Source organism: Miniopterus schreibersii, assembly GCF_964146895.1.
Source record: "Miniopterus schreibersii genome assembly, chromosome: 10".
In the NCBI taxonomy this organism is placed as follows: domain Eukaryota; kingdom Metazoa; phylum Chordata; class Mammalia; order Chiroptera; family Miniopteridae; genus Miniopterus; species Miniopterus schreibersii.
In genome coordinates, this window is record NC_138110.1 from 9,667,186 (window position 1) to 9,810,882 (window position 143,697).

Genomic DNA, 143,697 nt, shown 5'->3' on the forward strand with positions numbered 1-143,697 from the left:
CAGCACCACCCTGAGACTTTCTCCTTGACCATCACCAAGTGAAAAGGAGTGAGCTGCTCGCCACATGGGCACCTGTGCATTACACCTAGTCTGAGTGCCACCCAGCGTCTTTTACCACCCGTGGGCCACCTGTGGGTCCCGAGCACACTGAGCTGGTGACATCTCTCCTGCCCAATTCTCTAGATGGGAGTTGAAGTATCTTGCCAGAAGTCATTGATTTTGATGTGTTTTTTTAATAAACAATGTTTCGCGAGTAGCAATGATTGTTATGCCTTGCTGTTTAAATAAAGAGTTCTATTTTCATATAATATTGTTGAGTGGAAATGTGCTGAAGTGTATTAAACCATCCTTGATTGTGAAACTGTCTCTGAGTGTGATTCAGATTGAGATTCGGCTGTGTCCAGAATGGGAGAGTTAGCTTCTGGGAAGGGAGCACAGAGCACCTTAGAATCACGTCATACCTCCAGCTACCTCCAAGGCATGGGTTATCTCCACTTTTACAAGGGAAGAAACTGAGGGCCAGAGAAGTGAAGTGGCTTGCCCAGGATCACTTGGCTAATAAGTACTAGATGTGGAATTGAAGTACAGGCCTCTGCCTCCTGAGACTGTGTTCAGGATCTTTCCATCACCGATCCCCCTGATGGCAGAGAGGGACAGGGTGCCCATAGAGGACTTTGGGGTGGAGGCTCACAACCCCAAAGCAAAGAGGTCTAAAAATTCACTGGATGTTCTCTGTCTTCCACTGTATATAGGCATTTGTATAAATTAAAAAAAAAAAAAAAGGTGGGGTGGGAGGTGAAATGAATTAGATTTGGGAAAAACAAAAAAGAGAACATTGTTTTTTCTCCCAGAGTTGTGCAACCATCGCCACAGTCTTAGAATACTTCATCACCCCCAAAAGAAATCCCTTACCCATTAGTAGTCATCTCATCTCCCAAATATTTGAGTAAAAAATAATGTCCCAAGGCTAATGTCCCTCAACATCAGTGTCCTCATCTGTGAGGGGGCCATGGAGACACATTTGCTGGGATTGGATTTGGCTGTGAGTGACAGACATGTCAACTAGCACAGCAGTATTTTCACATTGAAACACTCAACACAGCAGACGTTTCTCTCTCTGTCATGCAGATACAGGAGACCAGAGGCTGTGTGGCATCGCCACACTCACCGGACCCCTTCCTCCTGGTCACTCCAGCATCTGTTGACCAGTGGTTTCCACTTCAGGGCCCAGTGCTGCTGCTTGAGCCGCAGTCCTGTTCACATTCCGGACAGCAAGGAGCGGGGAGGAAACAGAGAAAATCTGTCAGGTGACTAAGTTGGTCGGAACTTAGTCACCTGACACTCCTTGCTACACAGGAGCCTGGCAAATGTAGGCTTTCTCCCCAGGGGCACTGTACCGGGCACTGGGAGACGAGACTACTAATGGGTAAGCGTTTCTAATGGGGGTGATGAAGTATTCTAAGATTGTGGCGATGGTTGCACAACTCTGTGAATTTATTAAAAACCATTGACTTGTGCCCTGGCCGGTTTGCTCAGTGGTTAGAGGGTCAGCCCGCAAACTGAAGGGTCCCAGGTTCGATTCTGGTCAAGGGAACATACCATCATTGTGGGCTCGATGCCCGGCCCAGCCAGGTCGGGGCACGTACAGGAGGCAGCCAATCAATGTGTCTCTCTCACATCGAAATTTCTCTCTCTCACTATCTCTGAAAAAGCAATGGAAAAAATATCCTCAGGCAAGGATAAAAAACAAACAAAAGCAAACCATTGACTTGTACACTTTGAATGGGTGAATTTTATGGTATGTTAATTATATCACAATAAAATCATTATGCATATTCTTTAAATATTTAAGCACTTCACATGTGCTAGGTACTGTTCTAGGCAGTGGGGACCCAGCAGTGACTAAAACGGGCCCTCCCCAAATCTGTCCTCATGGAGTGCCATTCTCATGGGGGAGACAACAGTAGGCTAGTAAATAAGTAAAATATAAATATGTCACGATGATGAGGACCATAGAGAAAAAAGGGGGAGAGGGGCTGGGGAACTGCAACTGTAAGTAGGGTGGGCAGGGGAGGCCTCTCCAAGGTGACCTTTGAACAGAGACTAGAAGGAAGTGAGAGGAGCAAACCGTAGGGTTATGTGAGGGAAGAATGTTCCAGAAAGATGGAACAACAAATGCAAAGGCCCTGAGACAGGAAGGTCTCAGGCAGTTTCCAGGAACAGGAAGGAGGCCAGTGTGGCTGGGAGTCATGGATGGTTCTGGATAGAGGAGAGACATGATCTGACTTGAATTCTAGCAGGACCCCTCTTACTATGTGTGTGTGTGTGTGTGTGTGTGTGTGTGTGTGTGTGTGTAGAATAGGCTGTAAGGGGATGGGCAGGAAGTAGGGAGACAGGCAAGAAGGAGACTGTGATCTCCTTCTTGGAAGTTCTCTGCCCTCACAGATTTTACGTTCAGGGAGAAGAGACAACTCATCAAAGCAGCAAGTCAACAAAAGCAACGTCAGGTACTGAGAGGGCTCTGAAGACAAGCAAATAGCACAGTGGAATGTGGTGGTTACACAGAGATGGGGATGGCCATGGCCTTGGAGGAGATGGTCAGGGAGGATCTCTCTCCAAGGAGGTGGCAGATGAGCTGAGGTTTGAATGAAAAGTAGCCAACCTTGCAAAGAACCAGGACAAGAACAGTCCAGGGAAAAGAAACAGCAAGTGCAGAGGCCCTAAAGAGGCAAAGGGCTTGGTGTATTTGAGAAACAGGGAGGCTGCCAGAGAGGCTGAGAGGCTGAGCCGGGTGAGGGATGGGAAGAGATATACCTGGAGTGGCGGCAGCCTGGTCTTTATTCTAAGAGCCCCTGGAAGCCATTAGAGAGTTTAAGTAGGAAAGTCAACAGCAGCTTTCCTTTAAATGGAATCAATTTAGCTCTATAAGCATCTCATTCCATCGCCCTTATTTTTCTCATTCCATGGCGGACCAGTGAACCTTCAAACACTTTTAATGCACTGGTGTTTGGGAATCACGGCCACTTGAGAGGCGATCCAGAGGGTGTGTCTGAGGGGAAGGAGGGTGATGAATGGGGAGAGCTGGCAGTGTGCTAGCCTCTCACCCTGTGAACCTCCCCTAGCCTCTCAGAATGGCCTGGGAGCAGAAAGGCTGGTGCGCCCACATTACAAACCTGGGAAAGTAGATCCTTGCCATGAACAGGGTCTCTGTGTGCCTTTATTTCAGGGGTTCTGAGGGCTGACCACTGTAGGGAAAATGCCAATTTCCTGGCCAAGAGCCAAACCCCCAACCTCCCTGCTAAAATAGCCCTTGGGATGTAGACAGCCATGTGCTCAGAGAAAATAGGGCCAACCTCCAAGTCAAGACCTGGGGCGAATCCAATTATAGGTATCAGACACCTCTTGCCAGTAGCTGGGCTGGTGGTGGTCACATGACCCAGTGCAGGCCAATGAATGGTCAAGGCGTCTGTGGGGAGCTTCAGGAAGGTTGGAGAAGTTCCCCCTGCCTCCCTATCTTGGAGTTATCATGTGAGAAGGAGGCCATGGCAGCCATCTGGTGATCATGAGGAAAAGACAACCTCAGAGAAATAACCAAGAATCCTGAGACCTCTGAGTTGCTCCTGTGACAGACCCTGGAATCACTTGTGTCTGGCTTTTGTGTTAAATGGGATAACATATGCCATTACTGTTTAGACTCTAATTAGAGGCCATATACCATGGTGATTAAGAGCAGGGACTGTGCCTGGGTTTGAATCTCCACTCAGCCACTTAATACCAGGGTGATTTGGAGCATCTCTCTGTGCCCTCCACCTGTAAAATAGGGATAATAATACCACCTCCCTCATAAGCTTTTTGTGAGCTTTAAGTGAGTTAATATTGTCATTCACAGCCAATGCAGGGGATAGAAAAATGAGTATCCTAAGTTAGCCTCACAATAGAGTCTCCCAGAGGAAAGAGAATCTGACCCAGACCGTGGAGAGGCAGGAAAAGTGGCACTGGATCTGGATTTTGAAAGGTGAATAGAATTCCCTGTGTGGGAAAAATGATGGTTGGGTCAGGGAAGCATTACAAGCAGTAGAAACAGCATGAGCAAAGACACTGTATCAGTTACCCATAGCTGTGTAACAAACAGCCCCCAAAATGTAGGGGCTTAAAATGAAATTATTTTATAATTTCTCATGGTTTTGTGGGTTGACAGAGACTTAGCTGGATGGTCCTCCTGGTCTCACTTGGGTTAACTGTCAGGTGGCTGCAGTCAGATGTCAGGGGGCTCTGCAACATCAAAGATGATGCCTTGGCAGGGATAACTAACAGGCTGTGCTCAGCTGGGACACTGGGAAGGCTGAGACACTCTCTCTTTCTGTGTAATTTTGGGGCTTCTCACTCTCCATGTGGCCTCCCCACATGGTCTCTCCAGCAGTGTAGCAGGGGTCAGACTTATGCCTTTAAAGGTCCACCCTGGTAGCTGGGGGGAGGTTGGGTTAGAGGAAAGATAAAACTGAGGGAGGGAGATCAGAGAGGAAGCAGATGAGAGCAGGAAGGGGTGAACTACAGTGATGGAAAGGAGGCAGGAGAGACATCAGTCCCCAAAGACCGAAGAGCTGGACTTTAATGAAATATTATCTTAGGAGAATCAGTTAATTAGCTCTTGATCTCTGTGACTTTGATTTCCTTCTTTTGCTGACTCACTGCTTTTCCATCGCATCTTTGGAGTTCCCAGGCTCCTCTGTGGGGAAGACATATGAGTTTACCTCTAATTGCTCTGCTGGAAGCCAGTACCTCAGTCCATCCTCGACTGCATTTCATCATTGTTTGGCCACTAACCCTGGAAGTTAATGGCTTTGGCAAAGTCCAGGCCACAAAAGGGCTCAACGAGCTACATGTAGGTTTACCTATCTCCCTCTGTGGGGACCCTCTGTTGGCACCCACATTTCCTCCCAGGGAAGGAGCCCAAGAGACCATTTCAGTGCTTAGCACAGAACATTACATGTAGTAAACACCCTAAAATGTTAGCTGATAGATGGGTGGAGATGGCCAAGTGAGTGGATGGATTCAAGGGTGGGTGAGTAGGTAAGTGGGTGGATGGATAGGTGAATGGGTGGGTGAGTAATGGTTAGATGCATGAATATTTGGAATGAATGAGTGATTGGGTAGGTGGATGAATGAGTAGGTAGATAGATGCATGAGCCAATAGGTGGGTAGATGATTTTTTGGATGGATGGATGGATGGATGGATGGATGGATGGATGGATGGATGGATGGATGGGGTGTGTGAACGGGTAGACAGATGGGTGAGTGGAAAGAAATGATGTATGTATGAATGGATAGATAGATAGATGGAGAAATAGTAGGTGAGTGAATGAGTGGGTAGAGAAATGGATAGCGGGTAGAATATGTGAATAAATGGAAAGAAAGATGAGTGAGTGGGTGAGTGCATGGAGCAATGGGTGAGTGGGTAGATAAGTGGGTGGGTGTGTAGTTGGATAGTTTGGTGGCTGAGTATATGGATGGATGAATGGGTGGTTGGGTTGATGGGTAGGTAATGAGCAAAAGATGGAAAGAATGAATAAATATTTAGGTTGGCCAGAAAACCAGGCTCACCTATTTACCAGGAACCTGGGCCAGGACACCCAGGGCTTGATAAAGGCAATCAGGCTAGCACAGAACAGGCATTAGAGTCAGACATCTGGTCACTCAACTATCATCCAACAGCTCATAGGTCTTCTTTATATTAGAATATTCAGCCCAAGGGGGAGGAAGCTAGAAAGAATTTTAAATGACACCAGATACATGCAAAGCATTTAGTACAGTGCCCAGTATATAGTAAATGCTCATTCAATGTGAGCTATTATTGTTTATTAATATTGTTACTACTGTTGTATGAGTGTGTACTTATTGATGTTAGGCATGGTGCTAAGTACTTCATATGCATTATCTCATAAGTCCCCCCAGCAACTCTAGGAGGTAGATTCTATCACTAACCCCATTTCCCCCACGATTATGATTATTATGATTGGGTGTGACAAAAGAGAGATGGGCAAAAAGACTGGAGTTCAAGCTGATGGAAAAATCCCTGGCTGCTGGGACTTTGGGCAAGGGCATAACATAACAAAGAGCAGTTGTCCTGAGTGACGTCCATTCAGAGGTGTCAATGATTTCCCTTGAGCCTTTGGGTACCCCCACAACCACCCTCGTAAGGCAATTATTCCCTCCCAGGGGTCCATGAAGGAGAAGGAAGTGGGGATTAATTAGTCTTGTTTAGTGCCCAGAATGCCAAGAAACCTGAGTAGGACACTCAGTGAGATTATAAATAAGTGATGGCTGGCATTATGGAGTCCAAGAATAAAATCTGAGTTCAAATGGAAACATCCCTTGCCAGCACAAATTAGAGGGGGATTCACTTGTATTTACATGGATGAATTGTGCCAAGTTGACCTCTCTCAGTCTCCGGAAAAGTCTCCACACCTCTCAGCAGGAAGTCCGAGAGGTCTGAGCAGAAGATGGTTTGTGATCTGGTGCTGGTGGTACTCGGCTGCCCACTCGCTGGTAGACCCTGGGGTACAGTTCTCCTCGGTGAGCTTTTTCATTTTTGCATTTGTAAAATGAAGTGCTTGTACTTGAACTCTTATTGCAGGGCCCCTTCTCTATAGAACCTTCTGAGTTTTATTATTATTCTTTTCCCTGTTTCCTGGGAGCTGTCCCCCCTCCAGTTTCTTATAAGTATATTATAAGGAGATGGAACACTTCTGGTTAGTAGAGAGAAAATTGTATCAGTTGGGCTCTTTGGGACATAAATGACAAAATTATAGCCCAATATGGTTTAAGTAAAAAGGGGTTTTTACTAGCTCACATACCTGGAAAATCCAGGTATGCCTTCAGGTATGGCTGGATCCAGGAGCTCTAGTGACATTGTCAGAACTTGGTATCTCAATCTCTGGACTCTACTTTCCCCCATATTGGCTGTATTCCTAGGTAGTCTCTCCAATTATGATGACAGAAAATTCTAAAAAATGAATACCAGTTGCTTTCAAATAACTTATAGTCTTTTCAATTAGAAAATAAAAACTCTAAATAGTATTTATTTATTTATTTATTTATTTATTTATTTATTTAGTGCAGAGCCTGAGGAACCAGAGAAAGGCAAGACAACCTCATGGACTTCTTTGGTCTTTGTATGCAAGGAGCACAGATTTAAATTTATACCAAGACCAGCAAGTAACATAAATGAGAAAAGTGTCCTGAATGAGAAACATTAGGAAGAGGTAGCAACTGGAGATCACATCCTGCCCAAAGGGGGCAGCTGCGGCTCAAGGGCAGTCACTACTCTGTACCAGCCATAATTTCCATGTTTCGCAGGAATGCAGGCCCAGTGTTAATTAGTTCCCCCAATAAAAAGAAAAGTTTTTATCCTCACCTGAGGATATTTTTTCCATTGCTTTTCAGAGAGTGGAAGGGAGAGAGAGAGAAACATCGATGTGAGAGAGACACATCCATTGGCTGCCTCCTGCACATGCCCTGACCGAGGCCAGGGACTGAGCCTGCAACTGAGGTACTTGCCCTTGACCGGAGTCTAACTCAGGACCCTTCAGTCCACGGGCTGACGCTCTAACCACTGAGCCAAACTGGCTAGGGCAGTTCCCCCAATTTTTAAAGAGAAGCCAGAAATGCAGTTTTTATGTAAACTTCTCTGATATTTAAATTTTCACTCAATTAAAAAAAAAAATACCATGAAGGCCAAACAACAGAAGTTGGCAAATCACCAATTCATGACCCCTGCTCTCTGGCATACAGGATTGCCCAGAGGAACGCTTCTTACACACTACGTTCTTTTCTTTCTTTCTTTCTTTCTTTCTTTCTTTCTTTCTTTCTTTCTTTCTTTCTTTCTTTCTTTCTTTCTTCTTTCTTTCTTGATATATACAAATATCAGTTTAGCTGACTTGAGAATGTGAATCATCTCAGGGAGTCTCCTCATTAAAGACCTGGAGTCAGGGAGAGGGAAATAAGAGAGCTTTTGCCAATTTTATTTCTATATACCTTGTTACCACCCCCACCAATAGGATAGGATATTCCTGAGGTCAGAGGTGTGTCTTATGCATAAGTTTCTTGCCCTCATGTAAGAGGATTTATTTATTCACGCAACAAGTATTTATTGAGTAGTTACTCTGTCCGGGCATTATGTTGGGCACTGTAAGAAAAGAGAGGCAGGCACTGTTGGTTGCCTACCCAACTTCAATCTCCACTTCTTTCTTGTTAAAGAAACTTCAGTTTTGTAAGGGGAATAATGAATTTAGTCCTACGGGGCGAATCCTGTTCCTTCTGTCAATGATTGGTCTAGGAGTGGCCATGTGACCCATGGTAGGTAACTTGGCCTACCATGGCTTCTCTTAAGTGGGTGGGAGATTATGAAAAAAGGAGAGAAGCATGACAGAAGAATTATTTTTCGCTACCTTGGCCATCTCATTCTTTTTGCCTTTGAATATAATTTTATGGAGACTGATTCAAGGAGTGGTGGCAGCCATTTTGTGACTCTGAGGCAACAAGCCTGGGATAAAGAGCCCAGTATAGAAGATAGAGCAAAAGAATGGAAGAAATCTGGGCCCTTAATAACATAATTGAGCTGCTAAATCAACTCTCATAGCACCCTTCTCTGAATTTTTAATGTGAGATAACTAAATGTCTTTATTCTTTAAGCCCCTATTACTTAAGTATTCTGTTACTTGAGATGAGCAAGACAGACCAGCTCCTGCCCTCGGGTAACCTACAATTTATCAGATAATAAGAGCTAGCAATGAGTAAATGCTTTCAATAAATTCCTCAAATAAAGCCTATAAAGCAGATACTCTCTTTATTCCCATCCTCATTTTACAGAGAGAAAAAATGAAGCCCATATAGATTAGACTGTTTGCCCAAGGCCATTCTGCATGTAAGTAATGACATCAGTTATTCTGACTCCAGAACTTGCTCTCTGAGCCAGTAGGGAGGCAACTCTGTCTTCCTGAGAAAATTTGCACTGAATCTTTATTGAGTAAATGAATGGACAAGTTGTAGCAACAGGGCTATTTGCTGGACAATGACAGAGCTGTTCCCATTGTCTGCATTTCCAAGATCCAGGTGTATCCAGATGTTCTTTATCTGAATCTAGAGCCAGACTTTGCAGGAATCAGGCCACCCAGAGGGGAGAATCTGAATGACATGGCATACCTAGCACTAGCCTTTACTGAGGAATCTCCCTTGTCAGAGCCTTGTGGCTGTGAAATGGCCCAGCTGTCCCCATGACCATCATCCCAGTCCAAGCCCTATTACCTCTGGCCTGGGCAATTGCAGGAACCTCATGATAGTTCTTCCTGCTGCCAGCTTTTGTCCCCCAACAGTCCATAATGCACACAGCACCTAGAAGAATCACTTCAAGACATAGATCAGCAGTGGGACTTTTCTGCTTAAAACTTTATCATGACTTCCCATCATGCTTTCTAAGCTCAAACTCATTCCTTAACCTTTAGTATAAAATCCCAGTGAAGCTCTGCATGTCTTGCTCCTGTCTACCTCTCTAACATCCCTTCTCAAGCTCATTTCCATCTTAGGGCTTTTGCTCTTTCTGGCTCCCTTGCCTGAACCCAGTTGTCTGCTCCCTGCTTAGATGTGAAGCCTTCCCTGCCTGATTACCCTACCTACAGTTGCTGACACTTCTCTCTGGTATGCTCTATCACTTCCTCTTGTTTACTTTCTTCATGGCATTTATCATAATCCGAATGATCGCTTTATTTATTTCATTGTTTATTAACTGTATTCCCCGCCAGAATATAAGCCCATGTGCTTAGGAACTGCCTTTTTTATTTTCACTGTATCTCCAGTGTCTAGAGTAGTGCTTGGCACATAGTAGGTGCTCACTAATTATTGGTTGAAAGAATAGCATTTCCAGACCAGGACATACCTTTGCCTTCTATTAAATTAATCCAAGGATTCTCAGCCTCGGCACTATTGACATTCAGGGCTGGAGAGTTCTTTACTGTGGAGGTCTGTGCTACCTATGGACCGGCGGATATTTAGCAGCATCCTTGGCCTCCGCCCAAAGATGACGGCCCCTTAGACAAGGGTCATGATGATGGAGGTGATGAGAAGTGAACAGATTAAAAATATATAAATGATATTATGTTCAACTCTATGGAAACAAATCCCTTTAAATTTAGAAATGAAGAAAATGGCCATGGAGGGAAAAGCCCTTACCTTGGGGCCTGGTGGCTTGTTCACAGCTTTTCTCCTCCAGAGCAAGGGGCTCACTGCTGTATCCCAGGATCTGTCTACTTGTCATGCAGTAAATACCTATTTGAAAGAATAAATGAGTAAATGGTGGAGAGGGGGATAACTGTGGCATCCTTAGGGAAACCTTGCTCAGCTCTCCAGGTAAATCCTTTGATTCTATTTTCACTTCTGGGGATTATTTGATCAATTCTGTCTCCCCCATTGGACAAGGAGCTCCAGGGGAAGATGTTTCTCTTACTGAGCCTGCCACGGAACCTGGCACACAGGGAGCTCTCAATAACTAGCTGTCCAGCAGAGCTTGAATGAATGAGCCGGCTATATAAACTAGCTCACCCCTTGGCCTCTCTTCCCCTCACCTTGGTTTAGTCTTCTTAGCGGTTATCGCAGCTTCCACATTGCATACTTGATGTAGTCATTGCTCACATTCCCCCACTAGAGTTAGATTTTAGAATCTAGAATGAAAACTCATGAAAGCAAGGGCTGTTTAAAATTGCAGCCTGACAGCAGCCCCGGCCTCTAGCCCTCTCCTTCGTTTTATTATCCCCGCCTAAGGCTTTTGCCCCCTGACATGGTCTTTGACTTTGTTTTGGGTCTGTCTCCAGCCCCACAAGAGCTGAGTTTGTGTTCGGCTTTCAGCTGTATCTCAGACGCTTAGCCTAGTGTCTTGCATACACTAGGCACTCAACTCACGCTGTTGGGAGGGCTAAGGAGGCGGGATGGCCGGGGGTCAGTGGAGACAGCCCAGGTGGAAAGGTTAGGACGGCCAGGGTCCTCCTCGCCCAAACCCCCAGCCCGCCCACAACCTCACCCGCAGGCTGGCCCGGGCAAGCAGGAGTTAAGCGGCGCTCACGCTGGCTGCCCGCAGGTGGCGCCGTCCCGCCTCGGTGCCAGACTCCGGGCGCTCTGAAGTGCGGGACAGAATCGTAGCGAGCGCGGAGCCGAAGCTCAGCCGGGACTTGTTGATCTCGCCCAAGCAGCGGCCGCCGCCGCCTCCGCGGGAGCGGGAGGAGGAGGAGGTGGACCCGGAGGCGCCGCCCGAACGCGGTCTCGCCACCCGCGCCCGCAGCGTCCGCCCGCGCCCCCAGCCTCGGAGAGCGCGCCCGGCTTCGCAGAGCCTGCAGCCCCGGCGCGTCGCCAGCCCGGCCGGCGTAGGCCGGGCCCAACCCGGCCCCGGGTCCGCCGCTGCCCGCGGGCCGGGGCGCCCGGGCGGCCGGGGCGATGCGCGGTCCCTGGCCCCGGGAGGCGGCCGCCTTAGGGGTGAGTGTTGGGGCGTTCCGACTGCGGCGAGAGCCCAGGGGGACACTAGTCAGAGACTCGCCTGCCGCGCGGCTCGGCCTGTTGGTCTACCTAGGCTCCGCGGCTCCAGGCTGGGGGGGAGGGGGGCTGGCGCCTGGGGAGATGCACGATCTCATTCCGGGGCGAGGGGAGAGGGCGTGAGCCTCACTGCCGCGGGCGCAGAGGAGCCCCCGAAATCACCAGTGCGCTGTAGGCGGAGGGCACGTTGTAAAAAGGCCAGAAAATTCAGCCCTTTTCTCCGGTTCCCACCTCCCCCACCCCTTCGCTTCTAAGCCCCGGGAAAGGCGCAGAACCCGGAGTTATAAAAAGCCCATCGCAGGAGAGGAGCGGGGGGGGGGGGGGGGGGGGGGGAGAAGGGGGCGGGGAAGGAGCGAAGGGAAGACGGAGCAGGTGGATCCCCAGGACTCTGCGCGCCCCTCCTGCGGTGGGTTAGGGGTCACAAAGGGAGGGGTGGGAACCCGCACAGAGCTTGGCTTTGCGTCTTCAGGGCTCATCTCGTGGCCGGAGCGACCTCAAGGGATGCTCCCGTGGCTTAGGGAGAGGGGTCGCTCCAGGACAGAGACGCTGTCGTGACCATCCTGTCTGTTGTGACCTCCGACAAGTGGGCACCTGAAACCCCCCAGAATTCCCCCAAATCTTTAAAGGTTTAGAAAAAGAAAACCTGCTGCCATCCCCTTAGCCTTCAAATCTTTATCTCGGAACAGGGGAAGGAAAAGATGAGAAGTCTTTTTTTTTTTTTCTTTTTTTAAGTTTTTCATGCAACTCCCCTTTCTCCCCATTTCGGGGCCAGGTTCGGGACTCGACGGGGGATACCCAGAGAAAAGAGAGTTTCAGCACTCGACGGGGCGGACAGCGCCCCGGGCGGCTGCGTTGGGCCTGGGCCGCAGAAACCCGGGTGGGGCCTCCCGGGTCCCTAGGGCGCCTCTTGGGGGCCCTCTCCCAGCTCCGAAGGGCGGCCCCTCCCTCCATCCGTGGGGTAGGGCGGGCTTCAGCACCGGCGGGAGGGACAGCGCCCAGCCTTTCTGCCCTCCCTGAGCCGCTTAAGCGCGGGGAAGGTCAAGGCCGGCTGGAGCCCGGCTGGAGAGGTGGGGAGGGGCCGCGCCCAGCTCGCAGTTTGCTGACCTGCGCCCGCTTTCTGCCTCGCAGCCGTCGGGATGGAGGTGAGAAGACGGCCGTGACGCGTGCCCGCGCGGTCCCCTGCACCCCCAACAACCCACTGTGCTCCCTGCCCCCCTCCCCCGCGGCGGCCGGCCTTGCAGTCCAGTGACAGCGGCCTGGGGGGGCAGGGGGGGCGGGGGCGGCCGGACCAGCGATGCCGGCGGGCATGACGAAGCATGGCTCCCGCTCCACCAGCTCGCTGCCGCCGGAGCCCATGGAGATCGTGCGCAGCAAGGCGTGCTCGCGGCGCGTCCGCCTCAACGTCGGGGGCCTGGCGCACGAGGTGCTCTGGCGCACCCTGGACCGCCTGCCCCGCACGCGGCTGGGCAAGCTCCGCGACTGCAATACGCACGACTCGCTGCTCGAAGTGTGCGACGACTACAGCCTCGACGACAACGAGTATTTCTTCGACCGTCACCCGGGCGCCTTCACCTCCATCCTCAACTTCTACCGCACTGGGAGGCTGCACATGATGGAGGAGATGTGTGCGCTCAGCTTCAGCCAAGAGCTCGACTACTGGGGCATCGACGAAATCTACCTGGAGTCCTGCTGCCAGGCGCGCTACCACCAGAAGAAGGAGCAGATGAACGAGGAGCTCAAGCGTGAGGCCGAGACCCTGCGTGAGCGGGAGGGCGAGGAGTTCGATAACACGTGCTGCGCCGAGAAGAGAAAGAAGCTCTGGGACCTGCTGGAGAAGCCCAATTCCTCTGTGGCTGCCAAGGTGAGCGTGGGACCTGGGGGCTGCTGGGCTGGGGGCCTCTGCCTGTGTCCCCAGGCTGATGCCCACGGCTGGGGGACTCTGGCTTATTTCCCAAATATGGAGACCAGAGAGGGAGAAGGGCTATAGCAGAGGCCTTGGACGTGAGGACCAGCCAGCCTTTTCAGATTGTCCCTGTGTGGTATCGGCCGCCCCATCCTTTTATTCTTCAATACTTGATACCCCGACTTGGTTGGAGAAAAGATTTACAGAGATTTATAAAAACCCACAGCCAGAGGATGGACGATGCCAGTGAAAGAGAGAGCCCAGAGAGGCAGGCTGAGCCTCGCTGCGCTGGAGAGTTGAGTTTGGTCCATTCTACTTAACGCTCCCTGGTGAAGTCCCAGACGCGGGCTGGAGGGGGTGTCACCTTGCAATTTTAATACTTATCCCTATATTTACAACTCCACTTTGCCTCCAAGGAGGGAATGAAAGCAGCTTATAGACTTGCTTGGAGGACCTTGAGAGACTGTCAGGCAGTTTTAACATAAGTAAGCAAAATGGGGCAAAGGGACCTGAGGGGTGGGCGTGTGCGTGCATGCCCACGCAGCTGGCTGTGGATGCTTGTGGGCGAAGGGTCGCCCCTGGTTTGTTCTTTATTTATGGGGTGAGTTTATTCCAAGAATGATTTGATGCGGCTTGTAAAGATGCTTCGGCTGTTGGAAGAGAATGTATGTTTCAAAATCGGAGAGAAAAATGAAGCAGGAGGAGGCAGTGGAGTTTGATTACAGCCCGTGGGCCAGGGAGTCCTGTGTGCTGCCAGGTAAAGGCAGAGGGTGTAAGGGACTGGCAGAGGCTTTGGGTGGGGGCCAGGCCAGGACGGGAGCAACTTCTCTGTGTCAGGCTGCGATTCAGGGCTGTCTGGGAGAGATAGGGGCCTGTCTCCACGTGGCCAATGTGCTGGGTGTCGGAATAAATGACAACACAGTATGTTCAGTGCTGTAAAGAAGTTCATTTGGGACCCAGGGGGAGCCCAGAAAAGAGAGGTGTTGATGTCAAAATCCAAGAAGATCAAGTCAGGAAAGACGTGTGGAACATACTCACCCTCTGAGAGCAGGATCAGAAAGCGAGGTGGGTGGATAGATCCATGTTCTCATGGAAAAAGGGGAAAAGGGGAGGAAGTCTACATGCCAGCCATGATGTATTAGCTAGGGCTGCCTTCATTCAGCCGGCCTCTCATTGTGGGATCCTCCTGGCTCAGTTAGCTTCTCACCGAAGGCTCACCCATAGGGCCAAGTTTGAAGGGGACCCTGTGGGGTCCCTTCCTCAGATCTGACTACCCAAGGAGAGGCCTCTGAGAGGGGATGCAGGAGGGGGTGGCTGGTAGGAGCGTGGAGGAAGGCCTGCAGGTTTTCCCTCTTCCCTGTCAACCCTAAAGAGGACAGAGATTCGTAGGCCTGATTTCCTCTTCTGAGGCTATGGGCTGCCTCTGGTCATAATCCTGCCCCAAGTTTCATGTCCAAAAAGCCTCCCTCTTAAGATAGAGTCACTCACCCTTAACCGGCTTAGGATCAACAGACTTATTTTGCTATTTCCAGGCTTGACAGGGGTTCCTGCCCTCCACATCCTGTTTAGGCCTAGACACAACTCTCCCACTTCCTATGTCCCTAAGGCATAAGAGTGAGGGGCAGGGGAGGGTCGGGTCACCCTCCCAGAGAAGAAGCAGGCAAAGGGCAGTGTTTAGGTTGGCGTCTGGCAGCAAGGCAGGGAAGCTCAGGCTTGCAGAAGACACTGAGAATAAATAGCCTCATCTCTCCATTGGGTTAATCTGCTTGCAGGGACAGCTTTGTGACCTCTCTGTGATCCCAGGCTCAGCCAGCACACATTCCTGGCAGATGGAGGTCTAGGATATTCGTGCAGAGCTGAAATGGGAAAGCAGGCAAGCTCATTGGCTCTCAGTGTAGAAGTCCTGACCGCCATTCATCAAACACCCACTGTAAGAAGGATAACACAGTTAGTCCTTATGCCTATTTTCTATTGTTATTCCACCTTTCTCAAATAGGGAGCCTCAGAGAGGTTAAGTAACTTGCCTAAAGTCACACAGCAGGCAACAGAGGAATAGCCAGAAATTCAGACTCAAGTGTGATTGTAAAGACCCTGTTCTTTCCACAGTGGATAAGTGCCATAGTCTCCTCCCCAGTCTGCCTGCTTCTGCTTCTGTCCCTTGCAATCCGCTGCCCACACAGTGGCCAGAGTGAGCTTCCAAAATGTAGATTGGATCACATTATTCATCTGCTCAAAATCCTCTAGAGGTTTCCCATCACACTCAGCATAAAATCCAAACCTTCACCATGACATACCAGACCCTACTGAATCCAGGCCCATGACCTCTCTGAGCTCATTTCTTCTCTCTCCTCTCGTTCACTCGCTCCAGCCCCCCTGGACCTTGCTGTTCCCTACACAGGTCAGGCTTTATCCCATCTCAGGACCTTTGCACTTGTTTCTGCTGCCTAGAATGCTGTTTCTCAGACTCTCATGGCCAGCCACTTTTCCTTATTCTTTGTTTAAGCAGGCCTCTGCCCAGATATGCCCTCCTTAGAGAGACCTTTCCTGAGCCCTGTCCAAAGCAGCGTCCTTCCCCTTAGTCTCTGTCATATCATGCAGTGTCCTTCCTGCAAAGGCTTCAACACCATCTGAAATGATATCTGCTTCCTTCTGTTTCTCTGTTTCTCCTGCACAAAAGTGTAAGCACCACAAGTTGTGTTTACTGCTCTGTCCCCAGCACCCATCATGGTGCCTAGCACAGAGGAACTCACATAACTAAATGTAGAATAAGTGAATGAATCGAGCAATCAGTTAGTCACCATGTCTCAGGGCTTGGAATCTGTCACTGCTTCCTCACTGCCCACCTGCAACCCAGTTCCCTGTGCTCACCTCACTCCCATCCAGTCCCTTGGATGGATGCCTTGCTTGTCAGACAGCGAGGCCTGTGGAAACTTCTCAGAGGCCACAGAAGAAGAAGGTAAAATGGGGGACCATTTCTGTGTGGCTGCGAGATATAAGAATGACCATCTCATACATTTAAGAGCAAGGACAGACCCGGGGTCCAAGCCCAGCTCCAGCACTCTCCCCAGTTTCTGGCCTTAAGCAAGTACTTCAACTCTCCAAGCCCCAGCCTCCCACCTGTTAAATTGCAGGTCATTATGAAATCATGTTTGCCAAACTTTCTCACAGTACCTAGCACACAGGAGGTGGGGCCTTTCTGGAAGGCTGGGTGGGCTGAGCTGCAGCAAACTCTTTCCTTCTGAAAGCGGTTCTGGGAGGCTGAGCTGACTCTGAATAATTGATGGGATGTTCTGGCAACACAGAGACAAACCAAAGCACAAGCCCTAGCCTTCGCTGTCAGGGAAGTGAAAATCAAAATCCATTAGGCAAAAGGCAGTGTGATTGATTCTTGTTTGGAGGGTCAGCCCCAACAAAGTGACAGGATTTCAGTGCTGGGCCACCACTGGGTTTCTGCTTTCTCGGAAAACTCCACAGGCTTTTCTCAGTAGGAGAGAGCGGGAGCAAATTCACCCAGTACGGAGTGTCTGTGTTCTCTGGAACAGTCTCGGGACTCAGGCCCTCAGATAATTCCTTAATTTCCAGAGTAGCTGCTGTTTATTGTGCCGGGGACTGACTAGTGGAACTTTACATCCACTGTCTCATTAAAATCCCTTCAACAATTCAGATAGTCTGTCTGTTTGGGCTGCAAGCAACAGAATAGAAAAATCCAAGTGGCTTCTCAAAGGGGGAAGATGTGAAATGTATCATCTCACATAACAGGAAGTTCCAAGGTAGCTGGCTTCAGAGTAATGGTTCCATGGTGCCATCAAGATTCCAGATTCTCTTCATCTTTCAGCTCCTCCAACTCCTGCAGATGACCCGGTCCTCATATCACCAAATGGCTACCCAGTCCCAGCCTTCAAATGTTGACACACAGTATTCAACCAGTGAAGTGGGGCATTCATCCTATATGCCACATTTCTCCCTGAGATAAACTTTTCTCAAGAGTCCCCTTAAATCCCATTAGCCAAGATCAGGTCACATGCTCATGCTATAGCCGCAGGGACGCCTGGGAAGGCAAGTGTCTGGATTTTCAGGTGAGGAGGAGAATGGATTTGATGAGTGGTGTTAAGACTCTTACAAAGAAGATATACATGGAGGCTCTGAGAGGTGAAGTCACTTTTGGAGCTCACACAGCTAGGTGCTCAGTAAATGTTTGTCAAAGGAATGAAAATGGCAGAGCCAGAGTTTGAACCCAGGGTGATCTGGGTCCCAAGCCAGTGTTTCTTAATCCTGGAGTCGTTCAAGCCATCTGAACTTCAGTGAGCTCATCTGCTGAACAGTGACCCACTTCTTCGGGCTCTTTTGATGATTCAAGGAGATTCCAGATGTAAATGTAATTTGCAAATGGAAAGTACTTTATTATTGTGACTTATTGTTATTATTATATTCAAAAGAGGGAGTAGTTTTTATTTAGGGACAGTGGTCAGTATTTCACCCACCGCAGACTTGATTAAGAATCAATTCTGGAGTCCAACACATGCGGTTCATTTCTCAGCTCCATCCTACCAGAAATATGAATTTCTTTCCTTCTCAGAGTCTCAGTTTCCTCATCTAGGAAATGGAGCCCACCATGTGGGAGATAATCTGCATAAAGTTTTTGGCCCAGTGCCCAGCCCATGGTTAGCATTCAATAAATGACAATGGAGATTATTAGTGTCATCACTGAATTCCTCTATTCTGGCTACACCCCTGGTGGGCGACATCTCCTATTGCAGTGCTGTCGATTGTGGGATCACTGCCTGCGCTGTTAGGATTTCATGCCTCTATGTGATGATGTTCTGCTTCCTTCACCTGAACTGGGGGACCCATGAATTCTCACAAGAAAGATGAGGGAAACCAACTCAGAATTTACGGGGTTTCTCGTAGTCATGAGTTGTCTGGCTGTGGCTCTTGCTGGCCCCAGGTTGGTCATCCTGGATACTTATATTTATGCCAGAGATTCAGAATCCTGCCTGTGGGGTCACACAGACCTGGATGTGAATCCCAGCCCTGCCATTTCCTAGCTCTGGACATTGGGCAAATGATTTCCCTTCCCATAGCTTCCATTTCCTAATCTGTAAATGAAGGTGGTAATAAAACCCACCTCACAGGGTTGCCCAGAGGATGAAGTACGCTAGTGCGCTTGCAGTGTTGAAGCTTGCTTCATAAATCCAGCATCCTGATGTGATAAAGGGAAACGTGGAGGATGTGTCCAGGATTTGCCTGGGTCACTCACTAAGTTGGTGAAAGATCAGGGACCATTTCCAGATCTTTCTGACCCCACTGTTACCCTCAACGAGGCTCAGGGACCTTTCCATTTCTCCAGGGTGCTTGGCCAGGATGAGAGACCTTGGCAACTGGTCTCTCAGGGGTTTTGAAAGTCTCTGATAGGCTAGAGAATGTGGAAATGCTTAGGAGGAAAAGTGATGCCCAAAGGAGCAGCTTGGCCAAAACTTAATTAACTGAAAGAGAAGCATGCATTAAGCTCCATACCCAGCACTTTGTGTACTTCTATGCCTGATAGCATTATGGATAGGAGCCCTGATTTTAGAGCTGCATCGCCCAAGTTCAAAGTTTGGCCTCTACTCAAAATCATGCGATTTGAGGCAAAGTACTGCACCTCCCTGTGCCCCGGTTCCTTTACTCATAAAATGGGCGCAATAGCAGCACCTGCCTCATTGAATCTCTACCAGAATTGAATGAGTTAATGCCTGCAGAGCACTTCAAATAGGGTTTGACACAGAAAGCCCTCGATGACTGTTAGGGGTTTCGTTGTTGTTGTTTGTAATTGTTATTGTCTCACTTAATCCTCCTGACAGTCCTGCCCGATAAATAAGCTCCTTTTCAAAATAGTGTTATTCTTATAAAATGATACAGGCTCATTGTAAGCGAGGTTATGTAATTTGCTCAAAGTCACACGGGCAGTTGGGGCAGAACAGGGGCCCGACCGTGACAGAGGAGATGTGGTTAGTGTCCCATCCGTGTCCTTTCAGCTGTTACCATTTCAGTGCCACTAGCCCAACTGCCAGCTTCCAGCCCCTGCACTTCTTTGCCTGGCAGCGTCCTCTGGCCAGTGGAGGCCAGTGAAGACAGGTAGTTAATGGCCCACCCAGACCAGCCTCAGCTGCCGACTGATGGGAGAAGGTGTATAAACACCCGCGCTTCCTCGCCCCTGGCTGGGGTGTAACTCGCAGGTGCATAGTCTCACTGGCCCCCAGAGTTCCTCAGAATTAAGCCCCAGGTGCCCACCGTGGTTCCTGGCTTGATAATACACCCTGTTTGGCCTCTTTCCTTCCATGTCTCGCATCTTCTCTCCCCTCCCGGTGTTTTCTGGGATCACTTCCCACATAAGCCACCTGTACTTGGATCCCTGTCTTACGATCTGGTTCTGGGGGAACCAACCAAAGACCTGTGTATTAGGGCCTTGGGCCCTCCCACCCCAGGGCCCCCTTCCCATGCCAAGTCAGAGGTGACTCTCTTCCCGTGAGTCAGAGTCACCCAGGGCAGCAAATGGTGCTGGGTAAACTGGATGTCCTCGTGCAAAAGAATGAAATTGGTCCCTCACCTCACACTGCGTAAAAAAATGAACTCAAAGTGGATCAAAGACTTAAATGTAAGACCGAAAAATATAAAACTCTGCATATGTTCATTCATTCAGTAAGATTTATGGAGCACCTACTGTGTGCCAAGCCCTGGGCTGGGTCCTGGGGACACCGCAGAGAACAAAACAAAGATCCCAGCCCTAATGACACTGAAATTTCAGTAGGGGAGAGAGTGAGACCATTCACAAAATAAATACAGATACTGACTGGAGCAGGGCAAGTGTGAAAAAGAAATCATGAGACAGTCAGGGGAAGATGAATGCTAGCTGGATATTTGATGTGATTGAGGAATTAATGCTATTTTTAGGTGTGATAATGCTCATGTGATTATGTTTAAAAATATTTATCTTTTAGATAAAGACACTGAAGTATTTATGGATGAAATGACAATATCAAATTAAAGTGTCACATTTTGTTTGTTGATAGGTGCCATAGAGATAGGTCAGCAGGTAAGGGGTTTAACTAGGGTGGTGAGGAAGGGCCTCATCAAGAAGGTGACAATTAAGCAGAGACCTGCAGGAAGGGAGAGAGGGAGGCATGTGGACTGTTGGGGGAAGAGTGTTCTGGTAGAAAAAAATAGCATGTGCTAAGGCCCTGGGGCAGGGGCAGGTGTGGGGCAGTCAAGGCACAGCCAGGTAACCAGTATGGCCAGAGCAGAGTAAGCCAGTGGAGGAGTTAGGAGGTAAGATGAGAGGATGACCTTGTCTGTTCTGTTGGACTTTGGCCTTTCCTTGGAGCAGCTGAGCCTTCACACTGCCTCCCTGCCTTCAGCCATCCCCTTCCAATCCATCCTCTGCAGCGAACCAGAGCCATCTTCCTCAAGTGTAATCTGTTCATGTTAATCATCCCCTTCCAAAAATCCTTCCAAGGTTCTCACTGCCCCCAGGATAAAGTCCAAACTCCTCAGCCTGACTTTCAAGGCCCCAGCCAACACCTCCGCCTTCACCTCCTCCCGTCCTCGCTCCATAGCCACCACACCTGCCCGCGGTGTTCCTCGAGTCCTCTGTCCTTCCCAGTCCCCACACCTTGGCCAAGCTGATTCCTCCGCCTGCATCATCTTCTTCCTTTTGTTTGCCTGCAGCCTCTCTCTTTCCACCTTTCAAGGCCCGGCTTCCCCCTCTCCCTGCCACCCACACGGCCTTCGGACAGCCCTGACTGCTCCCTCTGCTACTCCCGGGGAAGCTGACGTTCAGACCTTTCTTGCACAAAGCGCTGTGAAGACTGGCTTATGGGTTGTTCCGTGGATGCCAGGACTGACCCTCAGAGACGCAGGAATGCTTAAGAGAGCAGGCTCTGAAACCTGACTGCATGGCTTCAAATTTCAGCTCAGCACTTCTGAGCTGTGTGCCCTAAGGTGAATGACTTAACTTCTCTGATCAGTTTCCTGATCCATAATTTGGGGAGCCTCCCAACGACCGATTTTATATGAAGCACTCAGAGTTAGTGCCTGGCACTCTCGCTGCAAGTTAACTAGTGTTATAGTTGTTGTTAATACTGCAGTTAACTGGTAGTAAACATTTGTTGAGTGAGTAAATGGGAAAATTTGGGTGATCTTATGACAACTGGTCAGAGGGGTCTCTCTTACAAGGCAAGGGTCTCCCCAGTATACTCCTCCATCTCCTCCTACCTTCCTGGTCTCTACCTGCCCACTGTGATCTCCACACTTCCTAGGCCAGGAAGAGGTGACCTCCTGCCTTCCATTCACAGCAAGGAGACAGGATTAAATTAGACATTTGAGATGCTCCCTCCCACCCTGACTGCTCCATTTTACTCTGCAGCGAGGCTGCTCTCCACCATAATTGCCCACCATGGCCTGGCAGGCAGACACTGTCTTTGAGAGAATATGTTACATTTGCCAATTCCACACCATCACTCACATCCGCCAGGTAATGGACCTGGAATCAAATAGATTCTAAAAATAAACTACCACATTTCACTAATTGCTACCTAGGGCCCTTCCCGGAGTCTTTCCAAGGCCTATATGATCGTTGAGGCCCTTGACCTTGGCCAACGCTGCCTCTTAGAGTCCTCGCAGACCCAATTGCATGTAAGAGGCAGCCCATGATTGCCCTGTGGGGGCATCTGAGAAGCAGAAAGAAAGGCAGAGATAAGAGGATAGTGTTGAACCAGCCTTCCATTTGCTTATCATGTCTGGAGTTCCCACCGGCTCTTTGAATGGATCAATTTCCTTTTATCTCCTCTGCCTTGGATAAGTTTACACATCCTTTATTGTTCCTTGAAATACTGACTGCAATTTGATGCGGTCACTCCCTCCTATTCCTGGAACAATCCTTCTGGTTTCAGAGTTAGCTTCCTTTCTAGGCTTCTCTGATCCTTATAACTTTCTCTGGGTCTGTGTGCATGCCATCTGTTCTTTGTATGATAAACATTTATTGCTATATGCCAGGAACCATGCTGGGTACTAGAGAAGTACTTGTGTATCTATTAGTTAGGATTCTTTTGGTTGCAGGTGACAAAAATGAAGCACAAATGGACTTAAGCAAAAAAAATATAATTGAAAAGTCCTTGGTTAGGTAAGGCTTCAGGTAGGGCTGAATCCAGGGGCTTAAATAGGTCATCAACACTTGGCTACTGGAGGGAGTTAAACATTGAACAAGTACAAAATTAAATGAAAGCATAACCACACAGCGTCATTCGTATGCTTTGAAGGAAGGAGCAAGGTGTTTTGATGGCAAATAACAGGGCATGGTCTGAGGGGGCCTCCCAGTGTAGGTGTCCCTTTCTGGGGACCCAAACTTGACTTTTCTCCTACCTGAGCTGCAGAAATGATCTTTCTTCTACAAATTCTCCGTTTCTGCCTCTCCAGCACCATTTAGCATGCTCCCTCTTGTATTTGACTTTCTTCCCAACTTGTTTTATCTTCCCAACTTGTTTTATCTCCCCAACTAAAGCAGGATGTTCTCAAAGTCTAGGACTATATCTTATTTATTTCTGTGCTCTAGAGCAGGGTGGGTGGGCTGGCTGGTTTATAGATCAAGTTTTATTGGTACATCTGCCACATTCATTTACCTATTTGTTAAGGCTGCTTTTGGTAACAGCAGCATTTACAGGAGAAGTTTGCAGACTTGCATTCCAAAGTCGCCTCCAGGCCTGACCCAGAGGAGGGGCTTTGTCAGAGGAATTGGAGGGCTGGCGGGAGGGAGGGAAGGCTAGCTGTGTGACCTTGTGCAAATCACTTAACCTCTCTGGGCCTCTGGCTTCATATCTTGCAATTCCAGCTGCCCCTTCTCATCCCTCAGATCTCAGCTCAGATGTCAGCTCTTCAGAAAGGACCTCCCTGACATTGAATGATCAGTTTGGACCTAGTGGTGTTCACGTTCTTTCTGTGATAAAATCTCTCTGGTTTATTTTGAGATGAGGCCAGTTGGGGCAGGCTACCTTCCCTTCCTCTTCATCAGTGTTTTCCCTCCTTTCATATGCCATCTTTCTGGTATGAGTGCAAAGAACCCTTGTTTGGAACTCTGGAGACCTGGGTTTATAATCCCAACACTGCCCTATAGGAGCTATGAGACAGACCCTTCATCTCCCTGGGCCTCAGTTCCCACAGCTGGAAAATGGGCCAAGCAGGAAAGGCAGGGACACTCACCTGTGCCAGAGTGGCCAGCTCTGTGTGGCCAAGCCCATGTTTGTTAGTTTTTCTTCTACCTTCCTTTTCTCAAGACAGAGACAAGAAAGAGCATCCGCCCCAAACCTTGCCTTAATCTGGCCTCCGATGACTCCTTGCTCGCTCAAACTCTTCATGCAGCGTCTGTGCCAAGGAGTGGCTGGAGGGGGGGGGGCTTGGACACTCCCCAACCCTCTGCCCAGTCTCCGTCACACCCCCATAAAGCTCTGTGCAAATGTAGCCCGAGGCAAGTCCCCTGGTCCCCTCTCCCCCCAGGTTGCTGCCTCCAGCTCCGTCCCCCTGTACAAAAATTTTAGACCCTTACTGGCCTCATGACCTGGAGCATAGGACAATCCAAAGAGGAGGTCTCCGGACGGATTGAGAAGTCCGTGGTGTGTATATGTGTGGTGTGTGTGGAGTATGTGTTGTGTGTGTCATGTGTGTGGTGTGTGTGTAGTATGTGTGTGGTGTGTGTATGTGGTGTGTGTCATATGTGTGTTGTGTGTATGCGTGTGCAGTGTGTGGTGTGGTGTGTGTATATGTGTGGTGTGTGTGTATGTTATGTGGTGTGAGTATGCGTGGTGTGTGTGTGTGGTGTGTGTGTGGTATGTGTATGTGTGGTGTGTGTGTGTCATGTGTGTGTATGTGTGTGGTGTGTGTGTGTGCTGCATGCCCCTAGTACTGAGTGATCCACCGACAGGGCCGGCTACAGAAGTTGTGGGGGTGCAGTGCAAAATGAAAACGCAGCCCCCTTGTTCAAAATTCGTGGAGACTGCAGAGTATTAAGCCAAGTGGGGTACTTCTGAGCACAGGGCCCTGAGTGACTATGCAGGTCGCACCCCATGAAGCCAGCCCTGCCCTCTGGGAAGGATGACTCGGAAGGCCTAGGTGAGGGGTAGAAGGCCCCTCAGTCCTGGAGAATCTGTCGAGGGAAAAGTGCTTCCTCAAGCTCCCTGCCTAGGGATATGGAGGCCAGAGCGGGGACCTCAAACTCAGATGGCAACAGGGGCCAGGTAGGTGGTGTTAACAAGTAAAGCAGTTGGACAAGAGAATTATGGTAAGGCAAGTTCAATGAGGAAGCCAGTTAACACTCAGCCTGAGTGTCAAGGAGGCAGCAGGGGGTGGTGGGGACTGTGGTGAACTGGGCCATACACTCCCATTTAAAGAGGCAGCTGCTATTCAGCTCCAGGCTGGGTTCTTTTCTGAGTCCAGCCAGAATGTTAATTTTCATGTGAGATAGCCAAACTTCAGCGTTGGCAAATAATTTTTAAAAATTAAAGCATTTGAGCCCTGGCCAGTGTTGCTCAATGGTTAGAACATCGGCCCTCGCACAAAAGGTTCATGGGTTTTGATTCCTGGGCACGTACCTGGGCATATACCTGGGTCGATCCTGGCCTGGTTGGGGCACGTGCTGGACAAAGGCAACCAGTCTACACCTCTGTCACATCCAGGTTTTTCTCTCTCTCTACTCTCTCTCTCTCCCTTCCACTCTCTTTAAAAATCAATGGGGGAAAAAATCCTCTGGTGAGGATTAATAACAACAAAATTAAAACATTTGAGTGGGCCAAACGAAACATTCAGCCTTTGGGGCTCCAGTTTTGGATCCTGGAAGCACTGAGCCTTCAGATGGCTAGCAATGGGAGGAGGGCCATTCTTGCCTCTAAGGCCCTCCCGTCTGGAAGGGGGAGATGAAGAGAGCAGAGCTTGGCCCTGCTCTCTCCTTACTCCCAGCATTAGGCCCCCCTCCCCTGTCCTTACTCGTGGCATCAAGCACAGCACAGGGTGACAAGTGTTTGTTGAGTGAATGACTGTCCCACCCCGCTGGGACTTGACTTCAAAACCCAGGGCAGCTCACGCCTGGTGATGCCAACGCAAGTTAGGGAAATTCATGGTAAATCCTTAACTTACCAGCTAATGGGATCCAACGTTCCCTACCCAGCCTCAACCAGAGCAGGAAGAAAAAGCTTTGGTAGCGGTTGGGAAAAGCACTGGATACTGAGTCAGCAAACCGGCCTGGCTCTTAGCCTCAGGTTCCTCATCTGCACAATGGGAATCATAAATCCCCTGGGCTTATCCAGAGGAATAGAGAACATAAAAGCCTGTAAAGTGCTCAGGGATGTGCCTGACCTGCAACAAATGTAAGCTGGTATTTTTTTATTGTTATTTTTATCTTCCTCGTAGTCTGAGCATTTGGCTTATTTCTAGGGGCTGTAGGCCTGTGTAGAATTGAACTTTATGTCCCTGTAAAGTGATGTCAGCTCTACAAATTCAGCCTGGAAAGCTTGGGAGTTCAGAAATTCTTGGTAGAGATCAGGGTGCCCAGGCTTGGAATTCTGGTGTTTAAGTTTGGAATTCTGCCGCTCAGGATCACTACTCTGATATCCGTTGTCGGAGCACTGCCATGCAAGGTCACAGCTCTGGGGTTCAAGGTCAGAAGCCTGCCATCCCTTGTCAGAATCCTCAAATCTGTAATTGGACCCAAGGAGTATGTGGCCAGAGCTTTGCTACTCGTGATCGAAACTCTAGCGGGCAAGGTCGGAATGCTGCTGTTCCCGGTTGGAACTCATGTTCGGAGTCGGAATTCTGAGGTTCAAGGTCAGGCCGCTTCGGTGGTGCTCACGACCGGAATCCTGGCAGGCGCATTAGGAACACTGATGTTTGGTGTCAGAACTCTTGTTCCCAATTGGTTATTTTGTGGGTCTCGTCCTTTACGTGTCATTAACTCTTCTTCATCCACAACTCCTGGCAGCAGTTGCTGAAGAAATGAACCGCAGAAGGTCCCCGAATCTCTGGTTAGCCAGCGGGGTTCTTTTATTTATGCCTCCTTTCCTTATTGTTTCTGACACCTGTCCACTCCGGAGGTGCCTGTAGAGTTGATAGGATCCTCAGGAAGGCGGCTGAAGGATGGCTCCCCTTCCCCACCCCTGCCAAAGAACCTCGAGCCTATCGTCAACTTTGTTTAAATCCACTTTTTCTTGCCAGCTGACCTGGAGCAGGCCCCGGGAAGCAGCCCTGCCAAGCCCCCGGGGGCACCTCAATAATCTCACCACCCTATTATCCAGAGAAAGGCAAATGGTGTTAGGCAAGGGTCGGACCGGAGTGCCAAGGGCTTGTGGCTACCCAGCCTGGGAGATGTGTGGCTGGCAGCGATACATGGGGAAGTGGAACAGTTTGCTGGTCACTGCGGTCACAACAAAAGCATTGTTGGTGCCAACTGGGGAGCTTCATTGATCACAGGGTAGAGAAGTGCAAAAAATCATCTTTAAACTCTACTTACAATGGTGCAGATAAGGGCACTCAGTGGAAAGGGGGGTGGCAGGGACAATGTGCTGGGTCACATCTCCTGGTCAATGGTTATAGCACATCCTTCCCCCAACCTTCATGTTCCATCCTTTATTTTTTTCATAGACCTTTTCTTTCTTTCTTTTTAAATTTTAACTTATTGATTGATTTGAGAGAGAGAGAGACATTGATTTGCTGTTCCACTTATTTATGCAGTCATTGGTTGATTCTTGCATGGGCCCTGACCAGGGATCGAACCTTCAATCTTGGCGTATTGGGATGACGCTCTAACCAACCGAGGTACCAGGCCAGGACTTAAAGCCCTTTTCACCACCTTGTATGTTACATGTTTATCTGGCTCTTGTCTGTCTTGTCCCACTACATTATAAGTTCCATCAGAGAGGGACTTGGTCAGGTTTTACTTCTATCATCCTAGTGCTAAAACTGTGCCTAGCACATAGTAGTTACCAAATAAAAATTTGTTGAATAAATGAATGAATGAATGTTGCCCTTCAGATATGGTGAAATCACTCCTTGCAGAGCCCACCTCCAATCTCATCCATGCCGTCTATACAGAGTTTTTGGATAGGGGTAAGAGGAAGAGGCAGTGGGGAGGGGAATTATCCCCTCATGGCTTCTAATTGCTGTCAGGATAACTTCCAAAATCCTTATCTGGCCACTAAAGGCCTGTAAGAACTACCACCCATCTTCATATTCCTATCATATGGCTTCCTATCTCCTTTTTCAGATCCTCAGGACACCATTCTGGGTCTCGCTTCAGGGCCTTTGCACATGCTATGTTGACTAACACAGTCTTGCAGCCTTTTCCTGGCCCCCTTGGCTTCCTTAACTCATCTTTTAGGACTCTGCTTAAATATGCATCCCTTGTCTTCCCAAACATGATGTCATTACCCTTATGATGGGCCCTTGGTCACTGCTTTTGGATCCCTAAGTTCATTACTTTGGGGATAATCTTCCCTGAGTTGGAGGTTCCTTATGAGGGAGGTGGTCAGAGCCCCTTCCTTTTCACTCAAAAAAAATGCAGAACCTGGCCTCTCTCCCAGATAGGAGACATTCTCACTCAAGGGAGGAGGAGTTTGGGTCTCCCAGGGAGATTTCTTAGGCACCCTCCAAAGCCTGTCCCACACTAGAGCAGCACTGTGGGTCCTCTGTCTCCTCGGTCACTGCTCACCCTCGAACTGTCCCGGCTGAGCCTGGGGCCCCCTCGAGGACTCTGAGAGTTTAGAGTGCACAGCACAGCCCATTTCTCCGATGACACCCACACAGCTAACACTGATATACCACTCTACAGGTATTATTAACTCATTGAGCCCTCACAACACCCTATGAGGAAGGCACTGTTATTATCCCCATTTTACAGATGAAGAAACTGAGCCCCAGAGAGGTTGAGTAACACGTGCGAGGATACAGCTAAGAAGTGGCAGGATGGTGTTTAAAACCAGACTGTTACCTCCCCAGTCCAGGCCCTGAACCAGCACAGCTCTCTTCAGCTTTCCCCTCACTTACTGCTTCCTTTTATTCTTAGACTCTTGCCTTCCTCTTTTTGCTTTTCTCCCTTTTAAGTGACTAAAACTCCTCAAGTTATTAAACAATCCCAATTGTGTGACTGTTTGGTTATATTTCTCAGATTTCCCACATTTGCTGGTGAATGGCCTGCAAGGCTCCATAAGGCCAGGCCCCTCACCTCTCTGACTTCATCTCCTGTCACGACCTCCTGGTTTTCTGAGTGCAGCCACACTCATCTCATACTTACTAATTCCTTCCTGCCTCAGGTCTTTGCATATGCTGTTCCCTCTGCCTGGAATGCTTTTCCTCTCTCCTTCACCCTGGTCATTGCCTATTCATCCTGAAGCTCCAACATCGAATGTCACCTCCTCTGGGAAGCTTTCTCTGATATCTGAATAGGTCGACTCCTCAGTTATGGTTTTCAAAGTTCTACGTGCCTGTCTTAGATAGACCCTTCTTCCTGTTATAATTTCACATTCATTTAAGTAATTATCTGATTACTGCCTGCCTTCCCCCACCTCAAGTGGACTGTGGGCTCCCAGATGGCAGGACTCGCCTGCTGTGTTCTGTGCCTACTTCTGTGTAAGCACTCCACAGACTTGTGTTGAATGAATGGATGGATGAATGAATTCGGAGGCTAGTCACAGTTGGCAGAGAGCTAACGTCACACTTTTTTCAGTGGGGAGTGGATTGGATACTCTGAAATGTCTAGCTGAAACTCGAACCAGAAGGTTCTTATCAACCCAGACTGAAAGGGACGAGGGGCCACGTTTTTTATAAACAGTCAAGTCTCTTTCTTCTCTGGTGCTCGCAGTGTGTTGAATGATGATTACAGTGTCTTCTATCAGATTTTTAAAGATACCTACCTGAGTTATATTTTGCAGGATGCTATTGAATTTTCCTTAAGCAAACACCATATGAAGACTCTACACCCAGGGAATAGAAATTCTGAGGGAGCTTTTAAGGTGAAGGATCCTCGAGAATTCACCAGATCTGTGGCTTACCTAGAAGTTGCACTACCTCTGGGGGCAGGTGGACATGGTTCAAATTCCAGCTCCACCACTAGTGCCTGTGGCCTCGGACAGGCTACTTCCTCTCTCTGAGCTGACATTGTCTCCAAACTCCATGCTCCGAGCACCAAAGGCGGCAGAAAGAGAGGCCCTCATTCCTGGCTGTTTTAGCAAAAGTCCCAGGTTTTCCCTGAGCCCAGGGAAAATACCTAAAACAGGGATTTGCTTAATAGTCTTCTTTAAATTAATTCATTTATTTTACTTAAACCAAGCTGTTTTAAGAGGAAATTTGACATCACAAAGAATTGGTACCATTTGCCATATATCATGTTAAGAAATTCTAGCCAGATGCTGGAGCCTGACAGCTGCTCTTCTTGGGTTAAAAGGGGAAATGTATGTGTTTTGGAGAAGTGTTAAAATCCCATTAACTTCAGACTGGGACTTCCCCCTTTAGGGAGTCTGAAGGTTGGAAGGAGAATTGGAAAGGCTATAGCACCTTCTCACTCTGAATCAATGCGATTTGATGTCTTGTCCCTGTACAGCTAAACCAATCTCAGCTACACGGGAGAGTCATCTGAGATCTTTAACAGTCCCAATGCCAGGCCACCCCCCAGACCAATTTAATCAGAATCTCTGGGGGTGGGACCCAGGGATTGGTATTTTTCAAAGCTCCCAAGGTGATTCCACTGTGCAGTGAGAAATTAAGATTTCAGTGCATCTAGTAGTGTGTGTGTCCCACATTGGCATACACATGGGTTCAGCAAGGCCACTGGGTTGCAGGAAGGGACTCACTGGGAGGCTGGGGTGCGCTGGGCTGCTCAGTGTGTCTCAGTTTCTCAAAAAGTGAACTGAGCAGGAATCCAGGGAGGGTCATTTAACACTCGAATGGGAAGGAAACATGCACACCCCCCCTACCCCACCCCCCAAACGAAGGATTAGACTCCCAGGATGAAATTCAACTCTCACCCTGATCCTATTCCAACTCTCTGGGGTCCAACTGCTTGTTACTTGAACTGGCTGTTACCTCGCCATCCATCTGTCAGCTATCCCAGACCCAGCTCTGCTGCTTACCAGCTGTGTGGCCTTAGGCAAGTCACTCAGTTTCTCTGGTCTTCAGGCTCCTTGTCTGCATCATGGGAGCACATTGAGGGCATTTCTCCCCTGGGGACCTGTGAGTCTTCATCAGGGAGCAGCCATAGGTTCCTTAACCCCACACCCAAGACCTAGGTCAGGGGTTCTCAAACCCCAGGAGGTCTGCCCCTCAGACCACAGAATCAAAGTCTCTAGAGGGAGCCCAGGACCAACCCAGGGATCTCAGTTGATTCCGATGCAGGTGGTCCTCGAAGTACAATTCTACAGTGTATCACCTAAGCCTTAGTGTCCATCACTAAAGCCTCTTATCTAGAGACCCAGCCCATATGAACCACACCCTCCACACACTGGCCTCCTTCTTACAGGTGAGGAAACTGAGGCTCAGAAAGGCTGAGTCCTTTGCCCAGGGCTCTGCCGTGAGTACCTGGCAGAGCTGGGATTCGAATGCAGAACCTGCTTAACTCCAAAGCTGGTGTTTTTCTGCCTCTCACCATCCTTTTTTATTTTTATTTATTTATTTTTAAATATTTCACATGTAGGTGTTTTTTTAAGTTCTCACCCGAGGATATTTTTTTCATTGCCCTTCAGAGAGAGTGGAACGGAAAGAGAGAAATATCGACGTGAGAGAGACACATTGGCTGGCCGCCCCCTGCACACGCCCCCACCGGGGCTGGGGGTGGAGCCTGCAAGGGAGGCACGCGCCCCTGGCTGGAATCGAACCCGGGACCCCTCAGTCTGCGGGCCGACGCTCCAACCACTGAGCCAAACTGGCCAGGGTGGTGTGTTTTTTTAATATGTTTTTATTGATTACAGAGAGAGGAAGGGAGAGGGAGAGAGAGAGATAGAAACATCAATGATGAGAGAGTCATTGATCGGCTGCCTCCTGCACGCCCCGACTGGGGATCGAGCCCGCAACCTGGGCATGTGCCCTGACCTGGAATCGAACCATGTCCTCCTGGTTCATAGGTCGACGCTCAGTCAGTGAGCCACGCTGGCTGGGCTCACCATCCATTTTTAAATGGCAACTCCCACCCCCTGCACTTTCTCCCTTCCCTGCTTTATTTTTCCCCGTAGCAACTGTTGTCTTCTTCCCACCCCACTCCTGGCACGCTTGAGTGTACGCTCCATGTGAGCAGGGGTTTCTGTCTCGTTTATGAAAGGATCCCAGCACCTGAATTAGTGTCAGGCACACAGTAAGTACTTAATGAACATTTGATAATGAAGGCCGTCCCTGCACCTCTCTAAGCCTCTGTTTCCCCATATGTGGAATTTAATCCTTGACTCACACATCTCAAAATCCTGAGCTAATAGGTGCTTTTGCTCACTGTAGAGTGCTGTGCCCAGGTGAGGGGGCTTTAGCTTGCCATGGGTGAAGGTGAGGTGTGGCCCTGCCCTTGGCCCTGCTCAAGGTTGAAAGGTCTGGTGCCTTTCGAAGCTGGGCTGGGGGCTGCAGTCCAGGCCCTCGCCTTCCCAAGGACCCCCGGCCCATAGCTCCTGCTCGGCCACCCCACCTTCCTCCCGGGGCCTGTCCCGGGGCTTCCCCTGAGGCCCCCCAGGCCGCTTTGTCTTCCTTCACCTTGTAACTCCATCTGCGCAGCCTGGTCCCCAGTTCTCCCAGCGGACATAGCAGCTTGCAGAGCCCGAAAGGTACACTTGTGACACGCCACCCTCAGTGTCCACAGACTCTAGATCCTACGAATGGAAGAGACTGAACTTGCACTCTGTCAGCCCAGATGTGGGACAGTGCCTTTTTGCTTTGGTTCGGTTTTTTGTTCTTTCAACACCAGATTCAGTGGCCTTCAATGGAGGGTGGTAGAAACTTAACCTCAGTTCAATTTAGCCTTTTCCTCATCTTTCTTCTAAGAACTGCCCTAAGTTGGGGACGGTTTAGGTAGTGGTGAATTAATGCCATACAGGTGCGTCAATGTGGTGGCTGCTGTAGGTGCCTCACCCACAGTCCCTTTCTAGGCTGGCGCACCCCACCTGCTAATAGCTTACAGCTGCCCCCTCCTCACAAATGCCCCCTCTCGTAGTTGCCCTTCACCAACAGGAATCACCTGCTGAGAGGATCACACCCCCCACAACAGCTCCCTCCTCCCTGCAGGCAGCCTACAGCCAATGACTCGCTGAGCCAGGGGTACAAATGCTCAGCCTCCTTACTTTAAGATGAGAGCTACTCCTGCGCAGTTCATGGCTACGCTCATGGGCTCCCTGATGGATCAGGCTGAAGCTCGCCTCCTGCTGAGACTTGCTTCCCTCACTCCCTGCCTCCTAAAGGCTCTTCCTCAGTGAGTCTTGGGCCTAAGAATCCTCGTCCCAGGCTCTGCTTCTAGGGACAGCCACCTAACAGGTATGTGAGGAAGTGATCGTTGTGTTTAAAACTTACACCCATATCCAAGTGCTAGGGACCCACTACTAAGAGTGACCCCTCTAGGACAGTCTGCCCCGCCCCAGCAGCCCCACCTTCCTCTCTCTCATTTCCCTCCATCTGCAGGATGGACTATCACTGACCACATCCCACTGTCCTGCCAAGCTGAAGAGATTTGCTTCTGCTGACTTGGTGGGGACATGGCTAGAGTGGGCTACAGTCCAAGCATTTGTTTGCAAAGGGCTTTTAAAGGCTTGTCCGGCCCTCCCTCCCGGCCCTCTGTGCCAGGAATGCTCCCCAGCCCCAGCACAAAAGCTCTGGCAAGCTGAGCCTCGTTTGCCTCCCCCTCCGGCGTTTTCTGAGGTTTCTCTTGGCATCCTTCCGCACCGACCTTGGACGGCGTAGTGAAGTTGGGAAAGGCTCCACGCCAGCTCCCCATTAATGTGGCCTTTGAGAGTGCGTTGGGGGCTCCAAAATCTTTTGACCTGCTGAGAGCAGGAAGTAGAGAGGGTGAGCCAGGTAGGGAGGAAATGATAGATTCAACGGTGCTGAGCTGTGTGACCTTGGACAAGTCACACCCCTTCGCTAGGTCGCAGGTCCTCCAACTATAAAGGAGGGCTTTGGGCTGGGCGATTCCTCCCAATTCCCTGCTGTACCCGTTCACTGGAAAAACACTTATTGAGTACTAAGTATGTGCCAGGCACTCTTCTAGGTGCTGAGGACATAGCAATGACCAGGAGTCCCTCTATGGTGAAATAGAATACCCCTAACGGGGAGAATAGAAAGAATGCAGGATGTAGAGTTAGAGGACCTGGATTCTTTGCCACTGATGGAGACCCAGTCTCCTCTGTGAACAGGGGTTGTTCTGAGGCATCACTGAAGCAGTGGATGCAAATGTCCTTGGTAGTAGCCACATCTAACATTTATTAATCACCTGCAGTGTGCCAGGACATGGACAGACAATAAACCTCATAGTATCTCCATGAGGAGGGATACTGTAATGGTGGCGAGTGAAGGCTCTGGAGCTGGAGTGAGTTCATGTCCAGTTCTGCCACTTCCTCTTCTGTGTGACCTGAGACAAGCTGCTGGACCTCTCTGTGCCTCAGCTTGCTTACCCATAAGAGAAGGGCCATGACTATATCTGTATTCTGAGGTTGCTGGAAGGATGGAGTGGGTTAGGACAGTGCCTGGCACATAGTACCCGGTCAGTCCAGGGGAGGAGCTGATGGAGATGTTGAAGGAGCCTCCTCCTGGTCTGGACCCAATGCCAGGGGCTCCCTCACCTCCCTTAGCCGCCTGGACTAGAGAAGCTAAGCTGAGCTGCAGACTGAGGCCTAGGGATCTGCAGCTTGGAAATACCCCTTTTTGAGTGTGTACATGGGTATGTTCATGAGCTTCTAGTCACATAAATACAAGTGCGTGTGGCTGCGCATGCTTACTTGCACATGTCTGAGCATGAATAATAGCAAGAACATACTCTGTGATTCCATTTATATGAGCATCAAGAGCAGCAAAACTAAACCGTGGTGAGAGAAATCAGAACAGTGGCTGCCTTTGGAGATACTGACTGGAAGGGAGCATGAGGGAACTTTCTGGATGAGGGAAATGTTCTGTACTTTAATTAGGGTGGTGGTTACACAGGTGTATCCATTTATCAAAAGGCATTGCACTGAACACTTAAAACTTGTGCATTTTATTATGTGCGAATTATACCTCAATAGGTATTGGGGGGAAATTAATCAATAGATCTCTTTTGTTGAGGGCTAACTAACCATGTGCCAGGCACTATCCCAGGTACCTACAGGCATCTGTCACTTAATCCTCATAGCAACTCATGTCGAATGCCTGTTTGTACATGCATGTACAGGGCCCTGTGTCTACCTGTCTTGGGCTCTTTCTGTGCAGGCTCTGAGTGGCTTAAAAGCATGCGTGCACACATGTACACAGACTCATTTTGACACTTAGGGACCTAAGCAGGCATGCTTGAAGGTGCATATGTGTCTACAGATGTGCCCGCAGGAATAGATGTCTGCCAGCTGCACGCCTGTGTGCTAGGTACACAAATATCAATGAACAGCGCTCTGCGCACTGCGCGGAGCTAGATGCTAATTGCATGCTGGGGCCCTGGTCTGTGTAGACAAATCAGGCACTATTATGGGACAATAATGGCAGGGGATTGACAGCCAGCTGTCTGTGCCAGGGAGGAGTGGGGACTCATTGGCACAGGGCAATTAGCATCTCTAAAGGGCCTCCAGGCTGAGTGGTGGCTAATTTGCAGACGTGGCCCCATCAGCCAAGCACAGCAGGGGCATGACGGCCTCCCTGAGGATTTGTGAGCTGCGTTGGCTGTGGGTTTTGTCCTAGGAGGAGCTCCCAATTTAAGGGTATGAATGGAGCCTGCCCGCCCATGCCACCCTCGCCTCTGTCCTCTCTGCCGCCTTGTGGCTGGGGAGGATGTAGCGGCTCAGAGAGGGTGAGCAACTTATCCAGGGCCAAACAGCCAGTAGGCCATCGACCCGGAGATTGAACTTGGGTTTCCAAGCTTGCGGGCATCGTGTCTCTCCCCACACTGTCTGGCACTCATGTGCAGCTTTCATGGTTTCTTGCCTTTCCTTTCACTAAAGGTCCCATTGTTTTCTTAGTATTTTCCCTTATACTGATCACTTTTTACATGTAAGCAAGTTTATTTTAAAAGGAACCTGCCATTAATAGAAAAGTAATATCTGATACTCATAAATTGAAGTAGGGTGACCAACCGTCCCTGTCCCCTTTTGCCTAGGACTGAGGCGATTCCCTGGACCTGGAACTTTTCCATTTTAAGATCGGGATGGTCCCCACACACCAGTTTGTGTTGATTACCCTAAATGGAAGACACGTTTAAAAATTAATACCATGAAAATGAACTAGATTATTAAACTCTAACTGGCCACCGTGACCTGCCGCGGGCTCTGAGCCTGGAGCCTGTTCTCTGTGCTAAAAAGAGAGCTCTGCTAGGCCTGGGGAGCACCCCTTGCCCATAGTCCCTGCCCAAGCCCCAGGACTCACTCTGATTGGCTTAATTTGGTCAGTGCCCACACTGAGCCAGTCATCGTTGCCAGGGGAATTCACAGTTCTGATTGGCCACGCCTGGAGCCAGCTTCACCCAAGCCACCTGGCTCCAAAGTGATAAGGGGTGGTTCCCCAAAAGGGTGAGAGGATTTGTTACCAAAGAGAAGCCCCTAGACATGTCTGGAACAGCAGATGACCCCTCCATCCTTCCAGGCTCTGGCTCCCAATTTGCCTCCTGCTCCCTGTGTCCCTTCCCCACTCTGGGCCTCAGTCTCCCCATCTATAAAACGGACAGTTGAGGCAGGTTAAGCTGAATGATCTCTAAGCATCTTCCAGGCTTTGACATGATGACACTTGTCTTCTTTGGGACAAGTATTACTGGAGTTGGGGTGGGGGGGGGCGGTGGAGTCCTGTTTTTTTCCCTCTCACTTGTTCTGAGATAGATGAGTAAGGGGAGGTCATGTAGCAGAATGAAAGGAGCGTTAAGACATTTCCAGATTTAAATTCCGACGCTAACACTTTCTGGCTCTGTGATTTGGGACAAGTCACTTTACTTCTCTGAGCCTCCGTTTCTTCATCTCTAAAATAGGCAGAACAATAGTATCTATTTACAAAGGTAACAGTGAGGATCAATATTGGCAAAAAGTCTTTGATAAAGGAGATATGTCTGCGAGGTGCACTTGAGTACAAGAAACAAAGTCAGATCAAACTGACATAAACAATAAAGGGCATTTATTGGATGGTATAACTGAAAAGTCCCAGTGAGGTATGGTCCAGGGGTGGGGAGGGGTCATGAGGTCTTGGTGATGTTTGTGATCCCCTCTACTCTGCCCTTCTCTGTGAGTCAGTTTGGCTCTTGGGCTGGCTTCCCTCATAGGTGCCCCAAAGGCACCTCGAGACTTACACACCATGTCATCCAGAAGGAAACAAAACTCCCTCTGTTCCAGCAGAAGTCTCAGAAGTCAATCCGATGGGCTAGTTTATGTCACAGGCCCCACTCTGAGCAATTTCTGTGTCTAGAGGATGCATTGTGCTTATTCTGAGGACGCAGTGTGCGATTGGGGCAGGGGTGATGTCAGCTTCCTCAAGACCATAGGGATCCCCAGCAGACCAGGGAGTGCTTGTGGAGGGAAAATGCATTCTGGGAAGGATGCAGTCAGATGGTTAAGATCACCAGAGATGGTCTCTGGTGATGACAATGATGAAAGGGCTCTTGGGGATAGCTCCTCTTGTCTTCACTATCATTTTACACAAGGGGAAAACCAAGGCTCAGGAAGAAGAGGTTGGCTCCAGGGGGGTGTCACTTAGAAGATGTGGACTGAGATCTGCCTTTGGCTGGGTTGCTGTAAGACCCCACTAAAATAATAATAATGCTTTGAGAAGGAAAACAGAGGAGGAAGGACTGAGATGCATTGCAAATCCATTACATGTGAGATTTTCTGCAGCACCATGTCATTTCATCCTTGTAGCCAGCCTGGGAAGTTGGTTCTGTTGTTGTTCCCATTTTACAGACGCGAAATGTGAGGCTGTGACCTGGGGCGGCTTGCCCAGGGTCATATGCTAGGAGGGGTGCGAAGCTGGCTTTGTTTGAATCCCGATCAGAAGGACACTTGCATTTAGTGTGCACCTACTGCGTGCTAAGTGCTTCCCCGACCACTGTCTCTTACTGGAGTGATCAGTGAGTCTGTCCACACTTTGCAGACAGCCTGTCTGCCCATAGCAGGGGGGCATGTACTCAGTAGCTATCAGAGATCCCTTCTTGGCTTCCAGAAATGGTCTATTTTTCAAGCTGTCTTTGCCGGTGGGGACTTTGTGACGTCTTTCTTGTTCTTTCTGCATCTTGCTCCCCACTCCCCACCCCCCAACATTTTCTGGTCTGGCAGCTCCCCAGTGGAATCTTCTCAGTCTTAGAGGTTCCTGGTACCCAGCCCTGGGGCTGGGTGAGGAACTTTTTCTGCAGACACCCAGGTCTTTGTCTGCCTGGGCCCCAGGGTTCAGCCCTGCCCCCAGCTACCCCCTCCAAGGCCCCTCCTCAGCACTGGGTTTGTGCCAATGTTTGGGCTGCGATGGTCCTGGCCAGGCTCGAAAAAGGAATTATTTCTGTCTCCTTGCATAGTTCTCAGCCCAATTCCCAAAATGGGAAGTGGCCTAGGAGGGCTTCCCAACCCCCAGCTCCAGAGGAGGAGGGAGGTAGGGAGAACTTGGCAGAGCCTGGAGAAAGGAGGGGGCCGACATAAGACTCCACACACCATACCCCCAAACACACACACACACACACACACACACACACACACACACAGAAACACACCCCAGCCCCTTCTCTAGCCCCGTGGCCTATAAAAATAGTAAGCCTTTGGGGTGTTCTCAGGCTGTTCCACGTGCTTCAGAGGGAGAGGGGTGGCTCCTGGGATGGGGCAGGACACTGTGACGATAAGGAGGTGGGGGAATGTGTGGACCCCAACCTCATATCTGAAAGAGGACTGGGGTTAGGGGAAGGGGAGACACAAAACGGAAAAGTGCCTCGAATCCTGGCTGGGGGATAGGCAGCTAGCCCGCTTGGAATGCTTTGTTCTTGCCTTCACTGACACTTAGGGGACTGTCAGGGTCTTGAGAGAAGTGTTCAGACCACCTGCCCCATTTCCCAGCATGCTTAGGGGGCTGTCAGGGTCTTGGGAGAAGTGTTCAGACCACGTGCCCTATTTCCCAGCATGCTTGGGAGCCTGAAGTGTTCAGACCACCTGCCCCATTTCCCAACATCCCTCACAAGGCCCAGTTATAACTCTGCCCGGCTTGAATGTCATCGTAAGGACGAGCTGAGTCCCTGGCCAGGGGGCTGGTTGGTCTGACTGACAGTGTCTGTCTGATTTGTCCTCCACACCGCTGATGACAGGCAGTGTCTGAGTGACTGGCCACCTGCCTTCTTGATGGTCCATCTGACAAACCGATTACGTGCCTAGGTCACTGTCTAACCAACTGGGTGGTGGGCCGACTGGATGAATGACTGTATCGTTCTGTCCACCGAGGTGGGAGACTGACTTGTCTGAGTGGGTGATCAGCTGCTTGTCTGCCTCTGTGTCTGACTGAACGCTGGGTATCTCACTAAACAGGCGCGAAACTGACTGGCTCCCTGTCCGACTACATTGTCAGAGCTCTGACTAAATGGGTGACTGTCAGCCTTTCTGCCTGCCTGCCTGCCTGTGTGTCTGTCTGTCTGACTGCTGTCATAACTAACTCCAGCAGGTCCTTGAATAACATCATTTTGTTCAACGTTGCTTCATTATAACATTGATGAGGGGCAAGAATGATTCCCAGCAGGGGCCACTCCGCTCGGTGGAGTTTGCACGGTCTCTGAGGAGGACTGGCATGTCTACATTGTCCCCGTCTGAGTGAGTGTGAGAGTGTGCCCTGTGATGGAAGGGCATCCTGTCCAGGGTGAGTCCCACCTTGCACCCTGAGCTGCCAGGATTGGCTCCAGCCGCCCCTGGACCTGAACTGGAATACGTGGGTTGGAAAAGAATTCTCTTACTTGTTTTTATTAACCTTTCTTAAATGTATGTATAGCTCACACTTATTTCCATGTTTAATGTTAGAAGTGTTTTGAGTCTTTACTTAGAAGTTTGATGATCTTTATGTGACCAGAAATAAGCCATAGAAACTTACTCTTGTTTCTATCAATTAGCCTGTGGTCAAATTGCTTTCATTTCACTTGAAGATGAAGTTTCCAAGTACCTATTGACGATGTTAAGTGAGGACTTACTGTAATTTGATGTATAACAATTGCCTTCTGTTCATCTCTTTGTTTAAATGCCTTTGGAGTGTCTGACTGACCGACCATTTGTCTGTCTGTTGGTCCAGGTCTGACCCAGTGCTGAATGACTGGTGGATGATCGGCCTGTCTCTGTGTCTGTCTGTCCGCCTGGCTGGCAGTCTGTTTGACTGTTTTCCTGGGTGTTTGGCTGGCTGTGATTAGATGAATGCTGAGCCTATCTCTCCATCTCCTGGTGTCACTGCCTGGCTAGCTGTCTCCATGTATGATTGACAAGATTGCTGACAGCTTGTTGTCTGTCTGTCTTCTGGGTGCCTGTTGTATCTGACTAATAGATGATGATGAAAGATCTGTCTGGCCATCTCCTTGTCCGACAGACCGACTGGCCATCTCTCTGTCTGCCTGGCTGTCCGACCATGTGCCTGATCAAATGAATGAGTGACTGACTGACCATCTGCCTGTCTCTGTGTCTGGCTGACGAGATGGCTGATAGGCAGACTGGCTGTTTTTTCCACTTCTACATCCCACTGACTAGCTCACTGGATATTTGACTCCCCAACAAGGACATAACGCACAGGCTGTCCTAGGTAGTTGTTGGGCTCAAATGACGCACATCTGGACACCCCCACCCAGCCTCAGCAACACGCTTCCTCCCCCCTTCATGCCCCCTCCCCCAGGCCCAGAGGAGCTCAAGTCCTTTCCCTTCCACAGGGAGGGAGGGGAACTGGGTGGAAAACTCAGCCTCTGCTCAGTCTCCTTGATTCCAAACGTTTGCACCCTGTGGGGGTGAGGAAGGCGTGATGGCTGTGTGTTCCTCATGCCATTCCCCACCCCCATTTGCAGGGAACCCCCAGGGGTCTTAAGGAGGAAACAGTATCCCTCAAGGAGGCCACATGGCATTCTCCAAACATGACAGGCCCTGCCCGGGGCCCTGCCAAAGCTGGAAGCACCTTGGGGGACCCCTTTCAAATCTTTATACCCTTGTTGTTCAGACACGGGCTGGTTCCCAGGACCAGGGGCAGATCCCCACCGTCTGAGGGACAGTCGCTGCTGCTGGGAAGACAGGCTCCCTTTGTCAACAGCCTCCACCCCCCCACACCCCCCACACCCCACCACCACCCCCGTCAGGAACTTCACAAGCCCAGCCAGGGGAGAGAGAGTAATGCTTTGCTGGGAGGGAGAGGCACCGTCCTTTCTTGCTGGTGGCACTTCCTCTTGTTAATAGAATTCTGCCCAGCTCGTGGGCGGGCTGCTGTCTGACCTCCCTTCCTTAAAGACAGAATTCAGCTGATGAATTTATTTCAGGATAAACATGTGCATGAGCATGGGAGAAGGAGCTGGGCGAGGAGAAATAGGAGTCTGAGAGCCTTCTGTTTGGAAAAGGGCCTCCCCAGGTCCCCCAGATCGGCCGTGGGAGATGGCAGACTGGACAGTCTTTGCACAGGTGGAGGAAATGACTGGTCCCTGCCTGTCTGGGGTGGGTGGGAAGAGGACATTCTTAGAGTTCTTCAGACCCCAGGACAGTAGACAATGGCATTTGGAGATGGCTATGCATCTGAGGCCAATGTAAAGCTCAGTGTGTGACCAGGATCCGAGATCGTGGCTCAAGGTCATGGCTCACCATGTTGACTCTGTGGCCAGGATCGGGGCCCAACCAATAAGCAGGGTCAGGATTTAGTATGTGATCAGAGTCAGGACTCAGTGTTTGGTGAGGGTCAGGGCTTATTCTTGACAAGGATCAGGACTTGGTCTGAAACCAAGCTCACTGTGTAACCTGGTCATGGCTCAGCCTAGGACCAGGTCTGTGACCAGGACCAGGATTCAGACTGTGACCAGGGTCAGGGCTTAGACTAAGACCAGGGTCATGAAGGAATCTGTGGCCAGAGTCAGGAATCAGTGTGACCAGGATTAGGACTCAGTCGGTGACCCAGGTCCGGGCTCATTCAGGGGCTGGAGTTAGATTCAGTCTGGGTCCTTGGGTCTCTAAGAGTCAACTCAGGCCCTTATCCCTACAGGATAGACAGGCAGAGGGACCGGTGTGCTACTTGGGGCTCATGCCCATTCTGATCGCTCTTCTACCTGGGCTCTGGGGGCAAAGCCAAGATGCCTTGTGAGCCTGTGGGTCAGGTGAGGGCGCGGAGGGGTGTTCTCCAGTCCTTGATGTGCTGCTGGAGGTGGGACCAGAAGGCCAGTGTCATGCCTGAGGGAGGGCTGGAGGCAGAGGACTGCCACCGTGAGCAGGGAGGAGAGGGAAAGGAAGAAAGTCATCAGAGGAAGCAGTTACGAGTGTGGGACTGGAGCAGACTACCTGGGTTTCCATTCTGCTTCTGCCACTTACCAGCAGTGTGACCTTGTGCGAGTTACCCATTCTCTCTGTGCCTTAGCTTTGTTTTCTGTAGAATGGGGATAAAAGTAGTATTTACTTCCTAGGGTGGTTGTAAGGATTAAATAAGTTAAAACATGTAAAGTGCTTACGGAGCGCCTAGTTGTTTGAAAGTTTTCAGTCAACTTCAGCTGTTCTTATTAGCCCCAGAGTGACATAAGAGTCACACCCTATGAACAGCCCAGGGTGGAAGTCATGTCAGGGGGGAGAGAGCTTGAGCCCAGGCCCCTGACCTCTAGCCAGTTTCCCCAAATGTGTAGCCCTCCCCTCTGTTAGGTTCTGATGTCTCCATACCCCCTGGACGTCACCACTGCAACACTAATGTTACTTGTAGTTACGCCCCTAATAGCTGTGTCCCCCCCAGTGCGTGTCCGCTCCCTGAGGGTAAGTTTTTTATCTTCCTTGCTCACCACTGTATGCCCAGCAACCAGCATAGTACCTACACATAGTAGGTGCTCAAGAAACAGTTACTGAATACATGGTCATAATAAAAGCAACCATTCACAGTGGGCCAACACTGGCTTTGCCTTCCCCAATTTTTTTGATTCAGCCTTTTAAAAACTGATCATTAAAATGAATCCATGCACAAGTAAAGACTAATGCAAACAATACGGAAGAGTATACGATGGAAAGATCGAAATTCACCCCACATCTCCAGGCTCAGAAGAAACCACTGTCTTGGACATCCTTATAAAACCTTTATGTGTTTGTACATTCAGATTCATATTCCGCCAGCTCCATGGAAATGGGGATTCTTGCCTGTTTTTTTCCACTGCTGTATTCCCACTGCTTAGAACCTGGCAAGTACTAGGTTTTCAATAAGGATATGTTGAAAGTTCAAATCTTTTTTCTAATACCAATGAGATTACATCATACATACTGTTCTGTACCTTGCTTTTTAACTATTAATAAATTAATAAATCTCAGACATCTTTTCACATCAGCAAAAATACATTTACCTCATTTGTTTTAATGGCTACATAATCTTCCATGCCATGGACGTACCGTAATTTATTTAAGTAGGCCATGTATTGAGGCAGTTTCTGATTTTCATTTTTTCTCTTTTATAATGACGATCTCTTACTTAAGCTTCACACCTCAACTCTGCGAGCAGTTATCTCTGATTTTGGCCAAGAAGACTGCATCTCAGAGAGATCAAGGCACTTGCCCAGGGCCACACAGCTGACCTCCAAACCCACTCCACCACCCAAGTGTTTTCTCTGCTGTGACCAGTGTTCCTCCCTGTGTCTTCCCATCACCAGCCTCAGAGGAGGCTGCCCTGCAACATTTCTATCAGCTGCACAGGGCATGGTCCTCTGGCAAGGTTTCCTTGGCCTTTGGCAGTGCCTCTGCTGGGCTCAGGAGGGTAGAGTTCCCAGGTGGACTCAGAATCCATTCCTCCAGAGCTGTGGTTAAAGCAGTGATTCTCAGCCGGAGGATTTGGACCCCCAGAGGACACTTAGCAATGTCTGGGACATTTTTGGTTGACACACCCAGGGAGATGGGCACTGCTAAACATCCTACAAGGCACAGGACAGTCCCTGACAAAGAATTATCCAGTCCAAAAGGCCAGTAGTGCTGTGGTAAAGAAACCTCATGTATGAGCACACACTCTGGCACTAGACTTCCTGGGGCCTAACTCGGCCTGCCACTTACTGGCTGAGTGACCTTAGGCAAGTTGCTTAACCTCTCTGTGCCTCTGTCTCCTTATCTGTAATATGGGGCTAAGAGTAGTTCCTTTCTTCCAGATTTGCATATTTGTAAAGCACTTTGGCAAGTGCTTGACCTATGTAAGCTCTCAGTATATGAAACCATAATTGGAATCATTGCCCCGAGAACCGGGTGTAAGAGCTGGAAGGAGATGTGCTCTGCAGAGAACACGGCACAGCCAGGCTGTTCCCCGCTCCCACAGCTCAGCCTCCCCCAGGGAGCGTGGCCATAGTCTTCAGATAGAAATAGAACCCTCTGGATGCTGCTGACCTATGATTGGTCAGGAAGGGAGGAAAAACTGCTCAGAAGACAGTTACCATTTTGGGGGCTGAAAAAGCAACTCCCTGGAGATCCTCAGACTTGGGGATTTTCCAGAAGTTGAGTATGAAAGGGTCTTAGAGGCCAACAACTCCAAGCTGGTCCATGTTACAGATGAGGAAACTGAGGCCCAGAGAGGGGGCAGGACTCGCTCACACAGCAAGGCAGTGGCAGATCTGGGCTGGAAGCCAGCCTAGACATACATGGGTCTCTGCGCAGCTCCACCCAAAGGCCCTTCTTGGGCACAGACCAGCACCCAGGCCAGATTCACTCTTCCTTCTTGCTGAGACTCTCTGGACTCCAGCCTGCCTGGGAAGCAATGGCATGTAAGTGTTTACAAGCACAGCTTTGACATCAGACAGATGCTGGTTCAACTCCCAGTTTCGCCAGTTAACTGCCATGACCTTGGGCAGGAGGGGAAGCGAATCAAGTGGTATGCTGTGAGGTGAGGGGCCATACAGCGGTCTGTGTAGCTGAGTCCCCTCACCTGCCCTCCAGGCCAAGGCAGGGCTGAAGGCTGGAGCCCAGGTGAGCCCCCAGATGCTGTCTGAGGCTGGGCAGCCTTCTGAGTCAGGCCAGGCCAGCCCTCCTGCTGATTCAGGCAGCCGGTGGCCAACAGGATGTGAAAAGCCCCAGTGGGCTCCAAGTCCTGACATGCTGGCCTGAGCCGGGCCGCTTACAGGCAGCAGGGGCCAGCTTTTTGGGCTAAGCTCTAGGAAGCATGGCATCCCTGCAGTCCCCTCATCAGCATCACAGAACCCTGGCCGGGCCTCCCCTCCTTCCATCCACTCCTCAGCCTTTGCAGGGCTGTTACTACCTTTTTCTACAGGTGAAGAACGCGAGGCTCAGGCGAATTCCCAGCCTTGGGACACCAGCTGAGCCTTGTGTTAACTCTGGGCACCCAAAGTGACCAAGACCAAGTCCCAGCCCCATGGAGCTCACCCTCTGGTGGGAGAGACAGAGAGCATACAAACAGGCAAACATGTGAGATAATTTCACGAAGAGATAGCAGTGAAGAAAAAGAGAGGACAGAGGAGCTGAATGACAAGTAGAGGGGCTGTAATTTAGATGCTAATAATAGTGCTAGACACTTCTGTGGTGTTTACCTGGTGTCAAGTGCTGTTTGAAGCACTTTACAAATATTACCGAGTGAGGCAGCCGGTGAAGGCCTGCCTGTCACAGAGAAGACAGATCCTGTTCCTCTCACACCTATGCTTCTTGATCCTTGAATTTAAACCAGAAAAATAAGAAGCCATGTGAATAGCTGCCTGAGGGCTCTCCAGATGTGCAAAGGTCCTGGGGTGAGAACAAGCATGGTAGATTTGAGGAACAGTAGGGAGGCCACTGTGTTCGTGTGGAGTGAGTGAACGGAGGGTGTCACTTTGTCTGCAAAGTTGGGAGTGCAGATCAGGGTGAGTGACCTTTCAGGTTAGTATAATGGTGGAGCCCAGATTGTAACAGGTTTCAGGATTCCCAACCCAGTGCTGTCTCGGGCCACACTGTCCTCTTTTGTACCCATGCTTTCTACCCTACTCCCGGGAAAAGACATTTTCTAGGGGTCTGTGGGCATCCTGCCTTGAGCCTGGGAACAGGCAACAAGACTGCCCCTTTCCCTTCCCTGCTCTGGTCCAACATCAGCCTTTGTTGAAGCCCATCTCTGCCACTTCCTGATTGTATGACCTTGGAACTTTACCTTTCCGTGCCTCAGTCTTCTCATGTGCCAAGTGGAGACAATCATAGGACCCACCTCAGAAGGTTGTTGTGAGAATTAAAGTAGGCTAAGATATATCAAGTACTTAGAATAGCACCTGGTAAGTGCTTGATAAATTTTGGGTTTTATTATTTTGACTATTTTATGTTATTTTATTTTATTTTATTTTTATGTCCGGCCTATGATGTTTGCGATTGGCACAGGTGGGGGTGCTTATAGCCAGCATCACTTGGAAGCAGGGATCATTCTGCCTGGAGGAAATGAGAGGAGGGAGGAGGGAGAAGATCCAGGGCACAGACCCCAGGGAGACAGTATCAGCCCACCCACTGGGTGGCAAGTCTGACCCAGAGGTCCAGCCTCCCCCTGGTAGGGACAGGTCTCATCTGACATTGTGGGCCCAAGACTGAGAGGAGTGCGCAAGTGAACTGTGAGTGAGTGAACTTGTCAGGCACCTACTATGTGCCAGGCACTGTGCCAGGCAACAGTGGAGTGGGGGCAGGGATGAGAGTCAGCTCCCTGCCAGCACCTCCCCTCCCTCTTCCCCTCCTACAGCCTCGCCCACCCACAGGCCTGCAGCTCAGTGCTGACAGCAGGGCGTTGTCATGGGTGCCCAACCCGTGCAGTATTTCAGGCTCCAGGCTCAGAAGGCCCCCCCCCCTTTGTTTAATCCTCTGCTGCCACCATCTTGAAATTCAGAATAATGTCTAAACAAGGGGCCCTGAGGTTCCCTTTTGCACCAGGCTCTGCATATTATGCATCCAGGCCTGGCTGACAGGGAGCTGGGAGGCACCCGTCTCTTGCCTGAGCCAACCATAAGGGATGCTTTCTTCCTCCGGAACTTCGAGGCATTATTTGTTCTATCTAGTCTAATCAAGTGTCTTGTGAGTTTTCTCAGAGGGTCAAGAAAAGCATTTACCCTTTAGAGGAACGGAATGCCCGGGAAGTAGGAACAGAGAGGGCCTGATGACACATTTAGCGTTGGGGTGGCGGAAGCATGCATTACCAGGGACACTGTCCCTGAGGTTTTCCGATAAATCATGCCTCTGACTCGCGGGATACCAGAGCCTCCTAGAAAGGAAGGGGGTGCATGCTGCTGAACGCCGTGTCATTTCACCTAGCCCTTTTCGTTGTTATTATTAGCTCATTTTGCACGGGAGGAAACCGAGACCCCAGAAGGCAATGCTGATTACTTAAGATCCCATTGTTGGCGGGCGGAGGGGGAGTCCAGAGGAAGGGGGGAAGGAAAGTGGGGGAGTGGGCCAAGCCCCAGCAGAAAGCCGACCACGTTAGGAATTTCGTGGGCTCCAGGCTCTTTTGCTTTACTCCATAAAAAACATTAACCCTTATCGTCTTGGCTGCGTGAAATAAAGATGAATGTATCCGTATTGCATATGGAAACATTTTCTGCAGTCTTAAAGTTTGTTTTTTATCCTAATTACTAAAAGAAATGAAAACACTGGGGAGGGGACCCTAGAAGGACCGTGAGCCCCAGGATCCGGGTCTCCCGTGCCTTCTGGAGAAGCGGGTCCTGGCGGGAGGAGAGGCAGAGAGGGATGGAGAGAGGAGGGGGAGAAGGGGCTGCCTCTCATCGCCGAGACATCGGGGCTCCCCTCAGCCCCAGCGTTTGCGCCCTTGGGGCCACTGTGCCCCGTCTGAGCAGAGCTGCCCCAGGGCCCTGCCTCGGGGACTGCAGACGACCAGCCGGTGGGCGGCCACACCCCTGCCCCTCCCCCTACCTGCCCTAGATGTTGCTGCCCCACTTTACAGATTGGACCCGTCTCTGCTGATTTATGCCTTCGCCTGGCGGGCCACACCTGGCAGGCGGCCAGCGACAGTGACCTTTTGCTGCCATTAACGCAGCTAGGACCTTAATTTCCAGGGCATTATGACTAATACCAGCTGATTATGGCCGTTGATATTTATGGATGACACTCCCGGGAGGGGACCTGGGTGCTAATTGGCACTCCCTGCTCCGCGTGCCTCTTTTCTCAATGAGATTTTCGGTTTCCGCTGCTGTTCTGGGTTTCAGCGTCTCCATTTCAAAGGGAAACGGTGCGTGGGGCATTTCCTTCTTTCTGGCTCATTCTGTCACTTCATTCCCTCGTTTCCTTCTGATTCTGTAAGCAGCCTAGAAACGGGCGGATGCATTAGGGACTCCGGGGTACTGCAGAGGGCTGGGGTCACGGCTGAGGGGAAGATGGCTGCTTTGAGCTTCAAGGAGAGTCTGCTTTTGCCCAGAGGAAGTGAAGGGGAGGGAGGCAGCAGGGAATGGGAGCGTTTGCCCAGAAACCGAGCCCTGTCTCAGCCGCCCACGCCTTCCTCTATCTCTAATCAAACATTTTCTGGTCTTTTTATATAAGATGGGATCTAAACCAGCCCCTCCCAACGCCCCGTCTCTGGGTTTGTTGAGCAAATGGAGGTGTTTGGGGGCAGCTGCCTTTGGGGCCCAGATTGGAGAAGACAGATCACACCCCTCCCCCTTCTGGCTCCTAGGCTTTGGGGGGGGGGGGGCAGGAGCTGAAGTTGCCTGAGCTAAGAAAGATGTACTTGTCATCTCTTGGTTTCAGGTGGAGATAGATGTGTCACAAGCGGCAGTGTGTTCCCATGGCCACCAAGAGAGGGGGGTACTCTCCTGCTGAGGGTCGCGCATGGCCTCACCCCCTCATGTGCGCCCCCTCCGCTGGGGCTGGGTGGCCCTGTCAGCATGCCTCCGGGGGCCAGGCAGGCTGGTCCATGAGCGACGTGCCAGGAGGGCAGCGGGATGGAATGGAGCACATGCTTCCTAACGAAAGGGGCAGCCGCTGCCCAGCTCCAGGAAATGGCTGCCATGCAGAAAAAAATGGGCACAGTGCTGCCAAGCCTTCTGATTACCCAGGAGAAGGGGAAATCTGGATCATAGGCACACTGTCCCAATCATTTTTATGGTTGGCAAAGATGGCAAATAATAAATTTTTAAAGAGACGTGTGGGGCAAACAAAACATGTTCAGGGGCCGGCCGTCCTGGTTGGCCAGTTGATGGCCGTTTTGCAAGCTGAGCAAGGCACGTCGCTGACAAAAGAGCCGCCCCACTCAGCATCCTCTGGGATCGTGAGGTAAGGGAATCCAGGGAGACAAATTTGTAAGGAGATGGGAGGTGGGATGTGCCCAAATTCCCCAAATTGACTTGGCTTTAGGAAGTAGAAACTGCGATCAGCGGATCATGTGCCTAAACGATCACTCCGCGTCTCCCTGTCGGTGCTGGGTTAGGACAGGGTCGCAGTGATTCTGCCTGCATCTGCCCCAAGTGAAGGCGTGACCTCGGGCTAGGGTCTTGCTTTCTCTGTGCCTATCTGTACAAAGAGGGAATTGAACTGTTTTCTGGGATCTGGCTGGTGCTGACTGCCCTCCTATGCGTCTTCAGAACGTTGTCCACAGCCGTCACTCTGTGTGACACCCAGGAATTCCCAGAGTTGGGGTTTCACTGTCAAGGCCGGGTCTCCTCCACTTCATTCATCTGTTCTTTAACAATGGCATGTTGAACAACTACTGTGGCAGGCACTGGGCTGGGGGTGAGGGTAATGCACGGAGTAGGACAGGCGAGGCCCCTGCCCACAGGGGCTTCCCTTCCCCTGGAAGAGGCAGGAAAGGTGGAGGGGGCCGTCTGCATTTCTGCTCATTCGCACGGCCAGATGCTACGCTTGACTCATTACCTGCGTTGGTTTGGCAAATGGCCGTCTTTCTAGACTCAGCTGAGCTATTATAGCTTCCAGGAAAGCTTCCCTAACCAATTCCCCATGCCCTTCTGCCTGGAGTCCCTATGACTCAGGATTTGGTTCTGACTGGTCTAAGGCAGTTTCTCAACCTTGGCACTGTTGACATCTGGATAAATCTGTATCATGGTGGCTGTCCTGTGCACTGTAGGATGTTTAGCAGCATCACTGGCCTCTACCTACTAGATGCCAACAGCCCCCCACACACATACACACAATTATTACAGCCACAAATATGTCCAGTTGTCCCCTGGAGGGAAATTTACTGGGTAAGAACTGATTTGAGACAGTTGTGGTGGCCCCATTTCTTTTGCTAGTGATGGCTTAGGTGTGGACATGTGATGCCATCTATCAAGTCTGCTAGGGAGTTCCTGGAATGGTTTTCCTCTATCTGAAAATGATAGGAGGCTAGAAGGATCTTTTTTCCTACTGTTGGGTGTGGTCATGTCTTCATGTGATGGCTGGAGCAATGGCAGCAACCTTGGGTCCATGAGGTGAGCCAATCCTCTGAGGATAGGAGCAGATGGTAGAGAACTTGATCCTTGATGATATTGGTGAGTCCCTCAATGATGGGGTAACCTTATCTGAGGAATTTTTGTTATGTGGGATAATAAATCCCATTTGTGCCACTTTTACTTAGCATTTTCTACTTCTTAAACCAAGAGTATTCCTCACTGATAGATCATACTTCAGACTTTATTTCACATATCAACTTCCCCAGACAGCTCTCCCCTTTTCCTCAGTGGAAATTAGGTCTCCACTGTTGTTCTGAACTTTTCTTTGGTGGCATTCATCCCAACTTATGTTGCTATTTTGTGAGTCTATTAAGGTCTGTCTTCCTCCTCTAGACTGTGAGCTCCTTGATAACATGGAGCTTGTTTTATCTTTTCTTCCACTTTACTCAGTGACTAACACAGTGCCTGGCACATAGTAGTCCCTCCATAAATAGTTGTTGAATTAAGTAAATGGGGAAATGGATGGATGGATGGATGGATAGATGAATGAAAGGGTGACTGAATAGATGAATAGATGAATGGGTGAATGGAAGATGGTTGGGTAGGGATGTGAAAGGGTGTGTGTTAGCAGCTCTGCCTGTATACTTTGGTGGGAAATTCTTCTCAGGCCTGCAAACTCCAAAGCTGAACCTAAAGTCTCAGAAGTGAAGTGAGGGCCCCTGAAAAGCATCTCATTTAGCACTGAGGAAAGAAAGCCTATGAAATTGCATCATGCAAATGCTTCACAAAGAGCAACTTTTTCTTTTTTCTTGAACCCCAGCATCTGGGTTATTTGAGAAGTGGTTGTGAAACCCACAATGCATGAGCAGCATGCCATGTTTTAGAAAGATGGTGAGAAAAACAACACAGATGTAGCCTAGAATAATCCCTGGATAAGTGGGGCCCTGAGAAAAGACATTTGGTTTTGTTCAAGTGAAATATGGAGAATCATTATATCAGAGGCAGGTGGGGATGCTCTGGCTGAAGCCTCCGCCAGGACAGTTAAAGGGGGTTAGCTGAGATGGTACAGATGGATAAACCAAGGCCTACAGAGACCAAGGAATTTGGCAAGTGGCCTAGGTCCCAGTCTGGGCAAGTCCCATGTATTATGATGTAACAGAGAGTGTCTCATGCTGGCTATGTGACCTTGGGTAAGTCATTTACCCTCTCTGAGCCTCCATTTCTTTGTCTGGATAATGGGGGCATGTGATGCTCCCAAGCAGAGCACCTGGACCCCAAGTGGTAACCGTCATCACACTGGGTTCTTTTTCTCATCTCTGGTTGGGGTATCTGAGAGGGCTGCCTGGAGGCTGTGTCCTACAGATTCTCAACTCTAGGAACAAGCCCGCATGTAAATCCTTGGGGCTCAAGGTTGAAGTCCTATCTTGAAATCCTTCTTAAGACATCAGGACAACAGCATGGGGCTGCTCATGCTGGGGACATTTTCTCATTTGTGTGTTCCCCTTTCTAAAATTCTGTTGTCATGGAAATGTTTCTCTTGTTTTATAAAAATGGTTTGGTTGGCATATAATTTACATGGCACAAAAATTACCCATTTAAAATGTATAATTCAATCGTTTTTAGTCTGTTCACAGAGCTGTGTGGCCATCACCACAGTCTAATTTTAGAACATTTTTATCACCCCAAAAAGGAACCTCGTACCTATTAGCAGCCATTCTCCGTTGCCACTTTCCCTCAGCCCTTGGCAACTACGAATCTACTTTCTGTCTCTATAGGTTTGCTTTTTCTGGACATTTCATAGAAATGGAATCATATAGTATGTGGCCTTTTGTGTCTGACTTCTTTCACTTAGCATAATGGTTTCAAGATCCGTCCACATTATAGCATGTATCAGTACTTCATCATTTTTATGGATGAATAATATTCCATTGTCTGCATAGACCACGTTTTGTTTATCCCTCATGAGTTGATGGACATTTGTTGTTTTCTACTTTTTGAAGTTCATGTGAAGACTGCTGCCATGAACATTCGTGTACAAGTTTTTGGGTGAATGTGGTTTTCAGTTCTCTTGGGTATACACCTAGGAGTGGAATTGGTGGGTCGTATGGCAACTGCTCCCCTGGTCTCCCTCTTCCCCCCAGACTGAGTGGTCTAATTCAGGTCAGAGCTGTCCTTGGGATCAAGGCTTTTACCTCACATATACCTGGGCATTTCCAGGGTCTCCTCCTCTATCTGAAAATTGTAAGGGACACCCAGCCCACAGTGAGATATGGATTCAAATCCTGCCTCTGCCACTTTCAGGCTGTGTGATCTCAGGTAGACAGCTAAACCTCTCTGAACCTCCGTTTCCTCACCTGGAAAATGAGGACAAATGCCATTCCTGACTGGCAAGATAATCAGGACAGTCAGATGGGGGAGTGTGTGTGAGAATTCTTTGTAGAAGCCGAAAACATCTATAGAGATGTTATTTATTCACCCAGGGTATATTTATCAAGGGCCTCTTATTTGCCAGCTACTGTTATGTGATGGGGACAGAGTTTGACCAAGGCAGACAAAATACATGCCCTCTGAGATTTTACATTCTAGTATTTCAGTTCCAGGTTGTGGCCAACTGCTCCGTAATCGAGATTAAACCCTGCTTCCTTTCCAGGCCTCAGTTTTACCACCTGTAAAATGGGTGGGCTAGATCCACCCAGATGCAGAAGAGTCCCTATTTCTCTGCCCCGTCCATTAGTAAAATGGGCACAAATGTGCCAGATACTAAAGACTTCCAAATTCCAGGTGGCACCTTCAGGGGACAATGACAGTGAGCGCTTCCTGGCCACTCAGAGTTGTCCAAAATGGTCCGTCTAGGACAAGCATGTGGACTGGGATGCGCTGCCTTCCCCTCACTCCTCATCTTGGGGACTTCCTGAGTCCAGCGTCCCCTGGCCCCACTGGCATGATTCCATTCCATCCGCTGGCTCTTCCCGGGAATGGAGCCCAGCGTGGTGGTCCAGACCGGCTGCCGGCCACAGCTGGGAGGGGCCCCTGGGAGTGTGTTCCTCAAGAAAAACAAAGATGTAGGCAGCAGCCTAAAATAGACATGGAAAAACACCACTTTCTGGTTTCTCTCTGCAAGGGTGGCTGAGTGACCCGAGACAGAGGGCCCAAAATGTCTGTATTGGAAACACTGTTACTATAAGGCAGCCGGGGGAGGGAGCTGGGAGCTGAGGGTGCTGGTGGAAGACACCGCCCCTGCCCCCCTTGCATGCACTCCAGGCTGGCGTTTGGCCCCGAGCCAGACTTGGTATCAAGGGCGATTCTCACTCCGCCTTCCCCACATGACTGCTAACTCTGATCGTGTCCCTTTCCTTGCTCCATAATCATCTGTGGCTCCCCATCGCCCTCAGGAGAAGTTGAAGTGACTGAGCAAGGCTTTCAACCTGGGGCCCTCCAGGTTCTGGTTCCAAAGGACTCTGCTGGCCTCTTCCCACGGCAGACTACTTATCAGCAGCCCCAGAACTTTCGCTACATGTCCATGCCTCTGGGACTTTGCTTACCCAGTGCTTTCACCTAGGGTGCCTGGAGTAGTCCAGAAACTTAATTCTAACTGATGAAAGCAAAAAAATTGCCGTGTTCCACTCCCTTCATCCCAAACCAAAGAACCTTAGAGACCTCCGATTGGGGACCTGCACTGCAAGCCCAAGGATTCCAGAGGCTGCTTGTGGCACATAAGTGAATGAAGAGGCCGCTGGCAGACTGCACTGCTCGCGGCCTGTCTGAAGGGCTACCCGCTGCCCAGCCTCGCCATTTACTGTTACATGTGCAGGAATGTGTAGCTTGATCTTCCGGTGTTTTAAGAGAGGTTGAAAATTGGGATTTTAAAATGAAGTCTCCCAAATTTTATAAATGTTAGCAACTAAGTCAGTTTTTCTGAAACACTGGTTAGCCCAAACAAAACCTGTCTGTAGGCAGGATTCAATTTACAGGCCACAAATTTTCAATTTCCTTCTCCTTGTTACAATTAGAACTAAGTCACAAATATATATGTATGGTTTTATTGCTGAGGCTGGATTGGGTGCCTTCTCCTAGGGTGGTCTTGATAATATCTCTCTGAAGAGATGAGATTTGTGCAGAGACCTAAAGGCTGCGGCTGTCTGGGGGAAGAACTTCCCAAGCACGTAGAGGAACAAGTACAAAGGCCCTGGAGCAGGAAAGTGCCTGGTATGTTCGAGAAATAGCAACAAGGCTGTGGGCTAGAGTGGAGTAAGAGAGGGAGAGAGGGGAAGGAGAGGAGAATAGAGAGAGAACCAAGTTCAGATCTATATAGGGCGTGTGGGACCCTGAATTTAATGCATAATGAACAGTTAAGAGGACAAACATGAATGAACGAATGAATGAATGAATGGATTCCAAACTGCTTTCGCTGCAATATTCATATTTTGTGTGGGTGTGTGGGTGTGGATGTGGCTGATTGGTCCTCGGTTCTGAAGTCCTGAGAATTACCCTGAAAAGTAGGTCTGTGGTTAACATCCCCACATCGCCATCGGTCTTTAGCTGCTGTGATGGTATTTGGTTAGAGGCCTCAGACGGAGAGGGTTCTTTCTGAGAGTGGGTGTCTATGAGAGAGACCGACAGACTGGGAGGAACCAAGGCACAAAGAGACGGTGCTCGCCAAAATACCCATCAACTCAAGTACCCTCATCCCAGCGAGCCAGGGACACCAGACCGCCGTGGGGGACTCTGAGCTCACCAACGCACCCACAAGACTTCCTTATAACTGAGTCCTCACTAGCCCTGCAGCAACCCCTGGCAAACCCATCGGGATGGCATGGGGCAGGCCTGCCCCTGTCTTTGGCTACACTTGGCCTATGAGCGTATTTGCTGCTTTAATTCAGGTGCTGGCATCCCAGCTGCTGGCAGGCGAGTTGGGTGGGGTTGCCATGGTGACCCTCAGGCATGGATTCCCAGAGATACTCCCTGCATCCTCCGGAGCCTGCCACTGCTGATTGCTGGGGGAGAGCGTGACTCACCGTTAAATATATCTTGGCCGTCCAAAATTGGCTGCTCAGCCCCAGCGACCGGATGTGGGGACAGGCAGCATGTGGGGGGGTGTAGAATTGGGAGGCTGAGAGGCACGACCTTCTGAGTATTGTTGGGGCCTTCAGCTCCCGTCACTCCCAGCTGTTACCTTCCCCATTTCCCTGCTCCATTCTCCTGCCTTTTCCGATCTGTCTTGGTTTTGATCCCAGCTCTGTCCCTTGATAGCTGTGTGACCTTGAATAATAAGTTTCCGTTCTCCGGGCGTAGAGTTCCTATCTGAAAAATGGGGGTGATGTCAGTGCCAACTGTCAAGAACTGTGGAGGGTCTGAGATTTCACTTTGCTTGAAGCCAGCAAGCCAGACTGCCGCTGTTTCACGGATGCTGGCAGAGGACACGAGACCTGTGGGTCAGAGACAAAGGACTGTATTACTCACAGCACAGCAGGCAGCATGAGCTTCACGTTCACATCACTTCTCTTTGCCCCCAAGTTCCATGAGAGCATTGCACACGGCCCAGATGGACGTGGCACCACCCGGATTTGTCACAGCTGAGGATCCCCAAGCTTAGGAAACTCCCCAATCTTATAAGAGGGCTGCTGGCATGCCTGCCCAGCCTTTGCCCTTGTCTTTGTTATACTGGTTGGGGAAACAACTCTGTCCTCCGCCCCTGAGGAAAATAGTGTCTCTGCCTTCCAAGGCTGTTTGCTATTCAGACATCTTTGAGAAGATAGTTCAGAAAGCTTAGTGTTACTCAGAAGACATGCAGACATTGAGAGACCCATGGAGAATTATCTCTCAGCACCTCTTCATGGAGCTGTTGGGAGGAGCAAATGAGTTCATGCATGTAAAATGCTTTGCACAGCACCTGGCATAGAATAAACACTTAATAAGTATTAGCAATTATCATTATTTTTCTCAGCTTTTATCCCTCTCATAATGTCTTTTGACTAGTAAGAAGTCAGAGGACTTCTACTCCATTATGTCCCCAGTTAGGTGTAAAATCAAAGCTTCTATCCCTTCTGACCAGTGCATACTCATTTATCTCTTTAACAACCCTCAGCCCCCACTCCATCTCCTCCCTCTGCCTTCTCTGGGTTCTTTCTTTTTTTAAAAAAAACAAAAAAAAAAACAACAAACAATAAAAAACAAAAACAGTTCTATTGGGGAGTAATTTACATACCCTAAAATTCATTCATTTAAAGTGTACAATTTAACAATTTTTAGTAAATTTACAGAGTTGTACGGCCATCACTATAATCCAGTTTCAGGACGTTTCCAAGAGAAACCTCATGCCTACTTGCAGTCACTCCCCATTCCTACTCCCAGGCCCAGGCAACCGCTAATCTACTTTTTGTCTATGAATTTGCCTCTTCTGGAAATTTCTTGGAAATGGAATCATACAATAGGTGGTCTTTTGTGTCTGGCTTCTCTCACTTAGCATAATGTTTTGGAGGTCCATCCAATGTGTAATATTTGTCAGTAGTTCATTCCTTTTTATTGCTGAGTAGTATTCCACTGTTTGGATAGACCGCAGCTTGTATCCAGTCACCTTCCCCGGGTTCCTGAGAGTATTTCTAAGGTAATGCTGATGAAAGGTGCCCATTACAGAGCAGGCATGAGTCTCATTGCCCAGAGTCCTCTGTTGGCCCCCCCAAGCCTTGTTCTAGCGTCATGGCCCTTTGGGGGCTTCTAGCTAACTTAAAATAAAAGAGAGGGACAGTTGGCAGATGGAGTTTTAGTGACTTTTAAAATCACACTTCCATGAAAAGCAAGGAAACCTACTTCCATGGAGCCAGTCCAAGACCTAGAAAAAGATACGTTGACAAAGATTTTATAAGCTGAACTTCCCCAACCTCTTCCCAGTTTCATCCCCATGGCAGTCCCACACAATCAATAAAAGAAAAGAGCAGAAGGAGAGGTTTCTGGTGTTTTCCCACAATGGCCTTATTTTCTTCTATATTCCAAATAGAACTGTAGCTATCAGATAACTGCATGTTCCGTGAAAAATATCTAAAATCCTGAATTAAGGAAAAACATCTGTTCTCTACCTTTGCCACCTTCACCCCGTCCATGGAGGACCTGAAGGTGTCTTTGGTTGACAGAGGATTCTATCTCAAATAGCACCGAGTCAAAGACTATTCTTAGCTCTTGTTATTGATGAGACTGGAGAGAGATGGGGAGAAGTCAATAGATGAAGTTTTCTGCCCTGATTTATTAGCCCTCCTTCAAATAACCAGGCCTTTCTATTATTATTGAAGTCCTACGCCTGTACTTGGGGTTCCTGCAAGACCTAGGAAATTCTTTCCCAGATGGGAAGGTTACCTATTGCTGCATAACAAGCCACCACTAAAACTTAGTGGCTTGAAACAAATCTTTATTTATTTGTTCATGAATCTGAAACATGTTCAGGGATGGGTGGGGCTGGATCATTTCTGTTCCACACATGGTGTCCACTGGGGCAGCTCAACTGGGGCTCACTCACATGGCCAGAGAGTGGTTCTGGTAGCATGAGCTTCCTCACAGCATGGTGGCTGTCTTCCAAGAGTGATCGTACCAAGAAGCAGGAAGGGAAAGATGCCAGTTTCTCAAGGTTTGGGTCCTGAAACTGGTACCACATCACTTGGGCCGTGGTCCACTAAACGAGCAATTACAGAGCCCAAACTCAAGAGGAAGGGACATAAACCTCACCTCTTGATGGAGGAGTGGTAAAGAATGTGGGGGTGATATTTTAAGACTCACATGGCTGGCAAGTTCATGGCATATCAGCAGGTCAGAAGGTTTTGGAGGAAAATGCTTCACAGGGCTATTCAAGGGCCCATCCCGTAATAGGATATTCCTACCACTTCATGTTGGCCAGAGTTGGCTTGGGCCAAATTTCATTTTGCCTCGTGGGCCAAGTGTGAAGCAGGTCCCTACCCTATTTGTTCTGTGTCCCACGTGTCCCTACCTCCTACCCCTGAGGGGCTGTGTACTTGGAAATCCAGGGGTTTTTGCCCAGCTTTGGGTTACAGTGTCACCTCAGAATCAGGGAGACCCACAGGTGAGTCAGCAGGACAGTGGGCACGTGGCTGCCTTAGGCCCCTAAGCACCTGCTTTAATGGAATCAAGAGAAAGCTTCCAAACACATCTTCCCTCGCCGTTCACTGCAGCTCTTAGCGGAAAAGACCAGAGCTCTGGGTGTCTTCCAGGAGCACACCAACAGGGAGTCGTCTCCCCAGCCTGAGCTTGGGGCGCTGCGTGAGTAACCGCCTTTGTTGTTTGGATGACCTGGAATCCTTATTTCAGGCCCCTGGCCAGCAAGCCTGTGCTGAGCTGCAAGGCTGTCTTAGCAGCAAATTGCCAGTACCCGTGTCCTTTGATGCTCTTTTCTTGGATTCGGGGTGAGAAAACCGGGGTTTGAGTCCTGACTTCTCCTCTTAGTGGCTGTGGGACATCAAGCACGGCATTTTATTTCTCTGAGCCCCGCTGTCCTTTCCTGGCAGGCAGAGATGCTATTCAAGGATGCTGTGAGGGTTAAGTAGACAGTGTACCTAGCGTGCTCCACACAGTGCCTTGCCCATAGTAGCTGCTCGGTTAATGGTGGCTATCAATGTGAATGATTGCTTTCTGCATGCTAATGGTTTTTTGAAATGGGAGCCAATCCAAGGAAAGCCGACTTTGCATAAGACCTCATTTGCTGTTGACAAAAGAAATCATCCTGGTTCCTCTGTGCTTCCTTGTAAACCATGCATTTGGGGCAAGATTGCACTTATAAATTTTAAACTGAGCTCTAAAAAGTTCTCATTGTGTTTGTTTGCCTGTCCTGAGGAAACAGAGTGTGCTTTGCCTCCAGTCACCAAACACCCTGCCTGGGTACTGTCACCCTGCCTGGGTACTGTCACCGCAGTGACTTGGACATGTGGCCAGCAGATAAACCGCCCGACCCCAGTAGGAAGCTGGGTTTGCATTCTTGGAGGGGAAGACCCATGAGGCGCTTCAGAGCCTGCTGGCCCAGGCAATCGTGAGTCTGTCTGAAGACCTGGAATTTATTTGCTTGTCCAACAAATCTTAGTTTAGTATCTGCTGTGCGCTGGCCCCTTGCTAGGTGCTGAGGACACAGCAGTCTAGGAAAAGGACCAGGCCCGCCCCCAGCCCATGAAGTTTGCATTCTAGAAGGGAGAAAAGAACAATAAACAGTAAGCAGAGGGAACAGCAAGTGCAAAGGCCCTGAGCCTGGGGAGTGCCTGGTGTGCTCCAGGAACAGCAAGAAGGTCAGTGTGGCCGGAGTGGAGTGAGCTAGGGGAGGAGTGGAGAGAGATAAGGAGGGGCCAGGCCTCACAGGGCCCTTATGAGCCATTGTTAGGACTTTGGCTTCTGCCCTGAGTGCACTGGGAGACGTGGGGGTGGAGGGTTGAGCAAAGAAGAATGAAATGCTCTGGCTTAGGCTCTAACAGGGCCCCTCTGGATGAATGTGAAAAATGGACTGTGACTTACTGTAGGGGACCAGGACAGAAGCAGGAAGACAGTGAGGAGGTGATTGCAGCTATCCAGGCAGAAAGGGATGGTGGCCTGGACCAGAGGATCTCTTTGGGGGTTGGTGAGAGGTGGGCATGTTACAGATATATCCTGAAGACAGATCTGGCAACTCTTGCTGACCCATTACATATTCTGGGATTCCCTGGAGGCTCAACATGCCTCCCCCATCACCAGGCTCAGCAAGACAGCCTTGACTAGAGTCATCTGGCCTCTGCCCCCAACTCTGCCAATTTGGTGAGAAGGGGCCTCTCCCATCTACACCCTAGGGACCGAGGCACCGAGCTAGGCCCACCTGTTTTCCCCCAGGTGGTGTCTCAGAGAGCTCTGAACTGGAGACCCTTACCATATATAACACTCCCCAGCTCTGTGACCTTAGACAAGTCCCCTCCCCTCTGAATCTCAGCTTCCCTGTCTGTGCATGGGAATTATGAAACCAACCCTGCCGCCTCCTCAGTGATCCTGAGAATCAAGTGAGATGCAGGCTAGGTGTGCACTTTGAAGGCTGCGAAGGGCGACGCTCACAAATGGGTTAAATTCAAATACATTGTTAGTTCCATTTGGTCATTTCTACCATCATGCCAGCTGTTGGGAAACTTTGAGCTTGGTTTAAGTCAGGCCACAGCTGTGGCTAAATCAACATCTCTCACTCGGATACAGTGGCTGAAAAGCCTAAGCGCTGGAGCTGGACAGAACTGCATGGAGCTTCTAGCTCGGCGCTGGGAGGGGCTGTTTCCAAAAGAGGCAGCTAAAAACAGCAGACAGTCCCCCCAGTCTGTAGCAAGGCCAGCCTTACGGGCTGGGAATTCCCTCTTGCCCACATTCACCAAGAGCCACATTCCCAGGGGCAGGCCTGACCCTGCCTCTGCACCCTGGTGAACTTGTCACTGTCCCCCAGGAGTGGCTAAATGTGGGACTGTTCCTATATTCTGAGCCTGCCTGGTCTATCTCCAAGGAGAGCTGAGACAGGGTCCCCTCAGGCCAAGAGAAGCCTGAGAGACTTCTATTTTTTGAGACTCCTGGAATATTAATTTGTTTTAGAAAGAAATCAGACATTCCTAAAGTTATGGTACATTTAAAATATTAAACAAACTCATGCTTTCGACCCACCTGCATGAAATTACGATGCAGTGGGAGCATGAGGCTCGTAAGATAACCACAGATTTGTTTCGTTTACTTATATATTTGTATTTTAAATTCGTGGTGTTCTCTGGGAGTGAGTCTGCGATGGGGTGCGAGGGTGGCGTGGTTTGACGAATGCAGTCTTTTCTCATCGCTACCATCATGCCCCTGTTTGTGTATGTAACCCATTTAGAGATAAGGCCAAAGTTCAAAAATATTGGAATGTGAGCTTTTTGAATAGGTAATACATTTTCTTAGTATGAAAGTCAAAATGTTCAAAAAGGCACCCAGTGAAAAGTCTTTCTCCCCAGGGGCAGCCACTGCTACCAGTTTCTTCCAGAAGTAATTTATCCATACATAAGTAAACCCAAATCCATGTGCGTATATTCTTTTTTTCTTTGCTTTATTGAAATGGGAGCTGGTTTACGCATATTCTCAACTTGCTTTGTTTACTAGCGGCATCCTCAGGGATTATTTCCTATTTATGCGCACTGAACTACCTCCTCTTTTTGACAGCTGCATAGTATTCCACCATGTGGATGGCCCACTGTTGCTTTAACTTCTCCCCTGTTGATGGACACTGAAGTTGTTTCCACATTTTTTGATCTAGTAAACAAAAATATAGTCAGTAACCAACCTTAGACTTGTATGATGAACACTATTTAAGACCCTTAGGGATTGTGAGGTCGGGTCATAACGACCCCTCTTTAGCGCACCCCCAACCACTCCCTGGAAGCTGAGGCTTGGTTAATAACAGCATCACAGAATGAAAGAAGAAGATTCCAGGCAGAGAGGGCTGCAGTGCAAAGGCCCTGAGGCAGAACTTAGCTCAGTATATTGGGAGAATGGCAAGAAGGTCGTTACGGCTGGAGTGGAGCATGTAAGGGGGAGAGGTGATGAGGTTAAAGAGGCCTTCAGAGGGGCAAGTGGCCCACGATGAGGCAGGAGGGAGCGAATGAATGGAACCACACCTTTGACAAGAGAAAAGACATTATATTCCAAGGGACAGGCATGGCCCTCTCCTGACCTCTGGTTGCTGGTAAGACTGGTGGCCCCTTCCCTCTTGGGTCCCCTAGACCTTTCCTCAAGGTCACCCACAGAGAGGAAGCAGCCCAGTACCCCCAGTACCCTGTCACAGGGCTTCAATGGACTTGGCTCTGGCCCTTCCCAGTACTCACACTGGCCTGGGCCAAGCACATTTTAGGAAAGATGGAAACTTACGGGGAGGCTGGGGTGAGGCTGGGCTCAGAGTATCCCACTGCTTCAGCACCTCACCTTCCTTCCCTCTTTGCGTGGCCAGCCCCCTGTCTCTCAGCTCAGAGATTACCTCCTCAGGCCACCAAATATCAAGTTGCCTCTCCTTCCTTGCCCCCACCTACCTACCCACTTACCCCCACTGTTTGGAGCCACCATGAAGCCTGGTGGTTTCAAAAGTCAGACTGCCCAAGTGGGCCCTGGCTCTGCCCTGATAAGCTGCGGGCAGCCTGCTTCACCTCTCGTAGGGCGAAGGCAGTGATGGCCCCCACCTTCAGGGCTGGGGCCAGAGGCGGCAGGCAAACGCACACAGAGCCCTCGGGCCAGGGCCCGGGCACACAGGGTGCTCAAAAAGGGCGGTCGTTTGCTGTTCCACCTGTTCCACCTGTTCCCCTGTCTTAAATCCTCGCTCCTTTTGTACATTTTCATGTGTGTTGTCGTCTCCTCCTTTGAACCGTGCACTCAGGAGGTGGGTGTTGCCAGTCAGGTTCAGCCTGGTGCCCCCAAGTGATATTTAAAGAGACCTTGAAGGGGAAGCTGGAGTTAGCACGCACTAGAGGATTGCCAAGAGAGCGTAGCCCTCCTGTGACCCCCGGGAACAGCCTGGTGTGGAGAGGGGGGAACAGAGCTGGGGCTGGGGGAGGTAAGGAGTGTGCGAAAGAGAGAGGAGGGGAGCACGTGGCAGGAGACAGGTCCTTGGGCCTTGAGAGCCACAGGATGGAGTCTGGATTTATTCGGAAGGCACTAGGGAGCCCCAGAAGGCTCTAAAGCAGAGGGCGACAAGATCGGATCTTGTAGAAAGATACTTGGGATTGTCTGGTGGGGGAGGTTGGAGGAGGCAATCGTGGAACGCAGCCTGATCAAAACATTGCTTTTTTCAGGTCAGACAGACTCTCTGTCTCTTCTCTCCCTCTCCCCCTCTCTCCCTGTCTCTCTCCCCCTCCCCTCCCCTTCTCTCCCTCTCTCCTTTCCCTTCTCTCCCCCTCCCTCTCCCTCTCCTTTCTCCTTCCTTTCTCTTCTCTCCTCTCATGTTCTCTCTCACACTCACTCAACTTCTCTCCCCCATCCCCCTAACAAAACTGTAATTAATCTTCCCCCTCTGGCTGGCCCTGGCGCCCTTCCTCTGGCACAGATCATCATTTTAATTAAACTCTGGGATCTGTTTTACTAACCTGACATCTTGCTTAGGGAAACCAACAGAGGAGTTGCCAGGGGATTGTGGAAAGGTTTCCATGGCCCCATCCCAGGAAGGGGCCCTGCTTACCCACGGAGCCCTTAAAGGGGCATCGAGCTCAGCAGTGACGGGCTTGAGGTCTGGCTTGGCTTCTCCGCTCCATCACTTACTTGGGCAAGTGTTACTCTCTGAAGCCCTTTCCTGATCTATAATGTGGGGGTATTAATAGTTCTTCTCTTATAGGGTTTTTGTGAGGTTTAAGTGAGTTAGCACAGTGCTTTTCGAACTGAGGGTCATAAAATCAAGTTATTGGGTTATAACCACCATTGAGGAAACAAGAATGAAAATGCCCCAGTGGTTATCGTGAGGATGTGAGTTGTGGGTGTTTATTTCAGGGGAGTGCGCTTTCTGGGTTGTTTTGTAAATGTGTCTCTTACCCTGGTTACCCTTCTGAAAGACTGGAGAGCTATAATAAAAGCACTTAGAAGAGTTCATACAGTAGGTGCTCAAACTGTGGTATTTTGCTGGTATTTTCTAATGGAAGCAAGAAAGATTTTCTTATTTCCCTTGTACTATCAGTGGTTTCACCCCATTTTACACACAGGGAGACTGAAGTTCAGAGAAAGAAGCAGTTGTACCAAGGCCACTTGACCAAACTGAGCTGCAAACATTGGTTTGATTTGGCCTGAGTACCACCCACCCTCCCGCCTAGAATCTGCAGGAGACAGAACTCAGGCCAGATGCTGGACAGGGGCTCTGGGGCTGGGCCACCCTTGGCTGCGACCTCAGAGGCAACACAAACTCCCCACCCAGTGATCCTGCCTTGCTAGCCCCCCCCAGCAGTTACAAGGGAAACCTCAGAGGGGAGAAGGCTGTGGTTTTTCTGCTTCTTAATGGGTCTTCTAGAAGCCAATAAGTCTAGAAGAGATCCCCATATAAGGCAGGGGTAGGGGTGGATGTGAGGAAGAGCAGCCAGTGAGTCAGGGTCTGCAGATTGCAGGGGCTATGGGGAGGATTCTGTGAGGCCACGACCCAGAACAAGCCCCAGCTGAGAGGTCTGGGTCCCAGCCTTGGCTCCTTAGCTACAGGCAGGGCTGTGTGCCTGAGGGCTGGCTCCTTCCCCTCTCTGGGCCTCAGATTTCACATCTGTACAATGTGTATGGTGATGATGAAAATCTTTAGGAGGCTAACAACTCACGTGTTTCAAAAATACGCCCAGGAGCCCTGGCTGGTGTGGCTCAGTGGTTAGAGCACTGGCCCTCCCACCAAAGGGTCACAGGCTCAATTCCCAGTCAAGGGCACATACCTGGGTTGTAGGTTTGATCCCTGGCCCCGACCCGGGATTTGTGTGGAAAGCAACCAATTGATGTGTCTCTCTCACATCAATGTTTCTTCCCCTAGCCACTCTCTTTGAAAAACAATGGAAAAAATATCCCTGGGTGAGTATTAACTATATATATATACACATGAGTCTGTGATTCTAATTCTAAGACGTCTCCTCCACTTCTGCCCTGGGGAATGCCTTATGTATACATTTATCTAACATATTTATTGAGCACCTACTGTGGGGCCTGGCTGGTGGGGAGGAAGTTTGTTTTGACAATTGGCTGTTCCATGGGCTTCTCAAACTTAACAAGGTTAAGTGGAGCTCTTGGTCCCCAGCCAGGCCCCACAGTAGGTTCTCAGGGAACTGAAGATACATAGGCAATCAAGAGAGAGACAGTCCCTGTCCCCTCGTGGAACCTACACTCTAGTGCATGTTGACTGCATACTTTGAGAGCCCTGAAAGAGCATCCTTTTATAACAAGTTAGGTGCTACTTTTCCAAGGTGGTCAGGAAGGCCTCTCTGTGGAGGTGACACCTGAGCTGACAGCGAGGGGTGAGAAGGAAAGAGACCAGCGAGGGGGCCACTGCAGTAGCCCTATGGATTGCATCAGTGACCTGGACAAGGGTGTGGCAGTGGAGAAGTGGTCAGACTTTGGACCTGTTTTGAGGGCTGAGCCCACAGGATCCGCTTATAGACAGACAGCAGCCGAGGGAATCTCTTGGGTTTGCGGCCTGAGGATCCTGGAGCATGGAGGTGCCATTTGCCCAAACGGGAAAACCCCAGTTAGAAGCAGGTGGTAGGGGATCAAGAGCTCCACTTGACCTTGTTAAGTCTGAGAAGCCCGTGGAACAGCCAAGTGTCAAAACAAACCTCCTCCCACCCAGCCAGGCCCCACCAGCCCAGATGGTGGGTGGCGGAGAGCCTGTCGTGTGGCGGAGATTAATCCCCATGACCCAGTTCTGTCTGCCTGTGGCTATCTGGGTCACCTGGGCCGCAGGTCCTCACCACTCAGAGCCTGTCCCACCCCCTGTCCTTTTCAGTTGTCTGGCCCCTGCTGCCAGAGAACACTGAGGGGGGGAACCAGAGCATTCCTCTTCCACCGGCCCTCCATGAACCTGAATTTCCCTGCCTCTGTGCCTTTGCTCTTCCTGCACCCTCTGCCTAGAAGTCCCCTTCCCTTCTTCCACTCTCAAATGTCCATTTTCCTTCCCTCCTTTTATGTCAAGCCTGGAAGCCTCCAAGAAACCTTCCCTGGTTTCCACTAGAATAATAGGAACCATATTTTGAATGCCTACTATATGTCAAGCCCTGTAAAAGGTAATTTATCTTTCTTATCTAATCTTTGGAGGTAGAGGATATCACCTTTGTTTTACTGAAAGTTAAGGTTGAGGGAGACAAAATCACTATCTCGAGGTGATATGAGAGAAGTGACAGAGTAGGGGTTCAAGCTCTATACTCTGTCATGTTTTATAAGGCAGCTTAGGCACTTATCCTGCCTAAGGGTCTTTGGGCTCTTCAAAGGCGTAGATTGGGTTTATTTGGTTTCTGCATCCCCAGAGTCTGGCACCGTCTCTCCATAAATGCTTGCTTGCTGGATTTATGGATGGACAGATGGATGAGTGGGTGGATATGCGGATAGGTGGATAGATGAATAATAGATGGACAATTGGATAGATGAATGGGTGACAGATGGCTGGATGAATAGATAGGTGGATGGACAGGTGGATGAGTGGGTAGTAATGTGGATGGACAAGCGGGTGGATGAATGGATGATGGATGGGTAGATAGAGATGGTAGATAAGTAGATGGATGGGTGGATGAAAGGATGGATGGAGTTGAAAAAGAGAGGTAAGGGAGGTGTGAGAGAGAGGTAATTTCCATCTGGAAAAGAGGGGCCTTGCACACTAAGTCATCAGTGAGGCTCCCCCCTGACCTTGGGAAGTATGCAGTTAAGAGGCCAACTCTTTTCAGAGAAGACAGGGAACAGATCCACCGTTTATTGAGCACCCATTATGCCCCAGGCACCATCCTAAAAACCTTATACATATTAACTCAATCAATCCTCATGAAAGCCCTAATAAGAAAGTACAGTTCTGATCCCATTTCTCAGATGAGAACTCTCAGGCTCAGAGAAATCAAGCCACTGCCACAGGAGTGAGAACCCTGTAGATAATCATAACACGGCCTGTTGGCGGAATGTGCACCGGAACCTATGGTAGCCCTGAACGTCCTTCCACCCCAGGGTCTTTGCACTTTCCGATCTCTGCCTGGGGCTGTCTGCCTTAGGCTCTTCTCATGGTCCGCTCCTCCTCACAGTCAGATCTTAGCTCCAGCATCTCCTCTCACAAAGGCCATTATTGACTCCACTTAGTATGTCCCTCAGTCATTCTCAGAATCACTTAGGATACAGATTTGGCTATTGTGATAGAGACCCAAATATCAGTGGCTTAAACAATATCAAAAGTGTTTCTTCTTTTCCTCTCTCAATAAGGATCACCCAGCTGGGTAGGTGGCAGAGCTGAGATTTGAACCCAGGGCCTTTGGTTCCACTGCCTGTGCCCCTCTCCCCCTACTCCATACACACACCAGGTGCCCCACTGCCTGAGTGGCTCTGGGAAAATGCCAGCATCTGGGTCTCTCCAAGGCCCAAATAAAAACAGACTCGGAGAGGTAAAGTAATTTGCCTTTGTTCTGGGCTGAAACCAAACGCTAGAACCCAGGTGTGACTCCAGAGCCTGTTTGCTGAGCCTGGTGTTGTGCTGCCACCTGAATCCCCACCATTCATAGCACTGCTTCATTCCCCCAAACATGCCAGTCAGAAAGTCCTTCTGAGATCTAACTCATAGCCTCAGCCCATCAAAGAAGCTTCTGCTTCTGTTTCCAATGTAAGTTTAGGGCTCAGTTCTAACCAGAAAGGCATAGAGCATCTGAACCCCAAAGGAGGTCAATTGTCAGAAACAAAGCTTCAAAGAATGAGCTGGGGGTCAGGGTGCGCCCAGCTCATTCCAATCCCAGCACTTCCTTTGCTGTGTGATCTCTGTTAAGCCGGTGACACACTCTGTGCTTTTGTTTGCCCATGTGGAAAAGAGGAGTCTTAACAGGAAGGAGCTATGCCCGGAGTGCTTTAAGGTTTAAACCGGAGACATCAAAGTGTGAGTGGAGAGGCAGGCCCTGCACCCAGGGAACTTGAGGCCAGCAGGGAGCCTAGGCCTTGCAGGGGGAAAGCATGGGGACAGAACAATCGGACCAATTCCAGACAACAGTAGAAATGCTGGTATTAATCACCAAATACAAAGACAACATGATCCTGTGGGACCTTCCTAGGAGCTGGTGTGGCCCAGAAAGGGGACTTCATGTTTCCGGGAGGCATCTCAGCCTTGGCACTATTGCATTTCAGGTTGGAGAATTCCTTGTCCTGGGGGTCCTCCTGTGCACTGTGGGATATTTAGCAGCAGTCCTGGCCTCTGTCCTCCAGATGCCAGTAGCAGGCCCCACCCCCACCCCCACTCCACGCCCAGTATGACAACCTAAACTTTCTCCAGACTTTGCCAAATGGCCCCTGGGGATACAATTGCTCCTGGTTGAGAACCAGTGCTTCTAGGTGTAATCTAAAATATTGGCATCTAATTTAAAAAGTCTTTAGCCCTCACACAGGCCTCAGACATAGGTGATCAGCCTAAATACATCCTGGCATCAGCAGGTGGCATTCAGCCTGAGCCACCAGTTTGAGACCCTTGTTCTAGAAGGTCAGGCTGACCCTAGAGGTCACTCATTGTACAGATGGAGAGACTGCAGCCCTAAGAAGGGGAAAGACTTGGCCACGGTCATACTATAAGACACGGCATAGCTGAACCTAGAACCAGACTCAGTTCCCGTGTGTGTGTGTGTGTGTGTGTGTGTGTGTATGTATATATATATATATGTACATATGTATATATGTATATATATAAAAATATGAGGTTAGACTGGATGGTCGGTGGCTGCCTGGCAAACTGGTCTCCTCCATGACTATACTGGTCCCTCCTACCCCCTATGGACTTGGTTTCAAAAAATTTAAGAAGGTGTTCACTCTTGGGGTCGTGCAAGTGCATGCCTCACCCTCCCTCGGCCAGGCCCTGCTTTTTGGTTCTAATAAGTTTTGCAAAGAAAAAGTGCAAATGCTCTGAAAACTTACGCAGAGAGCTGTGGCCCAGTGAGGGAGGGAGGATGGAGAGAAGGCAGCCCCAAGGAGGTGAGAGAGATGAACACACACACCATTCAGGGTAATCGCTCTCTACCCCAAACTCTAAGCCCCTTTCTAGATTGCAAATATTTTGTTAGCTGCTGTCACCACTAACTTCCCTAAAATGAAATTCGTAGGTAATAATACCTTACCTATATACAGAACTTCCCCAAAATCAGTAGAATTTCCTAACTTTAATAGGAAGGAGAATTACAAGGAAAGTAATTTATATTAACTTTGTAGGCACCTCAATATGCAAATACCTGGTCATGACAATGACACCGGAAAGCACCATGAAGGTGTCAGGTGCTTACACTATACATAGAAGCATCGTGAGTGTGACAGTGACAAAAACAGAGCTCCAGGTGTGTTGGCAGCCAGATACCACAAGCGGCATTGCCATCAGCTACATGGTTTTTCTTCCAGTGTGGCAAATAAGTCTTAGTTAAGTTCTGAACAGAAGAAAGTACCATTTCCCCTGCTTTATCCACTGGTTAAATTTCTGGAAAGTCCCGAGTATGTTAAAACCTTGGCAGAAGATATTTGGTGTGTTTATATGTAAAATGGAGTCAGAGCTGAGGTTCAGGAAATTATAAGCAGCACTTGTGCATCACAGGTCACCTGGCAGGTCGCCTGGCACGTCGCCTGGCATGCTAGCCCCTGCCCGCTGGGTGCCGAGGCATCCTCTCCCATCCTTGCAGCATCCTCACAGATTCCAGCACATGTCCCTGTGGGCAGTGCCCCCGCTGGGCGTCACTGCATCCCACTGCAGCTAACAGCCAGCCTCCGAGCAGAGGACCGCGTTTGATATCTGTTGATCTTTCCATTGCCAGCCTAATGGTTTGTTTGTTTACTTACATGGCCACTGTCAGGGTCCTGGCACACCCCAGAGTGGCTTGTCTTTTTTCCCAATTGTGCACATCCGCGGTAGTTATCCTTGGAAATAAAGGAGGCGACACCAGCGCGAATTACCTCCTGACCAGTCTGAACCAGCCTTACTAGAGACTGCCAAGGAAGCCAGCAGCCCCTGGCTGAATCCACCCTGAATTCTCAGCCACTCCAGACTCGCTCTGGGGACATTAACCAGCTCCCATGTGCAATTAGGGCCAGAAGCAGGCAGCTCGGGAGGCCTGGAGCCCTGCTGATTGTTTCTCAGAACCAGAACTAGAAGGAGCTCGTTCACATGCCGCAGACTTTTAGCAAGAATAGGGTTTCTTTACCCAACATCTAGTTCATGAGATCCGAATTTTTCTCACTTGAAAAGGAAGAAAGGAAAGTTCTTTACTTGCTCCTTCACCCTGTCACCTTTCCCTGTACCCTCCTCGTTAGACTTGTCCCTCCCAGCCTCAAAGAGGGAGACCGCATCTGAAATAAAGCACATTACTTCTTGCCTGTTGACCTTCCACGTTTCAGGCCCTCACAATTGAAAGGGAGGGATTTTCAAGAGTAAATGATGAATGTTCATCTTACATGGTTACTCTGGGAACCAAACCCATAAGGGGTGTGAGCCTACTGGGTGTTGTTCTTAATCTTCCTTGCCACCTACAGGGTGGGTCTTCTCATCTCCATGTTGCAGATGAGGAAACAAGCTCAGGGAGGGCTGTGACTTGCCCAAGGCCACGCAGCAACGTCAGTGGCAAGGCTGGGGTTTGTGCCAGATCCACAGCCCCCAGAACCCACCCTTGTTATAGTCACCCTGCTGCAAAGTCCTTTTTCTTCTCAGGGGGTAGAAATAGCTGTTTACCCAATTTTCTACGAACAGGTTTCAAAGAGCCGTCCAGAATGTGTGAGCAAGCCAGCGAATTCATAGATACAGCACCCATTAGGGAACTTAGTATTAGCCAGCCACCCACCCGCCTGGCTCTAATTAAAGGCCTGTCTTTGCCTTACAAACCGTTGTTTTCTGGGGCCTGTAATTTAACTAGTCACAATCACGGCCTGGCCCCCACTCCCGGTCTTACTGAGGCTAGTGATAGAAAGGAAGGTACCATTTGTATGGCCTTGGGTTCGAACCCTGGCTCTGCCATAGAGGGCCAGGACTAGGGTGAGGCAAGTGAGGCACGCAGCTAGGGCACAGAGATGCAGAATCAGTATTAGTAATGTTTCCACTGTAGCTCCAGCTGGCAGATCCTTCTTTATAGATTTAGATATTTTGTTCATTGTGGATTGTTTTACCTGATTTTCTAAAATATTGCATGAAAATATTACTTACTTGATTACTGGGGTTTTTAGGATTCCCTTAGATTTTGCACCCTAAAATGTTTTTACTCTAGTCTGGGCCCTGCTGCCGCGTCACATAACCTTTGTCGAGTCACACCCCCCCCCCCAAGCTGCAGTTGTTTCATCTATAAAATGGGGCTACTGACAGTACCTACCTCATCAGGCTTCTGAATCTAAAGACCCAGGCATACAGCTGGCACTCAATAATGGCTTCCGTTGTGGGGGAAGAGAGAAAACGGGGGGCACTATTGGCATTGGGGGCTACACAAGACTTCATGATGCGGGACTGTTTGAGCATCACAGGATGTCTCACCCATCCCTGGTTCCCACTCACTGAACACCAGTAGCTCCCCCACCCCATCACTGTGACAATCAGAACACCTGTCCACCTTCATGTTTCCAAAATGCCTTCTAGGGGGCAGTGCCGCCACCACTGGGCTAGATCAGTCTTGGAGTCGTACAGACCTGGGCTCAAATTCAGGTCGTGTGACCTTGGGCATGTTCCTGAACTTCTCTGAGTCTCTTTTCTTCACTTGTAAAATGACAATAATATCTCATAGGGGTGGTTCGAGTGTTTGGATATCCAGTTTCTGTAGCTGCTACTGTTATTACGTCGTTTGTATTCCGAGCAATACACTCTTCTTGGAGCTGGCTCTCTCCTGGCAATTTGTAGGGGTGGAGGCAACCGGCTACCAGATGAGCTTGTGAGGAGGGAAGGAGCAGATCTAGCCTGTCACCGTGTATTGATTGAACTGAACTGCATTTACATATCTTAATTAATTGCCAACATTTGGGAGATTTCACACACACAAAATAGATTTTCTTGTTTGTCTTAAGAAACCAGAAAATTAGGCAGCCTTGGGCCACCTCCTTCCTCCTGGAGTGGGTGAGGGGTGGCCAGCACCTCCTGGAATTTTCCTGGCAGAGGGCTTCAGTTGTCTGCACTTCCTGCCGGCCCCCTGGAGGCTGAGTCTTCGAGCCCTGGCTGGCTGTTAGGCCCAGGAACAGAGCTCCACTCAGGAAACCCGAGGAGGAGTTTTAAAAGGAAGCATGGGATCGGGACTGCTGTCTGGGAGGATATGTCATGTAGCAACTGAGAGTGCCTCGGAAAGTGGCTGAGAGAATCAAGGGTTTTGTTGTTTGTACCATCTCGAAAGCTCCTTTGCAAATTGCCAAGAGCCAGGAAAATGTTAACCTTGTAGGGAAGGGGGCTGGGAAGAAGCATAGCAGGAGCAAAAACCTGGAGGCTGGAATCCTCCTTCACTGTCCGAGGAGCACTGGCAGGGGTGGGGAGACAGTCAGGTGAGGGACAGAAGCCAGGTCAGGAGACCCTAAATCCGGTCCTGGTTCTTCCGCGGACTGGCTTGGTGACCTTGGTTAGCAGCCCCCCTTTCCCAGTTTCCTCCCCCAGAGTGGGTGAAAGGAAAGGGTTGGACCTGGAAGGAGCCTTCAGGACTGAGAAATATTAGCTCATCTTTTTCGTCAGGTCCCCCGTTACGCCAGTACACACCAAGCGCTCAAGCAGTGCTGTACTGGATTTGTAAGAGCTGTGCAGCAGTTTGGCCCTGCCCAGGGCTGTGTTCTCTGAAAACGGGTTGAGAACAGCTGTAGGAACAGCCAGGAAAAGTGGTTGTAGATATAGTTCCTGCCTGGTCCATGGGCTACAACTCTATGGAAGATTGCAAACCCAGGCAAGAAAAAGAATGGCTGAATGAGAGCTGGGTGTGCCCTGGAGGGCCTGGGAGACAGGCTGTAGGGGCAGGGAAAGGGGGCCTGGGCCTGGGCAGCCCCTGGGGTGGTTCAAATGTGCTTTCTCTGCGAAAGGGATCAGGTGGTGATCACTTTATCCATGGCAGCTGACACAGGGCCTGACATGCCTGAAGGATGAATAAATAATTGATTAAAAGAAAGATGGAAACAAAGACAAATACAGGAAACCAAGGGAGGGAGGAAAGGCTGAATGGGTGGCTAGATGGGTGATAGAAGACTACAGAATGTTTGATGCTGGATAAGTGGATGGGAGATGGGTGAGTTATAAAATGAACAAAGAGTGGAAGGAGGATAGAATGAAGGGAGAGAGGGAATAGAAAGAAGGAGAGAAGGAAAGCAGAAGGATGGACAGGTTGAAAGTGGAGTAGATGGATGGGAGGAAGGGAGGAGGGAGGGAGGAAGATGGGTGGTGCTTGGATACTTGGGAATACAAGAATGGAAGATGGAAGATAGGTGAAATAAAGAAATCAGATGGATGCTGGATAAATGGATGGAGGGACGGGTACTGGTAGATGGATGGAAGGAAGGAGGTGTAGTTCTGCCTCTGAAAATGCATTAATAAGCATTTACTGAGTTCCTGGTGTCTGCCCAGCCCTAGCGAGGCACCGTGCAGAGACAGAAAAGTAAAATCGGGGTTCCCTTCCCCACGCTCCCTCTCTGGTGGGGAGAAAAGGTCAGAGGCCGAGTCTGCTGCCCAAGGCAGCTCCGGTAAGAGGTAAAATCCACAACAGGCCTTCAATTCTGCCTACAAACTGGGCTCCTCCGCTGCAGTCTCAGACCCCTGAGGAGGAGAGACCTGGCCAGGCTGCCTAAGTTGACCGTGAGGGACGTTCTTGGGATGTGCTGGAGCCCGCCTGACTGGCAGCTCAGTGAAGGTGGGCACCGGGTCTGTGTTCACTGCTGCACCCCGGCATCTGGTGGAGCCTGTCCTCACACAGGGGGCAGTCAGTGACATTTCTTTAATAAATGGGTGAGCAAGTGAGTAAGTGAGTGAATAAGTGAAAGTCTGAGTAGATTGCCTGTGGCTGTAGATAGACTCTACCATCTTTGTAAGCTTCGGTGTCCTTGCCTCTACAATGGAGCTAACAATACCCAGCATGGACTGTGAACTTTGTAAACTGGGGAGAGGTTTACAAATGGACAGTGTGACGTCACTGGAGGTAACAGTCGTAGCAGCAGCAATCATAGGAGCAGTAATGGCCCTGGCGGTCATTGCGTTCATAGTGGCGATGATGGTGTTATTACTGGCAGTGGCGATAGAAGTGCTGATGAAAGCAGTTATTGCATTGGCGATGGCAGTGATGGTTATATTCATAGTAGTAGTAAGAATAATACTGTTGGTAGCAGGAGAGAAGAGAAGGGGGGGGCATTCCAGGAGGAAAAAGTGTTCTGATTTCAGTTGCGAGTGACGGAAATCCAATTCAAATTGGCTTAAGCTAGAAAAGAAAGGGAGGGATGATTTATTGGCTCATACAATTGGGAAGTCCAGAAGTCGCTCTGGCTTCTGGCCCAGATACACACGCCCTTGCGCCATATCATTAGGACTTGTCATTGCAACTCAGTCTCTCTCCATCTTTTGTCTCTGCCCTCCCCTGGGTGGGCTTCACTCTCAAGTGAGCTCGCTGGGCTTCCAGGCCTCCCCCACCCAGCTGGACTGTCCCTCCCAAAGGAGAGCTGTGCCCCCCAAGTAGTTACAGCCAGAGGCCCGGGATTTGTTCTCACTGGCCCATTTTGTGTCACATGCTCATCCCTTAGCCAGTCACTTTTGCTAGGAGGGTTGGGATGTGCTGACTGGAAGAGCCTGTGTCACATGGCCACTCTCCGGAGCCGGAGGTGGGCAGGGCGGTGGTATTAGGAGAGGAGGCAGGGGACCAGTGGGTGGCCTTCAGAGGTAGGGCCAGGTAAAGATGACAGACGTCAAAGGTAGGTGCTCAACAATTAATTTTTCTCCTCCCTGTGCCCCGAGGATAGGGAACAATCCATATAAATTGGAGAATAGAGCAGACCTTGTTTAAATCCCTGATTTGCCACTTGCTAGCTCTGTGGCTTTGGACACAGTACTTAAGTTCTCTGTAGCTCAGTTTCCTCATCTATAAAATGGGATGACAAACAAAGCATCGTTCTGAGTATTAAAAAGCTTATTGCTTAGAACAAGGCCTGGCACAAAATAAGTGTTCAATTAACGTAAAGAATAGTGCCAATTCATGTGATTTGTGAAGATTAAAACCGCTTCCTTTTGCCTGGATGCTCCTCTCCCAGATCGACATATAGCTGGATCTTCTTCCTTCAGTTCTCAGCTCAGATGCCCCCTCCCCAGAGAAACCGTCCCTGACCACCACAGCTAAGGATCCCCCCTACACCCAGCCACTCCCTATCCCCTTAGCCCATTTTCTTGCCTTTATAGTACCTGAAGTGACCTTCTTAATTTATGTTTCCTCATTTAATAACTGCTTCCCCCACCCAAATGTCAGTTCCCTAAAGACGTTGTCTGTTTTGGTCACTGCTGTAATTCATAAATGTCTGCTAAATGAAAGAACAAATCCCCTTCCTTCCCTAACACAGTGTTTTTGTACAGCACGGCCCCATCAGGGAGGACTCTAGGGCAGAGATGTGGGAATGGGGCAGGGGTGCAGAGATGCACTCCCCTAACTGGCAGGGGTGGAGAGTCGGGGAGGCCTGGGTGAACCTGCACCCTCTACCCTCATAGAGAGCTCCCTTTGGTCTCTGTCCCTGACTGTGGGGAGGGTCTCAGGTCTGGATGGCCTTGGGAGACTGGGGTATCCACCTTGACTTGGGTCACCCCAGCCAAGGTCAGGATAAAGCCGGCAGGACAGGACTCTCAGGCCTTGGATTACACGTCCTTACACATCCGCTGCTTAGCTGGGATTAGTGCAGACACCACACCTATCCTGTCCAGGCCTGAAGCGGGTCCAGCTGGATGGGTCACAGGCTGCCTCTCCCTCCGACTCTTCAGGTGCATCCTCCCCTGGGGAAGCCTCAAGACCCACCAGAGACTCGGCAGGGCGTGGACAGTGTGGCTGTAGTTTCTGTGCATTTTCATTACTATTTATGGAATGTCTACTGTGTACTGGGCCCTAAGCTTGGACTTTATAGTATCTCCCTCGGTCCTTCAAGATGAAGACTGGGGCTCTTTTAAAAAAATTATGTTCCTCAATCGTTACTGAGTACCTACTATGTGCCAGGCACAGGTCTAAGTACTGGGGATACAGAAGTGGGAAAGATGGTCCTACTTTCATGGAGCTTTAGAGGGGAAGACAGGCACTCAGTGAGTAAATAAAGATTTTTGAAATGCACTTCAGCTCTTAAAGCAAGGAATGGAGAAGGAGGGGAAGGGAACCCCTGGATCAATATGTGAGATCTTAATCAACACCCTGGTCCCAGGAAGGTGGGTTGTGCCCCATAAATCCATGGCTGGTTGCAGGGGGATGGGGGAAACTTCGCTGTCTGGCAGAGAGCAGAATGTGAGCCTTGTCCCCATAAACATTTGTTGAATGACAGAATGAATATTCTGCTATTGCTCAAAAGCCTTCCATAGCTCCCCATTGCCTGCATGATCTCATCCATACCCCTTAGCTGTCATTGACAGCCCTTTGTGATCTGGTGCCTCCCAGCCCTACCTTTTCTGGCCCCTCCAGCATGCTCTTCCCAGTCTTCCCAACTCAGGAAATGCCATCACCACCCTCCCAGTTGCCCAGGGCAAAACTTGGGATCCCTCCTAAGCTCTTCTTTCCCTCACCTCACACATCTAAGCCATCAGCAATTTGGTTAGTTTCACCTCCAAAATATGCCTTGAATCTGTGTACTCTATTCATGGCAGCCACCATCTCTCACCTGGACACCTGCCAGGCCTTCTCACTTGGATTTTTGCTTCTATTCCAATCCCCCTACAGGCTGTTACCAAATGTAGCTGGAGGGTCTTAAAACCCACATTAGGCCGTGCCACTAGCCAGCTGAGAAGCCCTCTACGGCTAGTATGGTTCTCAGAACAAAAACGTCTGTCAGGTCTTTAAGGCCTTCCTCACTTCTCTCTTTGACCTCATCTCTAGCACCCCTTTCCTTCCTTTCAGCTCCCAGTACACCTTTCTCCTTTCTCTTCCTGTGACACGTTAATCTCTTCTCTGCCTCAGGGCCTTTGCACTTGCTGTTACCTCTTTCTAGACCACCCTGTCCCCAGATCGTCCTATGCCCCGGCTCTTTTGCATTCCTCAAACTCAGATTCCTCCACTCAGATTCCTCCTCTGAGAGGCCTCCCAGGCCACTTGAGCTAAACTCGTCACCCCTCCCTACCCTCCCCAACAAAATCTTTATTGTTTTTTATCCCATCATTTTGTTTAATTGGCAGAGTGGGTGGTAGAGAATAGAAGGGGGCTTCAGAGAGGTCTGAAAGCTGGGGGGAAACGCAGACAGGGGCTCTAAGGAAGCAACTGCTTAGCTTTCCTGTAGACTGGGAAGAGCAGGCCACAGTACGGGTGGGTAAGGGGCTAGAGCAGACGGGATCCCATCCCACACCCCTGACTCAGAGCACCCTGTGGACCCGGCTGTAGGCCCAGCATTCCCTAAGGAACCTATGACTGTTTCCCTGGCAGGGTTTAATCTTTTCCCTCATCGCTGGCCACGCTTCTAATGATTTATTCCTAGGCTCGCAAACCCAGATCCTTGCAGAGGCCAAGAACGCCTCGTAAACAACACACGTGTAAGACGTTAAAAGCACAGGCCCGGATGAGCTGGTGTTCAGCTCCAGCCCAGGGGGTCGTCACAGAGGAAGTAGGCCCACAGTAGCTAGAGCTTCAGGTTCTTTTTGAGAAACTGGAAATCTGGATTCGTAGGGGAGATAACTGTTGTCAACTAATTCACTGCGTGGGCCAAAACAACCTGTTCATGGATTGGTGGAGCCCTCCAGCTGGCAGGGTGGCCTCGTTCACACTTGTCACAGCCACTCACCCTTTGTTCATACCAAGTAGCAGTCCCTGGGGTTCCACCTGTTCCACCTATTATTTCATTGCTGCCTCACAGATACTAGTGTGCTAGGGACCGTTCTGATCCCCATTTTACAGATGAGGAAACTGAGACGCAGGTAGAACTCGCTTGCATGGCCCAAAAGCTAAAGAACTTACAAACTCTGTGCTAAGAACTTCTCTTCCTCTGTCTGATTTCTTCTTCCAATCCTGCCCACCAGGAGAAATTAAGGTTCAGAGGTTAAGGAAAGGACTAGAGGTCACGCAGCTGGCAAGAGCCAAAATTGCAGGCTAAAGAGTTTGCAGGCTAAACTCTTACTCTGTCCAGCTTCAATGTGAAGGAGCTTTGGAAACTTCAAATGACTGCAGAATCCTTGGCAGTCTGAAACCATTATCTGTGCAAGCTCCTGCTATGCGTACGTTTCTAAGAAGTGCTGGACTTCAGGCTCTTCCCTGGAAACCTTGACTGGTAACCAGTACCCTCAGATGTTATTTTTGGAGGGAGTGGAATCCATAATTTTGTTCAGATGCTGACATCCTGGCAGCTGATTCACTTTATTTGCTAACTCCTAAGCTTTGGTTCTCCCTCCTGCCAGACCCCAGCACAATTCAGAGGGTTCCAGATGGAACCTGGAGTCTGACCAGCAGCTTGAAGCTCAGGGGGGTTTCCAGTGCTCCACTCTGCCTTTCCTTGGTCTGTGGAGGAAAAGAACTGGCATTTATTGAGGACCCGTTGGATGCCAGGTACCTTCTGTGTTATATCACAGTATGATTCAGCTGCTTCCTGGCTGTGTGATCTTGGGCAAGTCACTTTACCTCTGTGAGTTTTTGTTTTCTTGCATATAAAATGAAGATGAGAATTTTTGTTAGCCAGGTCACTTTTTATTTGCATGGGTCAGAAACCCAACCCAAATTGGCCTAATCAAAGAAGGGCACTGATTGATTCATGTAGTTGGTTCATGTTGTTGGGGGAGAGGAAGAAAGAGTGTGGAGAACTCACACCCACTCTTAAATGCCTCAGCCTCAAAGTGATACATACAGCACTCCCACGCACAGCCCATTGGCCTCAGCGAGTCGCACAGTTCTGCACAGAGGAAATAGATTTCTGTGCCATGCCCAGAAAGGTAGGAGTAAGTGCTAGAAGGCTCTTGCACACCAGGCATACATGTACTGCATTGCTGCAAGCAAAAATGTGAGGGTTCCCTTGCCGACCCACCAAGTTGAGGCACCCTCACCTTCCTCTGGGCACTTCTCTTCCCTGGGAAGTCCCACATAGAGGGTGAGCAGTGAGCAATGTTGATTCATGGACTAAACACCACTAAAACTTGATTTCTTTTTAGTAGACATGCCAGTGATTTCTTGCTTTTTTTGTCTTCCTCAAATACTTATTTTATTTTTAAAAATGTATCCCAGTTTTTTATTTATTTTTTATTTTATTGTGGTAAGAATACTTAACATGAGATCTACCCTCTAAACAAAATATTTAGTGTATAACCCAGTACTGTTTGCTCTAGGTACAGTGTTGTCAAGCAGATCTCTAAAACTTGTTTATCAAATGCCAGTACTTTCCCTCTGTACCCCAGCACATATGTGCACACACCCACATTGGAGACCATCTCCTTAGCCCATCATGAAGCATTTTAGAGGTTTCAAAGCACACGCTTCCCCATGAGGGAGAGAGGGTATAGGGCACAGACCTCACTGTCAGGGAAGGCAGTGATGGGTGTCACTTCTGGGCACATGCAAGTGTGAGTTCTCCCGGCTTTCCTCTCCCCTGCCATGGCAATGGTGGAGGCCACGTACTGAGATGATAGAGCCACTGGATCCCTGAATCACCACTTGGAAGGGAACTGTCCTGGAGGCCCAACAGACTCTCAAGTGGATGTTGCATAAGAAAGACCAGAGATGTGAAGATACTTATATAAGGATGCCCAGACAGAATTAGAAAGTAGGTCTCTCAACCACCCACATATCCATTTCACCTCAATATGAATCTCTAGAGAGACAAAATTGCTACGTGAGAAACATCGTTGTTAAGCCACTCAAATGCTTCTTTCTAAATGTATATTGGACATTAACCAGCAAGTCTGGCTATTGTCAGGAATGACCATTCACAGAGCCATCATTCTGATGTTAGCCAGAGTGGTACCCAATCCCAGCATCCAGACTAACGTATTTAGCTTTCTTTGGCAACCCCCGCCGCCTTGGCCAAGCTCCAAAACACTACACTCCCCGCTCCCCATCCTGCCATACTCCGGGGACAAGGGGACAAGTGTTGGCTTAGCAGAACCTGTGGATACTGTCCTTGCCTAACATTTCCTATGTTTCTTGTTTTGTTTTTTAATCTTCAACCAAAGGTATTTTTTTCCATTGCTTTTCAGAGAGAGCGGAGGGGAGAGAGAGGGAGGGAGGGAAGCATGTATGTGAGAGGGACACACTGATTGGTTGCTCCTGCACGTGCCCCAGCCGGGGCCAGGGAATGGAGCCTGCAGCCGAGGTATGTGCCCTTGGCCGGAATTGAACCCAAGGCCCTTCAGTCCGTGGGCTGGCGCTCTAACCACTGAGCCAAACCGGCCAAGGTTTTTTGATTCAATGCACTGCTCTCCGCAGAAGGAATGGACCAATCCCTTCATCACTGTTAAGACTAACACTCCCTCCCTTAGCTCCTCATACCCTCAGCAAATACAGAAAATTGGTGATCATTGAGGCAGGAAAGGCATTGCCACCCCCTCCCCTCATTCTCCAAATCACCTTCCCCCTCTGCAGGGACCAGAGTCAGGTCCCACAGCATCACCAGAGGCATTGTCCTTAGATAGGTAAGAGGTTGCAACATCACCAGCGCCCAGAATTCCTGCTTTAGCAAGATTCTTGGGAACTTAGTTGACCTGTTACAAAGAGGTCACCTAACCCAGAGCTTGTTAGGAACAGCCAGGTCACCTCAGGTGATAGGGTGTGGCAAGTGTGAACACTAGGTTCCTGGCTTGTGCAAATAGATGCAGATCTGGAAAGTTCCTCATAAACTGTAGCAGGTCAGTAAATGGTTGCTGTCTACAAAACTGCACGAGTCCAGGCTTGCAGACCCAATGCCTGCAGAGGCCTGGCAGATAATGAAAGGAGTGAAGAGGCCTGTGGCAAACTAGGGAGCCATGCCCAGGGCAGCTGGCTCTTCAGCTCCAGCCAATGGCTGCCATTGGGCATGCAGGTTCAGCGTAGATACATCATCTGATTTTCCAAGGAAACCCAAAATTATGGACTTTTTATTGTGAAATCTCCCAATTTGAAACTTGGGCAAATAAGTAAAAATGAGTTTCGCAGCCCCAAGACCTCTGTTTATAATGCCTGGGACACCCCCAACAATGTCACCACACCTCTTTTCTACCTTTGTGACTTGGTTGCCCTCTCATGGTGAAAGCCACTATTGCCTGGCTCACCCCAAGGCCTCTTCCAAGGCACACAGATCCCAGGATTCCTGTCCCTTTCTGCCCAGGAGCGCCCCCTGCAGGATCCTGACTCCAATTTCTCATCAACCCCTCACCCGTGGTCCCCATCAGCAGGGGAGGGGGGAAACCGTCAGCCTGCTCCCAATCCCCTTAATCGGATCTGCACCAGTGACCCTTCTAATTAAAACTTCCTAGCTGTAATCCCCCTCCCTTAAACCTGGGGGAAGCAGAAGTGCCATAAAAGGAGAGAAAGGTTTGGTGGCCGGAAGCCGCCGCCTCCCATGTCCTTGAAACCATCATGGGAGACCCGCAGGCCTGGGATGGAGTCCCAGATCTGACTCTTACAAGTTGTGTGACCCTGGAAAGTCAATTCATTCTCTGAGTCTTCATTTTATTCAACCGCTTGTTCATTCGCTTTTCAGCTATTTAGGGAGCACCTGCTCTGTGCCAGGCAATGTTTGGGGAGCTGGGGACACAGCAGTGTATGGTGGGCCCTCATGGAGCTGACATTCTCTTGTGGATCACAGAGGAGGAAATTTCAGCTCGGCAGGATCAGTGCTGTGATGGGAGAAGCTCAGGGGCTGTGGGCGTCCAGAGGATGGATGTACCCAACCTAGACCTGGGGTCAGAGAGCTGAGCAAATGGCCTCTGAGCTGAGCCTGAACAGGGTATATGGATCATCCAGAAGTGGGGGAGGAAGGGCACTCTAGGCAGAGGGAACGGCACGGGAAAGGGTCTGGAGGTGTGAGCCACCTTGGTTGTACATGGCTTGGGAAATATAAGTGGTTTTGCCCAGATTCGATATGAAATATGCAGTGGGAAATGCAGGAAATGGTCTGGAGAGAGAGAAAAAAGGTGGTCTTAATATAAAATCCAAATCTCTTTGTTATGCCTCATCAGGCCCTTCTGCCCCTCTGGCCTCATCTCCGCTTTCCCCTTTGCTCACTCAGCCCCCACCCACACTGAGCACCTTTCTATCACTTAATATGCCAGCCTGTGCCCACACCAGGGCCTCTGCCTGGAATGCTCAAATCTTTGAACAACACACTCCTCATCCTCAAGTCTCAGCAACCAGGGCACCTCCTGAGAGAGGCCTGCCCTGACCACCCAACCTCATGTGGACACCCCCAGTGCTGCTTTACCGATCCCTCTCGTTTGTTTCAGTACCATGTAGCACATAGCACTATCCGACATCATCTTTCTCCTTTATTGGTTTGAGGGATTTTTGGTCTACCTCCCCCTACCAGCTCCTTGAGTCCAGGGAAACTGTCTTTCTTACCCATGCTACATCTCCAGCACTGAGCATAGCACTTAGTAAGTGCTCAATAAACATATGTCAACTAAATGCAAAGGAGTCAGAACTTTCCCAGAGAGCACAGGGAGCCACTGCAGGGTTTAGAGCAGGGCTGTGGCTCGCTCGGATTTCTGCTTCTCTTCTGTGACCTGTCAATGTGGTTGTGAGGATTAAAAGTAGTGGGATACTCTTTATGGAAAGCAAGTTTTTATGTAGCTTTAGTGAGGCTTATTTCACACATCACACAGCTCACCCATCACAGTGTGCGAGTTAATGATTTCTTTAGTAAATTTGCCAAGTTGTGCAGCCATCACCCTAAATCAGTTTTAGGACATTTTCATCATGCCAGTGAGATCCCTCGTGCCCATTAACTGTTAATCCTATCCCCTTCCTGGCAGCCACTTTCTGTCTCTATAGCTTTGCCTTATCTGGACATACTATGAAGTGGAATCCTACAGTGTGTGGCCTTTTGTGGTTGGCTTCTTTCACTTAGCGTAAGGTTTTCAAGGTTCATCCATGTTTTCAAGTATCAGTACTTCTTTCCTTTTTATGGATGAATAATATTCTGTTGTATCGTATGGATATAGCACAATACATTTTTCTACTCCTTGGTTGATGGACATCTGGGTGGATTCCACTTTGGGGCTATTATGGATAATGCTTCCACGTACACGCATATGTATGAAAAGCAGTTTGCAACCCTTAAGTACCAGATGCAGCTCTCGCTTGCCAGAGCTTCTGGTCTCATTGTATAGACTCGATCCCAGTGGCCTGTGTGACCATGAACGGGCCCCTTCCCTTCTCTGCTTAAGTCCTCCCATCTTCCAGAGATGAGCCTGGGCCCTTCCCTGCATGGACACTCATCCACATTCCCGGACGAGCAGGGGAGTACGCAGAGGAAATGATAAACAGCCTTCGCTGATTGCTGGGGCCAAAAGTGGACATCCCTGTGATCAACCCCCAGAGCTGACAGTTAGGATGAGGAGGGCCTGGCTTCTCCCAGACCTCTTTTCCCAGAACATCAAAGCCCACTCAACCATTTGGTGCAGACAAGTGGGTTCCGGGATCCAGAGCCTCCTTGCAGGGAGGGGACTTAGGATAGCCTCCAAGTCCCTGGTCCTGGCTCCTGCCTTTGCTCCCTGGGTTCCTGGAGTCCTGCCCAAACCTGATTTGGCTCAGATCCCAGCAAAGCAAGGCTGGAAAGGCCTCTGAGCTGGGGCTGAGAGGACTCAGGGTGCTGGCTGCTTCCCCACTGCTGAGACCCATCCCAGAGACCAGATCAACACGTTCATCTGGGTTTGAGGTTGTCTGTAGGCTGTCTGCTGCCTTCACCAGGCCCTGGGGCCCACAGACCTAGTCCTGGACCTCCAAAAGCAACCTGTCTGGGGTTGGGTGTGGAAGGTGACAATAAATTACCTGAATAATAATTTAATAACATGATATTTACGTGATAAGGGCTTGATTACTTTGATCTCCATTTTAGAGATAAGGAAATGGAAGATCAGAGAGGGGAAGTGACTTGTCCAAGGCCACACAGCCAGGGAATAATAGTGCCAGGACTCAAACTCAAATCCCAAAGCAGCTTATAAATATGTATGTGGAGTAATAAAAACTGATCTAGGAGCCTTATGAACACATTGAATTCTTATTGCAGCCCTGCAATGGCATGCACCCCCACCTTACAGATGATGAAACTGAGGCACAGAGGGTTTAGCTCACATTATGAAGTTCCCCAGCTGGGAAGTGTGGCCCTGACTGTAGTGGGTCTGGAAGAGAACAGTCTTGGGATAGGACCAGGAGGGATGGGGGTCAGGGAAGCCGTGCAGGCCGCATTACTTCACATTCTATTTGGTACTTTCACACACACACCAGGAAGGAGGCCTGATGTGCTCTGACCCTCCCAACCCAACCCTCAACAGCAGGCTCCCACCTCCAGGACCCAGCAGGGCCTCTACCCCCTTTTCTTCTTTCCTAGGCTGAGAGGAGGGAAGGGGGAGGGCACATTCTCAGGTACAAAGGGGTACCCGCCTTAGAATAACAGCCCTAAGGACTGTACAATAACTGGGTGCATAATTCATGGTTCTGTCGGCAGACATCAATTATGTGGGCCTTCCCTGGAATTGTCTGGGGTTAGAAACTGGGTTAGAATGGGACCTCCCACCTCTTAAAGGAACAGACTCCTCAGGGTCTATTCCTTCTCCTGCAGGCTCCCTCCTGGCTGGAGTCAGAGGATGCAGCACAGCCTTGGGGCTCAGCCCAAGGCCTGGCTGCCTGCCCTGTAAGGTCAGACCCACTCTGTGCCTAGCCAGCCCTGAGCTTGTAGCTTTACACGCACAGTCTCCTTTCCCCACTCTGCAACTTATGAGGGGCTGACTATCGGTGTATCTCAGGGTTTCTCAACCTTGGTACTATCGACATTTGGAACCAGATCATTTTGCATTATGGGGCTGTCCTGTGCATTATATGACATTTAGCTGCATCCCTGGCCTCCACCCACTAGCCATCCCTCCCCTAAGTTGTGACAACCAAAAACATGTGCGGAATTTGCCAGATGTCCCCTGGTGGTCAAGATCACCCCCAGTTAAGACCCACTGGTCTATCCCCCACTTTACAAATAAGGAACAGGCGAAGAAAGTTTCAGTACCTAAGGCCGCCCAGTCAGTAAAGGGTAAAGCTGGGGTCCAGGTCCAGGGTCGACACTCCTAACCTCTACTCAGTAGTTTCCAAAGTGTGCTGCCAAAATGTTTTTCCCAATGATCACGTATTTATTTTAATGAATGTTTAATACGTATTTTCCTCGTATGCAAAAGCAGAAGTTTATTTCTTAAGATAAGGCTAGAATAAAACAAAGAAGGTGAGTGAGTTTTGTTTGTTTTTTACTCTTCAGGAAAGAGTAGCACAGGTAGCAAAAGAACACATACACTATGATGTCAAAACTAAGCGAAATGGCCCTGGCTGGTGTGGCTCAGTGGTTAGAGCATCAGCCCGCACACCGAAGGGTCGCAGGTTCGATTCCAGCCAAGGGCACGTATCTGGGTCGCAGGTTCAATCCCTGGCCCCGTTCCGGGCGCGTGTGGGAGGGAACCAATCCATGTGTCTCTCTCACATCGATGTTTCTTTCTCTCTTTCCCTCTCTCCCCCATCTCCCTCCCTTCCACTCTAAAAGTCAATGGAAAAAATATCCTTGGGTGAAAATTAACAACAACAAAAACTAAGCAAAATGAAACAGTCATTTGTCTGGGCATGTATACACTTGCATTAAACACTACACGGGAAAGCAAAGAGATGGGGAAAATTCTGATTAGCTCTGGGGTGGGGGACACAGAAAGTGTCTGTGTGATTGTTACATGCTCTGTTTCTTAACTTGGATGGTGGCTTCATAGGTGTTCATTTGATTATGGTTCTTAAATACATATAAATTAGATCTACTTTTGTGCATATCAGGTATTTTATTTTATAAAGTGATTACAGAATTTTTCTTGTTCAATGAGTATAAATCAAGAAAGTAAAACTTGAGCTTTTTTTGAAGACACTGCTATAGGAAAAAAATAGCAAGAAGTTGCTAGAGCAACTGAGATTGGAGAAACACTGCATCCCGTGACGCTCCCTTTCCTATTCTGAGTTGGCCTAGAAGGACACCAGTGCTCTCTTGCTGCCTGTTACCACAGTGCCCCATATATAGTAGATGGTCATTAAATAGTTGCCACGTTGAAAGCTGAATGCTGATCCTGGCCCTTCCACTTGTAGCTCTGTGACCTTGAGCAGCAGCCAACAAACACTTGGGAGTGCCTGCTGGTGTCGTGCACTGGGTTAGGTGCTGGGTGTGCAGAGATAAGCCTCAGAACCAATCCCTGCCCCCCCCAAAGCTCACAGATACTGGGCAGTGATGGACACACACAGTAATGGAGTGTGTGTGATATGTACCCCAAGGTACCACAAAATAATAGGGGAGCTCAGAGGATGGAGTGGCCAGCCCTGCTTGGGGATGTAGGGATGACTTTGGAGGGGAGGGGACGGGACTGGGTTTTAAAAGATGGATTACAGTTCACTGGACAGAGAGGAAGAATTGACACAGACATGCAGAATTGACCAACAGTCATGTGTGGCTAGAGAAGCATGAAGTTTGGGAACCTGTGGGAGGCGAGGCCAAAGAGAGAGGTTGGAGTCAAATGCAGAAAGACCTGACAGCCATGTATCCCGATTGGGGATTCACTGCAGGGGACAGAAGCCTCTCACGCTCACCCAAACAGCAACAGTGTTCACATACAGGATACAGCAGGCAGTTTCCAAAAAGCAGGAAGCAAAGACCAGCTGGGCCACCTGGAGGGCTGATGGCGTGGCATGGGCTGAAATATTCCCCCAGGATGAGAGCTGGCATTTATCAGACACTCACTGTGTTCTGTGTTCTGCTGAAAGCTGTCCTCGGTGCTCTGGATGTGTAGACACATTTAATCTTCACAGCAGCTCTCTGAGGTCGAGACTGTTATTATCTTCCCATTTTGCAGATGAGGAAACTGAGACTTCAAGAGGTTATGTAACTGGCTCAAGGTAAGGAAGTAGAAGAACTGGGACTTGAACCCAAAATAGTCTGACCCCAGGGCCCAAGCTCTTAACTGCTGCCCTCTACATCCCCTCTCAGACCTCCTGTGTCCTTACTGCTCCTTCTCTCTGCCCCTTCCCTTTATTCTCAGGCTTCCCTCAAAGGGTCAGCTTTCTCATTTTTATGACTTCTCTGTCCCCTGAAACTTGGGACATACCTGCTTGGAACTTGAGTTTGTCATGAAGCTTATTGAAGCCCAGATGGTACTTGACCATTTAATTCAGAGGCTCACCATCCCATAACCATTCATCCCCTGGATCCCTGAGCTCAGATTTTCAATGGTGGGCTGGCTGAGCACAGCCTGATCTCTGGGCTGGTCAGCAGCATCCAGAATCAAACTGTACAAGCAAGGTGACCAGCCCAGCCCTTCGGCAGGGGCAGCAGAAAGGAAGGGGAAAATCTTGGAGAACAGGACGAGGTCAGAGGGGTAATAGACAAGTTTAGGGGCTTAGATTTTGTCCTGAAAAGTCCTAGAAATTTATTAAACGGGAATGATGGGATGATGGGACTGGATTTGTAGTTTTGAGAAAGACCCTCTGAGCAATTTATTACACCTGCTTGCATTTCTGCATAAGCTACAGACTGGCCTAGGTCCATTAATTTCAACAAATATCCAGTAACCCTTTCTCTGGGCCCAACCCTGTTCTTGATCCAGGGGACTCAAAGGTAGTTAAGCTGTGACCCTTAGCCTCTAACAGTCCATAGTCGTGTTTGGGAGTTAATAACATGGATCCAGGATGTCCATGCCTATCTGGAAATTGCCTAAAAATCAGGCAATTTTGTGTAGCAAAAGAGTCTGTAGCTGTTATCTGATTTCTAACACAACCTAAAGAGTTCATGCTCTGGGTGACCCAGATGAAAATCCTGGCTCTGGAGATAGAACACTTCCTGAGATTTTTGTAAGAATGAAATAGAGTATTGCATGGAAAGTGCTCAACACAGTACCCAGCATACAATGAGCACTCATAAGGGGTAAGTACTATTATTAGTATCATGTCTTGAAAGCATTCCCCACCCCATAGTAGTGATGAACCCCTGGTCTAGCTCATGAGTCAGCAAACTATGGCCTGCAAGTCAAAATCAGTTCACTGCCTCTTTTTGTCAATAGTTTTATTGAAACACATCTACCCACATTCACTTATGCATTCTCTAAAGCTGCTTCCATGCTACAACTGCAGAGTTGAGTGGTTGCAACAAAGAAATCATGGACTTCAAAGCCTAAAATATTTATTACCTGGCCCTTCATAGAAAAAACACTGCCAACTCCTAGGCTAGATGATTGGCTTTACATCATTTCAATTCTCTGAGCTGGTTTTCCTATCTGTACAATAAATAGATTTGAATAAATCATCTTTTTAGCTCAACCATCCAGTTATTAAGTGACTGGTGAGATGTGAAATGCTCCTGAATGTTGAGGAGCACCCTGAAGACTCAGGGCTATTAGAGCGATCGTCCTGTTGGTGGTTGATAACTAAAGTCCGCTCTCTTCTCCTCACAGATCCTTGCCATAATTTCCATAATGTTCATCGTCCTCTCCACCATTGCCCTGTCACTCAACACGCTGCCTGAGCTGCAGGGCCTTGATGAGTTTGGCCAGATCACGGACAACCCGCAGCTGGCCCACGTGGAGGCCGTGTGCATTGCATGGTTCACCATGGAGTACCTGCTGCGCTTCCTCTCCTCGCCCAAGAAGTGGAAGTTCTTCAAGGGCCCGCTCAACGCCATTGACTTGCTGGCCATCCTCCCGTACTACGTGACCATCTTCCTCACGGAATCCAACAAGAGCGTGCTGCAGTTCCAGAACGTTCGCCGCGTGGTCCAGATCTTCCGCATCATGCGCATTCTCCGCATCCTTAAGCTGGCACGCCACTCCACGGGCCTCCAGTCCCTGGGCTTCACCCTGCGGCGGAGCTACAATGAGCTGGGCTTGCTCATCCTCTTCCTCGCCATGGGCATCATGATCTTCTCCAGCCTTGTCTTCTTCGCAGAAAAGGATGAGGAGGACACCAAGTTCAAAAGCATCCCGGCCTCCTTCTGGTGGGCGACTATTACCATGACGACTGTTGGGTATGGAGACATCTACCCCAAGACCCTCCTGGGGAAAATTGTGGGAGGGCTCTGCTGCATTGCAGGGGTCCTTGTGATTGCTCTCCCCATCCCCATCATTGTCAACAACTTCTCCGAGTTCTACAAGGAGCAGAAGAGGCAGGAGAAGGCAATCAAGCGGAGAGAGGCTCTGGAGAGAGCCAAGAGGAACGGCAGCATTGTGTCCATGAACATGAAAGATGCTTTCGCCCGCAGCATTGAGATGATGGACATTGTGGTTGAGAAAAATGGAGAAAACGTGGGTAAGAAAGACAAAGTACAAGATAACCACTTGTCACCCAACAAATGGAAATGGACAAAGAGGACCCTATCTGAAACCAGCTCAAGTAAGTCATTTGAAACCAAGGAGCAGGGATCCCCTGAGAAGGCCAGATCGTCTTCCAGCCCCCAGCACCTGAATGTCCAGCAGTTGGAAGACATGTACAATAAGATGGCCAAGACCCAGTCTCAGCCCATCCTCAATACCAAGGAGTCAGCAACGCAGAGCAAACCAAAGGAAGAACTTGAAATGGAGAGCATCCCCAGCCCCGTAGCCCCTCTGCCCACTCGTACCGACGGGGTCATCGACATGAGAAGCATGTCGAGCATTGATAGCTTCATTAGCTGTGCCACAGACTTCGCTGAAGCCACCAGGTTCTCCCACAGCCCTTTGGCATCACTCCCCAGCAAGACTGGGGGCAGCCTGGCCCCCGAGATGGGCTGGCGGGGAGCTCTGGGCGCCAGTGGTGGTAGGTTTGTGGAGGCCAACCCCACTCCTGACCCCAGTCATCATCATTCTGCTTTCCTCATCGAGAGCCCCAAAAGCACCGTGAAGACCAACAACCCCTTAAAGCTCCGAGCACTGAAAGTCAACTTCATGGAGGGCGAACACAGCCCATTAATCCCCGTTCTGGGGATGTACCACGACCCTCTCAGGAACCAGGGGGGCGCTGCAGCTGCTGTCGCTGGACTGGAGTGTGCCACACTCTTGGACAGGCCTGTGCTGAGTCCGGAGTCCTCCATCTACACCACAGCAAGTGCTAGGACACCCCCCCGGTCGCCCGAGAAACACACAGCAATAGCGTTCAACTTCGAAGCAGGTATCCACCAGTACATTGATGCAGACACAGATGATGAAGGTCAGCTGCTGTACAGTGTGGACTCTAGCCCCCCCAAGAGCCTCCACGGGAGCACCAGTCCCAAGTTCAGTGCTGGGACACGATCGGAGAAGAACCACTTTGAAAGTTCCCCCTTACCCACCTCTCCTAAGTTCTTAAGGCAGAACTGTATTTACTCTACAGAAGCATTGACTGGAAAAGGCCCCAGTGGTCAGGAAAAGTGCAAACTCGAGAACCACATCTCCCCCGATGTCCGGGTGTTGCCAGGGGGAGGAGCCCACGGAAGCACACGGGATCAGAGCATCTGAACCTACCCCACGTGGAGGAGAGACTTGCGGGGAGGTCCCAAGAAGAGTGCTGCTGAGTTTACCTGCCACAGAGCTTTTCTGCATGAACTCAGAAGCAGAAAGTCTCTGCAAAACCCCCAGAAAGAAGAGAGACTCCAGAGAAAGCTCCCTAAGACCTTGAGAGCCACGGCAGGTCCATTGGAATGAAGTCGGCCAAGCCACAGGATATGGAGCCTCCTTGTAACAACTCCACTGCCCTCTTTGGGAGATGACATGAGCAGAACTCACAGCCACCACTACCACAGGCTAAACATAACCAAGGCCACCTACTCCCCATTCCTCTCTCGTGGCTCCATCACAGCCTCTGAAAGCACCATCTCCGGTCCCTCCTGCCTCGGCTGGAGAAGGAGGCTGGAGCACGTGGCTGATATTGAAAAAGTGAGTTGACCAATTTGGTTTTGGGTGTTGCCTGGCCACCTCTAGGAACTCCTGTCCATCGGTCACCTCCTGGATGGATCCCACTGTTAGAAGGCTACAGAGAATGCTTGTGTCATGGAGAAATCTCTGCGCCATAAGCCACGATCCCAGCGCAAAACCCTTACTCACATGTCTTCATTGACTTCAGTATTTCTTGTACCTGAGATTTTATTTTGAGATATCATCAGGGTGAGTTGTACCACTTGTACTCAATTCTAATTGCCCCCTGGCAATCTGGGAAGGGTTCAGAAGGCAGGCACTCAGCCAACAATATGAACTCTGAGCATTGCTTTAGGGTTGTGGAGGGAAAACGTTTTCTGTACATCACTAGTGTAGGCTCAAAAGATATGCAAGTGTCAAATATGCAAAAGAAATAGCTTACTCAAAGAAACTGTATGTTACTGAAGAACAGAATAAAATCTGATTTTTTTTTTACCTGCAAAAATGAAAGGGAAAAAAATCCTCAATCGAAATGCCCTGTTCAGACTTTTGAATACTTCCTGCTGTGGCAGGGAAAGCATCTACTATAATAGAAATTCTTTTTTTGTTTCCTGTGGTATTCAAGTTTTTTAAAAAGTTAAAATAAAAAGCACTTTATGTTTTTCAAAAATAGGTTCTACCAGGGACAGTGTCACCATCTTGCACTTTAAAAGAAGCACTATTTCCCGTGGGCCGCTTTTGGGGACTCTAGTTGGGTTGTTGCTACATGCCTGTGTCCGGCCAAGTGGGTGATACTGTGCTGGCATTGCCGTCTGCCATGCCAGCCTGCGGGCGCCTTCCCTGCCCCTCTGAAACTCCCCAAGCCCCCTTGCAAGGAAGGGTACCCGGCCCTTGAGCGGGGCCTCTCGTAAAGTCGCGTGTACAGGAAACAGGCACATCTCAGAAGAAGACGGTGGATGGTTGGGCACTGGGCGTTTCACTCTGTTCTCTTTCTTGTCAACCAGCTGTCGGCATGTTTTCAGTGTCACTGTCTGTATTACAAGCTCAGCTCTCCTCTGCAGCCATCAATGCAGCCAGTACAGGCAAAAGCAATAAGTATCTGTGTGCATCGTGAGTGGTTCTGGTGTATTTCGTGTGTTGGTGTCCCTGTCCTGGTTGGAAGTGCTGGCGTTGGTCCGCTTGGTTCCAGTCTGACAGCGTGGGGTTGCTGGCTGTTCCTCGGCTCGGCGACACAGGCTTGAGCCGCTGCTGAGCATGATGCCATGCTGTTGGCCCATCTGTCAGTAAAGAGGACGTGTTATCGATCTGCCTGTTTTTAGTGCAACAGACTGATGCTGTTCTAACACGGTTTTGATGAATGGTGTCCCAAATACAATAGTGTGTATCTGTCAGTCACCAATTGTGACAGGCATGCGTCTTCCTGATGGAACGAAACATGGTGTTGTTCAGGTGTCCTTTATACAGTGTTATTGATCTGCCTGCTATGACAATGGCCCGGTCCACCTGTCAGTACGCAGATATCGCAGAGTCATTCTGCCCGCCCTCCTTACAGCGGCATGAGGTTGGGCCACCTGTCACGGGTATGGTGACATGGGGTCATTCCACAGCCCTTAGAAATGCGGGTTCTCTGTCGGATACACACCTGGTTCACCCTGCTTCTCAGCATCTTCAAGGACTGTGGATCCCTCCAAGAGGGGACAGTCCTGTTCTTTGCTACGTTAACAAAGAAAATGCGTGCTGGGGTATCTCGGCTCTTCCAAAGTATCTTCAGAGTACTCTGGCAGCAGATGCAAAGGAACTTAAGGGACAGAGAGAGAATGAGGTCATCCTGTGCTAGTGACACACCGGAGAGAGGAAGCAGCAGCGCTCCCGGGGGGCTTTGCCGGGCTCACAGCGGGCTGGGGGCCTACCGAGGAGTGGCCGTGGAACAGTCCTCCCTGGGCCATCTCACGTGCGTCTTCTTTGTTTCCATCACCATTTATGTCCACCATCAGCACAAATGTGAAAATTCAGGGAAAACAAACAAATGCTTTTTGATAAAAGTAAATAGTTGTGATTTCTGATTCAGATATTTTTAGAGCTGATGCTATCTGTAAAAATTAATAATAATGATAATATAGTCTATTTTACATATCAGGAAAGTGAACGTGTTTAAATATAGCCATATATAGTGAGAAGGAACTTACCACCCCTTCTTCAAATCAAGGCATTTCATTGTTTGGTTGAAGCAGATGAGAAGTGTACAGATTGGAAATTCTTTCTTCCTTTTTTTTTTTTTTAAAAAAAAACAACAACTAATAACCAGTCGGTGCAACTCTCCTTGTAACCAAAGGCCCTTTCTGCCTTGTGTAGTCGTGCAGGACCTGGCCCCTTCCTTCCTCGTGTATTTTGTCTGACCTTAAAGTAGCATTTTATTGAGTCACTTTTGAAGGACGAATTCAGAAGTATCATGAAGAACCTACCTTTTCAGGCTGAACAGCCAGAGTCCTATAGAGTTCTTATAGAAACAGAATAATTGAAACTCGGCATATACTATGCTTAGAAAGTATTGTGTTCTGTTTTGATTTTTTCTTTTACTGGTGTATGTATCATGGGAATACAGCTTTTACCCTGTGCCCGGTTCAAAATAGAGTGCCGTGAGTGGACCCAGGCCCCCACCTGCCAAAAAGGAACATACTGAGATTTTTAATATCTGTACATCCTACCTGTGCCTGTGTACATGCACTAGGAAATCTACCTAACGGTCTCCACTGAGAAGCTAACCTTGATCAGCGGGTCTTGGTGGAGGAGAGGAAAGCAACGGTTTGGCAGCGAGGACCTCTTTAACTTGGTGGCCCACGTCCCACCCATTCCTGAACCAATGAAAGCGGGGGTGGGGGGACAAGTCAACCCAAAGAAACGAAACTAGGGGCTGGAGGCCGATGGATGCCTGGTCCCTCTGGTGAACTCAGTGAAACTCATCCAGAACCCAGCTGAACTTGACTTCCAACTTCCACCGTCATCAGAAAGGGCTAGGGACCAGGTAGCTGTGCGACCCGATCACACGGGGCCGAGTCTGCGACCAGCGGAGAGGGGTGGGCAAGCTCTGGACGAGTCGGTTTCTTCGCCTTTTCCTCTATGGTAAAGAAAACAGGACTTCGGTGCAGTAGATTTCTCGGTGCCTTCTTTAGGAATTTTATCTTAAGCACACACAGTGGGGAAAGAAAAGAGAGGAGAGCACATTTGTTCCCAAGAAGCCCCTTTCTCTGAAAGCACTGGGGATCAAGAATGAAGACGGGGAAAGGGCAAAACCCTCAGGAGGCCGTTTCCTTTCAACCCACCCGGCTCGCCCTGGCAATTGCTGGCAATACAAACTTCTTCCAACTGATCCCCGCCCTCTCTTCCACCGTGTCTTAGTAGCCGTAGCCTCGTTTCTGCCCTTTCTCCTAATAAGATCCACCTTTCTAAGGAGAAAAACCCCCACAGAACAGTATTCTCTTAAGTAAAGCTGTGATGTATTGTTGATGTTTGTAACTATTGTATTTTTCTGTCTTGCTCCAAGTCCTGGCTGGAGTGTCTAATCCATGGGCAAAGGGAAATTGAAAAATCACCACGGACAAGGGTCACTAAAGCGGGGTCTCTAGCTCTCTCCTTCCTTATTTCTCTAGCAACTAGTCCCAGGCTTCAGCCTCCAATCAAGGAACTTGGAATCAAACCGAGCATGGTGAAATGCCTCTAAGATTCTTTCGGAAAGGACTTATTTTGTGGCTGTGAAGCTGGCAGGAGCAAGAAGGGGGCTCCCCTCAGCCCCCCAGCAGGACAGTGGAGAGCCTCCAGCCCTGAGCTGAACTTTCCTCACCTCTCACTGCTTTTATGACAGCATCCAAATCCATTCACTCAGCCAGAGTGCCCCAAAGCAGCCCTGGCTACACCCAGAAAGAAGAGTTACCTCTGCATTTTCGTTTGCCATTTTCCTGGCACTAGAAGTATCTGATGTATGACTACATCACGGGTTGTCCATGCATCCCAGAGTAGTCTATTTTTCTGTTCAGATAAACATATGTATTTTTAGCGAATTTATAATAGAGCCATTGAGTCACATTTCTTTCGTAATACGGAATAACATTTTAGGAGGTTTGTTATTGGTCATTTTCGTAGCTGGCCTTTTCTGGTCTTTTTCATTTACTCCCATTGTCCCTTGGGCTGTTTTTTCTTCCTTTTGATTCTGATTTTTTGGGGGTGGGGAAAGACTTCAGGGTCTGACTTCCCCATGCAGGCGTTTCCTGACACTAGGCCCAGAGTCTGTCGACACTGTTACTTTCTTCATTGTCTGTGTGTTTCTCCGATTCATTGTTCTTAAGGATCCAGGGCACAGATGCAGGACTGGGAGCAGATGGCCCTCAAAATCAGGATGGGATGTGCGCTGGTTTAGTTCATTTCCACACACCTTTGGGGACCTGGGGGAACTGAGTTTTCTCATCCCCAAGGATTTGGAACCAAAAATCTCATGCAAGCAAACTTCACACTGGCATTTCTGAGATCCAGAACAACCCACGGCTGGCCCGTTGCCGTGTCCAGCACCCTGCTCCCTGTAACATCAATTGAATCTGAAGGACGGAGCATTTTCTGGTTCTTGAGAGGCTCGGAGAACATGCGAGGCTTCAGATCTCATCAACTTTTTATCAGTTCTTCTTTTCAATCCATTGCCAGCAGCATCAACAAAAAAAGGTGGCCGGACAGGCTTGCAGCCAGATCCTGAGAAGATATATCCCCAGAATCTGCCATCTCATCTCTCCTTCTCTTTCCAGCGGCTGGCTTCATAGAGCCAGAGATTCAAGGCAAAGGCAGCTTCCCCTCATCTAGGCCTCAGGGAGTTTCTGGACTGTCCTGATCATTAATTCCACCAGGTGGCTTCCAGCCTTGGGTGGGCAGAGGACAGCTCACGAAGCAGGATCTTCAGCAGAAAGCGATTTTTCCATCCATTAACTCACGCAGGAAGATGAAGAAAGCTCAGATAATCTCCAACTTGCATTCATTTAGGTTTTCCTATCCGCCTGCCTCACTGTCAGCTTCAAGGCTCTCGCCTCTGCCCAAATCAGAAATCTGAGCCAAATCAGGACCTCCAGATGGCAGCGAACCGTCCCCCTTAGGACACCCCAAGAGGAAACCAACCCTGTGCTGAACTTTCCTCGCCTCTCACTGCTTATATGACAGCATCCAAATGCTTTCACTCAGCCAGAGTGCCCCAAAGCGGCCCTGGCTACACCCAGAAATAAGAGTTACCTCTGCATTTTCTGTTGCCAAGTATGAATCTGTTATTGTGGACTAAGACCCTAATCAAAGTTTTCCCACCCCCCAAATTCCTGGTAATCTGGTTTGAACCAGAGCCAAACAAAACCAAGATTTGTTAAAACTTCTGTGTAAGAACACACAAAAAAGTTGCTTTTCTCAATAATTTGCTAGGTTTGATGCCCGGATAAGCAAATCCTTGCCTGTGGCTGTTTTCAGCTAGAAAGAGGTTGCTTAGTTCACTCTGATATTGTCTTAACCTGGAATTTCTTGGGAACGCCCCAAAATTCCAACTTGAAAAAATGGATTTGGAAGGGGCTCTGGTAATGGAGCAGTCCATCATCTTCACCTCTAACTCTCACTCTTCATTGCCCCCTGCAAAGATTCTGAAAAGACCTAAAGGCTGGCCAGGATGGGGTGGGGTGGCATGGGGCAGTTCACCTGGACAACTCTCTGCCTGCAGGATGGCTGCATGCAGGCCTCTGAAATTTTCTCTTGCATGAGAGGGACAGGGCAGTCAATTTCAGCTCAGAAAAAATAAAAAAATAAAAATTTCAGCTCAGATTAAGAAAGCACTTCTCACGGGTGGGGCTGCCTAACTGTGGAACTCGATGCCACGTTGGGTAATGATCTCTGTGACACCACAAGTGTTTATGGAGAAGCTGGACGATATACAGAACGGTTGTTGCAAAGGGACCCTAGGACTGCATAGCAACTGGACTGAACACCCAGGGAAATTCTCTTTCTCCTCTCTCTCTGTTTCCTGGTGTATGTGTGCGTGTGTGTGTGTGTGTGTGTGTGTGTTAGGATTGGGAGCTCTCAGAGGGAGTTCTAGGTTGGGAAGGTGGCAGAGGATACCCTGTTCCCATGCTCCATATCTTGGACAATTTCAATGGCCCTGTTGATCTCCCATCCAACCCATCCCAGTGCCCTAACAGGAACCACACAGGGTGGGATGACACTCATGCTACCCAGGCCAACCAAAAAGCAACCCCATCTCTGGCTGGCTGTCTCACGGTGCTTCAGCCCTTCTGCCCAGACCCTGTGCCCTCATAGGCCTGAGGGTTTCTGTACAAAACACACAATTATCTTTTACCCACTGGCCAGCTGCCTAATGAACAGACTGCCCTGGCAATAGCAAATGACACTATTCCACAAGGGCTTTGTTTTTTCCTAGCAAAAAACAACAGGAAATCCCATTCAAATCCTTTGGGGTTTTTGGTTTGTTTTTTATTGAATTTGTTGGGGAGACACTGGTTAATAAAAGTACACAGGTTTCCGGTGTACAATTCTATAATACATCATCCGTATATTGTATTGTGTGTTCACTACCCCAAGTCAAGTCCATTCAAATCTTTTGACAGTCCCCACCCAATGAAGTTAAATCCAGAGGGCCAAAAGAGAGAGGCAGCTGTAATCCAGTTTTACAGCCAAACAAGGCTTCGTCTGCCGCCAAGCAGAATGCCATCTCCCACATCAGTAGCCCCTTGCCAAGGTCTGGATGCTGCCTTCCTCAAGGAGAGCATTTGACAGAGGTTTGAAAGTCCCCCTTAGCTTGTGTATGGTGGGTTTGGAGGAGGTGGGGCTTCATCCTCAGGGTGACCCCAAATCCAGGCCGTCTCAGGTTGTCGTATCATGAGGTAAGGCAGGATATGTGTGGATAGACCAAGCAGCTGCCGATTCCCAAGATCCCCCTTTGGGGCTCTGTCCTGAAGGAACACCTCAAGTTAGTGTCTGCAGTGACATGGCAATCCTGGAAAATGAAGGAAACTCCCAATTCTGTCCTGTTAGGATGTTCTCAAGGGTCATACATGGGTCACCCTACCCTACTTGCCTCCCTGAGCTAATCCAGGTTTGGAAAACAAGGAAGGAAGCACAGGAGCAGATGCCCAAGAGATCTGGACTTCTCTATATCTTGGCTCATAACCCCTGGTCTTCACTAGAGCTTTGGGCTGGCTCTCTTAGGTGACCTTGACCTCGACCTCTGAGCTCGGTGTGCCTGGTGGGTGGTGAAGAGGAAGATCAGCAGCTGCTGGGCTGGCAGCTGACCCTTTGTTTTCCAGACCTATCATGGCTTTAACCCAAGGTCAAAGGCTGGGAACACCATTTTCTGCACCAGGAACTCAGGGTTCTTCCCCAATGTGTGCCCTTAGGGAACCCAGCCTGTGTTTTTGAGTGAGTGAATGTGTGAATGATTGACTTCTGAGTGAGTGAATGTGTGAGCGAATAGAGGAATTTATTAGTTCTTACCTGGCCTGAGGTATTGCTAGCTGAGAAGGAAGGAGAAATGGGGGGCCCTTCCCATTAAAGCCTGTAATAGCCCCACCAACACCATCTGTCCTTTGACTCAACTGGGGACCGAGATGATGTCCAGATTTGACACTTGTCTACCCTAAGGACCATGGCCTTCTCAGAGCTAAATAACGGGGCCCCAAGGGGCAGCCCTGCCCTCCTTCCTACACTCCTACTGCGCATTTTCAGCCTCATGTTCTAGCTCAGCTCACACATAGCGCACAGGGAGACCACAGAGTGGTTTTCCAGTGGGCAAAGCCAAGGGTCCTAAGTAGGGCTTTTCCCTGGCCTGGGACTTGCTGGGGGCAGGAATGTGGGAGCTGACATCTGGAAACCAGATCGCATCCCCTGAGCCGTGGGAGTCCTGCTGGATGAGAGGGCCAGCCCGTCCTCCAGCTTTTAGAGCCAAAGGTCTTCCTTTGTTCTGAGCCCCCATGTCCCCATGGGAGCATGTGCCGGGTCCCATTAGCTAAGACCCTCTGTCTCCCCCAGGAACTGTGGTGTGAGGTTGAGGCTTTTATGCCAGCAAAGCCATTCTGATCTCCCCACCCACGATGGGGGCCAAGGCCATCACATTAGCCATAAATGACCAATGTCCTTAGCTGCTCTTTTCTCGGGGTCGTGTTCTTGGGTCCTGTTCATCTCTGGTCAGTTGACGTCTCTAGTCCCTTCCTGTAAAGGTGAAAATGAGCATGACACAGACACAGACACACATTCGTGAGGAAACCAAACAACAGAAAACCCAGTGTCTTTTTATACATGTGATGAGATGAAATTGTGACCTCCAGCTGCTGTCCTGTCTTGTAAAATACGTCCAAATGTTTAGAATTTCTAAGCAAATGGTCCCTTATTGAAGTCTGCGGAGTTCAATAAAAAAGGTATGGAGAAAATGAGCTTGGTGGAGTTTGTTTTCTTTTCTAGAGGGCACGGGAAGGCAGAGGTCTGAAGATCTGCAGGGGAGGTTGAATTAGGGAACTTGGAGGGGCAGCCCTGGCTGTTTCTCTTCACCTGAAAGACAGACTATGAAAATATCATCCCAGTGTGCAAGGAGCGATAAGCCACCCCCATGCTGTGCTCATGGACCAAAGCTCCAGTTCTGGTCATTTGGCTCTCATGTCAAACATGGATATTCTTGGCCTTACCATCTCTCTCTCATTACGACGTCTCACAATTGCCCACAAGGGCCACACACTCAGCTCTTACAATCTGTTTCCTTCTATGCTTCATTGTTCTCTGTGACACCGCCTCTAAAACAATGTATTTATCTATTTATTTTATTTATTGTTTACCTCCCTCCAACAGATCATAAATTTGGAAACTAAAAAGCAGAGAGAACAAAGACTGAAAAAACACCCAGAACAAAATATCCAAGGACTGTGGGTGTGTGTGTGTGTGTGTTTCGCTTTGTTTTCTTTTACCCCAGACAAATAGTAACATACCATATACACTGCTCTGCACTGTGCTTTTCTCATTTCATACTGGATGTCTTGAAAATCCCATACACAAAGAGCTTCCTGGTTCTTTGCAAGCCTGCATCCTGCTCTGCTGTACAGTAATTGCTAGCCTCCTACAGCTGAGCGTTCAGGTTGCTTCCAAACTTTTGCTATAACAAACAGAGCTGAAATGAATGGCCTGTCAGCGGTTCCTATGGGCTCTGCCTTCAAAACAGATCTGGAATCTGCACTTCTTGCCCCTCCACTGCCACAGCTCTGGGCTATGCCATCACTCTCTCTTGCCTAATGATTGCAGCAGCCTCCAGACCAGGCTCCCTGTTTCCACCCTTGATCCCTTCCAGGCTCTTCTCAACACAGTGGCCAGAGGGATTCTCTGAAACTGTCGCTCTGATTATATCACTTCACCACCAAAGCCTTCCAAAGGCTTCCCATCACATCTTGAATAAAACCCAAAGTCCTTGGCATGGTCTGCAAGGCCATATCCCCAGGCCCCTGCCGGCCTCTTTGCTTTCACCTCACCCTGTTCTCCCCTGAGGGTGCTCTGCTCCATTGTCACTGTCCTCCTCTCTGTTTCTTGAACTTGCCCAAGTAGGCTCCCCTAATGCTACCCCTTTTCAGCCCCCCCTCCCAGACTCCTCTACCCTTTCTGACCTGCCGTCCTATTACTCTTTACCTCCCTCACTCCCCATCAGACACATTGGCTGCCAGTCAATTTTCCAATGCACCAAGCATACTGCCACCACAGGGCCTTTGCTCTGGCTGTCCCCTTTACCTGGAACATCTTTTCCAGGCTAACCACATGGCTCACTGCATCACCTCCTTCAGGTGTCAGCTTCTCAGCAACCCCTTTATCTGACAACCCTGTTTATAATAACTACCTCCCCACCGCCCCACACACAAGTCTCAGAAACCTTCCCTTCTCTGCTTTGTTGTTCTCCATAATACCACCTCCTGACACACTATATTGTATTTATTTTGTTTATTATTTATCTCCCTCCAATAGAATATAAATTTCTCCCTCCAGTAGGACATGAGTTCAAAAACTGAAAAGCAAAGAGAACAAAGACTGGAAAAAAAATGGAATATTCAAGGACTGCGGGACAGCTACAAAAGGCGTAACATAAGTATAATGGGAACACGAGGAACAGAGGAAAGAGAGAAAGGAAAAGCAAATATTTGATACAATAATAACTGAGAATTTCAGCAAATTAATGCCAGGCACCAAACCACAGATCCAGGAAACTCATAGAACACTAAGCAGGATCAATGCCAAAAAAACTACACCTAGGCATATTACAAACCAAACTACAGAAAAGTCAAAGATAAGAAAAAGTCCTGGAAGAAACCAGAGGAAAAAACAGGTCACCTATAGAGGAACAAAGATAAGAATTACGTCTGCCTTTTCCTCAAAAACATGCAAGCAAGAAGACAGTGAAGTGAAATACTCAAAGTGTTGAGAGAGAAAAAAAGCCCACCAACCTAGAATTCTGTACCCTGAAAAATTATCCTTCAAAAATGAAAGAGAAATAACAACTTTCTCAGATAAACAAAAATTGAATGAATTTGTTGCCCTTACATCTGCCTTGCAAGGAATGTTAAAAGAACTTCTTTAGAGAGAAGGACAACGATTATAGGCCAGAAATTTGGATCTATATAAAAAAAGACCATCAAAAGAGGAATGAGTGAAGGTAAAATAAAAACTTTTCTTTTTCTTATTCTTAGTTGATCTAACAAATAACAGTTTATCCATAATACCAACAAAGTGTTTGATTATGTATGCTTACGTACATATCTTATGTATATAATGTGTATATGTTTAAGTATGCTACATATAAGTGAAGTGAATGACTGAAATGATACAAAGGACAAGAGGGAGAAATTAGGATTCTTTTGTTATTAGGTATTCACACTACCCATGAACTGGTATATAGTGTTATTTGAAGGTGGACTTATATTAGTTGTAAATATATATTGCAAACACTAGGACAACCACTAAAAAAGGTGTTTTTAAAAAGTATAATTAATATGCCAAGAATCACAAAATGCTCCATTAAAACCGGGAAAAAGTGGAAGACAAAAATAGGAATAAAAAACAAAATCAACAAATAAAAAAGTAACAAATATAGCAGATATTAATCCAATATTCAATAATTACTTTCAATGTCAATGGTCTAAACACACCAATTAAAAGACAGAACTTGTCAGAATGGATCAAAAACAAGACCCAACGCTATGTGCAACACACACACACACACACACACACACACACACACACAGCTTGGGCAGTGAGTGCATGTCTTTGCAGATCACTAGTGAGCACATGCAGAAAGCTGGCCTAACTGCAGGATTAAAAGAAAGCACACAAATTTGAGCAGTAAGCACTGCCCTAAGGAAAGCAAATGGGAGGCTGTCAGCACCCCGCCTGGCTTTGCAAAATTGAGAGAAGGCAAAGAATCTTAAGAACCTTAATCTTAAGAACCTCTCCCAGCCCCAAGAGGGAACAAGAAATGTAGACAGATATTTCCATAGAAAAAGTCTGGGAAAGCCTCTGAATCCCTAGCAGCGCTGACAGGTAAAGATATTTTTTTCCAAAGACAATCATAAAGACTGGAGGAAGTGTCTCTTCTTCAAATGTGGACAGCGGTGGAAGACCTCAAGGAGCAAAAGAAAATCAAGAAAACATGATACCACCAAAGGAACACAATAATTTTCATGTAACTAGCCCCAAAGATACAGAGGTCTACAATTTCCTGTTAAATAATTCAAAATAACTGCTTTAAGGAAGCTTGGTGAGCTATAAGAAAACACAGAAAGACAAATCAACAAAATCAGGAAAATAATATGCAAACAAAATGAGAAGTTTGACAAAGAGATAGAAATCACAAAAGAACTAAACAGAATTCTGGAGCTAAAGAACACAGTGAATGAAATGAAAAATGCAATAGAGAGCATAAACTTAAACAGTGGACTTAAACAATCCAGAGAAAGAAATTCTGAACTCAAAGGCAGGTCATTTGAAATTACCCAGTCAGAGGAGAACAAAGAAAACAATGAAAAAGAGTGAAGGAAGCCTATGCGAGTTATGGAATATCATCAAATGAAACAATTTATGCATTATGGGAGTCCCAGGAGGAAAAGAGCAGGAGAAAGGGCAGAAAGCTTATTTAAAGAAATATGGCTGTGGAGAAATACAGACATCTAAGTTAATGAAGTTTATAGGCTCCCAAACAGATTCAACCCAAAGAGATCTTCTCCAATACACATTATAACAGTCTAAAATTATTATTCTTTAAAACCCTCACCCAAGGATATTTTTTTCCATTGCTTTTCAGAGAGAGTAGAAGAGAGGGGAGAGAGAGAGAGAAACATCGATGTGAGAAAGACACATTGATTGTTGCCTCCTGCTCATGCCCCGACCAGGGCCAGGGGTAGAGCCTGCAACTGAGGTATGTGCCCTTGGCAGGAATCGAACCCGGGACCCTTCAGTCCACAGGCCGATGACCTAACCGCTAAGCCAAACCAGCTAGGGCTAAATAGCCTAAAATGAAAGAGAATTTTGAAAGCAGCAAGAGGGAAAAACTTGTGAAGATTAATATATACAAAGGTCAACTTCTTTCCTACATACCAACCATAAACGTGAAATTTGAAATTTTAAAAACACAATACCATTTACATTAGCACCCCCAAAAATTAAATAGGTATAAATCCAACAAATATGTATAAAATCTATATGAGGAAAACTACAAAAAGCATGATGAATGAAATTAAAGAACTAAATAAATGGAGAGATCTTCCATGTTTATGGATATAAAGACTTGATAGTGTCAAAATGTCAGTTGTTTCCAACTTGATCTATGGATTCTATGCAATCCCCGTCAAACTCCCAGCAAGTTATTTTGTGGATAGCAACAAAGTGATTCTAAAATTTATAGGGAGAAGTAAAAGATCCTGAATTGACAGCACGATATTGAAGAAGAACCAAGTTGGAGAAGTGACACTATCCAACTTCAAGGCTACAATAATCATTCACTCAACATATACCGGCACCTACATGTCAGCCGTGAGTAAGCATTGCAATTCTGAGATAAATTAAGACGTTCTCCCCCTCCCTCCCTCCCTCCCTCCCTCCCTCCCTCCCTCCCTCCCTCCCTCCCTCCCTCCCTCCCTTCCTTCCTTCCTTCCTTCCTTCCTTCCTTCCTTCCTTCCTTCCTTCCTCTGCTTCATTTCCCCCCTCCTTCATGCCTTCCTCCTTTCCATAAACGTTTATTGAGAATTTCGTGTGCTGTGGACCCCAGGCAGGGGCAGTCCAATGAAGCCCATGCACCCCCTTCTCAGAATAATAATTTTAAGTGCATACAGTAAAACACATAGGTTTACAAAGGAACCATATTCTATTAAAATTCAGTTATCAAAATAGTTTTAAATATCTGATATAATGATATAGTATCATCAAATTAAACAACAAGATCTAGCAGTGGGTATAGTAACCATAATTTCAAGCTAGAGAAGAGCGTAAACGCTATTTTGAGACATCCACAACAGCTATAATCAGATACAAAATAATCTATGATTTTTGTTAGTGACAATGTCACAAGTGCTGTTAATACTACTATGATTTGTTGCCTATATTCATAACTGAAGGAAGGACTACATTTCAGCTTGAGGTCAGTGAAAATAAAGATATAGAGTTTCGTCCCATCCAAGTTCACAGACCCAGATCCCTGCATTAAGAGACTCTGAAATCTATTTCATGGGTAGTGACTAGCACTCTTTTAATGAATGAATGATATAGACCAGCCTAGACCAGGATGGAATGGGTCAGCAAGCATTGCTCATAATAAAGGTAAGTACAGATTTATGGAGCTTTCATTTCAAGTGTGTGTGTGTGTGTGTGTGTTTTACAGATCATGATGCAAAAATACATCCTGCAAGTCATGGTCAAAAATATTTTAGAAGCCAAAGCATGGGGGACAGCAGGCCCAGCACAGCCACTGGCACATTGCAGGTGCAAACATCCTAGTCCTTCCCTCTGGGCCCCAGTCAGCCTTGGTTGGCCCCTGTCTGCCCTTCTGCCCCCACACAAGTAGACACACAAGATGCAAGCTCAAAAAAGGCCGTGTTGTCAGTGGCTGCACAACTATTTCCGCCCTCCTCCAGGAGAGGAGCAGGTGTGGCGATGCCCATGTCCTGAGCTCATCGCCTGTCTGGGAACGTGCCCCTCCTGAAGGCCACATGTCCCCACAGCAAATATTAGGCGAGCTGTTTGTGAAGAGCCAGCTGGTGGCATGTCTGGAGGTGCCAGGCTGCAAAGGTTTGGGGCTAATTAAACCGCCTCTGATGAGACACTGTAGGGAACTTAGGCCAGGCAGATATTTTTGTGCTTTTCTGTATCTGTGTTCTTCTTCCCAATCCTGGATATCAAAAGAGAGAGTCCAGGAGAGGAAACAGGAATCAGAAAACCATAACATCTAAGGGAATCTACTCTCTGGTCTCCCAAGGGGAAGGGACACTCTGCAGATGGGATATGAGGGAACAAATGATTTGGTTGTCAGATGTGTTGGCAACGAACCCTGTGTAACAAAGAGGAAATTGCTAAAGGGGAAAGATGGGCTTTGGGGGGATTTCAAGCTGCAGATCATTCCAGTGGTTTGGAAGAGAAACATTGGTGTCTGAAGCATCTGAGTTCATATTCTGGCTGTACTACTTCCTTGCTGTGTGACTTAGGGCAAGCCATTTTCCCTCTCTGCTCCTTGGTTATCTAGTGTGTAAAATGGGAAAATAATATAATCTACTTCAAGGGACTGCTGGAGGATTTCAGTGAAAAGATACAAAGTACTTAGCCCGAGGCTTGGCATAAAGTGACAGCCCAATTATGGAAGCTCTCGTTACCATCATTGCTGTTTCCACTGCGGCCCGGTGTCTGCATCTGTTCCTTAATGGAGATTTATTGTCCAGGCTGACCTTCTCACAGTGCCAGAAATCAAGAAACAAAAACTCAAAAAACTATTTAACATTTACTGAGCATTTATTATGTGCCAGGTACAGTTCCAAGCACCTCACATGCACTTGCTGATTAATTCTTAGCAGCAACCCTGTGAAATACCACCTATGAAATGATCATCATGAATTTATCATCAACAACAACTCTGTGACATTACCGTCCTCCTTGTCTTACAGATGGGGAGCGTGTTACCTACTGCCACATAGCAAACCACCCCAGCGCTTAGTGGCCTAAGACAACAAAAACCATTTATTGCCTCACACAGTTTCTGGGGCTCAGGAATTCAGGGGGGGGTTACCTGCGCGGTTCTCTGGGGAGAGACAGTCAGGATGTCAGCCAGGGCTACCGTCACTTGAGGCCTGACTGGGGCTGGAGGATCTGCTTCCAAGGCGGCTCCCTCACATGGCTGCAGTCGGCGTGAAGTTGGCGTGTGGCCTCAGTTCTCCACAGGAACCCTCCACGGTGCTTCTTGAGCATCCTTCCAGTATGGCTGAGGCCTTCCCCCACAGTGAGCGACCCAGGAGAAAGACAGAAGCTGCCCTGTCTTTATCCCCCATGTTTTCATTATGGAAGTACACACATAACACAAACGGTACCATCTCTAGCCAGTTTAAGTGTACAGTTCAGGTATTAAGCAGACTCATATTGCTGTGCAACCATCACCACCAGCCATCTCCAGAAATTTCAGCTTGCAGAACTGAAACCCTGTACCCACTGAGCAATAACCCCTCACTCCCCCTCCCCACATCCCCTGGCAACCACCATTCCACCCTCTGTCTCTATAAATTTGACTATTTGAGAGGCCAGTTGAACACACACACACACACACACCATTGACTAAGAGCGCTATAAATTCTGCACATGATTAAATAAACTATTTTTTTAATTTAAAAAAAAATTGACTATTTGAGCTACCTCATGTAAGTGCAGTCCTACAGTCTTTTTGTGACTAACGTATTTCACTCAGCTTAATGTCCTCAAAGTTCATCCATGCGGTGGCACGTGCCAGAATTCCCTTCCTTCCTCAGGTGGAACAGTATTCTACTGTCACAATGTCGTTTCATTATCCAGCCTGGGGAGTTACACACACTCGCTTCTGCCACATCCTACCGGTCACACAGGTCAGCCCTATTCCCTGCAGGAGGCGACCACACAAGGGACTGGGTTCTAGGAGGTGAAAATCACTGGGATTCATCTTTGAGCCCAGCTACCACAGAACTGAGTTCCCAGAGGTTTCACGATTTGCCCAAGGTCACACGACAGGCAAGCGAACCCAGATCACATGACTTGAATGCAATGTGTGACCACTCGATGGTGTCACTGCCCCTCCATCCACACCTTCACATGGCTCCCACTGGTGAAGGAAGAGGCACCGGTGGGGTGGAGGCTCCCTCAGCAGGAGGTCAGGAGGCCTGGGTCGCAGTCTCAGTTCTGACAGTGATTCACCATATGACCTCGGGCAAGTCACTGCCCCTGTCCCGGGCCTCAGTTTCCTTTTTGTCAGGCAGGGGCAATAATAACTACTTCCCCTGATGTTGAGGTGAATAAAGAAAATGAATGCACCCTATAAAGCTTAGTCCACAGACAGATACGCAGAAAGAATACATTTCCTTCTTTTAATTTTTTTTAAATGTCTATTTACTTACTAGGTAATAATTTTATATGGTACCAATCGGAAAAGTATGAAAGGATCTGCAAGGAAAATCTCCCTCTCCAGCCACCCAGTTCCCCTCTCCAGGGGCAACCACTGTTACCAGTTTCTGGTGGAGATATCACAGTTCTTTTTTTTCTTAAGCCAACCTAATTTCCAGGAACCTGCTGAGCTGGGGAGAATGGAGTGCCGGGGGCCTGAGTCCCACCTGGCACCAAGGCATGGAGGGCGGAGGGGGACAGGGCCTTCTAGTTGTCAGTTATCTAACCACTTTAGTGACTTTGGGGATGCCCCTTGTCCCAGGCATGTAGCACACTGGGAGCCAAGGGGAGGAGCTGGGATTTGAACCCAGGTCCAGAGCTCAAGCTCTGGAGCATTTCATTACTCCACTGAGTTTTGGGAGTGGGTCCTGGCAGCACAGGGGAGAACATCAAAATTGCGAGGATGCAATTACCCACCCATGCTGAATAGCCCTGCCTCTTGCTGGGATAATATGCATGGCTGAAAGTTTTAACTATGGATAATGTGACGATATTAAAAATTCTTAAGCTAGAAGGTAAAGTTAAAAATAAATAATCCTAGACACAGCTGAGGCACTGCAGAGGTTTTGCCGATCCCTTCCCCCATCAAAGTCAAGATTGGGTGTCTCTTCTGGGCTCCCACCGCCTCCTCTATCACAGCCTTCTGGCACCAGGCTCTTCCTGCCTGTGACTTAGGTGATCTAGTTAACCCAGCAGATATGAGAACCAGGCAGCCTGGGTTCAAATCCTGGCTCCTCTACTTTCTAGCTGTGTGACCTTGGGCAAGTTATTTCGCCTCTCCGTGCTTTATGTGCTGGAACTAGTAATAATAGGTCCAAGAACTATAGTCAGGATTAAATGTGTTGTCTTGTGTGAAGTCCTTGTCACAGTCGCTAAATGTTAGTTACTGTGGCTTGTCCCTCTCTGTACCAGACTGTGAGCTCCATGCAGGCAACAGCCTTGTCTTATCTGTGTTCCAAGCACCCAGCCCAGAGCCTGGCATTCATTCCACAAATATTTATCGAGCACCTTCTCTGTGCCACATCCTAGGCAGACGAAGGTGAGTGACACCTGGTCTGTGCTCTCATGGGGTTTACATTTTCACAGGAGACACAGCCAATAAACATATAGGCAACTAAGTAAACAAGATGACATAGGCTTGTGCTCAGGCACTATGGAGAAAATGAAATGGGTGGTGATCTAGGGGGATTGGGGAGTGTTACTCTAGTGGGCAGTCAGGGAAGCCTCCCAGAGGTGGTGACTGTGAGACAAGGTCTGATTGATAGGAAGAAGCTAACCACAGGAAGAGCTGGGAGAGCAGACTTTCAGGCAGAAGGCACAGCAAGTGCAAAGGCCCTGAGGCAGGAACATTCTCAGGAGGCCAGCTTAGTTGGAAAGGGATGAGTGAGGAAGAATGGTGGGTAGGAGGTGGGAGAGATCAGCAGGAGCCCATCACACAGCACCTTGTCAAGCAGGGTGAACAACGTGGAGTTTTCCCTAAGAGCAGTGCGCAGCCACTGGCGGGTTTCAGCCAGGGAGCAATGTAGTCCTTGTATCCCAAAGCCTCCCATATAATGAGAATGGTCCCAGCCTGAACCTAGAGGCACCTGCTCATTTAAGGCAGGGTCCGAACTCAGCCTGGAGCAGCTCAGCCTGGAGTCACCACCATCCATCCCTGTCTCGGCCTCCTGGCGAGCCAGACTCAAGATCCCATTAATATAAATGAGGCCCTTTGCTGACTCGATTTCCAAATGAGTTCAGCCATTCAAGATCTCTATTCCGGGAAATGTGAAATTTATGTAATGAAAATTAAAAGAGAAACTGGGGAAGCAGCTCCTTAAGTGCCTTCTTCCTGGGTAGTGAGCCAGGTCTGCGCATCTGGCAGGAGATGGATGAAGGCGCCACCCAAGGCTGCTGGAGCCTGTGACCCACAGGGAGGCAGGGAGCACGTTGGCTGCAGGCTGGGTGTAAAGACCTCAGACTCCCCTTTCTTCCCTCCAAAAGCAGAGCCATGATAAAGAATAGCTCATGTTCCCTGTTACATGCCCAGCCCTGTTCTAAGCACTTTACTTACACGGGCTATCTCATTTAACCCTCACAACAACCTGAAGGGGTAGGCATTACTCTTTTCCCCATTTTACAGATGGGGAAAACTGAGGCTTATGTTGGAGAAATTACTTGATCAAGGTCACACAGCAAAATAGTGGTCAAAATGGGACTCAGGTCTTTCGTCTTTTACACCCCACCCCACCCCCAAGACCTTCCATCCGGATCTCAGACAATGTGGAATAGAAGAAATGCTCTGGAGTCAAAGAAACCTGGGTTTGAATCCAAGCACCAACTACTGACCTGTGTGACCTTGGACAAGCCACTTATCTCCCTGAGGCTCAATTCCTTTATAATCATAGCCCCTTCTCCACGGGGTGTATCTCTGGATTGCAAGAGATAGTGTGTAAAGATCTCCATCACAGGATTTCAGATGCCCGCTCAAGCTGTTTTTTTAAAAAAGGCGGGGGGAGTGGGGTGTGTAACCTCTTAGAACTTTAAAGTCTTAGGGTAATGGCTTCAGGTATGGCTGGATCCAGGGGCTCCCAAGATATCATAAGGGCTCAGGGTTTTTTTCTCTCTCCATATAGAAGACCCTCACTAGGATCTCCAGAGTTATGTCATTATTACAGCTAGAAATCTTGGTTCAAAGAGAGCTTGTTTTTTTCCAACAGGGCAGCATAAGTCCCAGGGTTCACTCGGATTGGACCAACTTGGATCATGCGCTCATCCCATAAGCAATCTGTACAGCCCAAGGGATGGACTATGCTGTTTGGGCCACCTGGGTCACACACCCACTGCTGGAGCTAGGGGGAAGGCCGAAGAAAGCCAGGTCGAGCCACTTATGACCTCTAACACTGCAGATGGAGAGGGTGAACATTGACGATGGGTGTTGCTTAAGATGGCAGGAGGACGTGACCCCACAGCCGGCTGCTGCAGGTCCAGCTTCCAGCTCCCGGAGGGGCAGCCCTCAGACTCGGGGTCTGAGCCTCTGTGACAGGTGAGAGTGAAAAACTAGCAATAATAATACATGTCTTAGACTCTTCATATATATTAACTGGCCTACTCTTCACCTGTAAAAGAGGTTAGTATTACCATCATCATTTCCATTTCACAAGTGGAAAACTAAGGCAAAGAGCTACTTGCTCAAGGCCAAATGACTGTTGACTGGCAAAGCTGAAAACATATGTGACAAAGCCATGACCCCAACCACCATGCTGGATGCTCTGTAAATGAGCAAGGGGACTCGGTTCAAAGCCTCCAGGAGAGCTGGACTGAAGCTCGAGCCTTATGTAAAGGGCACCGCAACCCAGCTCCAGCCCATCATTGGCGGCATCTGGAAATGTGGACCCACTGTGGCAAGATGTTTTAATTTTCCAAAACACGTCAGAGTTTTATGTGAACGCTCCTGATTTTAAAATGTGGACTCAGTTGTTTAATTTAAACATCAGGCAATTCAATAAATCATAGCATCATTCAAGATGTCTAGGCAGGACCAGCTACAGAATTTTTGGGGCCCAGTGCAAAATGAAAACTCAGGGCCCCTTGTTCAAAAATTATTAAGAATTTAAAGACAGTGGCTGCAGAGCATTATACCAAACAACTGCCCAGGGTGCACATCCACAAAGCCAGCCCTGCCTCTAAGTTCCTAAATACTTGAAGCAAAACGGGCATGGCACCTACAATGTGTCAGGCATAGCTTTACATTAAAATAGGAGACAATTAGCAAGCACCCACTATGTGCTGGCACTGTATGTACTAATACATTTAAACCTCGCATACTATTATTCCCATTTTCCAGATGAGGACATTGGGGCTTGGGGAAGTGAAATGATTTGGTTATTGGTAATACTTCACAGAATTATCTGAAGTGGCAGGGGTGAGGGAAAACAAGTGGGAAGGGATGAAATAAGAGAGGGAGAGAAAGACAAGAGGAAAAGAAGCCACCCAGTCTCCCAAGCTGGGCTGCACTCAGGTCTCTGCCATGACCGTGTGGAACTTGGGGAGGCCGCCGCACCCTGAAAAGGGCCTATGGCATTTCTGAATCACGGTGCCATCCGCCCCGGCTTGGCTCCTCTCCGGCGATCCAATTACTAAATGCAGCCGCATTCTTTAAAAATGTCTTTCCTCTTATGTAATGCAATAGTGACAAACGCCAAACAGATGGTGCTGTGACAAGCTTTTTAAAAGTTGATTAGGAGCTCGTCTTTCAAAATTAATATATGGGCATTTAAATGAGCTTCAGCTGGCCACAAAACTCCATCAAGATAAGTCATTTGATGAATTCATTGGCTGTGCTCACCTCCTCCTGGCCAGGGTTTGACATGAGTGACAGGTGGTCAAGTCGATTTGTGAGCAACAGTCGGAAGATGCCCGGTTTGGATGGAGTCGAGAAATACCTTGGGCCTCTCAAAAGCCCCAAAAGCCGGAGCCTACAATCTATTACCAAGACAATTTTTCAAACTTTTACATAGTCCTGGAGAGAGCAGACCATCTCTCTCTCCTGCAGGAAAACAGGTTAGTCACAAACTATGTTAGATGTTGCCAGGGAGCTGTTTTCCCTCCCCACCCCACCCCTTTCTCAGTGTTCAGGGATGAGATCATTTCTATTGGAGCCAATTATAGATGGAGAACGCTGGGGATGTACAGAGAAACCTCCTCGGAGCCCTCTCCTCCCATCATCACAGGCCGTACCATGCCAGGATGGGCAGGAACAGGAGGCTGGATGTCCGGTCCCAAGTTCAATCTCGGGGTTTGTGAAGGCCACGCATTCCTAAGCCATCGCGTGGATCTGTTGAGCTAGAATGCTGGGCTGTAACTATTCCCCACCACAGCCTCTGCCTTCCTGTTGGGTCAAGAGCACATGGTTTGGAGTCCAATTCAAATCCCAGCTCCAGCATTTTCTAATCAACAGCTCAAGCCAGTCACTGGACTTTTCCTGAGCCTCGGTTTCCTTATCTGTAAATGTAGGAAAGATCACAACTTTATAGGGTCGTTGAGGGGATTAAAACAGGCATCGCTGTTCAGGGGTGAAAAAAAACAGTAGCTAAGAGGGACTCCAAAAAGTATATGATACAGAGCCTGGGCAATGCAAGCACTTACAGTCAGCTTGGGAAGACAGCACAGGCACAGATAAAATGATTTCCACATAAAACGGCCTCTTATGGCCGAGACAAGTGTAGCCGCGGAGACAGGGAGAGCTGGCGTCCAGAGCCTGGCCTCCTGGCCGATCTGCTCCTCTCTCCTCTTCACACCCCAGCCCCCAGCTCCTCGCCCCAGACCAGCCCACACAGGTGCTGCTGAAAAACTTACCCAGGGGCTCACTCACTCTCAGAGAGGGGGACAGCGATTCCCAGAGTCCTGGTTTAGGAAGGGGGAGTGAGTAGCAGCAACATTTGGGCCAGTTCCTGCCCAGCCCGAAGGACAGCTGCAAGATGTACCCTCTCCCCCAACCCCATTCTCCACGCTTCTGGGTCCAAAGGCAGGGAAAACCGAGCCGGCAACTCCTCGAAAGGTGGGGAGGTGAGTCACAACTCCCCGAAAGCTCTGTGTCCATCACAGTGGTGCTTCCCCAGGTGGCAAGTGGGGAACCCAACCTGAGATGGTTTTACACCAAGCCAGGACAGCAGTTACAAAATCAACCACAAGATGGGTGGGCCTTGAAAACATTATGCTAACTGAAGGGAACCAGACACAGAAGACCACTTGTATGATTCCATTTATATGAAATGCCCGGAACAGGCAAATCCATGGAAACAGAAAGTAGATTAGTAGTTGCCTAGGCTGGAGGGTCTGACCGATGGGGACTGACTGCTAACGGATACGAGATTTCTTTTGGTGGAGGGACAAAAATTGCTCTAAAACTTGACCTTCGTGATGCTTATACAATCTTATGAATATACTAAAAAGGACTGAATGGTACCCTTTAAATGAGTGAATGGTATGGTATGTAAATTGTATCTCAATAAAGCTGTTAAAAATACATTAAAAATATATTAACAGTTGACTCCCAAGGGGAGAAAATTTGCTCCCTTTCAAGTCTTATAACTGCTAATTTGTCAGGGATCCAAGTCTCCATTAGATACCAGTGGGTCCTTACTATCTCTCGCACACATGCAAATGTCTTGTTTGAACAAGAAGAGAGCGGGTTTCACGCTCAGCGCCTTGGGCAGGCAACAATACCGAGCCACATTTGTTTGGTTTCCATTGTATTATTTTTTCTGATTGCCTTCTAATTATGGCAATTGATCATTCATCTATTCATTCATTTATTCAACAAATATTGAGCATGATTGTGTGCCAGGCACTGTTCTAGGCATAGGGGACAGAACAGGAAATAAGACAGACCAAAAACTCTGCCCTCATGGTGCTGATGTACGGCTAGTGTAGGGAATCTAAGCAGTAGATGTAGTTCATGGGTTTCAAATCCCCACTGTGCCACTCACTAGCTGTGTGATCTGGGCAAGTGGTTTAACCTCTCTGTGCCTCAGTTTCCTCACATGTAAAGTGGGGATATAAGTGCACCTAACTCAGGATCCAATGAGCCAGTATGTGTAAAGAGCCGGAGCAGCGCTTGGCACACTGTAAGTACTTAATAAATGATGGCTGCTATTATTTATTTTCATTTCTAGTTTGATAAAACATTTCCTCTTTAAACACATGTATTTAAGTATAAACTGCCTTTTAAAATATATTTATTTTACTTAAAAAATGGGGTGGGGAGTGGAGAGTCAGTAAAAAGTAAGTGTACAGGTAAGCAGGACAGGGCAAAAGCCACGACAGTGTGCTCAGGAGAGGACATTTGGGGAACCCAGAACTATAGGGTGATGTTAGTAAGGCTAAGTCTCAGTAGAAACATAAAGCTATTTTCAGTGTCAACATAAGGACAGGCTTGTTCCTTCCATCTCAGATTTGCAGACTTCTCCCTACTCCTGATCCTGCAGGGTCCCCAGCCCTGGGGCAGGGGTTCCCTGGCAGCCTGGGAGGCTCTGGAGAGCAGGGGTCCGGACAGCGAGGGGGCCACGGCACTAGATGAAGATGAGGCTGTGGACCTCTGGGCAGGAACAGTCCGGGAGCTGCCCAAGCCTCTCCCAGGTCCCTTGGCACCGGGGGTGGCCGGCCGCTTGCCACAGCAACAGCTGGTTCCTGCAAGAGATGGGCTTGACTCAGTGGCATTATGAATCTCTGGGTTCCAGGCACATTTGCCTGTGTGGGCCCCTTCCTCCATGCAAAAGATATTTTAAGTCATAGCTTACAATGGCATTGTATAAAGAGGAATATAATCCAGGCTGGATTCACTGTCAGATCTTCATAATTATAGTATCTTTTTTTCTTCCGATTTTGAAAGAAATTTTAAAATTTTCCTGGGCCCTAAAAGTACGTGGGCACTGGGCACTATGCCTACTGGGCCTGATGGACAATGGCCCTGAGCTGGCCGCAGTGCCAACCCCAGAGGCTACCCGGGGCAATCCAGACTCACTTCTTAGGGGCTGGGGAGGTGGCAACCCGGGAAAGTTGCTTAACCTCCCTGTGCCCCTTCCTCCTTTTGGGAGGCGACACAGTGGAGTCATTAGGAATGCAGGCCCTGTCCGGCCGGTGTGGCTCAGCTGGTTGGGCACCAAAAGCCTGCTGGTTCGATTCTGATCAGACGCATGCCTGGGTTTTGGCTCAGTCCCCAGTAGGGGGCATGCAGGAGGCAGCCAAGGGATGTTCCACCCTCACATCAATGTTTCTCTTTCTCTCTCCCTCTCCCTTCCTCTCTCTCTAAAAATCAACTTAAAAAATATTTTTAAAAGAACACAGACCCTGCCATGGCCAGTGTGGCTAAGTAGTTAGAGCATCGTCTGTGCACCCAAGGGTAGCAGGTTTGACTCCCAGTCAGGGCACATACTGGGGTTGTGGGTTCGATCCCCAGTAGGGAAGAGAGCATGAGGCAACCGATTGATGTTTCTCTCACATCGATGTTTCTCTCTCTCTCCCTCTCCCTTCCTTTCTCTCCTCTCTCTCTAGAAGCAATGAAAGACATATCCTCGGGTGAGAATTTTTTAAAAAAGAACACAAGCCCTGGAATCAAAGGGGGTCATGACCCAGATCCTAGCAGCCTCTGCCATCTCTTCAATGGACAACAGAGATATTCATAATCTCCACCTCTCCGAAGTGCTGGAAGGTTCTGCACAATGCTGTGTGCAGAGAAAATAAAAATGATCGTGACAATAACTAACCATGTCAGGTACAAGAACGAAAGACCTTGTAATGCTACAAGGCAGCCATGTGAATGAACCTTGCAAACCTTATAGCAAGCAAAAGAAGCCAATTCCAAAAGGCACACTCTGCACCATTTCATGTATTTAAGTTTGAGGGGGGGAAACCAAAATTAAACTATAGTGTTTAGGCATCCGCACCAAGTAGAGCTATTAAGAGAAGTGTGCAGTGGCTTGCCATGAAAGTCAGGGTGGCGTTTCCTTTATGGGGAGGGGAAGGGCTGGGGTCAGGAGGGGGGGGGCTGGGGGGCTGACCAGGTTCTCTTCCTTGCCTGGGCGGTGACTACTCAGGTGTGTCTCCTTTCCAAACATTTGTTAACCTGTTCATATATGTTTTAGCCAATTCTCTGTAGGAATAATTCACATCTTTTAAAAATGCAAAATAATGACAATTAACAAATGCTGACTGAGTGCCTACTCAGTGCTGGGCACTGTTCTAAGCTTCTAAGCACAGTGCCTGGCACAAAAGAGGGGCTTCACAAATGATAGTAAAGTTACCGTGATTATTACCATCTCATGGTATAAAATGGAGCTTACAATGCCTCTTGTCTCAAAAGGTCTTAGGAGGCCTGAATGCTGTACAGCACCTACCTGGTGCCCAGGGCACCATAGGTGCGTGACTATGGCAGGTGTTCCTTCTGCTTGTCCCAAACCCAGAGACACTTCTCAGGCTAAATAAACCCTCCTAAAATCCCCAACTGACAAACTAATCCCTCCCAGGCCTGGGCCCTTTGCAAACCCTCCCTTGCCAGCTGCCCACGGAAAGAATCCAGCTGACATCTCGTCTCTGTCCTCACTTTGATCCATGTTCTCTGCCAGTCCTGCCTGGTGATCTCATGCCCCAACCAGACCTTCCATCACCTGCTGTGAGCCTGGGTATGGTGGGAGCAAGGAGAGACGGCTCTCCCTGGTACAGCCTGGCTCTGCTTTCCATTCCTGCCCCCTCCCTGGTGGAGTCAGGGGTTCCTGCGACCCTCATCTCAGCCTCACCAAAGTGCCATGACCCTCATCCTGAAATATTTGCATCCAAAAGGAGAAATTTGGGATTAATCAGAGTTTTAGGGATAGGAAGGCTCATCCCAAGGTGGGTGGATAAACCAAGGCTCTAAGAAATGAGCATCTAGCTCAAAGAACAAATCTCTAATGGTAGAATCTCAGGTCTAAGTGGGAGAGAGATTGGAGAAGGGCAGGCAAAGAGGGCCTCTTTAGAATGTGGTAATATTGTTTGCCATTTATTTATTGGGCACCTCCCGAATTCATCACATACATTACATCTCATTTTCACAAAGTATGTATTATACACATTTTATGTTGGACATGACAATAGCAGCTTCTACTACTAAGCATCTATGAGGGGCAAAGTCAGGTGGAGGGCTGGCCCAGTCACACAGCTAGTAAGGGCCAAAGATGGGGTTTGAACCTGGATCTGTGCAGTCCCAATGCTCTTGTTCAGGCACATCTGTCTGAAACACTCTATTTGTCACTGGCATTCCCTGCTCTAGGTTTGCAGTGAGCGGGGTTGCTCAATTTTAAAAGGAAAGAAATTAACACTCTTTGGAATAGAAGAACTCCCTGGGACAGACAGACCCCAGAGTGTGCTCTCATTCCTGCAGTGTGACAATCTCTGCAGTGGAAAAGCACTGTCAGTGGAAAGTCTAGATTAGTCTTTAGAGCTTGGCCCAAGGATCTGAATGGTATAAATTTAAATCCCATTTCTACTACTTGCTAGGAGTGTGACTTGTGCACCTCTTTGCATCCAAGTATCCTAAAAGTATCCATTTTGGGTTCTTGGAATGTTTCAATGGCATGGTGTGTGTTAATGTGTCCTTACCTCCTAACACGCTCCCCCTCCTTCACCCCACTCTGACCGCCATGGCGTCACACTCCCGCCTCAGGGCCTTTGCTCTTGCTGTTCCCTCTGCCTTGAACACCTTCCCCCAGATATCCACATGCCTCCCTCCCTCATTTCCTTCAGATCTCTGTTCAAATATCACCTCAGTGTAACCTTCCTTGAAAAACAACCACCCCCAGAACTTCCCCCTCATTCTGCTCTCTTTCCTTAGCACGTGTCCCATCTGACAAATTACAGATTTGCCTGCCTAATGCCTGTCTCCTCACAGCAGAATGTTCTCTCCAGAAGAGAAAGGACCACATCTGCTTCATTCACTGCATCGCCCCAGTACCCAAAACATGCTCAATGGTAAGTGCTCAACAAATATTCATTAAATGAATGAATATAAAGAGCTTAAAATAATGCTCGGCACGTAGTAAGCACTCAATAAATGTTAGCTGCTATTCTAATTAGTATGCTAAGTGCTTTCGGAGACACCTGTTCTTGTGGGAGGCAGTCTGGAGGGGCAATATAAGCCAAATCTAGGTCAAATCCTGCTGTGTGACCTTGACTAAAGCACATTGCCTCTCTGAGCCTTAGTTTCCCCATCTATAAAATAAGAGTAACCAAACTTGCCTTTTAAGGGAATTTTGAGAATTCAACAATAATGCCAACTCCCTTCTCTTAAGCTCTATCTGAATTCCAGGAGCTATGCTAAATGCTACGCTAAAATCTTGCTTAACCTTCACCATTGCCCCATGGGGAGTTCCTCTTATTATCTGCATTTTTGGTAAATTGGGGTTCAAAAAGGTTATGAGATTTGCCCTGGGTCACATAGCTGGAATGGCAGGGGCCGTTCCTCTTCAGATACTGAGACCAGGACGCTCTGGGCCCCACCCTGACCAGGGAGCAGCATCTCGCTCCTGTGGCGCCATCATCTCTCATGCAGCAGAGAAGCTCGGGGCTCTGCAGTCACACTTGCCACGCCCCAGTCCCCTGCTCACCCTCTGGCCCCGCCACCGTCCCCGTAGCAACGTCGGCTCCTGGCATCCTGGGCAGGCCACTCACACCTCACACAGACCATGTGGCCCTGGGTCAGATACTTCGTCCACTGGGCATGGGGTGCCCTCACCTGCCGGCAGCTCCCTGGAATGGGCCCCAGCCGGAAATGGACACAGTACCTGCAGCCACACAGGGAGACACCACCCCAATCACCTGTGAGCATGTATGGAGCAAGCTACAGTGCACTTAGCCCTGTGTATGCCCAGGCTGATACAATTTCCTCTGATACAGAAAACTTTGGGCAGCCCAATCTGTAAAAACAGGTTGCATTCAACAAGAGACTTGGTTCCTGCTCGTTTTTGTTTTTTTTAATATGTCTTTAATATTGATTTCAGAGAGGGGAAGGGAGAGGGGGAGACAGATAGAAGCACCAACGATGAGAGACTCATTGATCGGCTGCCTCCTGCACACCTCCTACTGGGGATCGAGCCCGCAACACGGACCGGGAATCGAACCTCGATGTAGGTTGATGCTCAACCGCTGAGCCACGCTGGCGAGGCCCCTGCTCTTTTAAGTTAACCTCATTGAAGGCTTCCTTGTGTCAGGCCCTCTTCCAAGCACTGTATCCAAAAGACTTTATTTCTCATGTCTCCCCACTAGAATGTCAGCCCCACAAAGGGAGGGATTTGTTCGCTCTGTTCACTATAGTGTCCAACTCCTAGACAGTACTGGCTCAATAAAAATGTGGTGAATGAGTTATTTGGTCCAATGGAATAGGGAAATCCTGTGAGGTAGGTGTTGCCCCATTTACAGATTAGGAAACTGAGGATCGGAGTGTTAACTTGCCTACGGCCACAGCTAATAGGCCGTAGTACCAAAAATGGAACCATCTATAAACCCCAAAAGCCTAAACTGACGCAAGAATAATTTAAAAGGGAAACTTCCCATCATGGGGTATTTGAAGTAAAAGCCAACTTACCACAGTTTTACCTCTACCCAACTTTTCTACAAAAGGCAGTAAATGGCACCCCCTGCTGGGGGAGATGCAGCTTATCAAGGACTCAGGGGTGACTGTGCGGGGCTAATGCCCCCTGGTGGCTGCAGCCTCTGGAAGGCCTCAGGAGTAGATCATTTTCTCCTGGGACAGCCCCAAACCTGTCCCCAGACCCTTCCTCTCTGAGCTGCCCCCAGAACTCTTCAGGCATCTGTCCCTTACAGAAACCTGTAATAAAGGAAACAGTCTTCCCAACACACCCCCTCTTCCCTTTTTTGTAGTTTATTTGGGGAACTCTGGCCCTCCCCCTATTTGGTCTTGGAGGGGCAATCGATCTGGGGGGCTGGTCCTGGCTCCCCACACCTGACACCAGCCTGGGCAGGTGATTAAAGCCGACCAATCAGAGGTCCCACCCTCGGGCCACGGTGATTGGCTCAGGGGTGGGCGGGATCCAAGCGGGACCAATCAAATGCTCCTCCAGAAACAAGGCTCTGCGACTGGGAGGAAGGGCTCCTTCTGGGGACTGGCTCTGCTAAGCCGGGGGGGATGCGGGGCTGTGGTTCCCGCGCTGGCCACTGCAGGAAGCATGGCTGCTTGAAAACGAAGTCAACATATGGAAAGAGAGGGAGAGAATGAATATGAGAGTCCTGACACTATTTAACCTCTCGGCTCCAGCCATGCCTGAAGTAACACTATTTCAAAACTTCCTTCCCAGCTACTTAAACCAATAATACTCGTTTTCACTTGAGCCAGTTTGAGCTGAGTTTCTGTCACCTGCAATGAAAGGAATCCTAACTAATAAAGCTCCCTTTCCATCTCCATTGCCACTGCTTTTATTCAGACCTTCTTTCCATTGATGTTTGATGAGCACCCGCCCTGTGCCCAGCAGTATCCTAGAAGCCGGACTCATCGCCACCATCCCCAACACACTGGTCAGCCTCGGTCCCTGCAATTCACCCTTCACACGATGCAGGGCTACCACCCTGGTCCAAACCACCTTCCTCACTCGCCTGGACTATTGCGGTCACCTCCCCACTGGGCTCCTGGTTCCTTCCTCGCCTCCCTCTCCAAATGTCATTCAAAGGGATCCTATCCTGTGAAAACTCAGGTGAAATCATGTCACTCCTCTGCTGAAAACCCTCCCATGACTCCCATCGCATGTGAGAAAATGTCCAACTTCTCTCCACAGCCTATAGGCCCTGTGAGATCTGACCATCCCACTCCATATGTTTCTGGCCTTATTTCCTCCACTCTCACTGTCCCTGCATGCCAGCCACACTGGTCCTGCTGATCCTTGAACACACCAGGCAGGCCTTTTCCCAGGACCTTTGCACTTCCTGGTCCCTTTTTCAGACCTGCTCTTCCCCCAGAAAGCCTTCTCCAGACCTTAGTTCAAATGTCTCCTTCTCAGTGAGGATGCCACTGGTACCCCACCCTCTTCCCTGCTTTATTTCTCTCCACAGTACGTAGCACCATTGACATGCTATTTGTTTATTGTCTGTCTCCTCCAACTAGACTGTCCACTCCATGAGGACAAGAATTTCTGTCCTCTTTTGTTCCTTGCTGTAGCCCCAAGGGCCATCTCAGTGCTTTTCATATAATGGGTGCTCAATAAACACTGAGTGAGTGAATGAATGAATGAGTTAAAATGGAGGTCAATTATTAAGGACTTCCCGATCACGTTAATGAGCTTACAAATTTGTAACAGGACAAAAAACAGGGAGTCAAAGTAAGAGAAAGACATAATGAACATTTAATTCAAGGAAAATGTGCACAGATTTTAGTGTGACCTTGGGTTCATTTGCTTCAACTTACCCTACTCTCTCCTGCTCCTTGGGAACGCCTCGCTTTTTCCGCTCTTTCCCATAGCTGCCTGTGGTTATCAGAGCGGGGACTGTGGACCAGGGAGAAAACAGAGTTAATAGCTCAGCATGACCCAGGCTATGGCACCACAGGAAGCTGGGTTGGGAACCCCTGGCCTCTGAGTGGTCTATATGGCAGCCCTAAGGAGACTATGGGCTCCTGGAACTAGGTAGGTGGTGCCCACTAGTACCCTTTATGTGACACAATCATATTTATCTCTGAGACTCAGGGCCTAGCACAGGGGGTTGAATAGTGGGTCTCAAAAGTTTTTCAAATGAATGTTTTTTATAAATAAGTGAGGGAGTAAAAACATAGATAAAAGACTTAATCACTGGATGGATGGATGGATGGATGGATGGATGGATGGATGGATGGATGGATGGATGGCTAAAATGATGGAGGAAAGGAAGAGTGCAGGTTTGATCTCTGGCCCCAGTTGGGGTGCATGTGGAAGGCAACCAATCAGTGTATTCCCTCTCTCTGGACATATTGATTGGTTCAGCACTGGATACATGAACCAGGCCGAGCCAATGAGATATCATCCCAGGACATTTGCTGAAATTAGGGGGGCAGAGACCTTTTCTTTTAGCTGCTAGGCTGGTTGGAGGGAAGCCTGGAGCTACTCCCAGTTGGCCTGAGAATGAGGCCAACTCAGAGGAAAACAGCTGAGAAATGAGGAGTCCTGGCCACACTGCTTGAGCCCCTGGATCCAGCTATGCCTGAATGCAGCCACTGGAATTTTAGTTACATGATCCACACATTTTGGCTCAGGTCAGTTTAAGTTGGGTTTCCCAGCATGTGCATGCAAAGTCCTGACTGAATCACACCGGGAGATAAGTAGAAAGAAGATGAGATGCCCAGAGGAAGTCAGAGCTTCTTACCTCATTCACAAAGTGAGAAGAGGGGATCAGGGCAAAAGTCCCACCCCAAACTTGGACCCCACAGAGGATCTGGCAGTCACCCCTGGTGGCCACCCCAACTCACACAAGGACTGCTGGCACTCCACTCCCTGGTGGCTCCGGTACTCCACACAGCCAGCCCGCTCTTCCAGGTGGGGGCAGGGAGCACCCCCATTCCTTGGCTCCTGCAGAACATGCCTCCTGCGGACACGGTAGGAGACTTGACAGGGTTTGGCACAGCGACTCCAGCCACTCCACTCTGCCACAACGCAGGAGATGGCTGGAAGAGAAGGTAGTGTCTCAGGGGCAACTTGCATGGGGTTGGGCTGGACAGTGGCCAGATCTCCACCTTCCCCACAAGCCGAACCCTCAAAAACCCCACACAAAGCACTAGGACTCTTGTAACTCTGAGCCCAGGCCTTCCTCCAAAGTTACTCTGTGCTAACCATTTAGACATCCACCTAAACATCCCCATGTTTGTTCACCCATCATCCTTTCAGTGATCATTTCCGTGGTTCTCATCACTCACTCCTTCCATAAACATTTCTTAAGCACCGAGAAGAACTGATTTCACCTCTCTGTGCCTCAGTTTCTTCCTTTGTCAAATGGGAATAAGAACAGTATTCACCTGACAGGGTGGCCTTGAGGGTTCAACCAGATACAACATACACAGCACGTGCTTCTGGCACATAGCAAGTGCTCAGGAAATACAGCCAATCCTCTGCTGCAGCGACATGAACCACAGCGACACAACCAACAGCACGGAGGAAAGAAGCCTCTTACAGAAGCTACTCCCAGTGTGACATATTTACAGAGTTTTCAAACCTGCAAACAGTGCTACACAGTGTGTAAGAAGTGACACGGGCATTCTACAGAGCACATATATGTGGTTAATCCCCATTCTTTAAAGATTCTGTATTTGTGAATTTGCCTATTTGCTAAAATTTGCTTGTAACCCCCAAATCAATCCCTGAGATGCTTTGCTGTCATCCACACACAGCAAAATTTCCAGTCGCCCAAAGTACAGCTAATGTCACACAAGACCCGATCCGCCTTCTGGGCTGGAGGCAGCAGGTGGCAGGACAATGCAGGGTAAGAAGCTCGGGTTCAGGGCCAGCCACAGGGGGTTTGAGCCCCAGCTCTCTCTCTCTCCCTATCTCTCTCTCTCTCTCTCTCTCTCACACACACACACACAGACTCCTGCACACACAAGACAGCTCCTACTGCCAAAATGAATTCACTCATTTCACAAATATTTAGCGAGCGACCACTGCGAGCCAGGCGACACAGCGGTGAGCAGAAAGGCAGGTGGGTCCTCGTGAAAAGCGCTCCCCAGCTATGACACATGTCCTCCTTCACAACAGGAAAATGTGAGACAAAGTACATCCCTGAACTGAGGGAACGAGGGTACTGTGTTGTAGACACAGTGTTGCTTCTGGCACCTCGGGAAGTCACGTGGCCCTGCACAGGTCTCCCCCCTGGCAGAGCTGAAGTGCTCAGAGGGAGAGAGGAGGGCAGGGAGGAAATCAGGGGTGGCAACCTAACAACCATGGTTGCTTTCATCCTTCACCAAATAATGACATCAGTGGTGTCACTCGTGCTGAGCCAGGCAAGTCACACACGCGACTTCATGGAACCCTCACCGCAATCTTAGGAGACTGTGTGCTCCCTGTCCTTTGCCCTGTGCCCTCCGGGAAGCCTGTGCGTCACAGAGGCTCCCTCACCCCCAGATGCCACTTGACTTTAGCACGTGGGGGGCACTGTTAGGAAGGAGAGTGCGGCCCAGGTGTTTGTTGCCCCCGCCCCTTGACACAGCCTTGCTCCTGTGGAGGGGCGCCCTCGACCATGAATCCTGCTCTCACCAGGCTCCGGTAACACCATTTCCTCCTGCACCTCACTGTGAATAGAGCCCTCTCACATTCTCTCCCCTCTAACTCTTCTGGGCATACCATCTGTCACTTGCCAGGACCCTGACCCCTATATGATCATCTCACAGGGGAGACAAGGGGCGCTTAAAGGGGCAGAGTATCTAAGTTGCGCCAAGGTGTTGGAGTCAGACAAACCTGGGTGCAAACTGCAGACTCGCAGGTCTGGTGCAATGACCAATGCAAAGCACTGAGAGGGTTGTAAATGCTCGGTACAACAGTGGTCTTTATGCATTTATTTAACCAGTATTTCGGGCCTACATGTGCCGAGCACTGGGCCGGGGGCCTGGAACTCAGATGGGCAAAGCAGAAAATGCTCCTGCCCGGGAGGAGCTGACATTCTACAGGAGAAACAGACAAAAAACAATGCAACCTGTGATATAATTTCAACTAGTGATCCCTGCTCTGAGAGAGAAACAAAGCAGAATAAGAATGGCAGGGGTGGGGTGATGGGAGCTGTTTGAGATGAAGGGATCTAGGGAAGCGGACCCCCAAGACAGAACATCTGAGGAGGTAAAGGAAGGAAATGTGTAAGTATGGGGAGGCTGAGAAGTATTCTAGGTAGAGGAAAAGAAAAAACAGGCAGTGCAAAGGCCCTGGGGCAGGGTCAAGGTTGGATCCTGGAGGGACAGTGCGGAGGCCAGTGTGGCTGGAGCAAAACAAGCATGAGAGAAAGTGCTAGTGGAAATGTCAGAGATTGAGAAGGCAGTGATACCATACAGGGCTTTGATGCTGATTGCATGGGTCAAAGAGGAGCACCAATGTTGCGCCATGATTCCCTGCCCTGCCCCGCCTGACAGCAGGTGAGAGATTTTGCAGAAAATTAGGCAGATGCCACCCTACACATATTCTTTCCATGTTGTTGGCATCTGTGAAGTCACCAAGCAGGAGCCACATGTGACGTCCCCAGGGAACTGTCATCACACCACACCTAGGCCTAAGCTTGCGACCTCAGTACGTTCGTGTGATTATTCATAGCTCGTCAGCCTCCCCTGCTTGTGTCATCTCCAAGGAAGCACAGTCCTTGTTCCCTGCTGAGTCCCAGCACCAAGCACAGTACCTAGCGCGTCGGGACCCAGTAAATAAGGAGTAAAGGACTCCTGATGAGCAAATCTCGCCTTAGCGACAACAAAAATATTACCACAGGCTGGCAGTGCAAAAAGGTACCACCAGATGGCGGTGTTTCTCAAAACAAAGGCCACCCCACCTTTTTCTGAGTAAAGGAGAAATTCTAGCTTATCAGTGTAGCTAGAAAAGAGGGGGGAGAAGGCGGGAGGCTTAAGGGCTGCTCATCCAGCCCTAGAGACCCAGATAACACCTTGCCAGCCGAGCCTGCTGGAGCCAGATCGAATTTCCCACAGTTCCCTTGGATCCCTCTGCCCCACTCGGACAGGCCTGGGGCATCAGGAAGTGCCTTCCTGGACACCCCGAACCCCACCCTCTCCTCTGGACCTCAGTGCCCAGCTCCCTGGCCGTCCACCCTCCTCACTGTCTACCAGGAGGATTTTTCTGGAATACAGTTCTGACCTGTCACCTGGAATCCTTGAGTGGTTCCCTATCCTATTGATGTGGTTCATAAAAGGTCTTTTTTTAAATAGTGGATCATAAAGACCCCCAAGCCAAGTGGCTAAAAATCTAAGTTGTTTCTGCAACACACCTTCAGTCGTTCACTCCCTCTCCTCTTGTTTAATGTCCCAGCACCCTTTACTTCAAGTTCCTTTAAATGCAGTCTCCCACAGCTCGGTGACAGGCAGCTGTCATTTCTACCTTTCCAGCCTCCTTACCCTACTTTCTGGTAACACTGCCTCAGTTTTCTTTTGAGGAACCAATCCTCCCCATACTCAGTCCACATGGTTTGAATAGCGTGGCCTCAGCCCTCATTCCTGGGATGGGGCTTGTGAGCCAAACATGGCTAAGTGACATACCCCTCTTCCTAGGCTCAGTGATTGACTGAATTATGGATGTGCATGCAACCCCAACTGGGCCTATGAAAATCGTCCCTAGGGTTTTGGCTGGAGCAAGTGGGGAAAGGAAACTCTCATTCCGCTAGGGACACCAGTTCAGAGCTACTGGGCACTATCTTTGCCACCACTGGGTGACAGCATGCTTGAGAATGAAGCTAACACAAGCAGAGCTGAAAGGTGGAAACAGAGCCCTGATGATATCCTCAGATCCCTGGATCCAGCCATGCCTGAAGCCAGAATCCATGAACTGTTTTTCAGTTACCTGAGCCAATCAATTCCCTTGTTAGCTAAAGTCAATTTGAGACTTGCCACAACCCTAAAAGTATTGACTAGTGCAATGAATACATAGTAAGTGCATAAATGGGGACATTGATCCTTACAGGGTTCAAGTGAGATTTAAAGAATATAAAATACATGAAAACATTCGGTAATGGACTTGAAAAGTGGGAAGCAACGGTGTCCATCCTTTAAGGCCTTACTAATCACTCCAGCTCTGCCCTCTCCCTGCCTCCACCCCATCCTCAATGATCATTTCCAAGCCTCATCTTGCTATCTTGCTCTGACTTAAATTCTTTCACAGCTACCCTGTCTCCCCTAAATATAAGCTTGAGGGGGATCAGAGCCCCATCTTTCCAGCCCCGATGGCTTCTAGCTGAGCCGGGCACATAGCAGATGGCCAGAAGTGTGATTGAACTGAATGTGGGCAATGTCAAGTGCTCCTCTTCTACCTGTAGGCCCAAATTTCCCTCTCCCAAATGGGTAAGTCCCTCCCCCTGCTGAGCAACCATATAATATTGTGGTCTGGAGCCAGACTGCTGGGGTTCAAATCCCAGATCTGCTGCTTAATAGCTGTGCAACTCTGAGCAGGTCACTACCTCTGTGTGCCTCAGTTCCTCATCTGTAAAATGGACATGAAAACACTATTCCATAGGGTTCTTATGAGGCTTAACAGAGACAATTTACTTAAAGCACTTAAGCCCTGGCTGGGTGTAGCTCAGCTGGTTAGAGCATCATTCTGATATCTAAGGTTGTGAGTTTGATTCCTGGTCAGGGCACATACAGGAATCAACCAATGATGCATAAATAAGTGGAACAACAAATTGATGTCTCTATCTCCCTTCCTCTTCCCTCAAATCAAACACACACACACACACACACACACACACACACACACCAGGACCTCCCTGGCACTTGGTAAGTACTCAGTAAACGTTAGGGTTTGTTTGTTTTTTTAAGTCATTCTCAATATCTCTTTCTACCACAATCAATTACTGAAGTCAGTCAACATTATCCCCTAAATCACTCATAAAAAAACGCAATTCTCTCCATCTCTTGCCTCCTAACTGGTCACCATGTCCCTTTCTGCCCTGCTCCTCTGGGAGACAGGAAAGTAAACTTGTCCCTGGAATATTTATAAGACCTTGGTTCCACCCAGCCCAGACAGAGGGACAGATCCTAAGTCTGCTGCTTTTCTGACACCTTCCCAAGGGAGCAAAACAAAGAGGGACTCAAAGCTTTGAGGCTGTGGGCCCACCAGCCCAAGCTCTATAAAATGGAAAACGCTGGGGAACTGATAACATCGTGAGATTCTGTGGATGAGGGTCAGACTGTGGGAAAGTATCACTGATCCCTCTGCCTGGGCCCCTTCTTGGCCCCCTACCCCTGTGCTAAGGTGGGGGAGCCCCTGTAAGGGCAGCCCCACACTGTGAATGACCCAGGGCTGGCTGCATGCACTCTCTGTACAGAAAGCAGACAAGTACAAAAGTGTTCCCAAGACAGTCCTTCTGCAAGTTTATTCTGGGGGAGTCTCATTTGCTACGATTTGGGGAGATACCACACCCCAAATTACTTTGTCCTCTCACTGTTGCCTGACTTTCCACCACTAGCCACTCAAACTTGTGGGAAGCAGCAAGGCGTTAGAAGACACAGGATCACACCAGGTTCAAAACCTTCTGGATGACCTTGGCTGGCCAAAGCTTTCTGCTCGCCAAGCCCAGCTTTTCTCACCTGCTAAACAGGGACATTATTATATTCAGGAATCCCAGAGTGCTGTGAGAAAGTAATCAGGTTTGATGAGACACCCAGACCAGCTCTTGGGCACAGAGATAGTAAGTGACCAATAAATGTTGGGTCCCTTCTATTATGAGTTTTTTAAAAATGGTAAATTCTTAAATTTTAAATATAGGTTCTTTCTATTTAAATTCCTGAAGTACCACTGATGTCTCAGGATAGCAGGATCCAATCGTTTTTCTCCCTGACAAAATTGGGTTATATCCATTTTACAGTGGGACAGAACGTAGATTTTTATCTCCAGTGGGTGTGAAAAACTTACTCTTGGGATTTAAAGAAGACAGAATCCTCCCCACTAGTGACTCAACAAAATCAGGCCCTGATTTCAGAGCCCAGTGGCCACCACTGTGGCAGGGTCTTTATAGGAAATGCTTAGACCCTGGTCCTGTGACCACCTCTGCACCTGGACCACAGGGAGGCTTACCTGTATTGGAATCCCACCCCTCGGCTTCTGCTGGCCCACCCAAGTTTTACCCTGCTCCTCCCTCCACCCCACCCCCAGTTCTTTTGACCACCTGCATCACCCAGCCCGCATTCTCGGTCCCCTCTGCAACCCTCCACTCTAAGCCTCTCCAGGCTTGGGCAGGGCCTTCTCCACCCCCTCCATTTGCCCTGTGACCCCCTGCCTGCAATGCAGCTCGGGTACCCAGTCCTCCCCTGCACCCCTCCATGGCTCACTCCCCCCATCTAGGGTTGCCAGTTAAAACACAGGACGCCCAGTTGAATCTGAATTTCAGAAAAATAACCAATAGCCTTTAATAGAAGTATGGCCCATGCAATATATAGGACGGGCCATACTTCTCTTAAAGTAGAGTTAGTGTAAGTCTATGATATATACTTATATTGTATAACATACACTTACACTAAAAACACTTTTGGTTGCTTATCTGAAATTCAAGCTGAACTGGACATCCTGTATTTTTATTGGCTACATCTGGCACCTACCCCACCCCAAGCGCCCCCTCCTCCCTCGCACCCTCCCCTCCGTGCTGCCCACGACCCGTCTCCCTTCCGCGTCCCTCCCGCACCCGTGTCCGGCTGGCGCACCTCTTCCATGACCCCCCACTTCCATGAGTCCGCCAAGGCCGGCACGCAGTCCTTGTGTCCCCTTCTCTGGGACGCCCCCCAACTCTCCAAGCGACCCCTCCATCCTGCCTCCCCGACACTCGCGCGCCCTGGTCCACGCCCCGCGCACCTTTCCCCAAGCGCACCCCTAAACCCCGCGCCCCGCCCCGCCTCTGCTCCCGGGCTCACCGGGGCAGGCCCGCGAGTAGTCGGCGCAGCAGTCCCGCACCGCGCCGCACGCCTGGTCGCAGAAGCAGCGCGGGGGCCCGCGGGCCGCGCAGGTCGGGTCACGGCCGGGGCAGCAGCGGCCCAGCGCGGAGCAGCCCCGCCCGGGCCACGGGGCGCGCGGCGGCCCCCGCGCCCAGGCCCCCGCGGCGACCGCGGCCAGGGCGAGGGCCAGGCGCAGGGCCCGAGCCGCCTCGCGCGGGGCCATCGCGGGCTCAGGCTGCGGCCCGGCGCCCTCGGGGACCCGCCGGGGCCCGCCCCGTATTGGGGCGGAGGCTCCCCGCCGGACCCCTCCCCTACCTGTCACCCAACCCATACCCACCTCCCTTCCTCCCATCCAAACTTTGCACGGCTAGAGGAGGGGAAATATCAACACGACGGTGATAATCACCCCAGCAACTTTGCAGGGTTCCCCCAGGTTTCGGGGAAATTGAGGAGACACAGAGGTTCATCAAAGCAACATATAATAATATAAAACAACAATGTTCTGTTATAACAATAATACCAGTAATAGTCACTGTGCCATAATTATAATAGCAATAATAGGTCCCAATAGTAAGAGCCATAATAATTGCCAGGGAAGGAGCCTGGGGGGCGAGCTGTGTTCCAGGCTCTGGCTGTGGCATGAGTATCGGCCAGAGCTGAGCGCCTGGCGCACACCTTCATTTTTTGCTACATTCCTATCACCTTGACTGTCATTTCCTGAATATTTCTCCTCAAATGGACTCTTTTTTTTTATTATTAATTTAAAATAATTTATTTGTTATAAACCTGCATTGCTCAAGAGAATGACAAGCCAAGCACAAACTGGGAAAAAGCATTTGCAAAAGATAATGGACTGTTTTCCAAACTATACAAAGAATTCTTAAAACTCAACAAGAAGACAAACACTCCAATTTTTGTTTTTTGTTGTTTTTTTGTTTTGTTTTTTGTGTTTTTAAAATATATCTTTATTGAGTTCAGAGAGAGGAAAGGAGAGGGAGAGAGAGAGACAGAAACATCAATGATGAGAGAGTCATTGATCGAGCCCACAACCCGGGCATGTGCCCTGACCGGGACTCGAACCCCAATCTTCTGGATCCTAGGTAGACGCTCAACCGCTGAGCCACGCCCGGCCGGGCAACACTCCAATTTTTAAAATGGGCCAAAGACCTAAATAGGCACCTCACCAAAGAAGATATACAAAGGGCAAATAAGCATAAAAAGAGATGCTCCACATCATACGTCATCAGGGAAATGCAAATTAAAGTAATGAGATACCACGACACATGTATCAAAACTGCCAAAATCTAGAACAACAACAAATGCTGGCAAGGAGGTGGAGCAACAGGAACTCCCTGCAAAATGGTACGGTCACTTTGGAGGACAGTTGGGCAGTTTCCTACAAAACTAAAGGCACTCTGACAATACAATCCAGTAATCATGCATCTTGGTATTTACCCAAATGAGATGAAAACTTATGTCCATACAAAAACCTGCACATGATGTTTCTAGCAGCTCTATTCATAATTGCCCAAACTTGAAAGCAACCAGGATGCACCTAAGTGAATGGATAAACTGTGGTACATCCAGACAGTGGGATATAATTCAGCACTAAAGAGGAATGAGCTATCGAGCCATGAAACCACATGGAAGAATCTTAAATACATACTATGGAAGTGAAAGAATCTAATCTGAAAGGCTACACACTGTACAATTCCATCTATAAAACATTCCGGAAAAGGCAAAGTCATGGAGACAGTAAAACGTTCAGCGGTTTCCAGGGATTAAGGGGGAAGAAGGGATGAAAAGGTGGAGCATAGAAGATGTTCGTGGGCGGTGAGACTACACTGTGTGATAATATAATGGTGCGTTATACGTGACCCAGGCCCACAGAATGTACGACACTAGAGTGAACCTTAGTGAAAACGATGGGCTTTGAGTGAGGATGTGTCCATGTAGGTTCATCGATTGTAACAAATGTTCCATTCTGGTGAGGGGGAGGGGTACATGGGAACTCTCTACTTTCTCCTCGATTTTACTGTGAATCTAAAACTGCTATAAAAATGAAGTCTACTTTTTTTAAAAAAGAAAGACATCGGTACTATAAATGCAAAGCCAGTAGTAATCTTTCATAGGTAGAAGGAGAAGGAAGGAAGGGTAGAAAGACAGAGGGGATATTTATATTTGGTTTACCAATGTTTTAACTACCAAGAAAGAGGAAAGAAGAAAGAAAGAGAGACAGAAAGACAGAGGGAGAGAGGAGGGCTCTGTTGGTGTAAGGCTCAAGTGGAGGAAGGCAGCCACTCCTGACCATGACACGTCCCTGAGCAGCCCCCATGACAAGGCCCAGCAGCCTCCTGTAGTCTCCAGCCTTTTTTAATCTGGTTTCTCTCTGTTATTCCAGGTTTGAAGCCTCCAAGTGACTGGTGACCCAGTTCCCAGAAAAATCTCCCTTGCTGTTCTTTTGTAAGGGCCCTAGGGGCTGTGGGGCTCTTGGCAGATGCCACAGTTGTGGGCACAAAGGGAAGCTTATTCTCCTCTTAGCAGGGAGAGGGCAGCCCATCAGAATGCAGAGAGCTGTCCAGCTGAGGTTGGGCACCCCCGTCTCCAAGGGTCTGGGCTGCAGAGCAGTCTCCCTTCACTGTTCATGTCTCTGTTATCTACTGCTGTTTAATAAACCACCCCAGAACTTAGAGGTTTAAACAACAATTTATTATGATCCCTCATAGTCCCGTGGGTAGACTGGGCTCAGCTGGTGGTTCTTGCTTGAGGGCCCCTCATGCAGTTGCAGGCAGAAAGCAGCTGAGACTGAAGTCCTCTCAAGGCTTCATTGGGCTGGACGTTCAAAGTAGCTTCTTCACTCACATGTCTGCTGCCCTCACTGAGATGGCTGGAACAACTGGGGACCTGCTGGCCAACTTTTTCTCTCCATATAGTCTTTCCACATGGCTAGCTTGGGCTTCCTCACATCATGGCAGTCTCAGAGTAATCACACGTCTTCAGTGGCATCTGGCTTATCCCAGAGCAGTGTTCCAAAAGTCAAGGTGAAAGCTGCAGGGCATTTAGGACCTAGCTCAGAAGTCAGGTATGTCACTTCTGCTGCTACATTGTGCTGGTTACACAGGGCCAGCCCACAATGAAGGTGGGAGTGGCTACTCAAGGGTGTGGTTCTTGATGGGCCATCTTTGGAGGCCAGCCCTGCCTTGGTCTCTTTGAGTCTTCCTCACCTTCTGGCTTCCAGTTAATCAAGAGCCCTGAAAGTCAGACTTGGGTCTCTTCTCCCCCTGAGTGATCCCAGTCATTCTAAATACCTATATGCTGACAACTCCCCCATTTACATCTCCAGGCTGGACTTCTCTGAAGTCTAGACTCCAATCTCCAGCTGTCTGACTCAGCATCTCTGCTTGAATGTCTCAGAGAGTCCACAGCATTAGCAGCATTGAAATCACCTTCCACCACCTTCTTCCAAGCACTTCACAGAAGAATATATGTGAATAGCTAATAAGTGCACATAAAAGGCTACTCAATACCATTAATCACGAGAAAACTACAAGTAAAAATTACAGTGAGATACCACTGCACATCCATGAGAATGCCTAAAGTGAGAAAGAGCGATCGCAAGTGCTGGCGAGAATGCAGAGCGACAGGGACTCTCACTGGCTGCTGGGAGGGATGGAAACGTGGTGAAGCACTTTAGAGGGCAGGTTGGCAGTTTCTCAAAGAGTTAAACACATGAGGATGGGTGATGGATTTGGGGGTGACGGGGATGTTCACTATCTTAATTGTGGTGAAGGTTTCATGGGTGTACATATGTCAAAACTAATCTAATTATATACCTTAAATATGCTTCATATGGTGAGCTTCAATTATACCTCAATAAAGCTGGGGGGAAATGAATCAAAAGAAAAAAACCAAAGAATTTTAAAAAACCACATGTTTGGAAGAATACGCGCCACACTGGTTCACAACGGTGACCTTCAGGAGTGGAAAGTGGGGCAAGAACTGTCACCTGCTACCTTACATGCAGCTTTCTAGTTTCAGTTGTTTACAAGCCTATATTACCTGTGGGTTTAAGAGAAAGAGCAATACATTTTTGCGGCCCAGGCTCTGCCCAGCCCTCAGGAGATCTGTCACATGCCCCCAAACAGACCAGGTTGTTCTGCCACACAAAGACACCTCCTGGGTTTGAGCCAAGGGTTACTGGGGGCAAATTCCCATCAGGAGACAATGAAAACTGGGCTCCTTCAGAACAGGGCCTTTATTTACACCTTATATCTACATTCCGGACTGGGGCCCACAGGGGATGACTGGCCAGAAAGATAATGGAGTCATTAATCTCTGCCCAAGACTGGGCTCCCCTTGCCAACTTCCCATCTGGGTAATTAAACCAGCTGGCAGCCCCATATCAGTCTCCAGGGCGTCTGTAGGGCCGAGGGACAGGGCACCTCTGGCAGCCACACTTGGCCTCTCCAGAGGGGCAGTTTCCTGGGTGACTTTAGACATGCAAGCCGAGCCCAGACTGGGGTCCTCGGTCTTGACTGGGCTAGGCCCAGGACTCAGGCAAACAGGGACCTCTTGGCATGTCAGGGGGTTGGGAAGGGCTGTCTGGCTTCTGCGCGGCGTGCTTGCCCACGTGTGTGCTTCTGCTTTTCCCAACCTCTCCCTAAGCGTCTGTTCCTTCAATGCGCAGGAGCCGGCTACCCTGCAGCTCGTCCACTCTCCCCTCCCACTTTCTTCCTTCCTCCATAACAGCACCAAGATGTTTCAGGGGAGTGCCCCCTCCCCTTGCCCCCAGACCCTGAATGTAAATTTTTTTTTTTCTTTTAAATATCTTTATTGATTTCAGAGAGAGGAAAGGAGAGGGAGAGAGAGAGAAACATCAGTGATGAGAGAGTCATTGATCAGCTGCCTCCTGCACTCCCCCAACCAGGGATTGAGCCCGCAGCCCGGGCATGTGCCCTGACCGGGAATCGAACCCCGATCGCCTGGATCCCAGGTCGGCACTCAACCGCTGAGCCATGTCCGGCCGGGCTGTAAATTTTTTTTATGCCTCATTCAGTGGAAGGTGGTGCCTGCTCACCTGCCTCATGAGCATCTATGTGAAGAAACATAAGTAGCTGAAATTCATTCCTAGGGTTTGGGGATTTCACTTGAAGTTAAACTTTTTGGTGTTAACAGTTAACTTGGCAACGTGCAGCTTCTTTTTAAAATTTTCGTATTTATTTAGTTATTTACTGTTCCCATGCTCCCCGCCCTCTCCTTGGTGACCATCAGCTAGTTCTCTGTATCTATGGATCTGTTTCCCTATGGAGATTCATTTGTTTTGTTTTTTCAGATTCCACATGTGAGATCCTATGGTATTTGTCTTTCTCTGGCTTATTTCATTCAACATAATGCCCTCTAGATCCGTCCATGTTGTTACAAATGGCAAGATTTCATTCTTTTTTTATTGCTGAGTAACATTCCACTGTCTATGTACTATCCATTCATCTACAGGTGGACATCTGGGATACGTGCCCATCTCAGCTGTCACTGGGAATGCTGCAAGGTGACCCGTGATTGGGCTTAGCCCTCACCACCCAGAGCGTGGTCCAGCATCAGCTTCCCCTGGAGCTTGCTGGAAATGCAGAATCTCAGACCCCATCCAGCTTACTGAACCAGAATCTTCATTTTAACAAGATCTCTGCTGATTTGAACATATTCATTCTGAAACCTGGCTGGACTCTAGAGTCCCTGGAGAGGGTTTTTCCTAATACCAATGCCTGGGATTCTCCACTGAGATTTTGATTCAATCGATCTGGAATACGATGTGGACAGCACTTTTGGGGGTTTTTTTTGTTTTTTGTTTTTTTTCAGTATAACATAAATTTAGTCAAGTGCACTAACTTTAGATGGGTAGCTTGGTATTTTTTACACACGTGTACACCCATGTAACCAATGCCCAGATAATAAACACTGAGCATTTCTAGCACCCCAGAAAGTTCCCTCTTGCCCCTTCAGGTAGGATGATGGGCCATCCCAATTGGTCCAGGAGCGAGGCATTTTTCCAGGACTCGGAACTCAGGAATTGAGAATTACAAGCAGTTTCTTTATGCTCCCAGCACTGTGAGTTAGGGATCCCAAGTTACATTTTCACCCATAAGAGCTAAAGCTTAGAAATAAAAATGATAGAGAATATTTTATGCAAGCTTGCCACATACTTGCATCTTTTTAGTGATTTGCATCCATTTCCTGACTTTGCACTCCCACTAAGCTACCAGGCTCTGCTATTTAGAGACTCAGAATGAAAAATAATTTAAATAATCCAGAGCTCCTTTGGGGATGGTTTTCTTTAGAATCTTCTTTGGGTTCGGCACATCTCACCCAGAATCTGTTTTCTTCTGCATCAGGAGAGTTTTTAAGGTGCTGTCTCTCCAGGAGGGAGCACACCTGCGCCTTTCCCTTTCCCTCCATGCCCCCCCCACATGTTACCATTGCCTTCCTCACTCCCAAGCTCCAAGGGCCCTTGCTTTGCCTCTATAAGTTGTTTCCTAAGCCCGTTTCTTCTAGGAATTGCTTCTTCTACCTCTGTGATTTTATAAATAAATGTTCTTTTACAGTTTGGGCCTTGGCTCTGAATTCCTTCATGGCCTGAACTCAAGTACTGAGGTTGCTGAACCCAGGTCCTGTCTGACACCATGGGTCTAAGACTCAGTGTTGTTCCCACCACCTGCAACATAATGGCACGTCGACTCGGATTGTCTCATCACTGGTAAGCCAGTTGTCCTCGCCACCTTGGCTTGAAGGACATGACTAACTCTGTTCTCTTTTCTTCCTGAATGTTTTCCTCGGGCCACTGGGTTCCCCCCCTCCCCCCTGACACACACCCCAGGATTTCTGCACTGCGCAGGCAGGGGTTGAGCATTTCAAAGCCATTAGGGCCCAGCCAGGTGTGGTTCAGCGGTTGAGCGTCGACCTAGGATCCAGGAGATGGAGGTTTGATTCCCGGGCAGGGCACATGCCCGGGTTGCGGGCTCCATCCCCAGCAGGGGCCGTGCAGGAGGCAGCGGATCAATGACTCTCATCATTGATGTTTCCCTCTCTCCCTCTCCCTTCCTCTCTCTGAAATCAATGAAGATATATTAAAAAAAAAAAAAAAAAAAAAGCCGTTAGGGCACTTGCCACTAGAAGACTCCCTGGATAGGATGAGTCGGTCACAGGCCAGGGCAGTTTGCACTGGGCACCCCACCGACTGCAAGGCACCCTCCATGCACCCAGGACACTGTAAAATCACACGAGGCCCTTACCCGAGGCTTTTCCCTGTCGGCTTACTAGTGCCAGTGGGGAGAGAGGTCCTCGCCCTTTGTCTGGAAGGGGGCTCTTTTCTTCCCTTTCTCTTCCTTCCTCTGTGTCTGGAGTTAAATTCAGGCTGGCTTCTTTGAGCTTCTCAAAATCCTCAAGGTGGAGCTAAGGGTTAGGGGTTGAGAGACCCTAGACTATAGGTAAGGGTCAAGATAACTAAGGACAGGAAAATAAAATGGATGGCTGCTTTTTAATTTTGGCTCTTCAATTGGAATTGCCTTCTGGGGGTCTGAACAGAACTGCTGGGTGTCCCTTATTTATTTTGCTGGATAAATGAGCCTAAATGCATCCAGCTTGGAAAATAAATGACACCCAGCAGTTTCTAATTTTCCTAGAGAAGGCGGACAGGACTTGCCCTCAGGGCCAGAGGTGCTGTCTCTGTCTGGCCGGCCCAGCTAACATACAGAGGTCACCAGGAATCTTCTCGGACCCTGAAACCAACCTCTATGAGAGCCTCAGGGTTAACTTAACAGGGACTCTCCCTTCCCTTTGACGGGCGGCTGCTGCTCTCTCTCCGAGGCCTCTTAAAGGACAGTGCTCTTAGGAACATGAAAGGCAGGGCAACAGGTCACTAGCCCAAGTGCTAAAGATGAGAGTTGTGGGATGAGTTTTCTAGGTATCCCTGTATGGACACGTATGATAGGGGGGACCTCAGGGAAGGCTGGCTAGGTCTGGAGGCAGGCTAGCAGGGACACCTCGCTTGGGATTGGCTTCGTGTAGAGTGGAGCCCACCTGTCTGAATGGAGTAAGTCCATCGTTACAGTGCCCAGCCACCACTGCAGCCTTTGGTAAGGCTGCCCTCGGGGCACGGGGTGAAACTCCACACCCCCAGTACTTCCAGGGTGAAAGGGAACCTACACTACTGTGGTTCTCAGACTGTAGGACAATGGCCCAGGACAGCCCAGAGACAAGCAGGGACGCCTCTAACTCTTGGCTGGGAATTTGTTTGTCTCTGTAGATGGCGAACAGTGTCCACAGTGTTTCAAGATGCTCCCTTGGATGAAGTTTGACCTAAGTCCCTTAAGCTTCTTTTGCAACATAGCCTGGCCCCAGTATAAAGTGGTCGATGGAGAGGTTTGGCCAGTTAATGGCACCACTAAGTTTAATACTATCCTGCAGCTAGACCTGTTTTGCTGTTCCCAAGGGAAGGAGGTGGAGAATGAGGCTTTTTAAATCAACGTGTCTTTTCCGTACATGCAAACCCTTTATGCCTCTCGAAAATGACCCTCAGCTATATGCGGCCTGTAAACTAGAGCTCTCTATAATTGCTACAGAGCCTGAGGGAAAAAAAGCCTAAATGGGAAGAAATATTCCCAAAATTGATGAACGAATTGTGAGTCCTTTGCCAACATTTGCCAATCCTTAAGGTATTCAAAATGATTGTCCTTGCCCGGCTGGCTTTGCTCAGTGCTTGAGCATTGACCTATGAGCCAGGAGGTCACAGTTTGATTCCCGGTCAGGGCACAGTTAATTGTGTTCAAAGTTTTTCCATCTATGAATTGAACTAAATCCTGAATTTATCTAGTTTTCTTAAATATTCGGCTACAGCCCTCCAAACTAATGTTTCATTTTTCTCCCTTCCTTTGACTTGGAATGATTGAGAACTAAAATATTTTCCTTCCACCAGACCATTTGTCATAATTCTTGTCATTCTAGCTTTATGCCCCAATAATACTAAGATTTGTAACACAGTTTGTCTCCACCAGGTTACAAGCTCTACTCACACTCAGGGAAAACCACCTCTAGACACCATTGCCACCACTTTCTGTGCCCAGGCCTCCTCATGCCTCTGACAGAGAGCAAGGATCTCTTGGCTCTGAAGGAACATGTCACCCTTTTTCTGCAGAAAGCAGCTACAGAAGAGAACCTTGTGCCCCTTTTCTCTGAAAGAACTCAGAGCCAAGATCCTTGAGGGGGAGGAGTGTGGTTGGCAGCTAGACAGACATGAGCAGAGCAAGGATGATGGGTTTGGTCCAGAAGGTCATCAGAGTGGAAGTCCCCATGTGCCTAGCAATGGACAATTGTAGGATGGGACCTCACCTCCAGAGTGGCCTTTCCTCCCCTAGCATATTGTTAATCTTGCGGTTTGGACGCCCAGACCTTTCCTCCCTAGAGATAACATCTCGGCTCAGTTGCATTTCAGCTCCAGGCCCAGAAAAGCAACAAAAGCAGCCACAGCTGACCTCAGGACCAGCTGCATTGGATAACGGCCCCCTGCCCTGGCACCGAGCAATCAATCAGTGGAGACCACAGCCCTGAAAGGACACCCCTGGAAAACTACTGACTATTCTATTAAGATCTCCCCCTGGGACCGCCCCTAAAATCTCCTCCTTTAAGACCCTTAGGCTGGAGGACCCAGTGCCTCTCCCTCGGATGCATGCCCCAGCCTTTCCCTTCCCCTTCCCCTCCCTCCAGGCACATTACCATTAGCTTCCTCCCTCCCAAGCTTCAAGGGCCCTTCTTTTGTCTCTATAATTTGTTTTCTAAACCCATTTCTTCTAGGGATTGCTTCTACCTCTGTGATTTTATAAATAAATGTTCTCCTATAGTTAAAAAAAAAAAAAAGCTTTTAAGAGCTTAGCATCACACGGGATTTGGCATCAGATAAAATTTATTGCTTGGACAAATAATATTAGGCTGAGGCCTTTTCTCTGACCTCAGTGGAGGTCCATCACTGGCCAGCTTTTCCAGTAATAATCAGCAAATTAGGAGATTTTCATTCTGGAGAACTTCTCAGCCTAGGTTTGCATTTGCCTAATTAGAATCTCAGCATATTGAAGAAGATTTAAAAGGGAGAAGGGAGGCAAGAGAAGAAAAACCATGATTATTTTAAATGGGTCTAAAAAAAAGGAAGAAGGAAAGAACTCGATTTTTCCACTTTTTCCAGATTTAAAAAGGAAGAAAAGCCCTAGTGGCAGCACCCCATGGTTAAATTAATTAAGCATGGCATTAAATTGCCAACTTCACTCGTTCTCCTATTTTGCTAGTATCTTTGGTGACTATTAAGTGTTTGCCCATTTGGCAGGTCTTCCCTGAGCATCTTTATTGCCAAGTATTTTTCATACTGAATCTTTGCAGCCAACCAGTGAGACATCTTTATGAGTTCCATTTTACAAGTAAGAAAAACTGAGGCAAGAAAAAATTCCATGATATTTCAAGGTCACACAGCTGGGAAGTGATTGATCCCAGGATGAGATGCCAGTCCAGGAGAGATGGTATTTTGGGCAGCAGTGGGAGGTGGGGACCGACTCTAACACACACAGATATACTTTTCCTTCTTACCAACACTCCCGCTCCCACAGCACTTCCTGTGCCTTTTGCTAGCTGGGAAATCTTAAGAAAGAGTTGTTTTGTATTTTAATATTAGTTCTGTGGGGTTTTTTTTCTAAATTTTACATGTTTTTTACAACAGCCATACATTATTTTTATGTCCTGAAACATTGAATGTCTTTATGGCCTTCCTGACTGGTTGCAAGAATCATTTTTTTAAATGATATAAAAAGTTTTATTTATATTTTTCACATTTTCCTTGAAAGCTATTTTATATTAAAATGGAAAAATTTTGAAAATGATATATTCTTTGTATTGATTTTAGAGAGAGGGGAAAGGAGGTGGGGAGAGAGAGAGAGAAACATCAATCTACTCCACTCATTTATGCATTTATTGCTTGTGTGTGCCCTGACTGGGAATTGAACCTGCAACCTTGGCATATCAGGATGATGCTCTAACCAACTGAGCTACCCAGCCGGCCAGGTAGTCTAATGAAAAGCCCACCTCTGGCATTGTTGGAGAGTTCTTCACTATTCCTCAGTGAGAAAGGACCCTGAGCCAGATGCCAGGAGAAATCTATGTGTTCTTGGACAAGTCAAGCTCTCCCTCTGGGACTCAGTTTCCTGAACCTATAAAATGGGGCTAAGGTAGGGGGCAAAATAATTTCCAATAGCTCTTACATCACTGGCACATTTACCACTGGCTAAAAGTTACCAAATGTGCTTTAAGCCATGAAGCTGGTGATGCAAATACTTTTCTTCCTGAAGAGTCATACGCTAGTAGACTCATAAGAGTAAAAACCAGCTCTAAGACGAGTTTCTTGAGTAAAATTTTTTATGCCTATGTGTCATGGAAAGCTGCTTTTTATGTTAACACTGTGGTAGGTACTGCTCCTTCCATATTACCAGTTTATTGTTGCCCTTAAACATTTTTAAAAATTGTGATAAAAATACACACAATAGAAAATGTGGTATCTTAACCATTTTAAGTGTTGATCTTCTTTGGAGAAATGTCTTTTCAAGCCCTTTGTCCCAGTTTAAAATCAGGTTATTTTGTTGTGGAGTTGTAGGAGTTCTTTATATATCCTGGATATTAACCCCTTATCAGATAGATGATTTGCAGATATTTTCTTCCATTCCATTGATTGGCTTTTCACTCTGTTGATTATGTCCTTTGATGCACAGAAGTTTTCCATTTTGGTGTCCAAATTATCTATTTTTATTTTTGTTGTCTAAGGATCATCTTTTATTCTATCATGTTTTTTGTTTGTAATCCTCACCTGAGGATTTTTTTTTTCATTGCTTTTCAGAAGGAGTAGAAGAGACAGAGAGAGAGAGAAGCATTGATATGAGAGAGACGCATCGGTTGGTTGCCGCCCACACACACCCCTGCAGCTGGGATAAGTGCCCTGGACCAGGAATCGAACCCAGGACCCTCCAGACCTTGGGCCGATGCTCTAACCACTGTGCCAAACTGGCTAGGGCGAAAGGACCATTTGTTTAAGTCAGCCTGCCAGGTAAGAAGATCCAGATTTCTCTTTTTCTCTTAAAAAAAGCCACAGATAAAAATAAGCCCAAGATGGTCTGTTTCTGCCAGACTAACGAGACAGTGGAAACAGACCTGCAGTTAATTGGCATTGGGACCTTGGGAGGAACTGATCAGTGGATCTGCCAATTCCACCCACCTGGGCTTTTAAGTCAGTTGGAAACTGACTCTTGGGAAACCCCATAAACCCCAATTTCCTCCCAGACAGCCTTGGAGGGAAAATCCAAGTGGACAGAGAACATAAAAGTTACTCAAAAGGTACGAGGTTCATTGAAGCTTTATCTTAACAGATGCCACTGTCCCAAGCCGGGTGCTCTAAGGAATGAAGTTGCCAGATTTAGCAAATAAATTACAGCCCGTTTTTCCACCCTGGGCCTGGAAGGGTGTTGTGGCTGGGGCTTCGCTGGCCCCACTGTGTCTACCATTTTCAATTTTCAGAGTCTGTTGACTGTAATCTTGCTGCTCGTATGTACCTGTGCTTATATCCATTCCTTGGCACCCAGCCTCCTGGACAGAGAGAAAATTGGATTGTTGGGTATATTTTGGAAGTGCGCCAGAATTGCTGAACAGAAGAGTCCTTGTGTTGCCGTATACTGTATAGTGACAGCCTTCAACACGCTCGCCAAGCAATAGCTTGGGAAAATACTTGAATTTAATTGCCATCAGACTTCAATATAAAAAGGGGACTTATCACCTGGCTGGTGTGGCTCAGCTGTTGAGCATCAACCGAGGATCCAGGAGATTGCGGATCGCGGTTCGATTCCCGGTCAGGGCACAGGCCCGGGTTGCGGGCTCGACCCCAGTCGGGGGCGTGCAGCAGGCAGCCAATCAAGGACTCTCTCATCACTGATGTTTCTCTCTCTCTCCCTCTCCCTTCCTCTCTCTGAAATCAATAAAAAGACTTTTAAAAAAGGGACTTACCTGCAGAAAATAATGGAAAGAATGGTTAACTTTCTCTCTCAATATGGAATGAGATAAATTCCCAGCTGCTGTTCTCTGTTTTGTTATTGGACCAATGTTCTATATAATTAGGATATAACCATTTAATACTCAAAGAGTTTGTTACAAAATATCTCAGTACTGTCACTACAATACTACATTCTGCAAATGTCATTTTGTTGTGTCTGATACCAGTTTTTAGTGAGGTGTCTCCAAGGCACATAGCAGGAAAAAAATTGGTAAATTATTCAAGTTCCTTCACTGTGATTTGGAAGTGATATGTCTTTAGAGAATATGTCCACATATTGGACTAGCTTTTCTATTGGAAAAAAAAAAGGTTCAATTTGTGCTGACAAGGATTGCATTCATATTAATACTTACTTTACCTCTGACCACAACATTCTGAACATTAACCAGAGTGCCTCTACTCTTAACGAGCTCTGTAGTTTATTACAGGCTTTTAAACTATTTAAAATAAGCCTATGCAGTTCTAAGGAGGGAGATAAATAGGATGTGAGTGATGAGTAGTATTGGGAAAGTGTTCATATTTAACATAAAAGGGTTTAGAATAGCTGATTGATGTAGTCGCTTCTGCAACCTCTCTGGTTAAGTATGGATGTCTTAATCATAAATTTGACCAGCTGTCATTTTCTAAATAAAATGACATTCTTAGAATGAAAAGAGCAAAATAGAACAATTAGAAAATGATTTTTAAAAATACAGCCCAGTTAAATTTGAATTTCAGGCAAACAGCAAATAATTTTAACTATGTTCCAAACATTGCATGGGATATACTTACACTG

At 48.7% G+C, this 143,697-nt stretch overlaps 2 protein-coding genes across 2 annotated transcripts; one reads left to right on the forward strand and one right to left on the reverse strand.

Annotated features, from left to right (window-relative positions):
• The first annotated feature begins 11,437 nt into the window (after nt 1-11,437).
• On the forward strand, nt 11,438-91,665 carry KCNB1 (potassium voltage-gated channel subfamily B member 1). The gene is made up of 3 exons (XM_081149725.1): nt 11,438-11,517; nt 12,703-13,435; nt 88,579-91,665. Exons 2-3 carry the CDS (start codon nt 12,869-12,871, stop codon nt 90,589-90,591), a joined length of 2,580 nt encoding a protein of 859 aa, XP_081005851.1. The 5' UTR covers nt 11,438-11,517; nt 12,703-12,868; the 3' UTR covers nt 90,592-91,665.
• Nucleotides 91,666-113,420: 21,755 nt separating this feature from the next.
• LOC308562693 (somatomedin-B and thrombospondin type-1 domain-containing protein-like) lies at nt 113,421-130,025 on the reverse strand (the record flags this gene model as incomplete). Its single annotated transcript, XM_081149093.1, has 5 exons — nt 113,421-114,864; nt 118,815-118,991; nt 121,622-121,700; nt 122,654-122,848; nt 129,782-130,025. 5 exons carry the CDS (start codon nt 130,023-130,025, stop codon nt 114,747-114,749), a joined length of 813 nt encoding a protein of 270 aa, XP_081005219.1. The 3' UTR covers nt 113,421-114,746.
• Nucleotides 130,026-143,697: the final 13,672 nt, after the last annotated feature.

Excerpts from the sequence above, each read along its gene's own strand:
- KCNB1 (XM_081149725.1), top strand. The coding sequence starts at position 12,869 with ATGCCGGCGGGCATGACGAAGCATGGCTCCCGCTCCACCAGCTCGCTG. Across the intron at positions 13,436-88,578 it reads ATTCCTCTGTGGCTGCCAAG|ATCCTTGCCATAATTTCCAT; the intron begins GTGAGCGTGGGA and ends TTCTCCTCACAG.